The sequence below is a fragment of the Heteronotia binoei genome, chromosome 18 (assembly GCF_032191835.1).
Source record: "Heteronotia binoei isolate CCM8104 ecotype False Entrance Well chromosome 18, APGP_CSIRO_Hbin_v1, whole genome shotgun sequence".
Lineage (NCBI taxonomy): Eukaryota > Metazoa > Chordata > Lepidosauria > Squamata > Gekkonidae > Heteronotia > Heteronotia binoei.
In genome coordinates, this window is record NC_083240.1 from 49254860 (window position 1) to 49378626 (window position 123767).

The 123767-nt window shown below is 44.9% G+C and overlaps 1 protein-coding gene across 1 annotated transcript; it reads right to left on the minus strand.

Annotated features, from left to right (window-relative positions):
* Positions 1-12342: 12342 nt before the first annotated feature.
* CCDC92B (coiled-coil domain containing 92B) lies at positions 12343-86761 on the minus strand. Its single transcript, XM_060259482.1, has 4 exons — positions 86705-86761; positions 83369-83522; positions 45669-45716; positions 12343-13899 (listed from the first exon to the last, which is right to left on the minus strand). The coding sequence occupies exons 2-4, from the start codon at positions 83496-83498 to the stop codon at positions 13115-13117; spliced, it is 963 nt and encodes a 320-aa protein (XP_060115465.1). The 5' UTR covers positions 83499-83522; positions 86705-86761; the 3' UTR covers positions 12343-13114.
* Positions 86762-123767: the final 37006 nt, after the last annotated feature.

A 123767-nucleotide genomic window follows, 5' to 3' on the forward strand; every position in this document is an offset into this window, starting at 1 on the left:
TGTGCTCGGTGCCCCAAGTTCTTTCACTGTATCAATTATGGTGGGAAGGTTGCATCGGTGCGACGAGACTTTATCTGCAAAAAACCTCGCAAAAGCCTCACAGCCTATTTCCAATTCTCTAATATTTACCATGTGGTAAAATTGTTAATGACCAAATTATACTAAACAATTGTGCTGGGTGCGAGGTCGCAGATGCAATCCGGGACCCAAAGTAAGTCTTCTTTGTGGCCTGGACTGCCATCTCATAGGTCCGCATAAATGACCTATAAGATGTTCTCGTAGCTTCGTCGCGAGTATGTCACTATTGTCTCTCCAGTCGTCTTAATCGCCATTTCATTGATCGCAGCTTCAGGGACTAGTGGCAGTTTTGGCCCAATACAACAAAGGGGGAGAGTTACGTCCAGTTGTGTTTATGAGTAGGAAGCTTCTCCCAAGTGAAAGATCCTATGCTGTGATAGAGAAGGAATGCCTTGCAATAGTATGGGCATTGACTAAATTACACCCTTATCTAATGGGTATGATGTTCCATGTACAAACGGACCATAACCCCCTGGCTTTTCTAGATAGAATGAAGGGGGCAAATGATTGGGTCATGAGGTGGGCATTGCGCCTGCAAGACTATCAGTTAGAGATTTCCCATATCTGTAGTAGGGAGAATATAGTTGCAGATGTGCTAAGCCATAGGGCATGAAGAAATTGTATTTTGTGACATTGTTTTGGAATGTATTTGTTGACACATCATGTTAAGTTTCCATTGTGTCTGTATGTTTTTTGTCTGGACACCTTAGTGGGTACATGTTTGTTTTTAAATGTAATGTAGTATCCAGGTTGTATAGCACTGTTGTATGTAAGTGTTTCATGTGTTAAAATTGATATGATCATAGCTTGAGGATTATGGATCAAGCTTTTTTAGAGGGGGCGTGTCAAGAAACTGTAAAACATCTAAGTGTTTGTGGTATTCAGTGTCTTTGTATGAATGTAAGTTTGCCAGGATTTGGACCAGCATTGTGCTAAGATAACAGGCACTTACCCAAATAAGATGAAAGGTAATTTGTCAGACCTGTGAAGTCAGCCCACAGTGACAGATAGATAATTCAGATCTAGCCTTGACAGGTTAGCATCTAAAGCCAAGGATAGATGACAGCTCCAAGATTAGATTGCATCAATGATTGGCTAACCAATTGATTAGCCGGGATATAATCAGGCTAGGTGCCCACCAACATTATTAAGAGTCTTCAGAGAGCTCAGAGAACTCATAAATCTTCTTTGAGTTGAGACATCAAGAAGAAGTATCATCACAAAAAAGTCAAGGAGACCGGGACTCTGAGACGTCTCCTAATGTTGTGGGCCTGACTGTATGAGCGTCAGTGAGTATAGTTTAAGTAATTGGCTGAATTGGCTACACAGTCCAGTGTAGGGGAAGCAGGCAAATTGCCTCAGGATTTTCTTTGGTGTTCCTCTGTGCACAGTTTATTTTATTTGGTTTTTATATCCCTTTTTTTGTTTCTCTACTCCCTTATCTTGTAAATAAAGTATATATATTTTTCTATAAGTTTGTCCTTTTATTTGGTAGACCTGGGACCTGATAACACACTGACCATAAGAACCTATGTGGTATTCTTTTAAGTTTTCCCAAGGTATTTTATTTTATTATCTCCCTTCCTTTTAGCAGGCCTCTAGGGCGTGGCATATACTCCCAGGGCCTGGATGTTGGTTATGACATGTCAGCAGCTGGGTGTTTAGTAACAACAACAGCTGTGGTTCTTGATTTTGTGATTTACAATCTTAGGGAAGGGGAAAGCTGTACGTAGTCAGACATATAGGTTAGACTTCAAAAATGCAACCTTCGACAAACTATGCTGGGTAAAATCCCATGGTCAGAAATACTTAGGAAGAAGGGGGTTCAAGAAGGGTGGGAGTTTCTTAAAAGGGGAGTACTGAAAGTGCAATCACAGACGATTCCTATGAGAAGGAAAAATGGAAGAAGCCGAAGTGGCTCCATAAACAACTCTCTAAAGATTTGAGAAATAAAAGACTCCTTTAGAAATTGGATAACCAAGGATGAATATAAACAAATCACCAGTGCTTGTAGAGAAAAAGTTAGGAAAGCTAAAGCTCAGTATGAGCTCAGGTTGGCCAAAGATGCTAAAAACAACAAAAAAGGGTTCTTTTCTTATGTTTAGAGTAAGAAAAAGAGCAAGGATATGGTAGGCCCATTGCGAGGGCAGGAAAGTGAAATTGTAATGAGTAATGAAGAGAGGGCGGAACTGCTCAATTCCTACTTTTTCTCAGTCTTCTCTTCTGAGGGAAACGGTGCTCAACATGGCAAAAACAAGACATATAATGAGGGCATGGAGTTCCAACCTAGGATTAGCATAGCGGTAGTACATAAACACCTAGTTTCTTTAAATGAAACCAAGTCCTTAGGGCCAGATGAACTGCCTCCAAGGGTTCTATAAGAGCTTGCGGATGTAATAGCTTCTGGCTATTATTGTTGAGAATTCTTGCAGAACAGGAGAGGTGCCGGAAGATTGGAGCTGGGCAAATATTGTCCCTATCTTCAAGAAGGGGAAAAAGGAGGATCCGGATAACTACCAACCCCTCAGCTTGACATCTATACCTGGAAAAGTTTTAGAACAAATCATCAGTCAGTCCTGGAACATTTAGAAAGGATGGCTGTGATTACTAAAAGCCAGCATGGGTTTCTCAAGAACAAGTCATATCAGACTAACCTGATCTCTTTCTTTGAGAAAGTGACTACCTTGCTGGATTAGGGGAATGCTGTAGACATTGTTTACAGGAAAGCCAGAACTGGTTCTTTGATTAGATGAGATGTTGTGAGGCAGAAGGAAGTGGGGCCAGGCAACAGGTTGTGGTAGCCATAGTTTCCGAAGAAGAGGAGGAGGAGGAGGAGGAGATTGGATTTATACCCTGCCCTTCACTCAGAGTCTCAGAGCAGTTTATGATCTCTTTCCCTTCCTCTCCCCACAACAGACACCCTGTGAGGGATGTGGGGCTGAGAGAGGTCTGACAGAAACTACTCTTGAGCAGAACAGTTCTGAGAGAACTCGTGGCTCACCCAAGATCACAACAGCAGTCACATGTGAATGAGAAGTGGGGAATCAAACTTGATTCTCCCAGATTAGAGTCAGCACACTTAACCACTACACCAAATTAACTCTCTAAGCCTCCAATGTACTTACCCTGAGAAGGCAATTAGCTGACCCCAGCCGAATCTCCCACCCTGAGGAACTGAGGAGCAGGGAAGGGGGGAATGGCCTCTGCATTGTAATGCTCAAGGAATTTTCCCTTGGCTTTATAGTACAAACTACAGTGACTAGGGGAGGAAGTCTAGAATATCACCCAGAGCTGACTCACACCCTCCCCAGCCACTGCCCCCCCAAGTACCCTGGCATTTCCTAAGGCAGTGTTGGAAAACTTGTGAGCCCCCATGGTGGGAAATCACTCCTTTACACCATTTAAAACATGGTGTTTTTTGTTCAAATTAACCATCAGTAAGCCTACCCCTGGGGTACACGTGCAATGCAGATTTTCATTAGCAACCATGGATTCGTCAGAGAATAATGGCTTTTAATTGAAATTGCTTATGCTGGTTTCCAACAATTTAAGGACATATGAATGAACACATACCCAGTATGATGCTGCACCCCTCCCTGCCTTTGGTCTGGTGCTTTCAAAGAACTGGTGAAGAGGCCCGCTGGTCACAGGCTCACACGATTAAATGCTTCTCCATGCAGAAAACACAATTCTGGGTGCATAAAAAGCTAGCATGTCAGGGAGGAGCTCAGAACCCTTGCCAGTGACACCCTGGCCTTCTGTGTTTTATTTTCACAAGGGAAAATATCCTGCCATGTCCTCCCTCCTAGGGTTGCCAACCACTAGGTGAGGCTTGGAAATCTGGAATTACAATAACCGTTTTCCCCCTAGAAAAAAACAGCTACTTTGGGCCATGGACTGATAGAGGCCCCTCTTTTCCCCAAACTCCTCCTTCCCCAGGCTCACCCCCAGATCTCCAGGAGTCCCCCTCCCAGAGTTGGCAGCCTCATCTCTCACCTGTAATCCCAGATGCAAACTGACTTCCTTGTCCACTGCTCAAGAAGTCTTTGGGAGGGCCTGAGCTCTAATGGCAGACAACACGGGCTGGGTCCAGGATGCTCCCCAGGTATCCCACTGGCTCTTCATGGTTTCCCTGCACCTGGGGCAACAGTGGTGTGCAGGGAGAAGGGGCTCCTTAAGAGGCACTGTTTATCCTCTTGGAGATACCCATTAATGAATTAAGGGTTCCCCTAATGAGCCAAATTGGGTTCTCCAAGACTGTTTCAGGTAAGAAAAATGGCACGGGGGGGGGGGGGGGGAGATGAAGCTGTATGAGCACCACAGTGGAGCACCACAGTTGCAATCTGAATTAGATGTCATGGATGTGGGGATTGAGGAGAACCCAGAATCCATGCGTGAGTGTTGCAGAGGACTGAGGTCAGATTCCTGCACCCAGCCTGGGTAACCCACACTGCTGGACTCCTCCTGTTCCTCCCTCTGGTTCATATTTCTGACTGAGGTGGAACAATCCTTGCAGGACTCAGAAAGGGATGGGAAAAAACATTTTCATTTGCATGTGAATAATCAACCCATAAAACAAATGGGTGTTGAAGCAGACAGTACAAATCCAGAACAGAAAGGTGCCGAGTTAGGAAATCAAGGTCCACGTGATTGTTAAGCTGTAGTCAGGATGCTGTTGTTGGCGCAAGTGAATCTAATGCCAACATCACTTAGAATTATTGCCGGGCTTCTGTCTCCCAGTGCAGTTGTGAAGCTTTACAAGTTAACAAAGCATCGGTCCATTTCATACAAAGCATATACCCTCCCTGAATAAATGTAAATACACTTTATGTACATTTTTGTACATACATATATGTATAGATATAAGCTATGTATTATCTTGTCTCACCAAAAGCCTATGACCAAAGGTGCAGAAAGCCATGGTAAAAACCTTAGTTGTAGGGCATACTTCATCAGGAAGTCTATGCAGATGGGCCCATCCGCCCGAAGTTGTCAGAGAATGCTCTATTTCACCCAGGCACTCCCAGGGCTCCCTCTGACTCAAAAATGTAAAAATGCTGACTATGCTGATTTCAGATTGAGGTTATAGCAATGCCATTTTTTTTAAAAGGGACAACCCAAAATCCAACACACCCTCCTACCAAATAGACATTAGCGTAGCACGATTGTTCTGCACTAGCAACTTTGCTGCACACCCAGAAGCTGCAGTGCTAAGGAGGTGGTGCTTCTTTTGGAGCTGGGGTTCCTTTTGCTCATGCGCTGGATTGTCTGCACAGGGCAGCCCTGGGCAGGTGGAGCCTCAATGGTGTATGGGACCCTCACAGAGCTTTGGATTAGCCCCAACATTGGTTTAGGCAAATGACAGAACTGAATTGCAAACCTGCATGTTTGTGTGCCTGGTAGACTTCCCAGCACCCAAACATGCTACTCCACAACAGTCCTAGAAATTCATGGCATGAAATTGCTCAAAACTAGTCCAAGGGCCAAATGATGCATTGTGCTGGAGCTCTGTCACCAACTGACCTGACATGTTATTTTAGTCTTAAAAAGTAGTCCTTGATTTGCACAGAGAGCAGGATGGCTGTCTTCCTGAGCCATTTCCTTGACAGATATTGACTCCCAACAGCAGTTGTCAGTGGTGCAGTTAGTGAATTAAGACTTATTTGAGCCCCCTCTCCATCATCATTAATGCCAAGTATCCTGGGAACTACAATTCCCAGAATGCAGGATGGGAGTGGAAGAAAAATATGGAGGTAAAGCTCACCCTTCTGTAGTCTGCATTTGGGGCCTACTCTCCCAACCCAGAGTGGCTGGTTCCTGCCCCAAAGTCCATTCATGACAGCGGCACTAGCTATTCCCTCCCCGGAACACTGCTTTGGGTGGCATCATTGGGTATGCATGGAGGAGCAGCCAGCTGAAGGCTGCAGCCTGTGCTATTTATAGATCAGGAAGTTACTCTCAGAAACCTGTGTTGTACACCATTTTGTGACCCTGGAATCCCACTAACACATAGTGGGAAGACCCCAGGTTATCAGAGAACTTGATTGTCCAACCCCAACAAAAATGGTACATTGAGATACAGTACATATAATCCTATATACGTTTAGTATGATTGTTCTCCCTCTGTGCCAGAAAACATAGAACTGAGGTGAGGGCAAAAGCAAAGAAGTAGGGCCTAATCCTTCAGGGTCCAGCCTTTTTTCAAGGATCCTGGTCTGAACAGTGCTAGCCTGGTTTTATGCAGTCTCCAGATTTGGTTTGCTGGTTCCAAAAGCCCTCTGCAACAGGTGGCAACAATGCAGCTCCATTCTACTGTTTAAACTGGGAAAGTTAACTGAGCTTCCTTTACACAATTAGAAAAGATTTTCTTATACACTTATCTCCTATATTGACATATTTATTGCTTAAAATATCGTCCCCCTTTAACTGGATCCATTCAGCTGTTGACCCTGTACACTTTGCTTGTTGTTCCTGGTTCTCAAAATGTTATATGCTGATTTGCTTTTCAATACATTTGAATGGTTTTCTTCCATTCCATTGTATCTGCAGCATCAGTGCAAGGCTGGCGCCCCAGGCCAGGCGCTCCCTGCTTCCTCAGCGAGGGCAAGCTCAGCGGTGGCCATAGCAGGGCTTCTGCATTAGCATGCATAAGCGCATGCTGTCACTCCACTCAGCACAGATGCGAGGGACGGAGTGACAGCGAGCAAGCAGCATGCATGTATGCTGAGGCTGGAAGCCCCACAGCAGCTGCCAAGCTCACAATTTCCCTCGCTGAAGAAGCGAGGGTGGGCAGGAGTGCCAAAACTGGTGCCTCTCCTCAGAGCCACGCTCCAGGCAGCTGCCTCATGCTGCCTACTGGATGCACCGGCTCTGTGTCTCTGAAGCCATGCGGGTGCACATGAAAGCTCAGACAATGAATAAAACCTTGTTGGTTTTAAATGTGCCTGACTGGGTTCTAACTTTATTCTATTGCTTCAGACCAACATAGACCACCTGGATTCTTGTAAGGGGAAAAATGCAGGAAGGAAAAGTGGCCGTATGTTGTTGAGAAGAAAAGGCAGAATAGAAAGGTGATTGATGGGCAGTACTAAAATTGGGACTCCTAAGGCACCCGTGTTCTCCTTGCCTTTGCCTGAGCCCTGAACTGTCTCTCAGGCAGTTTTTAGCAGTAGGGAGATAAGTAGCTTAAGATGGAGGAAAGGTGCTCACTGGCAGAGTCTCATTCTGAGAGACGGCTCTCTCCTGTACCTCAATGGACAGAATGGTTCAGATGCCAGTTTTCTTGAGCTTAAGCTGGGCTCTCAAAGCAACACACCCATTTAAAGAAACCACACGATGGACCCAGGAAGCTGCCCTCCCTGTGTAGCTGAGCCAGACAACTGATCCACAGTACTGTCAATGTCCACTCAGCCTGCCTTCAGGGTCTTGTCCAACGTTCCCTCTAAGCTGCAGAGTCTTGGGGGCAAAGATTCTACTTTGTGAGCTATTGGCACTAAAGTTGTGAGCTACTGCACAAATTATTCTGCTCTGGGGTCATCCTTCCTGAGCTAAGTCAAAAATGTGTGGGCTGGAGGCTAAAAATCTGAGCTAGCTCACGCTAACTCACCTCAGAGGGAACACTGGTCTTCTCTTGTGCAAGGAACTGGTTTCCTCACCCCAGCCAGCTGAAGCCCACTCACAAGTCACCTGGGTGTCCACCACCTCTGACACGTGCTCTGGGAGTTCTCTGCTGAGAACTTTATGCCCAGGTCCACATGGGCCTGATTGAGATTGGGACCATGAGATGCTGAGGGGTGTGTGTGTTAAGCCCCCTGTGCCATTTTCTTGACCTGAAATGCCTTTAGGGAACCATTTTTTGTCCCACTAAGGCACCTTACTCATCCTGGTAGGCTACATGTCAGTTCCCCCAGGGGACCAAATATCAGTTCCCTGGGCAATTCCAGGTCAAGAAAATGACCCAGAGGAAAAGGCTTCAGCCCATCTCCCTGGACTGGGCTCACAGGCATCTGAAGAAGATGATGAAGATATTGGATTTATATCTCACCCTCCACTCCAAAGAGTCTCAGAGCAGCTCACAATCTCCTTTCCCTTCCTCCCGCACAACAGACACCCTGTGAGGTGGGTGGGGCTGGAGAGGGCTCTCACAGCAGCTGCCCTTTCAAGGACAACTCCTGTGAGAGCTATGGCTGACCCAAGGCCATGCCAGCAGGTGCAAGTGAAGGAGTGGGGAATCAAACCCGGTTCTCCCAGATAAGAGTCTGCACACTTAACCACTACACCAAACTGGCTCTCCAAATCTAGGGATTCATTTGTGGGCATGGGACATGTGTGCAATGTCTGGATTGGCCCTCTGAGATCCTTCAAGGGAACTGAACCCAGGACCTTCCACATGTCCTTGACCACATAACCGGTAAAGTGGTATCACGGTTAACCAGGTTTGAATCTTCACTCTGCTATGGAAGCTCGCTGGATCCCAGCCTAATCTGCCTCACAAGGCTTTTGTTGTGAAGAGAACACAGAAGAGTGGAAAACAATATTGTAAACCCTCATAAGGTGAAAAAAGTCGCAAGGTGAGAAAAGCAGGATGCAAATAAATAAACGGAACAGGATACAGGGGACAGCAACATTTACATACTCCAGAGGTCCCCAACCTTTTTCATTCTGTGGAATTCTGACAACAGGATGATGGGAGCAGCCACGAAATGACTGCCACAGCAACCTTTCAAAAAACCTCCACAGCCAATCAGATCTCCAGTGGCCAATCAGACACCTTGCTGGGCAAAAGCTCCACCTGACCCCACCTACTTTCTAAAAATAACAGCAGGTGGCAGGAAAGTTGTCAGAGGGCACCATGGTGGTGGCCAGAAGTGCCTGGCCGCTTCCTCCCTCTCCTCTGAGGGCCTCAGCAGAGGCAACTGGTGGCTGTGGGATGAGGGGGGGTGTCTCTCAGGTGGAGCCAGACCCTGGCACAAGAAAGGATATTGGATTTACACCCCACCCTTCACTTGGAGTCTCAGAGGGGCTTACAATCTCCTTTCCCTTCCCCTCCCCACAACAGACACCTTGAGGTAGGTGGGGCTGAGAGAGCTCTCCCATAATAGCTGAGCGAGCTATGGCTGGCTCAAGGTCACTCCAGCAGGTGCATGTGGAGGAAGGTGTGGGGAATCAAACCTGGTTCTCCCAGGCAAGAGTCCATGCTACACCAAACTGGCTCTCAGGTACCTGTCTGGAACTGCTTATAGCCTCTAGGGTTGATGCTAGCTGAAGGGAATTTTTTTTTTTTTAGCAGGCAGACATCTATCTGTAAGCCAAAGTCCCCCACCACTGGGGACTTCATCTGTTGACCACCTGTCTGCCACAAAGCTGCTAAAAGCACATGAGCTTCTGGCAGAGAAAAAACAGGTGGACAACTTTTAAAGGCCTCAGGCCCTCTCCTTAATCCTGAATGGTTGGCTTAATTGGAGGCAACCTCTTATTGCAAATGGTATAGGGGTGACATCTTGCTCTCTTTCAGCAAGAAAGGCAGCAGAATGGGAATCAAAATAATAGTTTATGTTCCTCATCTCCAAAGCAGAACCTCAAAGTTATTCTTTAGTCACATAGACCATCTTTCCAGTGTGAAAGAACCAGCCAGCCAAACTACAACAGATGAATGTCTTTAAGTTTCATGTCTGCTAATTATGGTTTCTGCGAGCACTTAATGGCTGTGTTGCATCTGAACAGAACCAAAATAACTGCATGTGTGGAAGGGGAAGGGGAGGTGCAGAATCCAGCTCTGGATCACATTTCACTCTGTCTGGAGGACATGAGGTTGACTTGCACTGCAGTCCTAAGCAAAGCTACACTCTTCTAAATGCACTTTCTCCAGTCATCTCAGAAGGGGGCAACTCTGCTTAGGACTGCCTGGCCCATCGCTTTCCACTCTGGGCACAAATCCTCCCTCCACCCCCCCCCCCAAGATGAGCAGGAACCGAGGAAGGCAAGTGGCAGCCTCAGAATCCACCCGGAGCCACTAGCGGAAGAGCGCCTCTCTTGACCAGTAGCTGTCTCTGCCCATTTGGCCTCTCTGCTTACAGGATCTCAGGTGTTTCCAGACTCTTGTTTGTTGCAGTCAAACTTCAGACTTAAAAAAAGAGAAGGAAATATTGAGGTAATCTGAGAGCCGGTTTGGTATCCTGGCTGGAGTGTCAGGCGAGCATGTGGGAGATCCAGGCTCCCAGCCCTGCAGAAGTCTGGCCAGATGCACCCTCTCAGCCTCACCTACCTCGCAGGGGGGTTGTGAGGATAAAATGGAGATGAGAAGAAAGTAAGCTGCTGTGTGTCTCAGCACGGAGTAAGTGTAAAAGTCTGTAAAAACTAATCTGTGTGTGTAGGTGAGGAGGGGGGGGGGTTCTGAAGATAGAATCAGAAATCTACAGTGGGCCAGGCATGATTCCGTTCTTCTACCTTAATTTATTTCATCATTCATTCCTTCATTCTTTTCCTCCTCTTTGCTAAATATAAGGTGGCTGTTTAGAAATCCGTGTGGATACATGCTAAGAGCACTTCGGAGCACTGCCTTCCCACAGCAGAACATCCTTGCACAAGGAAGAGAAACAAAATAATTTGATAAACTTGAACATTAAAAATGAATGTTTCAGACTGCATTGTCTAGTTTATAATGTCTTAATCTGTACTAAAAACAATGCAACTAAATAATCCATATATTCCTTTTGATTGTCATACAACCTTCTATGTTCTCTAAAGATTTAAATCTGTCCATCTCACAACTCCACAGAAGTTAGCAGTTCTAGAGGTTGGTGGATTCTGTCCTGTTTGCCACAGCAGGTGAAACAGGTCATGTGCAATTCTGCCTCCAGTCCTTTCTTAACCTCACACACAATATTAACATTGGTGGTAAGAAAAAAAGCCCAGTATCCCCACATGAGAGACCATGGCTGGAAATAGAGTTGCCAGCCTCCAGGTGGGGCCTGGAGATCTTTTGCAACTGATCTCCAGATGAAAGAGATCAGTCCCCCCCTCCAGAGAAAATGGCTGCCTTGGAAGGAGGACTCTGCGGCCTTGTACTCTGCTGGGGCCCCTCCCCTCCCCTCCCCAAACCCTACACTCTCCCAGCTCCATCCCTGAAATCTCCAGGTATTTCCCAACTCAGAGCTGCTGGAAATATCCCAGGTGCCTGATGAGATGGGTTCCCATAGCAATGGGGGTCAAATTAGATACTGCATCTACAGGTCAGGTCGCAGGTTCCCCTATAATTTGATGGACAGATGTGATGTCAGAGAACTAACTAGCTCACAACTTGGCAACCAAGGATGCTGGCGGCTGTTTCCATTCAAGAAAACTGTGTGGAGAGGGAAGGCTGATGGTCTCCCCCCCCCCCCCCCGCCAGGCTCCTCAGTGGAAGCAGCCCTGGAGTATTTGGGAATCTCACATCTGACTGCAAAATGAGTTGGGAAGCCCCAGCTGAACTTGTGGCAGCCATCACATCTACTTTGGCCCTTAGTCACTATGCTAAAGGTGAGCTTGTTGGGACTTGCTGAGAGCCTGGGCTGCTGGACATTTCTTGAGAAGCTCCAAAATGCCACCTTGACGTCCACAACAAATAAATGATGCCTAACAAGCCTGTAGAAAAGGAATTGCTCAGCCTCATGACAGCAGATGCTCCTGGGGCCATGAAGCATGATGGGGAGCAAACATTTCCAGAAATCTACAATGGGCGGGGGGGGGGGGGGGGGGAGAAATAGAAGTCTCAATGATTGGTATATTTTCCCATTGCAAAAGTTTACCTAAACATTTCATATAGTATTAGAAATATTTCCTAGTCCGAAGAAGGAAAGAAAAATGGAAGATTGCATCTCTTATTCCCGGATATTGGTTTGCTTTTTGCCAAGCACTATTTACTCAGTGGTGCGACTTATTCAAAGCACTTCCTAACATTTTTAGGCCTCCCCCCCTCCCCCGCACATCCTGCAGCCGGCTCTGCCCTCAACAAGCAGCAGCAGCAGCTTCCCAGTCCTGCCAGGAGGTGGCAGCAGCAGCAGCAGCCCTCGTTGCCCTTGAAGAGGGTCTGGTGCTCTCGCTATCCTCCGCTGTGAGGAAAAGGGGTTCTTCTTCAGAATGCCCTGCTCTTGAGAAACCCAAAATATCCAGCAACGCCCCCCCCCCCACCCCAACACATTCAATCTCTGTGGCCATCTCCTCTCGGAGCTGATATCCTCACACCTCATTGTGCTGTTTCCATGAAAAAAAGCTGCACACCTTTGGAACAGTCAAAACACAAACTTCAGCACCAAAAATGCTGTTTTGCCATCAAAATCAAGAATACAAAATATCAAGTCTCCAGGTTTGAAATGTATGCCAGTAAGTGAAATGGAAAACTCACTAAGCTGTAATCTCAAGGCACGAAAACTTGTGGGAAGTGTGTGTGTGTGCCAGTCTTCCAGTTCTCCTGGCTGAATGTTGCACAGCATTGTGACTTTAAACGATATTTACTACATTTATGTCACAACATTCTAGGGGTGCCTTTGAAATTCTCCTAAATTTCTCCCTAGATTCTGGAGTTCCAGATTATTGTTTTGTTTCCGAAGTAAAATTGATGGACTAAAAAACAATTTTTGCATATAACTAACGCCTTTACACTGTATCCTCTCCTCCATATTACCCATATATTAATAAAACATTGCAAAAAGGCTGTCTTGGGGGTTACATTCTTCTAGAGTGGTGTTCTGCAGATGATCAATGGTGCACCTGTGCATCAGGAAGAATGACTTCATACAATCATACACGATTCCCTTTCCCCGCTCCAGCAGGCAGGTGAGACAGGGGTGGGGAAGATGCCAAGGAAAGGAAGGAACAAATCACGGAGGAGGGCCCAGATCCTCCAGCACTGAAGCAGCTGAAAGAAGCACGGTTGGATCTGGGAGGTCTGAGCACTTTCCCCAAAACTGGCCCCTGATTTGCAAAAACCTGCCCTCCCCCACAACCTCTTTAGAAAAGCTACCTCAAACCAAGAAGGTGCCCCCCCTCCATTCTGTGGTTACTCAGCATCCTTTTCATGGTGGGGGCTTGCTCCATTTTCTTTGCACTGATCCCCTTGGGAAGAGGGTCTCGATTTCCCCCAAGTCCTGCGTGTGGGTCCTGCACGTTCTTGGGAAGGCTGCCGGGATGCTCTTTGGTGACCTTTCCGTTGGTTCCTGGGTGGGTGGGCTGGAAGACCTTGGGGGGTGAGGGGCTCACTCTGGTCAGCCCCTGCTTTGGTGGAGGAGAGGGCCTCTAATTTCCAACAGTGGGCAGGAGTGTGGTGCCATTTGGGACACAAAAACAGGGCCGGGTCAGGCATGGGCTCAGCATCTTCGAAACTGCGGAATCCATCACGAAAGGAAGGGTCCTTGAAGGCCCCCTTGCCATGGAAGGAGCCAGCAGCCTGCCTGCGGGATGGGGACTTCTGGGTCCGTTTCTTGGGCCTCGCCTCGCTGACGGGCTGATGGAGGAAGGACTTCTCCGGAGGCCGGTCAGCAAGAGGTTTGGCACTTTGCCGGGAACCGTGAAGCTTCTGCTTGGTGGCGTGCAGCTGGAAGGAGAGGTAAGCAGCTGCCTCAGTCTGCTTCTGCAGCTCTGTGTTGAGGATGGTCACGCGGTGGCTCCTCCTCTTCAGTTCCTCCAGGAACTTCCTCTCTCTGCTTCGCAGGCTGGAGCGCAGAGCAGCCACCAAGCTCTCCTTGTGCCGGAGCTCCTTCCGCAACTCGAGATGGTCCTTTTCTTTCTCCTGCAGCTGGGCCTCCATGACCTTGCATTTCTCCTCCAGTTCCTGGTCGACAATTTCTAAAGATGAAAGAACAGAAGGAGGGTTATTGAAGCCCCGCAAACCTGCTGAGAAGAGGGACATTTCCTTCCAAACAGGATATGGGGGGACAGGAGGGGGAGATCTGTGACACTAGCAAAGTGACATTACATTTTGGTTACCTCTTCCCCTTGTGGTGTCCATTTTACCCTCACGACAACCCTGTGAGGTCACTCAGCTTAAGAGTGTGTGCCTGGCCCCAGGTTGCCCAGTCAGCTTCCCTGGCATGAGGGGGGATTAGAGGGGCTGAGTCTCTAACCCCTCCTCAACCCACCTCCTCAGCACCAGCCATAGCTGTATCAACTATCTGGTCTGCCCCCACCAGAAAGAGACTTCTTTCAAGTTGTCTGATCATTTTGTTTCCTGCATCCTTCCCTGCTCTGCAACCTGATTTGGGAACTGAGACCACCTGAAAAGATCAGAGATTTCTGGAAAGGTGTTGTGACACACACAGGCTCTTCTGGGGTCAAGCCTTTCCTAGCGACCCCTGGCATGAGTGGCACCTTCTCTACTGCTAAAATGACAACAGTTCAGCACAAGATTACATATGAAGCTGCTTTCTACTGAATCAGACCCTCCTCGGTCCATCCAAGTCAGTATTGTCTACTCAGACTGGAAGTGGTTCTCCAGGGTCGCAAACTGAGGTTTTTCACACCTATTTGCCTGGACCCTTTTAGTTGGAGATGCTGGGGATTGAACCTGGGACCTTCTGCTTCCCAAGCAGTGGCTCTGCCACTGAGCCATCGTCCTGAGCAAACGTAAGAATGTTCCTGCAAAACCAGGGGTGTGGCTGTTGTCAGTCCCCTCCCCAGTGTCACCTGCATGCCCCCCCGCCTGTCTACATGTCCTGCACGTGTCACACTGTGAGCAAGTCCATGGAGGCACACAGAGAACACGGAGGTCAACTGCCATGTTTTGTGCCTCACAGAGAATCTTGCAGTGGTGAACACAGCAGAGAACCTTGGGACCACCTTGGCCAATGCCTCCAAGGAGGCCTTTCTGGGGAAAATAAGGGAATGCCAACAGTACCACAGCAATGGAGTCATGCCAGGCTAAAAGACACCTCTTCCTTTATTGTCTTTTACATTACATGCATTCACTGATCATTAGCACAATTTGTCCTGTGACAATCTGGGACCCCCAATTCAAATCTTCCCATTTTCCACAAAGCTCCCACCAAATATATGACTCAGCTTCATGTCTCCACTTTTGTAATCCTGAATTCTAATTCAGTCAAGAATTTCCCTTCCTGTTGCCCTTCCCTGGGGCCGTTCAGTCAGTCCTATGGTTTTCTCCAGATTTATTTATCACTTCAGTCTTATATCTTGTCCTCTCTGCAAGCGGATTCAGGGTGGCTGACAGTCAATTAAAAAAAATTACAATTGTAATTTAAAACGATAAAATAACAATTTAAAATACATTTTAAGGTGCTGTTCAACCTCAGTATAGGCAGGATCTTCTCTCTTCTGGCAGTGATCCTATGATGATCGTATTTCCTCAGTAGTGTAGGGTGGCAGTCCTCTCCCAGTTTAGGTGTTAAGGCCTGCTGAAATAATTCAGTTTTGCAGGCCCTGTGGAATTGAGAAAGATCCCACAGGGCCCTTAGGGTCTCCGGGAGGGCATTCCACATTTCTGGTGCTGCCATGAGAAGGCCCTAGCCCATGTGGAACACAGTCTGGCCTCCCTTGGTCCTGGGATAGATAGTAAGTTTTGCATCCCTGAACACAGTGCTCCCTGGGGAACATATGGAGAAAGGCAGTCCCATAGATAGGCAAGCCCTCGACCATATAGGGCTTTAAAGGTCAATATCAACATCTTGAAGCGGACTCAGAACACAAAAGGTAGACAGTGCAGCTCCTTCAGCACTGGTTGGATGTGCTCCTATTGAGGGAGCCCCATTAACAACTATGCTGCAGTGTTCTGCACTAGCTGAAGTTTCCACATCAGGGTCAAGGGTAGCCCCATGTAGAGAGCATTACAGTGATCTATTCTTGAGGTGACCATAGTGTCAAGTCTGATGTTTCAATAACGAGGCCTTTTTGATAAGTTTCTAGTTTATTGTAACATGTTGTTAGACTATAGAGTTAAATTGAAAGACTGGCAAGTACATGGTCAAGGCAAGCATTTAAGGTATACATCAAAGGGATTATTGAGGGAGGGGTACTCTATGCAATTGTACTTGGCGGAGGCGGGTATCCACTTCACTTGTTAGCTGCATCCAACCCACTAGAGTATCAGAATTGTCTTGCACTAGCACCCACCGGAGCAAGTTGGCCGATAATCCCCGTTTATAGGTCGCGACTTTCATCTGTTTGTCCCAGCTGCGTACCTTCGCCTCAAGCATGTGAAACTCGTGCACATATTCTCTCACCGACCGTTTCCCTTGCTTGATCGCTTCCAACTGGGCAATAGCATTGGTCTCTTTCATGGGGTCTTTGAACTGGCGCAGCAGCAATCATAGAAACCTCAATGCACAGCAGCCAAGAAGGTCAGAGCGCCTGCTCCGGCTGCAACGCCACTGAGGATGTTCTCCGCAGCTGAGAATGAAACGTCTGGAAGGAAAACTTTCTCCAGTAGAACACGGCACTTGAGCCCGAAAGATTATACAAACCCTAATAATCATAGAAACTCCTATGCAGAATACAGTTCAGGTGCATTTGTCTCGTACAGGGTGATAAACCAGTCAGCTGCAGGGCCCTCCAGGTGTGCGCCAATAGCATCGACGCACAGCTCCTCCAAAGGGAATGAGGCACCCCATTGGTGTAAGAAACTCTGGGCCTGGATGATAAAAAACTCTAGCTTCCCAGGGTCCCTGTTGAAGTGCACAGCAGGGCTCCGGACATTGGGTGGTGGACCTCCTGGCACAATTGGTTGAGGCCCCAGCAGAGGGGCCCCCGGTGGCAGCACTGGTGGCTGCACAGGAGGGGCGGGTGCCGGAGGAACAGGCCCCTGTGACACCGCCGGTGGTTGTGGAGGCAGGACTGGTAGCGACAGTAGCAGCAGCTGTGGCAGCAATTGTGGCTGCTGCAGCAACTGTGGCGGCTACCCTCCTGGCAGAGCAGGTCTCGCTGACAACCCAGTCGGTGAAGTGGGGCCCAGGTCTGGAGCTCTTGGAAGCGCCGGGAGGGGGAGGGGCGTAGCTGAAGCTTGTGCAGGAAGAAATCACTCATGAAATGGAGCTCGTCTTGAATCTGCCCCACTGCATCTTTCAGCTTGGGCTGGATGCGCTGTAGGTTGGCTGTTCTTGCCCGGTCACCATCTCCCCCCCCCCCCGGGTTGCCCAGGGGTTCTGGCTCTTCTTCCTCAAACTCCTTGGACTTGGGATGGTCACCCTCTCCCAGTAGATTCAGCTGACAGGCTTGGCGTTCTGGCCCCATCCCAGACCTCTGTGGCTACCATGTGCAGGGAGTAACTAACAGTCTCTCCTCAATCCTCTCCAACGGCTGCTGGTCTCGCTTTCGGAGGGACACTGTCTTTGGTACCACTCCGAGATCTACGAGCTGACTCTCACTGGTCGTGCCCTGTACTGGGAGGGCAGCTCCTATTGCTTCCTTGGATCCAGGTTCCTCACTCATGCTGTGTGAGGAGGATGCTGCCCAAGGAAGATTTGACTCTATGTCAGGACCCCGTGGTACTCAATAAATAAGACTTCAAGTTCTTGTAAAGTTTCATTTATTTCAGAATACAGGTAAGTACACGCAGACAGGCATTCTGAGTCAAATCTGGGGGTAGGTAGAGGGACCAGGGATAACATAGGGTTTAGGAGATGCAAAGCAACCCCCCCGCCCTTTCCCAGACACAGGTACTTTCCCAGTGGTCTTTGTCCAGTGTTTCCCAGCCCAAGGTTGCAAACTTATATACAATCTGTTACTAAAAGCACACTAGACATAATACACGCAGGTGTGCATTGCAACAAGTGATGGGAACAAGGGAGAGAAATGAGGAGGAAGAGATAATGGTGTGCAGCATTTCAAAACAGTTTGCAAGGGACTTCCGGGGGAGGAAAATGCCGAGCTGAGCTGTCTCTCATAATGGGAGCAGGCTGGAACTCCTGTTCGGGGTAGTGGAAGGCAAATTAATGCCTACTGCCTACTTTTCTCAGTTAGAGAATAGTCCAAGACATGCACAGAAAACCAGCCAAGATTTACCTTGGCTAAAAGGGAGCCCCGGAGGGGACTTCTTTGAGGCTTTGAGGGGTCTCAGGAGAAGTTGCATAGTCATCGTCTGCAGAAGTGCCTAGAGTCATTTATTTGACATAAGCTCGTCAGGATCCTAACCTTCTTGGACATTGCTAAACATCTAAAGCTTTGAAAGACCAGTGGAAACTTGGATAATTGGAAGAAAAGGTACAGAAGATTATTTTTTCATTCCAGAGCTATTTATAGCTTAAAGGGACAAAGTTAAAAGGTGGGAAAAGAAAATATAGAGAGCTTGGAAGAAGAGGGAAGGAAGAGGTGAAATTTGGATTTTATAAATATAAAGGACAGTGTTAAAAACTGCTAAAAAGTGAGAAGGAATTTATTGTTTTGTCTACTTGTGGTTTTGGAAGTAAAAGCAACATTGTCATACTGGAACAGACCTGCAGCACATCTGAGCAAGACAGGAAATACGTCAAGTATCGTGAGATCTCCTTGTGCCTTTGTGGTAACAAAAACAGGAAGTAGTGGAAAGAAAACCTACTCTAGGAATATATACCATTGAGAAACATCGGCGGCCATTGCTAGGAGGCTAAATTATAAACATTGTTATAAAAAGAATTCGGGACAGTATAAATTGTTGGAATCAACTGAAAACAGGGTAAGAAGATAAGAACTATTGGTCATATTATTTGTGTGGTCCTCGGAAATTTTTAAAAGGGAAAAGAAATTGCAAGAAGTAATAAAAAGTTGTGGCCGCCATTTTGGAATATTTAAAAACTTTAAAAATAAATATTCAGAGGACGGCAAGCCCTACTCTTTTGAATCTGATAGTCAAAATGAAAATCAGTGAGATCTAAAATTTCGTTGTTTTTTGAAGGGTTTAAAAGTTTTTTAAAAATTTATATCTTGGTCTAGGAAGCTCTGAGGAAGGTGAAACTAAGTTTATTATAAAAAGCAAGCCCTAATCTTTTGAACCGGACAGTTAAATCCAAAATCTGTGAGGTTAAAATTTTTGGTGTTTTTAAATGTCTGAAGCCAAGCAGCCCTGAACAAGGGCTCTTTCATTGGAGAAGATGCAGGAACAATTGGACGCGATGGAAGCCAGAATGATGAGAGGGGGAAGGAAGATGATAGATGAATCAAAAGAAGAAATTATTGCAGAGATTAAAAAGGATATGGAAGATCTCAGAAAGGAAACTGGGGAAACATCTAAGAAAGTGCAGGAAGTAGAAGGAAAAATGAAAGTATATGATTCCACCTTGTTGAAAATTCAAGAAAAAGTGACAATCCATGACTGCAAATTGATGGAAACTCAGATACGTCTGAGAGGAGTACCTGAAGTGGAGGATGGTGACTGAAAGGATATATAATAAAAATAATTGCAGAATTTTTAGATGAAGATCCTGAAGAGACTAAAAATATGTATGACTATATGTATAGACTGAATTCACTTTTTGCCAAGAAAAATAATCTACCAAGAGATGTTGTTATAAGATATATGACAAAGGAAATGGTGGGAAGGATCATGAATAAAATTTTAAAAAAGGCACTGATAGTGGGAGGCAGTAAAGTGAGAATCATGAAGGAGTTGCCAAGGCAAATGATAAATGATAGGAGATCATATAAAAAGCTGACAGAAAAATTGAGGGACAATGGCATGAGGTTCAGATGGATTATACCTGAAGGTTTGAGCTTTGAACTCCAGGAGAAAAGAGTCACACTTACAAATACTCAGGAGTTGCGTAGATTTTTTGAAGAAAATAAAGAATTTGCACCATGATGGATTACAAATTATTGTCCTGGAATGTTAATGGACTAAATTCACCACAAAAAAGAAGGGCAACATTTCATTGGATTAAGAAACAAAACTGTAATATAATATGTTTGCAAGAAGTACATATTAAACAAAAGGATTATAAATTTTTATAGAATAAACAATTGGGAGTAGAATTTTTTTCACTAGCTGAACAGAAGAAAAGAGGAGTGGTTTTATATATCAAACAAGAATTGGAGCCAAAATTAGTGTTTAAAGATAAGGTTGGAAGATTTGTAGCAGTGGAGACAATATTAAATGGGAAAAAAACGTTATTGGGATTGTATGCGCCTAATGTTGCAAAGGATGCTTTTTTCAAAGACATTACACAACAATTTGATGAACTGACCTATGATCAAATATTGTTAATGGGAGACTTCAATGAAACAGTTAAGAACTCATTGGATAGATCTGGAGGGAAAAAAAATGATGGGAAAGAAGGGAAATTGCCAAAGTCTTTCTTTGAATTGGCTAAATAAGAAAATTTAGAAGATACATGGAGGAAATTTAATCCTGAAGTGCGGGACTATACTCTTTTTTCAGCAAGACACAAAACTTTTTCTAGAATTGACATGCTGTGGGGAATAAAGATTTAAGTCTTATAACAAAGAAGATAGAGATTTTACCTAAAATAGGGTCTGACCATAACCCAATAATGTGGATTACAAAATTGTCCAAGAAATTGAGAAGATGGAGACTGAATGAAGATTTGCTACAGAATAAAGAAACAGTGACATATCTAGAAAAAGAAACTAAAGTCTTTTTCCAAGTGAATGATAAAGAAGATATTGATTTTCAGACGGTCTGGGATGCTTATAAAGCAGTAATGAGAGGAGTGTTGATTACTTTGAATATTATTAAAGAAAAGAAAAACAGTTGTTGGACATTTAAAATGAAATAAAAAAAGGAAGGGGAGTTGAGAAAAAGACCAGGGAAAAAGAAAATTTTAAGGGAAATTACAATACTACAAACTCAATTGAGACATTTGTTGAATAAAGAAGTGGAATGGAGTTTGAAAAGACTTCAGCAGAAATCCTTTGAGGGAGCAAATAAACCAGGAAAGTATTTGGCTTGGCAATTGAAGAAAAAGAGAGAAAATAGAAATATTAACAGAATTGTGGTAGATGGAAGAGAAGTAGTTACTCGAGAGGGAATAAAAAGAGAATTTTTCCAAGTACTATGCCAAACTGTTTAAAGGTGTTAAAATAAAGAAAGAGAAGATGGATGAATATTTACAAAAGTTAAAAATAGAACCCCTAACTGAAAATATGAGAAAAGTTTTGAATGATCCAATTGAAAAGACAGAAATTGAAGCAGCAATCAACGCAATGAAAAATGGAAAAGCTCCTGGGCCAGATAAATATTTTTTTATATATATGAAATTTTATATATAAATATAAATATACAGCTAAATATTTTAAAACTTTTAAGGATGAATTAATACCAAAATTGCAGAAGTTGATGAATATAATAAGAATAAAAGGGAAAGTACCAAATACATGGAAAGAAGCTGTTATTTCGTTGATACCTAAAGAAGATAGAGATGCCAAAAATGTAAAAAATTACAGACCTTTCCCAATCTAGCATTAAAATCACCTCCCACTATAACATACGCTGTCGGGTATGTCCTAAATAACTCCTCCATATAAATCTCCAAATCTCTCCAGGCAAGCTCTGTGTGGGCTTTGATTTTAGTGGGGAGAATATAAACATTCAAAAACAATCAATCAATTTTTTTAAATTTGAGGATCAGAGCCATTGCCATTCTGGTATAGAAAGGTGGTTGGATGACTTGGACTCTCAGAGCTGTTGATATCAGTATTCCCAAACGTCCCTTGGCTCTACCTCTCACCGACGGCTCAGCCTGCGCTTCATATATGTTATATCCGTCCAGAGTCATAGACTCTAAAGACCAAGTCTCCTGGAGGAGTATAACATCATATTTCTTCATGAGGTTCTTAGCATCTGGCTCCCTAGATCTAGCAGCCCATCCCATGATGTTCCATGATATTACAGAGAGAGAATGGAATGTCAAACCCTCCTGTTGGCTAGGGGTCAGTCAATCTGTCTCTATTGTGTCCAGGACCCCATTGGCATCCTGGAATACACATCCATTGTGGCTATGATTCTTCAGTCCTTCTTTGACCTTTTGCTTGATGACCTCAGGATTATCTGACAAATGGGGGCAAAATCCATAATGGCAGTGCTTTTCCGCGGTGGAGCTCACTTCATTTGTCCTCCCTGAAATTTGGGCTGCGTATGTGGGCAAGGAGGGATTCACTCCTGCGGCCCCAGTTCCCTGGTTAAACTCCCCTAAGCTATCAGCCCTTGCTACCGATTTGTCCAGTGATGCCTCCTTCTCCAGACGGGCTTGGTAAACTTCTTCCAATCTTTTATAAACCCCGCCCAGTCTGGAAAGTATGGCTGTTTGATCCCCCGCTGGCAGGTATGCAAAATCTTGCAGCAGCGTTTTTTCCTCAGTGCTCTCTAGCCAGCCATTTCCATCTCCCATCTGACAAGCCAGCGAAGTAATGCCCTCCATAGTTCATCCTGAAGAAACACCCTCAGACTCTGTCCTCATATCATGGGAATCACTCCCAACTTGCTTACAGAAGGCTGGTAGACCAACAGAGGATAGGTTCCTCTGATCTGCATTTGGGGGAGTAGCAAAATTCTGCGTTCCACGTCTATTATTAGAGCAAGTGTTGACACAAGGCCTCATAGGATATAGGACCCGAACAACATTGTCTTGGAATACACGTACCGGAAAAACCCTTGTGCTCAGTTTCATTTTTTGTCTGAGGAGTAAAGTGGGGACGTTAGGGGAAGAAAAAGAGAGTAAAACTTTCTTTGCTTGGCTCTGATGATTGAGCGGCTCTATTGATATAAGGTCAATTGCAGCTGGATTAATCCTCAAAAGTTCGCTAAGCCGACTCTTAGCCATGAATTTATTTCCCCAGTATGGATATGATCCCCTGTACTTACATACCATCAAGCAGATCTTACATGGCTGGAGAATCAATTGCTGGTAGTTCTCACCTTTCTCTCTCTGGGGTGTAAACTGCCCAGACCTTCGTGGACTGCTAAAATTTTGCAAAGTTAATGATCTGATTGGCATATGTTGATTGCTGTTCTCTGAGAGGGACAGTCCTGCTATCGCTGCTGTGAGAGATTTAAGTTGGTTCGAAATCTCCTCCATACCTTGAAAAATGCAATCAAAAGTTCTTGCAATTAGGTCAAGCAGATTGCTGCCTGCTGATGCAACACAGTCCCCCTCAGTCAAATTCTTGCTGGGCAACTGCCACGCCCCAAGGATCATCCACAGCTGCCGCCCTCCCAACCGGCTGAGGCGAGCAACCGCACTCCACTTCCTCTGGTAGGTCTAAATATTCCCCAAGTGGGGTAAAACGGTTAGCTGTCTTGATGTTATACTCCACAGAGTGCCCAGCTTGCTTTGTCTTTGGTCCAAAAAAGTCTTTAATTTTCAACTGTTTGCTCTTTGGTGAAACGCCAAATTCATCAACGTCACCTCTAGGCCGCTTGCCTGCCATTTAATGGGCTGTTTAAGCTGTTTAAGTTTCTTATCTTATAACTATCCACACTGAAGGAAAAAGACAACTATCCACACACAAGTATCTTCATAAGGTCTGGGGAGGAAATGATTTTGCCTGCTATAGACCAAGGCCATAAATCCTTCACTACCACGCCACAGATAACAGCCGCAGTAAATAAGGCGAAAACAGCAGCTCCTAAGCTTTAGAGGCTCTTATTAGACCAAAGAGCAGGGAAACCATTTAACATTTAACAAGTCCACTCCCTGCCAGGACAGCCTTGAGGGAGCGTAGAAGAAAGAAAGACAAAAGGCAGAGTCTCACGGAGAGCAGAGAACAAGCAGCCGCCTCCAGACCAATTTTGTTACTAAATAATGACTATAAATTATTTACAAGAATCTTGGCAGAACGGCTTAAACAACATTTGCTAAATTTTATAAAGAAAGATCAAGCAGGGTTTCTTCCCAAAAGACAAATAAGAGACAATATTAGGATTGTTGTAAATATTGTAGAAAATTATGAAAGACATCCAGAAAAAGAAGTAGCATTATTCTTTGCAGATGCAGAGAAAGCATTTGACAATTTAAGCTGGGACTTTATGTTCGCCGTAATGGAAAAAATGGAGTTGGGAGAAAGTTTTATAAGAATGATAAAAGCAATATACTCCGAACAAAGGGCAAGGTTGTGTGTTAATGCAGATCTTACCGAAGAAATGAAAATTAGCAAAGGTACTAGACAAGGTTGTCCACTTTCACCTCTGTTGTTTATAATGACTCTTGAAATTTTATTGACGCAGATTCAAGAAGATATACAAGGTTTACGAATAAAAGGATGTACTTACAAATACAGAGCGTTTGCTGATGATATGTTTATAAATGAAAACCCCATACAAGTTACACCTTTGCTGTTAATTAAAATACAAGAATATGGGGAGTTGGCGGGACTCTATAAATAGAGAAAAATCTAAAATTCTGTGTAAAAATATGCAGATGAATAGACAACAAGAATTACAGAGACTAACGGGTTGTTAAGTTACCTCTAAGGTAAAGTATCTAGGGGTGGAGATAACAATGAAAAATACTGATCTTTTTAAAAATAATTATGAGAAGTTATGGCATAAAATGGATGAAGATATGCTAAAATGGAATAAGCTTAATCTGTCATTGCTGGGCAGAATAGCTGCAATTAAAATGAATATTCTACCAAGGATAATGTATTTGTTCCAAACTATTCCTATTGTGAAGGATGCCAAACAATTTGATAAATGGCGTAGGAAAATTTCAGAATTTGTGTGGGCTGGGAAGAAGCCAAGGATTAAAATGAAAATTCTGTCAGATGCAAAAGAGAGAGGCGGATTTCAATTATCAGATTTAAAATTATATCATGAAGCAGTTTGCTTAGTGTGGATGAAAGAATGGATAACGCTGTTAAACAAAAAAACTTCTAGTGTTGGAAGGTCACGGAAATAAATTTGGCTGGCACACATATTTGTATTATGGAAAAAAGAGGATGGATGGTCTTTTCTCTCACCATTATATAAGAAGCAATTTATTAAATACATGGACAAAATACAAAAAATATGGAGATGAGAGAAGACCTTTATGGATAGTGCCAGCTGAAGTAATAAAGATAATGGCTGAGATAGGTGAAGAAAAGTGGCTGTCATATAATCAATTGTTAAAAATACAAAGTGGAAAAATAGAACTGAAAACTGCTGAAGAATTGAGTCACTAATATGATTGGTTTCAAATGCAACAAATAAAGAGCTTGGTAGAGAATGACATTAAAACTGAAGGAATAAGGAAAGAGCAAACAGAAATGGAAAAAGTTCTGCTTGGAGACAATGACAAACTAATTTCAAAAGTATACAAATTACTTTTACAATGGTCTACAGAAGATGAAGTAGTGAAATCTCAAATGATTAAATGGGCAATTAATGTAAATAAAGATGGAATCTTGGGAATATCTGTGGAAGAACTCTATGAAACTCGCAACATGTCAAAGTATTAAAAAAAATTGTTTTAAGATGATGTATAGATGGTATATAACTCCTAAAAAATTGGCAAAGATGAATAATAAGATGCCAGACAGATGTTGGAAATGTAAAAAGCATGAAGGTTCTTTCTACCATATGTGGTGGACTTGTGAAAGAGCTAAAATGTTTTGGCAGATGATCCAGCAAGAGATTTCTAAGATCTTGGGATATGAGTTTAACAAAGTTGCAGAGACTTTTCCTTTGGGACTACAAATGGAAACATTTCAAAAGAAGATAGAACTTTAATCTGGTACTTGCTTTCAGCCGCTAGGACATTGTATGCGCAGTTGTGGAAGCAAGAAAAAATATCAGAAAAATGGGATTGGATTATAAAAGTTATGACATGGAGTGAAATGAACAAATTAACAAGAATATTAAGAGACTATAATTTGGAAGTTTTTAAGATGGAGTGGAAGAAGTTCAGAAGATACATAGAAAAAGAGTGGAAAATAAAGGGACACTGGACAATTTTTGATAATGAATAAGTTTTAAAAGAAGAATATAACTTTTAGTTTTCCTAATAGCTAAGAGTACCTTTAATATTTGTTTTTTTTTAAGTAAATAACACTGGCGGGGGTCAAATAAAAGGGGGAGGGGTGGGGGAAAAGTAAGATAATTTTTTCTTTTTAAGTTGTAAGATATTGATATAGATTTGCTACCATATGTTACCAATAAAATTGTTTATACACAAAACAGTTTGCAAGGCACTTACAAAAGATTTAACTTGTTCATGGCAAGATACTTGACAGCTAGCTCACACTAACTCAGCTCAGAGTGAACACTGATTCCCAGCCACCTCTTTAGAAAAAAGATCCCAGTTTTCTGCTCCCAACACAAATATGCAAAGCAAAATCCTCTTGTTGAACTGAATGTATGTTGGCATGTTTGTGGGGCTGTAGCAACACAGCTCAGTGTTAGAACATCTTTGGCTAAAATGATCTTGGGTACTGCCAATGACCTTTCTCTGAGGGAGAGCATCTAACTGAGTAAACCAGTAATTATCAATATTTCCAGATCTGGAACCCAACTTCCAGCTCCAGGGGCAGTATAGGACCCACTGAGTTGCAAACTCAGGTTTGCCTGTGGAGAGAAGCCACACGTGCCCTTGGCCACTGTGCCAAACTCTGGTGACTCCAGAGAAGTCCACAGCCCAGGATGGTGGCCCTGCAGTCACCTGTGGGGCTGGCCTCATAGGTTGTGACAATCCCGTGTCTGCTGCATGGGTGGTCCGATTTAGGAGCTTCATACAGTAAGCGTTGGGGAAAATCTAGCGAGTTTAAAGTCATAGCTATTTTTCCCAAAAAATATTTGCGCATTTCTACGCTGTTTTTTTTCTCCCCAAAGGGATCCAAAGTGGTTGAAATTGCCAAAGCAAATCAGTTGGAACAACCGACTTGTTGGAAAGCTGCCAATCTTTTCCTGGGCCCTGTTCCTTGGTTACACTCAAGTCTGATACTATATTAGGACTGTTTTAAAACTATCCATCCGTCTGTCTGCCACCATCAAACATGCAGGGCATGAGAATCGTTTCCCAATGCAGTTGTTTCCAGCGGCCTTCAAGCACCAGGAAAGAGAATCATGTGAATCTCTCCCCCACCCCCATTCTGAAACAGCAGAGTCTCAGAATACCTGGATCACATCTCCTTTCTAAATGCAGCCACTGGCTCTCTGTGGCGACTCCACAGCTGTGCTCTGTCCGTATCATTTAATCTAATCACAGAATTTGGGTCTTCTCAGGACAGAATGTGATTTTCTTTTCCCCAGAGCAGATTATTCCCCTTATATCCATGATCCCTGCACCAGTCTCTACCTGTCTTCTGACCCCTGGCTCACCCCGCCATGACCGCCTGCTCCGCATTTCACTGGCTTTAATCTCTCCAGCTGACTCTTCCGGCTGTCATTTGCCCTGAGCTGCTTGGGAAGAGCTTCCCCCACCATGGCCTCCTCTTCTCTCCACCTACCCACAGCCAGCAGAACTTAAGTGGACCCAGCAGTCTGGTGACCCTGACAGGAGGAAATGGAAAGCCACCTGGCGCTCCATTCCCACTGAAAGCAGGCACATGGTGACCTTTGACTATGGACGTGATGGCCAGGTGAAGTGCCCTCCTCGGCTCTCCCTCAGGTGCCTGCTAGGGGAGCTCCTGACTGGCTAACCCCAAGGTTCCGGGGGGGGGGGGAGTTCATCCTGAGCTGTGCCAAACAGCTTTGTGCCCACACAGCAGTTGCCAAGTTCTTGAAGCTTTTGTCCCACCCAAGAAGGAAAACATCTTATTTCCCCAAAGGGGCAGGGTCCCCCCCCCCCCAGTCCTGGCCACTCAGCACATTAAATGGAATGACTTGCATAAAGCAGAGAACTGCTCGCAAGTTTGCGCTTGCACACTAAGACTGACACTGGACAATGTCCTCTCCCCACACGTTTCCTCAGAGGGTACTCAGGTCAGGAACCCAAAACTTACTACTGATCCCCAGGCCGAGGGAGGCAAGACTCAAAACAACTCAAGAAAGAGCCTTCTCAGTCGCCACCCCTCATTGGTGGAACCAACTCCCTGATGAAGTCAGAGCCTTGTGGGACCTTGCCCAGTTCCACAAGGCCTGAAGAAGAAGACTGCAGATTTATACCCCTCCCTTCTCTCTGAATCAGAGACTCAGAGCGGCTTACAATCTTCTATATCTTCTCCTCCCACAACAGACACCCTGTGAGGTGGGTGGGGCTCAGAGAGCTCTTACACCAGCTGCCCTTTCAAGGACAACCTTGCCAGAGCTATGGCTGACCCAAGGCCATTCCAGCAGCTGCAAGTGGAGGAGTGGGGAATCAAACCCGGTTCTCCCAGATAAGAGTCCGCACACTTAACCACCACACCAAAGACAATGCAAGACAATGCTATTCCAGCTAGCATTTAACTGAATGGATCTGAATGGATGTTTTCAGATTACTGAATGCCATCTTTGAATTGTATTGAAATTAGCATCTAATAGTTTTTATTTAATGTTTTAAATGTTGTTTCATCCCCTTTCCTCAGTGGGCCACCTCCATTGCGAGCTGCCTTGAGCCTGCTTTGGCGGGGAAAGTGGAATATAAATAAAATAAAGCTAAACCTATGGGAGCCAATGGAGACCCAGGCGACCATCTCCACTGCTCTGGAAGCTGACTGGCAGGGTCTTTCTGGGTCCAACCAACCGCACAGGGTGCTTGTTGTGAGGATACAACACAAGAGAGAAGGCCAATTTAAGCCACTTTGGATCCCGCTCGGGGAGAGATGAAGTAACAAAAACTGGATGGTTTCTTGTTCGGACTGCCAGAGCTGGTGGCATCTCTGCGAGAAGTGACTATGAGAACTGACTTTGTCAGGGTGGGGAGTGGGCCCCAATGATGGGGAAGCCATGGGGACCCCCTTTTGGGCAGCCACTCCTGGGAACAGGCCCTGCAGACTCTTCAAGGTACTGCCAGATTCACCCTTTCGGGTCTAATGGGAGGACTGTGGGAAGCATGCTGTCAAGCAATGTGAATCTTTCTTTCAATAATCTAATGCTAATGAAATAATGCAATTGAATGTATCTGTAAAGCTTCATGAATGTAACTAACCAGGGCCAAGCTGGGCACATCAAAGCAGGAAATATTTAGAGGGTAGTTTGTGCCCCTTTTGCCTCTCTCGCTTTTACTAACAAATGTAGGAATTTGCTCTTTGAAGATAAGCGCCTCCAGGGACAGGTTCCCAGGCCTGATCCCAAGGAAGGAAACCACAGGGGAGATAAGGGATTGCCACACGTGAATATAGCATTGTTTAGAGAATGTAGCTTTGTTTAGAAAACCCTTTGATGTGCCACCTTTAAATATGCTTTTTACTGTTACTGTGTATCAGTTCCAATCCTTAGCTCAATCCTGGATTATCAATAAATCATACTTTGTTTCAAATCAAGGACTGATTACTTTGAGATCCAATTGCTTGACACATGCTCTCTGGACACTTGCAGCCGGCAGGCTCCTGCTACCCACACCACACTTATGATGGCTGAAAAAGGCCACCATCTTTGTTGTGTATGTGGACTATGGTTGTGTATAATTAATGGTGTTCCTGCCTGGTTCATTGGAGCCTTGAGGACTGCGCTTGGGGACTCAGGAACAATGGGCAGGAGGATCCAAATCCCTGCTGCCCTGCTCCAATCACAGGCCCCCTGTTGGTTTGAATGATCCAATGGTGTCCTTGCGTGGGAACCTTGAAGTGTATATAGTTGGCCCCATTATTCAGTCTTTGAGTTCAGCCATGACCATACTGTACTTAATAAAAGAGCTATGATCACTACAACAGTGTCTCCTCCTTGCATTGAACCCACTCAATTATAATCTTCTTCTCTGCTCCTTCCCCCGCCCTTCTTTAAAGCAGCCTGATGAAGCATTCTGGAGAACTCCCAAGCCTAAAGGCTGTCTAGGGTTCTCATGGAAGGCATTTGTGTGGTTTTTGATTTTGCTTTGAAATCAGGAACTCTGTCCATGGCTCTTGTTTCTTGAAGACCCCTCCCCCCCCCACAATATCTTAGCTATTTAGTACTAAACTAAACCCCACTGGAGCCAGTTTGGTGTGGAGAGCCAGTTTGGTGTAGTGGTTAAGTTTGCGGACTCTTATCTGGAAGAACCGGGTTTGATTCCCCACTCCTCCACTTGTACCTGCTAGCATGGCCTTGGGTCAGCCATAGCTCTGGCAGAGGCTGTCCTTGAAAGGGCAGCTGCTGTGAGAGCCCTCTCCAGCCCCACCCACCTCACAGGGTGTCTGTTGTGGGGGAGGAAGGCAAAGGAGATTGTGAGCCGCTCTGAGACTCTTCGGAGTGGAGGGCGGGATATAAATCCAATATCTTCATCTACCTCACAGGGTGTCTGTTGTGGGGGAGGAAGGGAAAGGAGATTGTGAGCCGCTCCGAGACTCTTCGGAGTGGAGGGCGGGATATAAATCCAATATCATCATCTACCTCACAGGGTGTCTGTTGTGGGGGAGGAAGGGAAAGGAGATTGTGAGCTGCTCTGAGACTCTTCGGAGTGGAGGGCGGGATATAAATCCAATATCTTCATCTACCTCACAGGGTGTCTGTTGTGGGGGAGGAAGGGAAAGGAGATTGTGAGCTGCTCTGAGACTCTTCGGAGTGGAGGGCGGGATATAAATCCAATATCTTCATCTACCTCACAGGGTGTCTGTTGTGGGGGAGGAAGGTAAAGGATATTGTGAGCCACTCTGAGACTCTTCGGAGTTGAGGGCGGGATATAAATCCAATATCTTCATCTACCTCACAGGGTGTCTGTTGTGGGGGGGGAAGGTAAAGGAGATTGTGAGCCGCTCTGAGACTCTTCGGAGTGGAGGGCGGGATATAAATCCAATATCTTCATCTACCTCACAGGGTGTCTGTTGTGGGGGAGGAAGGGAAAGGAGATTGTGAGCCGCTCTGAGACTCTTCGGAGTGGAGGGCGGGATATAAATCCAATATCTTCATCTACCTCACAGGGTGTCTGTTGTGGGGGAGGAAGGGAAAAGAGATTGTGAGCCGCTCTGAGACTCTTCGGAGTGGAGGGCGGGATATAAATCCAATATCTTCATCTACCTCACAGGGTGTCTGTTGTGGGGGGGAAGGTAAAGGAGATTGTGAGCCGCTCTGAGACTCTTCAGAGTGGAGGGCGGGATATAAATCCAATATCTTCATCTACCTCACAGGGTGTCTGTTGTGGGGGAGGAAGGTAAAGGATATTGTGAGCCGCTCTGAGACTCTTCGGAGTGGAGGGCGGGATATAAATCCAATATCTTCATCTACCTCACAGGGTGTCTGTTGTGGGGGAGGAAGGGAAAGGAGATTGTGAGCCGCTCTGAGACTCTTCGGAGTGGAGGGCGGGATATAAATCCAATATCTTCATCTACCTCACAGGGTGTCTGTTGTGGGGGAGGAAGGGAAAGGAGATTGTGAGCCGCTCTGAGACTCTTCGGAGTGGAGGGCGGGATATAAATCCAATATCTTCATCTACCTCACAGGGTGTCTGTTGTGGGGGAGGAAGGGAAAGGAGATTGTGAGCCGCTCTGAGACTCTTCGGAGTGGAGGGCGGGATATAAATCCAATATCTTCATCTACCTCACAGGGTGTCTGTTGTGGGGGAGGAAGGGAAAGGAGATTGTGAGCCGCTCTGAGACTCTTCGGAGTGGAGGGCGGGATATAAATCCAATATCATAATCAAAGCAACACCTAACCCCGCCCCCCTCCCAACACACAGAATGGAGGAAAATAGGAGATCCAAGACTGGTTGGCCAGCCATCACCCAGATCTCTGGAGAGCAGAGCTGCTGCCGCTGGAGGGATGAGCTGTGCTCAGACTTGCCTGGAGTGGCTTCCAGCCTGATGCTTTTTTCTCCTCTTCATGCAGCTCCTTTAATCCACCACCTTTGGGGCCCACTCTGCCAGCAAGGCCTTTCCAGGAGGACTTCGCACTGGCATGGCTTCAAGCTTAAACTGGGACAAGACCCAAGCACAGGGGGTGGATGCCGTGCAGTTGCAAGAAGAGCCTGTGCCATGCAAAGGTCCCTGCCTTGCCACCAGGACTTAACCAGCTTATCGCAAGTCCTGAAAGGGAGGCACCAAAATAACCCTCAACTGTTAGACGGCCTCCTGATGGTCCTGTCCCATAAGAGGCTGTCTAGGTGAGGCCGTAGGGTTGAAGGCAGACTCTCCCATGGAGGCATGCCCTATGAGTCAGCTGCCCTCTTGCACAGTGCAAGAAATGTGCTGACTCGGCTTGTCAGTCTCCCCCTTTGTCATAATCCCAGTCTGGCTTCATTGAGGAGTTGAGACACAGCTGAGTCATCCACATGTCCTTCACAGGTTCTTCTCCAAATGTTCCTTGGCAAGAAGCACCTTGCACTGAAACAGGGACAACCATCCACCAGGTGCTGCAGTTAGTTACAGAAGCAACTTGGAGCAGAGCTCTGTGTTTCTGGGTGGACCCTAAGCAGCCGTATGCATTTAGTTACTTATAACTTGCTTTTCTCTCCAATGAGGGTCCAAAGCAGCTTACAACATCATTTTCTCCTTCTCCATGTTACCCTTACAAGTCGGTGATATTAGTAAGTAAGGTGGAGAGAGGATGTGATTGGCCCAGGGTCGCCCAGCAAGTTGCCATGGCCCTGTGAGGATTTAAACTTGGGCCTCCCAGATCTGAGGGCAGACAATGTCTTTTGGGCTGGGAATCACCAGGATGTTGTTCTCTGAAGAGCATGAGGTGGTCCTGAAGGTCCATGGGTCCCAGACCACTCAAGGCCTTAAAGGTCAAAACCAACATCTTTAACCTCACCTGGTACTCCACTGGGAGTCAGTGCTGATGCGGCAGCATAGGTGGAATACGTGCTGCCCATGATGCCCCTGTCAAGAAGACCCACACCACCACATTCCGGACCAGCGGGAGTTTCTGGATCCATCTCAAGGGTAGGCCAGCATAAAGAGAGTTGCCGTCCTGCAGTCCATTGCATGGTTTACTGTGGCCAGGAAAGGGGAGGCAGGCTGTGGCTCAGGGGTCTGCAGAAGGTGGCAGGTGAGGTCCAGGGAGAAGACAGGGTGGCCAGCCTCAGGGGTTAGAGTTGCAAAAGGTAGACTCTACGGCATACCACAGAGGAAACCCAAGGCTAGAGTGGCTGCAGAGGGTGGAAGAAAGAAATATCCCGGCTGAGTTCCCTTCCCTCTGCGGGCTCTGCCTCTCAACCTCCAGGAGCTCCCAAGCAGAGCTGTGGGTGATAAGAAAACCTGCCCTTGTGGCCGGCCCCTTAGTAGGCTGATGGTCAGACCTGGTATCAGGCGGTATAGAGGCTGTTGGTTCTTCAGTGGCGGGGGGGAGGGGAGGGAAGAAAGCCATCTGCACATGTTCTGGGATGCTCTTGAGTGTGCACCTCTGTCCCTGGCATACAACAGAGAAAGCTTCTGAAGGGGAAGTCATGCTCCAGTAACTTGAAAAGCATAGCTTGCCGAGCCATGCGGGATCCAGTCCATGCATGAGGCTCTTCCCTTCAGAGTGTTTCAGGAATGCCTGGAGAATGTGGCTGGTGCTCCTCCCTCTGCTGGGCCCACCTGCCTCCAGTGTCCCATTCCTCTCAGGCTTCTGGTGGCCTCAGACTCCCTCCTGGTCCTGCTGACCACACCTTTGCCAGAGAGCCTCCATTGCACCAAGACACAGGATTTGCGGTTGGTGAGAAGGATCACAGGATTTACTCTGTGTGTGTGTGTGGGGGGGTATTTTTCCTATTTCTTCATCCCTTTTGCTATCTTCCCACACTTCACCAGCCCTTAGGTCTGGCATGCTCCTAGTTCCTGTGATACAAAGCACTGATCCTCAGCATATGCAGAAAGCCTTCCTTCCTCCCCAAGAACCACTGTCCTCTTCTCTCCACAGTTTGGGAGGGGGTGTTGTGAAGTGTGAAGAGGGCTGCCTCCCCGCAGAGAATGGGTGCGACAGAGGTCAACAACAACAAGATGATGGTATTGGGTTTATATCCCGCCCTCCACTCCGAAGAGTCTCAGAATGGCTCACAATCTCCTTTATCTTCTCCCCCCACAACAGACACCCTGTGAGGTAGATGAAGATATTGGATTTATATCCCGCCCTCCACTCCGAAGAGTCTCAGAGCGGCTCACAATCTCCTTTATCTTCTCCCCCCACAACAGACATCCTGTGAGGTGGGTGGGGCTGGAGAGGGCTCTCACAGCAGCTGCCCTTTCAAGGACAACCTCTGCCAGAGCTATGGCTGCCCCAAGGCCATGCTAGCAGGTGTAAGTGGAGGAGTGGGGAAACAAACCCAGTTCTCCCAGATAACAGTCCGCACACTTAACCACTACACCACTCGGTCTAAACCACTACACCAAACCACTACCCCAAACAGAGCCTCCATGTGCAGAGGAGACGTTAAGCTCATGGCATGACCTGGGGCCTGTCACTCACTCACTCTCTAATTTAAGGGACAGGATTATTTTGAGCATAAAGTGGAGGGAAGAACCAAGCTCTTGGAGGAAGAATGGGGGAAAGACCCTGCAGGCCGACTGGTGGGTCAGTCACGGTGCTCTGCTAAAGAGAGTCATGAAAATGGAAGCTGATTTTGTAGTTACATAAATCATACCTCTCAGCCACAGATTACGGCATTTCTGCAACTGTGATGATTGTGTATTCCATAGTTGTGTATGATGCTTTGCTCCAGGCGTTTAGAATTCTAAGTGTGGCCTGAAGAAGGCATAGGAGAGAGCAGAGGGAGATACAGGGCTGGATTAGGATTGGGGCCACTGTGCATATGGAGGGGGGCTTCTCCAACCTGAAACAGTCCAGGAGGCTTGAGGGTCTCTTGAGTGGTCTGAAGACCAGGGCTTGAATCTCCCCCAGGGGACAAATGAACACCTCTCTGCTTTGCAGTCACAGTTCCTAAACCTGTTCTATCTTGCATCCATTCAGTTTCCACAAAATCTCCACATACGATGACTGGTTAAGATTAAGAAAAATCCTGCCTGCCCTGGTTACAGAGTTGGCAGGAGCCAGAAAGGCACAATGGCTGGGAACGGATCCAAGCTGAGAAAGGAAGAAGAGGCCGGCCAAGGGAGGACTCTTCAGCTGCTCACGAAGCGCCCTCTGCTGGCTACTCAGGTCATTTTTCTGGACACCCTGCAACACAGACTCCCAGTCTCCAAGTCCTGCTTTCAGGTATTTCTGCAAGTGATGCCAGAGAGGACTGATGTCATTTCTAGGCTTCCCTTGGAAGGGACATGTTGCTGGTGGCTTGATGGCAATTTTTTTGGTGGGTGGGGGTGGGGTGGGTATTTTTCTGCTAGTGACAGACTTCACATTTCTGGGATCCAAGATCACTGCAGATGGCGACTGTAGCCCTGAAATTAAAAGACGTTTGCTCCTTGGGAGGACAGCTATGGTGAACCTGGGCAGTATAATAAAAAGTAGAGACATCACCCTGCCAACAAAAGTCCGTATATTCAAAGCGATGGTATTCCCAGTAGTCATGTATGGCTGAGAGAGCTGGACCATAAGGAAGGCCGAGCGCAGAATAGATGCTTTTGAGCTGTGGTACTGGAGAAGACTCTTGAGAGTCCCTTGGACAGCAAGAAGATCCAATCAGTTAGTCCTAAGGGAAATCAACCCTGACTGTTCCCTGGAAGGTCAGATGCTGAAGCTGAAGCTCAAATCCTTTGGCCACCAAATGAGAAGGGAGCACTCCCTGGAGAAGATCCTGATGCTGGGAAAGACAGAAGGCAAAAGAAGAAGGGGATGGCAAAAGATGAGATGGCTGGACAGCATTACTGATGTAACTAAGACAAATTTGAGCAGACTTCGGAGGATGGTGGAAGACAGGAGGGCCTGGCGTGACTGTCCATGGGGTCGCAAAGAGTCAGACATGACTGTGCGACTGAACAACAACATTTTTCTGCTGCCACCGTGGCAATGGGAAGGTGAGAGGGTCACTCGCTGGCAGAAGCTCTTCTATCACAGCTATAGGTCTGGCAGCCCCAGCCAAGAGAGAGCTCCCTGTGCACTGCAGGAAGAGGGTCAGTCTCTCAACACTGGGGCTGCCAAGCCTCAAGTCAAAGAGCAGCTCTAGGAATCACAGAAAACTGTGATACTTCCACTGAAAGCTTCTGGTAAGGACATGAGGTTGTGCTCCAAGCCCTCCACTCAGAGGCAAGTGATCTCTCTGGGCTTTGCACTATGCCAGGAAATCTCCAGGGGAAAAGAAAAAGTTGACCATGTAGATCCATCTTTATGAATTCATTGCAGTAAACTTCAATGTATTTCCTTGGGGGCCAAAATGCCCCATACCCCAGAATTACCACACCCAAAATGTGTATCCAGGTCCATTAAAACTGGGCCTGCACCCTATACAGGCTCAGAGGTTACAAAGTGCTTTTGCTGGCTGGCTGGCAGGGGGAAAGAGTAAGACGGGTGGGTAAGGCTCAGTTCTCAATAAAAGTGCAAATGGTTCTGGTCAGGAGACGGGCAACAATCAGCTATAGACTGAGAAAGGGACAGGCCTTACAGTCTGTGAGGAGATGGCAGAAGGAGGGATAATAAAACCCCTCAAGACACATGGAACGAACTCTTGCAGGGTTCATTTTAGTTCAAGCCTCTAGAAGGAGTCTCCAAGTTGCTAAGATCATAAAGGGGGAAGCTCCAAACCACTGAATCAAGGCAATGTATGATTTTGTGGCACTTACAATCTCAAGTATTAATAGCATATCCTAATTCTTCAACCTGGATGCACCCACGGTCGAAGCACTGGCACCTTATCGACTACATTCTGGTGCGCCAGAGAGACCTTCGAGATGTCTTACACACCCGAGTAATGCCCAGTGCGGAATGTCATACGGATCATCGTCTTGTACGCTGCAATCTCCATCTTCACTTTAAACCCACACCCAGGAGAAGAGGTATCCCTCGGAGGAAGCTTCAGGTTGGCAGCCTTCAGTCAGCCGAAGTTAAAGCTGCCTTCCAGGCAAAACACCAGTCAAGAATTGAGGACCCCAGTTGCCCCACAGATCCAGAAGCACTCTGGGAACACCATCCTGTCGATCTCTGAAGAAGTCCTCGGGTTCTCCACAAGGAAGAACAAGGACTGGTTTGACGAGAACAATCAAAAGATCCAAGAATTACTAGCGAAAAAGAGATCTGCCTACCAAGCACATCTTGCTCAGCTCTCCTGTCCCGGGAAAAAAGCAATCTTTCGCGCTGCATGTAGCAACCTCCAGCGCAAGCTTCGAGACATTCAGAACGAGTGGTGGACCAAGCTTGCAGAGAGAACCCAGCTGTGTGCAGACACTGGTGATTTAAGAGGGTTCTACGAAGCCCTGAAGGCAGTATATGGCCCATCATATCAGGCTCAGAGTCCCTTGCGTAGTGCAGACGGCCAAGTGCTCCTCACAGACAAGGCATCCATACTGAACCGGTGGTCGGAGTATTTTCAGGTTCTCTTCAGTGCCAACCGCGTAGTTCAAGATTCAGCAATCCACCTCACCCCACTTCAACCAGTGAAAACAGAGTTGGATGAGATCCCCACCCTAGAAGAGACTGTTAAAGCCATCAAGCAACTGAAAAGTGGCAAGGCAGCGGGAGTTGATGGAATCCCACCAGAGATCTGGAAGCATGGGGGCACAGTACTACATAGCACACTTCACAAAGTACTTGTCACCTGCTGGGAACAAGGCAAACTACCACAGGACTTTCGCGATGCAATCATCATCACTCTACACAAGAACAAAGGGGAAAAGTCAGGCTGCTCCAACTACTGGGGGATAACCCTGCTCTCCATCGCAGGCAAAATCCTTGCCAGAATACTCCTGAACAGACTGGTGCCCACCATTACAGAAGAACTCCTCCCAGAGAGCCAGTGCGGCTTCAGAGCTAACAGGAGCACTACCGACATGGTATTTGTTCTCAGGCAGCTCCAAGAGAAATGCAGGGAACAGAACAAGGGTCTATATGCGACTTTTGTCAACCTTACCAAAGCTTTCAATACCGTTAGCAGGAAAGGCCTGTGGCAAATCTTGGAACGTACGTTTAGGATGTCCCCCAAGGTTCCTCAGCATGATCATCCAGCTACATGAAGACCAGCGAGGCCAAATCAGACACTGCAACAACCTCTCAGAGCCCTTCCCAATAGGCACAGGTGTAAAGCAAGGCTGCGTTCTCACGCCAACTCTCTTTACGATCTTCTTTAGCATGATGCTTCAAAGAGCGGCAGTAGATCTAGATGATGACGATGGTGTCTACATCCGCTATCGCACTGATGGCAGCCTGTTCAACCTGAGGCGACTAAAGGCTCACTCCAAGACAATGGAAAAACTTATCCGAGAGCTACTGTTTGCTGATGATGCTCGTCTCCCACTCGGTATCAGCTCTGCAGCATATGACATCCTGCTTTGCAGAGGCTGCCAAGCTATTCGGCCTAGAAGTTAGTCTGAAGAAGACAGAAGTTCTCCACCAGCCTGCACCCCAGGAAGATTATCACCCTCCCTGCATCACTGTGGGTGAATCAGTTCTGAAGACAGTCCAGCAGTTCAGCTACCAGGGGTGCATCATCTCCTTAGATGCCAAGATCGACAAGGAGATTGACAACAGGCTGGCAAAGGCAAACCGTGCCTTTGGCCGACTGCACAAAAGTGTGTGGAGCAACAAGCATCTGAAAAAAGGCACAAAGATCAATGTTTACAAAGCGGTTGTGATGACAACCCTCATCTAAGGTTTCGAATCGTGGGTTTTATACCGTCATCACCTGCGACTCCTTGAGTGCTTTCATCAGCACTGCCTTCGCACCATTCTCAACATCCACTGGAGTGACTTTGTGACCAACACTGAAGTCCTCAAGAGGGCGGAGGTTACCAGCATCGAGGCACTGCTGTTGAAGATGCAGCTGCGCTGGGCAGGGCATATTTCTAGGATGGAAAACCACCGCCTTCCCAAGATTGCCCTGTATGGCGAACTCTCCACCGGCCATCGAAATAGAGGGGCACCAAAGAAGAGGTACAAGGACTCCTTGAAGAAATCCCTTGGCACCTGTCGCATCAACCATCACCAGTGGTCTGACCTAGCCTCAGATCGCAAAGCTTGGAGGCACACCATCCACCAGGCTGTTTCTTCTTTTGAGAATGCACGCATAGCTGGTCTTGAGGACAAAAGGAGATCAAGGAAGAATCGCACTGCTACAGCACCAACCCCAAATCAGACTTTTCCCTGCAGCCACTGTGGCCGGATCTGCCTGTCCCGCATTGGTCTTGTCAGCCACCAGCGAGCCTGCAGCAGACGTGGACTACTGCACCCTTCTTAAATCTTCGTTCACGAAGTCAAACCGAGAGAGAGAGAGGGCCAATGAACTGCAGTTTCACTGCCTCTTCTTGGTACCTGAGGAAATGTGCATGCACATAAAATGTTTACCTTGAAAAAAACTTTGTTGGTCTTGAAGGTACCCTGGGACTCAAACTTTGTTCTGCCTTTTCTTTTGTCCTGGCTCAATCTGTTATGTTGACTATGGTGTGTATGTGTTTTATTTTCTTACTAAATGTATTAACATTCATTTATTCATTGTAGTCAATGTATATACTGCTCATTCCTTAAATAGGGCTCAGAGCCATGTACAGAAAACGAAAATCACAAACACCAGACAACAATTTAAAAAACAAACATCCCAGTAAAATTCACACCAGCAATACAATTCAAACAGATGGTGGCCTGGCGGGAGGGGGGAGGAGAGCGCCAGCCAGGTCCTCAGCCAAGCACCTGGCAGAACATCTCTGCTTCACAAGCCCTGCAGAACTGTAACAATCCAAGGGAGCATGGATGTTACTTGACAGAGAGTCCCACCAGGCTGCAGCCAGGGCCCTGGTTGAGGACAGCTGGATATCTTTCTGGCCAGGGACCACAAACAAGTTTTAATCAGTGAGCACAATGCTCTTTGAAGAGAGGCCGTCCCAAAAATACATGGGTTCCAGACTGTTAAGGACCTTAAAGGTAAGCGCCAAACCCCTGAACCTGATCTGCAGCTCAACTGGTAACCAGTGCGGCTCATACAGCACAGGTTGAATATCTGCTGATCATGGGGTCTCTGTAGTTGCATTCTGGACCAGTTGGCTGGCTTACTTAGAGTGAGTTACAGTAGTCCAATCTGGAGGTGACCATTGTGTGAATTACTGTGGCAAGGTCAGGGCAGGACAGGTAGGGGGCAGTTGCCTGACCTGGCATAGTGGAAAAATGCCAGCCTGGCAACATTTGTGACCTGGCCCTCCACTGATAAAAAGGCATCCAGAATCACATCCAAGCTTTTGACCACTGGTGCTGGTGTTAAGGGGACACTATCAAGAGCCGGGAGTGACTCAGCTGGGTTAGAGAAAGGTGCTTGGAGCTGGGACAGAACTGCTGGCAAGGTGAGAATTAGTTTTGCTTTTCCAAAACTGCTGGGGAGCTTTACCTGTGTGAGAGAACTGTGTGAGTGCTTGGAGCCTGCTGGAGAGGCCTCTGATTGCTTCTGTGTGGTTGTTGCTGAGAGAGGAAACATGGATGTCAATGTCTCTACACTAATGCACAGAGTATGGGAAACAAACAGGAGGAACTGGAAGACTTAATATAGGAAGGAGACTATGACATAATAGGCCTTACTGAAACATGGTGAAATGACACACAATTAGAATATTAGGATTCAGGGGTACAAATTATTTAAAAGGGACAAATAAGGAAGGGTGGAAGTGTAGCATTATATGTGAAGGAGGTATATAGTTATGAGGAAATATGTGAATCTGAGCATGGCAGCTCAGTTGAAATAAAATAAAAGGAGTAAGAAATAACAGTGATATTATGGTGGGAGTCTGCTATAGACCACCAGGCCAAGCAGAGGACTTGGATGAGATACTCCTACAACAGACTGCAAAGTTCTCCAAGAGAAGGGACACAGTGATCATCGGAGATTTCAATTACCCGGACATCTGTTGGAAGTCCAACTCTGCTAAAAACAAAAGGTCAAACAAATTCCTGACTTGTCTTGCTGACTTCCTTTTCCAGAAAGTGGAGAAGGAAACAAGGGGATCTGCCATTTTGAACTTGATTCTCACCAACAAGGTGATTAGCCTGGAGCTGATATGATCACCATACTCAAGTACTTGAAGGGCTGTCATATAGAGGATGGTGGAGAATTATTTCATGTTGCCCTAGAAGGTAGGACCAGAACTAATGGGTTGAAATTAAATCCAAAGAGTTTCTGGGTCAATATCAGGAAGAACTTCCAGACAGAGCAGTTCCTCAGTGCAACAGGTTTCCTTGGGAGGTAGTGGGCGCTCCTTTCTTGGAGCAATCTGGGTCTTGTGAATTTAAGGGGAGGTATTTGTGAATTTCCTGCATAGTGCAGTGGGTTGGACTAGGTGACCCTGGGGATCCCTTCCAACTCTATGATTCTATGAGTTGGCACCCCAAGTCTGAATCCTCCCTGCCCAGCCACAGAACCTCTGTCTTAGCTGGATTCAATCTCAGTCAGCTCTGTTTCAACCATCCCACCATGGCCTCCAATCCCTCAGCCAAAACAGGTGGGGTGAGATCTAGCCAGCCACCCATCAATAGGTATAGCTGGGTTTCATCAGCATCCTGAAGACACCCTTGCCTGAAACTCCACACCAGTTGGGCGAGGGGGCACATGTAGATGTTAAACAACATCGGAGAGAGAGACTTCACATACTGAGGGCTGCCTGGGAAACACCTTCTCCCCTAGCAAAACCTTCTGTCCCTGACCTTGGAGAAAGGAGATAAGCCTCTTCAAGACGACCCTGCAGGCTCCTATGTGGGTGAGTCACAAGACTGTGATTGACTGTGTCAAATGATGCTGTTAGGTTCAGAAGCGACAGTAGCGCTGACCCAATTCAACCCAACTGCCTGTAGAGATCATCTGTGAAGGCGACCAATGCCATCACCATACCGTGGCCAGGGCGGAAATCAGACTGGAATGGGTCCAGTGCCGATGTGTCATTCAGAAATTTCTGGAGCTGTTCCACCACCGCTCTCTCAATTCCCTTTCCCAGAAATGGAATGTTTGAAACTGGGTGGTAACTGGATGAATCTAAAAATCCAAGTTTGGCTTCTTCAAGAGCAGTACAGCCACAGCCTCTTTTACCCCCTCTGGGTAGATCCCTGAATCCAGGGGCTGATTGATGACCACCAGAGGGCCCTGTGTTCCTTTGTCACCAGTTTTCACCAGCAAAGAGGGACCCAAGTCTAAGAGGCATGTGGTTGGCCTGACAGCACCCAGAATTTTGAACGCAGGTTTTCAGACCTCTGTGATTTATGCTGTAGAGCCATCTCCATGCTTGAAAGGAGACAGGTGGAATGTAATGGTAGGGTCTCAGTTAATTACTCTCAGCATTCCATAATTAGGGATACAACTAACCATCAACCTCCCATTTTGACATATTTATTTCCTGGGAATGAAATGCAAGCAAATGGTAAAACAGGGTTGCACTTCCCTGTAACTGTTGTTCATCAACACCTTTTCTGCAGACACACACTGGGACTGCACTTGCACAGGATGGCCACAGAGATTGATTTACTAGCTGAAGAAGTCTATAAATAGGGCAGTCTGTCCTTGTATTGATTGAGCATGCACGGAAATTCATGCCTAAATGGTCAAGTGACCCAGGTTGGCCCATCCCCATTTGCTTAGTTCTTTTTTTTGCCTCTGTGAGAGTAATACTGTGACTAGTGTTCTCTTTGATTTCTCCTCAGTGACTCAAGGTCCATTTACTTTCCATTTTCAACACTAAACAATTCAAGAATGGCTACTAAAGCCTTGTGCAAAAAGTGCCCTAGATGTGGGCAAAAGATGACCCATTCCGATGACCACAAAATTTTTGTCACATGCTTGTGAGAAAGCCATTTCTTTGTCATACACACAAGAAGGTGGTGCCATAAAAACAGCAACTGCAGAACAGAATATGTTTTATATGCTTGAGACCTTTAAAAGAAAGGTGCATTGTTTGGTAGCATTCTTATTTTTCTTGTGTTCCACTCTGTTCATTCCAAAGCAGGCACACGGTGGGACATTTGGTCACACTCTGTGGGGAGACTCCTGGCTGATTCAGCAGCAGCTCATGCCTGCAAGAGAAGACTCTGATTTGTTGGTGGAAGATGAAGGCTGTTATCTGCTTTGCTCTGGAACAAAGTCAGCTTTATTTTGCAACCACGTCTGAAAACAAATCCATTTAGGAATATAGGACTTTCTTGTGGAAGCTTGTAACAGGACCTGTATATGTGGGCCTGCAGAAGAAGATGGACGATGAACCATATAAACTTAGCTTGTTATTCCTGTTTGGTCTTGAATCTGTTAAAATATCTTCATTATGTTGTACAATGAAAAAACAGGGACTGGGAGAAAGACTAAACAACCAGAAAACACCAAATCCCTCCCTTGTGTAATGAAAACAATGTACTGAATATCTCCAACACATAAATAATACACAAAACACTTGTATTACTTATTAGAAAAATTCAAAATACACACTGTTGCCAATAAATACAATTCAGAATAACATAAACCAAACCACCAAATTCCATTTCAGTTCCAGGCTTCCAAAAAATATGTAAAGACTTATAGAACACTCAAAATCTATTCGCCAACTGTGCATAAAGTATGTTCTCGATCATTATGTTTCCCATTTCAATTAATATGTTTGTCAAGAGATGTATTATTTATGTGTTGGAGATATTTAATACATTGTTATTTATATGTTGGAGATACTTAGTACATTGTACTCATTATTATTATTATTTATATTCCACCCGTTCCCCCATTGGGGGCTCAAAGCGAAGTACATCAAATAAAATAAAATCACAATAAAATCATAATAAAACTAATTACAGCATCCATCGAGTACAGCAAAACAATTCAGCAAGATGGCATAGCGCAAGCAGTTCCACAATGCAGCACCAGTGGAGCAGCAAAGCAGTAGGGCAGTAGGGGGAGGCCAACTGATCGATGGACAGATAGATGCCCGCTGCCTCATCCAAAGACCTGCTCCGTTTTGCAGGCCCTGCAAAAGGCCAATAGGCCAGGTAGGGCCCGGATCTCCAAAGGAAGCTGATTCCACCAGGTCAGGGCCAGGACCGAAAATGTCCTGGCCCTGGTGGAGGGAAGATGGACATCTCTTGGGCCGGGGACGATCAGAAGATCTTGGCAGGCCGAACGAAGCGACCTCCAGGGCGTATATGGGAGGTGATGGTCCCGCAGGTATATTGGTCCCAGGCCATGCAAGGCCTTAAAAGTTAAGACCTTGAAGCGGATCCGGTACTCTATAGGCAGCCAGTGCAGGCTGCAGAGCGCTGGCCATATGCTCACCCGTATAGGTGATGCAGTCAGCAAGTGAACTGCCGCATTCTGCACCCACTGCAGTTTCCGGATCAGTTTCAGGGGTAGGCCAGCATAGAGCGAGTTACAGTAGTCCAGCCTGGAAGTGACCATTGCATGGATCACTGTAGCCGGATCTTGGGATCCAGGTATGGTGCTACCTGCCTGATCTGCCATAGATGGAAAAAGGCAGACCCAGCAGCCACTGTGATCTGGGCCTCCATGGAGAGGGAGGCATCCAGAATCACCCCCAGACGCTTCACCTGTTGGGCAAGCACCAGAGCGGCACTGCCCAAGGCTGGGAGCTGGGTGCATGGACCCACCCTCCCTCGACTCAGGTACAGCACCTCCATTTTAGTTGGATTTAACTTCAGTCGACTCTGCTGTAGCCATCCAGCCATGGCTTCTAGCACCTTGGACAGTTGTTCAGGGGTGGAAGATGATCTGCTGTCCATCAGCAGATAGAGCTGGGTGTCATCAGCATAAAACCTTGGGCAATCTGGGCAAGGGGGCGAATATAGATGTTAAATAATATGGGTGAGAGAATAGCTCCCTGTGGGTGTCGCAGGGAGGTCTGCTCGTCAAGCATCACCCTTTGTCCTCGTCCCCAGAGGAAGGAGGAAAACTACTGCAAGGCTACCCCTCACACCCCGGCAATGGCAGTGAGTCAATAGATCATAACTGATTGTGTCAAATACTACTGACGGATCAAGAAGAATCAGCAGTGCTGACTCACCTCGGTCCAGATGCCTTCTTAGGTCATCTGTGAGGGCGACTAATACCGTCTCCGTCTCATGGCCTGGGCGGAAACCGGATTGGAATGGGTCCAGGGCGGATGCTTCATTACGCAAGGGCGATATTTGGTGTTTTCTGGTCTACTAATGTACAGCTCACCCTCTACCTAGATATAGACTGGTGACTTCCATATCTATGTATCTGAAGAAGTCTGGGTGCAGTGGTTGATCCCCACTCCCTGGTGTTCTTGTCAGTAGCAAAGCAACTAGGTGTTCATTCTCAGGTGGTGTGTGCCCTAATAATGACTAGCCAGTGTGTGTGTGTGTGGGGGGGAGAGACTGTGATTCCAGCAGCAGAGAGAAGACTTGCTGGGCAGGAGACTTAGACAGTTTTGTATCTCACTCATGCACTCCTGTGTGGGAAGAAATGGGGGTCTACAAATCCCATTTCCCCACACTTTGTGAAATATTAAATGGTGTAGTTGTAGTTTAAACTGATCCAGAGGACTGACTATAGAGCTACCAGTTCTGTCTCGAAGCTCTTTGTTCCTATGGATGCAAAATCACCTCTCTCCTGTTATTTCACAGAGAAATTCCACCTTACCTTGATGGCTGGCTTCCAATTCCTTTGTTTCGAGGTCATGGGTCAGCTCTAAACAAAAAGAGAAATATTGTCAGTCACAAGCAGAGATGGGACACAATAAAGCAGAGTAAAATGCAGAATAAAAATGCGGACAGAACTTTTTATTCCATTGCTGTAAACTGGGTACCCAAAGAAATCGATGGACAACAAATATAGAGCTGACAAAAGGAAGTACTTCTCCACATAATTAACTTATGGAACTCATTACCACAGGATCTTTGATCAGATCCCCTGGTGTATAGGAAAGGTCCCCTGTTCAAGCACCAGTTGTTTCATGGCAGACTTTTTACGCAGTGGTTTGCCATTGCCTTTCCCAGTCCTCTACACTTTCCCCCCAGCAAGCTGGGGACTCATTTGACCAACCTCGGAAGGATGGAAGGCTGAGTCAACCTTGGGCTGACTACCTGAATCCAGCTTCTGCCGGAAACGAACTCAGGTTGTGAGCAGAGAGTTCAGAACACAGTACTGTAGTACTGCTGCTTTACCACTCTACGCCATGGGGCTCTATACCCCTGGTATATACCTGAACCTTAAAACACACCTGCAAGCAGAAAGGTTTTTCACTTTACTTCTTACTGTTTTTCCAACCTAAGTCATAACCAGTGCTGTGAGAACCCGCTGCCTCAACACCGGGGGCACCACCACCCTGTTCCCCCACAACAGACAACCTTTATGTACAGACAATTCATCCCCACGGGATGCAAAAGCAGCAAATTCCTGGCCCATGAGTCATCCCCTCCACACCCAGTCCAAAACACGGGAGAGGATCTTGTCCTTCCTGGAGCAACGGGCAATGTCCTTGGCATGCACTGGGCGGTCCAGCAGGGTGTCCAAAGCCATGATCTGGTGTGCAGGGGCTGGATCAGCATCCATGGAAGGCAGCGGCAGGCAACTCAGGGCGTCGGTGTCACCCATGGCCTTCCCCAGGTGGTATTGGAGATACTAGTACCCTGTGAGGAAAATGGACCACCGCAAGACCCACGGAGATAGCATTTGTGGTTTGGCGGTCAGGGGCAAACAGACCAAGGAGGGGCCTGTAGTCCGTGTGTATGGTGAAGGGCCAGCCATACAGATAGTCATGGAATTTTTTTACCCCTGCCACAATGGCCAGGCCCTCCTTATCGATCTGCGCGTAACTGCGCACTGGTTTTTGCAATGTCTGTGAGTAGTAGGCTACCGGAACTTCTCGGCCATCTGGTAGCACGTGGGCCAATACAGCGCCCACCCCGTATGGGGAAGCATCGGAGGTCAGAAAGATGGGCAGCCGCTTGTCAAAAGCTGTTAGAAGTCAGTAAGTCTTTTACTGCTTGAAAAACGGAGGCTTGCCGTAGACCCCAAACCCATGGAGCCCGTTTGTCTAGAAGCCTGTGTAAGGGCTCCACTTGTGGGGGAGGGAGGCATGGTAAAAGTTTAGGAGGCCCAAGGAAGCTTGTAATTCTGCCTTGTTTGTGGGGGCAGGCACCTCGCAAATGGCCCTAATTTTGTCCTTGGCTGGGTGGATTCCGTCTACATCCACCACGTAACTCAGGAAATCAATAGTGGAAACCCCCAACATGCACTTCTCCTTTTTGACCTTGAAGCACACCCCATCAAAATGCTGTAGCATGGCCCAGAGGCACAGGGTGAACTCCTCTTCGGTGGCTGCAGCGATCAGCACATCATCGAAGAATGGTTGGACCCTGAGGATACTTTTTAAGAGAGAGTCTATTAAGTTCTGGAAGATCCTCGGGGCCACACTGACCCCAAACTGCAGCCACTTGACCCAGAATGCCCCCCCTGTGTGTTCAATGGTTTTGGCCTCCGCATGGCGGCATCTACGGGGAGCTGTGCTGATAAGCCTGTGCCAAATCCAGCTTCCCAAAATTTTTCGCTCCTGCCAGCGAAGCCAGCATGTGACCGACTACGGGGACCAGATATGCATGGCCTTACAAATAGTGCATTTGTAGTCTGCACTAATGTGGACGCTGCCATTGGGTTTAACCGGGGTCTCGCATTTTGCATTTGCTACCGGTTCTAAAACCCTTTGCACCACTAGGTAGTCCCATTTAATCGGGGTCTCCCATTTTGCATTTGCTACCAGTTCTAAAACCCTTTGCACCACTAGGTAGTCTAACTCTTCATCTATCTTTGGCCTTAGTGCCAGAGGCACTCGCCTGGCCTTCAGTTGTATGGGCTGCAAATTCGAGTTCAGGTCCAGGGTTACCGGAGCCCCTATGTAGGTCCCCAGTATGCCATCAAAAATGGCTGACAACTCCTCACATACGCTCTGGAAGTCCGTCCCTGAGAAGGCTTGATGGATCCCCGTGACCTAGATCCCCAGGGCCTCGAACCAAGATCTCCCCAGCAGACTACACAGGTCTCCCTTCACCACAATTAGGGGAAACTTGCCTGAGAACTGCCTGTATTTTTCGTTGACAGCCCCCACTCCTAGAACTGTGACCTCCCATTTCTGAAAGTCCTGGTCCATAAATGGGGAAGGAAGTAGCTGGGATTCCCTCCCAGGGCACAGTTGTCTGAACGTGCGGGCTGAGATGACTGTCTGGCCCACCCCGGGGTCTTCCTCCATATTGCAGGGCTTGCCTTCAATGAGTACAGTCACCTTGAACTTATCAGGGGAAGGCATGGAAATATGGGCATAACTGGTCCCCCACTGTGGTGAGTGCTTGAATGTCCTCTGCAAACACGACCTCGCAGCGGCAGACATTTTTCTGTCATGCGGAGCCCCCATGCCGCGATGACTTCTGTAGGGAAACACTATTTTAGGCCTGTGCTTATCTGGGAGTTGGCTAGAGGAGTCTATAAAACTCTAGGCAAGGCTTTGGCCTAGTCTATTCCTCCTTCCCCCTCCCCTCCTGTCTGGAAGCAGCACTTCTGAGGAGGCCTCCTAGAGAGACAGGAAGTCTTTTAGGCTGGTTTCCCAGAAGGCTGCAGGAGGGAAAACCAGTTCTTGGGCGGGAACTGGGTTTTTTATGATAGATTTTGGGAGGGAAAAGCAGTTTGATTTGAGTCTTGGAGACTGGTGAGTCGGTTCTGGATGGTATGGTCAGGGCAAGTATATATTAGGGAAAGAAGGAGCGTTTTTCCTTAGTTTGATTAAGTTCTTCTGTTCACTATTTTATAATGCCTGTATATGTCAAGCATGCTAATTTTATACAGTATTGAATTCTGCTTGTTTTTCCTTCATGCTTTCTTTCTGTTCCCATAGCTGCATATCAAAACTACCCCCCCCCCTTTACTTTCTTACCTCCTTTTCCCTTTTCCCACCCTGGAGTAGCAAATGTAGGAATGCAGTAACTTTGATGATAGAGGGAAAGGAGGCGCCTCCCTTGAACAGGTCCCATTCATTGTTTATCAACTGTAGCAAGAATGCATGAGACCGAGGGAAGTTTCAACCGCGAGATAGTAGTTTGCATAGTTGTAATCCTTGCTATGTCCTTAAGATATCTCTCCTTTGCTCTTTGATGTAATCCTTAAAATCCCATGCTATGGTCAACTCTGTATCACTTTCAAAGTGTTCCACCTTGAAGCAACAATGGATTATCAATAAACTGAGACTTTGTATTCATCAATTGCTTGGTTACTTGAAACTCCCATGCTTGACAGTATATAGTTATAAATTTTAAATAAATATTTTGTCTGTTTAAAAAGGTAATCCCTCTGTACCACACAGGTTCCCCAACTGCCTTAGACCATGCTACTCCAAGAGGGGAGTCCAGGGAAAGGGGGAAGGCACACAGTTGGCAAGGGTGCCAATCCTCCAGGAGTCTCCCAAAGAAGGACTCTGGTCTCTGTGTTAACCAGGTGTTGGGTTGGCAGAGGACCTTGAGGTCACAGAACTGGCAAGGGAGATTGGGAGCCCTGTTCCTCTCAGTCAGGGACCCCTAAATTGAACAGGTGGTGGCAGCATGCCCTAGTGGTGGAAAGAAGATTAGCTCTCTTCAGGAGCTGGCAACTCAAAAGGGAGTTGATGGGACCGGGTCTGAAGGCAGAATTGGGCCGGTTCCGCCACAGCTTCGAATGGCAAACTCATCCCAGATGGTCGGTCCGGCTGCACGGATGGCAAATGGCGTCACGGTACTTGCAGGAATGTCTTTTGTGGGCGTCTCTGCAACTGGCGCAGCCTTGGGTCACTGACATCTGTCTCTGTTGCACGTGGTGGTGGGCGCTTCAGTAAAGCCTGGTGCACTTTGAGGGCATCGTCGTCTTTGGAGTCCTCGGGGTTGGAGCTGCTGGCGATCTAGTGTGCTCCGTTAAGTGCTGCTCCTTGTGTGACTTCTTGTAGGCAGCAGCTTCACTCAGGGCGTCTTCCAAGGTCAGGATCTTCTTGACTGCCAGCTTCACCTGCATTTGTTCGTCATGGAGGCCTGTTACGAAGTGGTCTAACAAGGCCTCGTCAACACTCACGAATGCGCATTCACGAGCAAGGTGGTGGAGTTCCGCGAGGAAAGCTGTGACTGATTCTCCCGCCTTCTGGTTCCACTTGTGGAACTCAATGCGCTGAGTCATGCGGGTCGGCCAGGGTGAGAAGTAGTTGGTCAGCTTCTCCACAATGACCTTGTAGGTGGCTTTGCGCAGCATCAGTGGTGACAGCAAATTTTCCGCCAGCTCCAACGTGTCCTCTCCGCAGCAGCTGAGCAGTAGATGCTTCTGCTGTTCTTCATTCATAATTTTATGGTAAAGGATAAAGAAGTTCAGCCGCTTTTCCCATCTCTCCCACTGCTCCGGTTGCTCAGGGTTGAACTCCCGGATAAACTCCTGTGGATTGGGCGGGCTGGCCATGTGGGGAACCGTCGGTGGAGGGTCAGGAGGAGGCACAGAGGCACTGGATGCTCGATCTTCCCTCATCTCAGGTACTGACTTGGTGACATTTCTCAGCGGTGGCGGTGTGATGCGCTGAGCTGGAAGCAGCTGCTGCGAAGCGCGGTGCAGTGCCAGTTGCTGGCATATAGTGGGTTCTTAGGCATTGAAGAGGCAAGGTGGTAGTGATAACAAGCTCTTTATTGAGTACAGCATGGCGGTGGCTGCACTAACTGGACTCTAACAGGGCCCGCTGGGCCAACTATATACAATACTGGGTTCCCGCGCTAGCACGTTATTGGGTCATTCAAATGAGCAGGGGGCCTGTGATTGGAGCAGGGCTGTTGAGATTTGGATCTTACTGCCTTCTGTTCCTAAGTCCCCAAACTCAGTCTTTCAGGCTCCAATGAGCCAGGCAAGAACACCATTTTTATCTTTGTCTTTGAGTAGCCAGGATGATTTTGTTTCTGGAGAAAGAGTTCCGATTAAATAATGGGGCAACCAATTCATCTCTCAATTCGGAGAATTTAGGACAATCGAAGCAAATGTGGCCAACAGAGTCAGTCTTGTTGCTGATGTTTGAGCTGACTAGGCCTCAGCTGAAACCTTCTGTACCCTGCCACTCCTCAAAAGGGAGGCAGGGAGGAAATAGGGGGAGGGAGTCATTGTAGCATCATGCCAGTACTGCAATGTCACTTCTGATGTGAATGGGAAATGATGTCATCACATTGGCACAATGCTGGAGGAATCACCTTTTGGTTCACAGCTCAATAATAATCACGGCTCAATAATAAGAGTTTGAGGTGAATTCTAGAGCAGGGGTGCCAAACTCATTTGTTATGAGGGACATAAATGATCAGACATAAACGAGACCTTGTGGGGCTGGGCCATGTGCATCATAAAATGTAATTCTAGGTAGAAGAGATATAAACTTTATAAAGGACACAGAGAAATACAATTAAAGATTCTTTTAAAACTTAGAACATGCTTAAAAGATTAGCACTTTTGCAATATTTTATTTAACAGTCTCTGGTAACTGACACCTCTTGCTCTGAATTATTGCATCAGAATCTGGAGACAATGTTTGTGCTGTAGCAATCTTGAGCATGCTGTTCAAGTGTGTATCTGTAAGTTGGAAACCTACTTTTGATTTATTGACATTTATTACAGATATCTTATGGTCAATGCTTTGAGCCTAAGACCCAGAGGAAAACACAAAATGGCTGGGCATTGTGAGCTTTTGTACATAAGTTGCTTCATGTGCTGGTCAAGAACATGTGAAGGCACCATGACACAGACTGAGAGCTATATGTTTGTCTACAAAACTATAGTCTTCCCAGAGAACTAACCACAACTACCATGAGGCAGTGCAAGAATAAAGGGACAGCAATGTATAGAGGTCAGTATCAGCTTACTTAAAATCTCCAGTCTATAAAGGAAATGTGCTGGGTGAACTTAGTCTGCACACACACTCTCAGCCTAATCCACCTCACTGGCTTGTTATTCCTCATCTAAATAATTCACATTGCTTTCCTATTATGAAAGACTGGATCATGAAGGCATGAATACAGAGAAAAGGGAGAGTTGCACCCAGGAGAGCCCTGGCATAACAAGTCAACACACACACACATGCCTGATAGGAACCTTCTGGGAGCCTGATCTGGTCCCAAGGCCACATGTTTGACACCCCTGTTCTAGAGCGTCACACCAACTGGATGTCGTCACTTCCAGTTCATGATGGAAGTTATGCTGCTGCATTAGCACTATGGTGATCAGGTAAGGCCTCAATCTACCTGTGGATGCCAGTGCTGTGCTGGCAAGTCTAGCTGAGGTCTGTGGCCTTGGCTTAGTCCATCTGCTCCCACCAGGAATGGGACATTTCCTCTCAGGTCCCTGAAATGTCTAGAACTACCTCTCATTTCCTGCTGGCAGTGGGACACAAGGGTAACCATTTGTGCCCCCACCAGGGACACAAGATTATCCCTTAGACACGACACAGCAGAGGCCTGGGACAGTTCCTCACTTGCTGCTGGGAGTAGAGGAGGCTACTGTAAGCTCCCACTGGGAACCAGAGACTGACTCAAGTCTCCTCTAATGATGCGCCTGAGATGAGAGCCATTCCCAGAAGAAAGCAAAGAATGAGCAAGATACACCAACAGTCTGACTTGGCATGCAACATTTCCCTATAGATTCAAGTAGAAAGCTGTGTTCTGAAGCAGAAAGACAAAGTTGAGTCCAGTGGCACCTTTAAGACCAAAGAAGTTTTATTCTGGGTACAAGCTTTCATGTGCAAGAACACATCCTCAGATACAGATCCCTATATCTAAAGAAGTGTACATGCATATGAAAGTTTATACCTTTAATAAAACTTGTTCTCCCCCCCCCCCCCCATTTTATTTAATTTTCAAACATAATGCAGGGGGTTGGACTAGATTAATTACCCTGGAGGTCCCTTCCAATTCTATGATTCTATTAACAAAAAAAGATACTGCCATATTAACAGAACAGTTACTATAGCAACTGCTTTTTGGAAATCATTATAACAATACCTTATGCAAACTGGAATAATTTTTGGATCATTTAACAATTCTATCTATGAGTATACAAGAAAACTAAAAATGATTAGCTAAAAAAGTATTACTTAAATCCTTGTTGTTTACAATATAGTCTAAAACTGGTAGCCAATCTTCCACAAAATTAGATTGAAACATTTGTGCTTCTGAATAATCTAAGATTTTTCTCTATCAGAAGGCAGTTCCAAATCCTGGAGTCCCATCGTGCGATCGTTGGAGGAATTTTCTCCTTTCATTTTGCTGCAATTGCAGTATCAGCTGCTGATAGAAATACAGTGATCAGATTGTGACGTATTTTAGGAATGGGAGAATCCTGCCAACAATTTAGTAGATTAATAAAATTTAATTATAGCTGTCTGATAGAGGATATCAAAATACAATTAAACAATTGGGAGTAAAAGAGGCTTTTCTTAGGCAGATAAACTTTCCTTAGTGAAAAGTTTTATATCTCCAAAGTTTTTGTATCTTTTTAGATCTCTTCCAATTGTAATACTGAAAACATTATTTAAGCAATGGCAAAAAACTCTTTTAAACTTTTTCTGGAACAACAAAACTCATAGGATAAGCTTTCAAACATTAAAAAAGACCTAAAAATAAAGGAAGACTTGATATCCTGGACTTGGCACTCTACTATGAGGCAACAAATTTAGTAACAGTTATACGCTTGTTAATGGCTGAAGATTATATCAATTGGCCTGAAGATGATATCAATTGGCATCTCCCTTAACACTCTCAGAATATATATGGAATCTTCCAAAAGGAAGGAAACCAACTTCAACTCAGAACATTTTTTTAGCAAGCTCTATTAAAATATGGGATAAATATAGGAACCACTTAGTAATTGATAAGTGTCAACCTCTTTTAAACCAAAATTTATTCTAGGTTCAGAACAAAGTATTATAATAAAATGGAAAAGGGCTGGAATGGCAAGAATCAAATACTTTATAGATAAAAAATCTCCTCTTACTAAGCTCAAATGGAAGATAAGTTAGGAGTTACCATCCCATGCTTTAGATTTTTGCAAATTTATCACCTTCTAACTTCCAGAAGGATATGGGACTCCATTTATAGACCACCAATAGAATTTGAAATACTTCTGCAAACTTTTACCAGTAGTACAACAGGTTTATTATCTAAATTATATAAGATTCTATTAACTATACATACACAAACAGAATACCAAAAGAAATGGAGATGGATAGCGGTAGAGAACTACTGGCAGAAGACTGGAACAAAATATGGCAATCTCCTGCTAACCTTCAAAAATGTTAATACTCGATTTCAAACATTTACATTATTAGCTGGTACAGGACACCTGCAAACTTACATAGAATAAATCCTAAAATCAACAATAAATCCTTATTGCTGGAAAGGCTGTGATTCAATTGCTTGTTATAAGCACTGTTGGTGGGAATGTCCTTATGTAAAAGAATTTTGGAAATGTACTTTGGATCAAATCAAAGAGATTAGTGGGCAGATATAATTCACACAACTGAATGCAGATTTTCAGAGAACAGCAAGGAGAGATAAGGAGGCTTTCCTGAAAGAACAATGCAAAGCAACAGAGGGAAATAATAGAATGGGAAGGACAAGAGATCTATTCAAGAAAATTGGAGAAATCAAGGGAATGTTTTGTGCAAAGATGGCCATGATAAAGGACAAAAACAGTAGGGACCTAACAGAAGCAGAAGAGATCAGGAAGAGGTGGCAAGAATACACAGAAGAATTATACAAGAAGGATCTCAATGTCCCAGACAACAGGGAAATCGATGACCTTGAGCCAGACATTCTGGAGTGTGAAGTCAAATGGGCTTTAGAAAGCATTACTAAAAACAAAGCGAGCAGAGATGATGGTATCCCAGTTGAGCTATTCAAAGTCCTAAAAGATGATGCTGTTAAAGTGATGCACACATTATGTCAACAAATTTGGAAACCACAACAGTGGCCACAGGACTGGAAAAGATCAGTTTATATTCCAATCCCAAAGAAGGGTAATGCCAAGGAATGTTCAAGCTATCGCACCATTGTACTCATTTCACATGTTGGCAAGGTCATGTTAAAGATCCTACAAGTTAGGCTTCAGCAGTATGTCAATTGGGAACTAACAGAAGTTCAAGCTGGGTTTTGGAGAGGTTGAGGAACTAGAGATCCTCTAGTTGCCAACATTCGATGGATTATGGAGAAAGCACGGGAGTATCAGAAAAACGTCTATTTTTGCTTCATTGACTATGCTAAAGCCTTTGATTGTATGGATCACAACAAACTGTGGCAAGTCCTTAAAGAGATGGGAGTACCAGACCACCTCACATGTCTCCAGAGAAACCTGTATGAGGGTCAAGAAGCAACTGTCAGAATGGGATATGGAACATCTGATTGGTTTAGAATAGGAAAAGGAGTTCGACAAGGATGTATATTGTCACCCTGCTTATTTAATTTATATGCAGAGTACATCATGCGGAATGATGGCCTGGATGAAGCACAAACTGGAATTAAGATTGTCGGGAAAAACATCAACAACCTCAGATATGCAGATGACACTACTCTAATGGCAGAAAGTAAGGAGGACCTAAAGAACCTCTTGTTGAGGCTGGAAGAGGAGAGCACAAAAGTAGGCTTGAAACTCAACATCAAAAAAGAAAAAAGATCACGACATCTGGCCCCATCACACCTTGGCAAGTAGAAGGGGAAGACATGGAAGCAGTGATAGACTTCACATTTCTGGTATCCACGATCACTGCAGACGGTGGCTGTAGCCATGAAATTAAAAGACGTTTGCTCCTTGGGAGGACAGCTATGGTGAACCTGGGCAGTATAATAAAAAGTAAAGACATCACCCTGCCAACAAAAGTCCGTATAGTCAAAGCGATGGTATTCCCAGTAGTAATGTATGGCTGTGAAAGCTGGACCATAAGGAAGGCCGAGTGCAGAAGAATAGATGCTTTTGAGATGTAGTGCTGGAGAAGTATCTTGAGAGTACCTTGGACTGCAAGAAAATCCAATCACTTAGTCCTAAGGGAAATCAACCCAGACTGTTCCCTGAAAGGTCAGACGCTGAAGATGAAGCTCAAATACTTTGGCCACCAAATGAGAAGGGAGCACTCCCTGGAGAAGATCCTGATGCTGGGAAAGACAGAAGGCAAAAGAAGAAGGGGACGGCAAAAGAGGAGATGGCTAGACAGTGTTACTGATGTAACAAACATGAATTTGAGCAGATTTTGGTGGAAGACAGGAGGGACTGGCGTGACTTTGTCCATGGGGTCGCAAACAGTTGGACTGTGCGACTGAACAACAATAAAGAAGAGGACAACAGCTACTCACTTTCCCACGCCTGCCAAAAGTCTTTTGAAAGTCTCTTGGAATAATAAGACACAGTTCTTTCTCAGGCCTCAGCAGTCAAGGCCAAATCCTCTCTTCAGCTGGTGCCCATCAGCGTTGTCCAGGGAGACCAGATAAGAGTTGTCTCCCTGAAGCCTCTTTCCACCTGCGAGCCTGAAGCATCCCACATCACATAACACACTGAACATTCAGAAAGAAGTCTAGTGATTGTTAGTAACTAAAATCAAGTCTACACAATTAGTATTAAGTGGAATCCAAATATGCGACATTTACTATGAACTTATTAATAAGCAAGGATAATAAGACCAGGGCAATAACATTAGCAATCCCAACAACAGTCAGAGAACAACAACCATCCAGTGGACCATTGTCAGGGGGGTCTTGTTCCTGACACCAGGGCTAGCAGCAGAGAAGGCCAAACTTGGAAGAATTTGGACGCCTGCTACCTCAACTAAAAGCCTGGTAGAACAGCTGCCAGGAATCATACTATTTCTGCCATGTATTTGCATTTATAGTATGCTCTGTGTAACTGTATTCTGGTATTATATATTCTGATTTCACATATATTAAGTCCTGTGGGGAGTGGGGGGCGGGAAGACTTATGACTAATGCTGCTTTGCATAAAATATAACTCACCCTGCTGCACTAGGCCAAATCACTTATCTCGTTGCCATGACACCTGACACTGCACCCCCCTGGCCAGTACACTGTTCTGACTTGCCTGGTCTTGGAGACTCTGAGAAGCTGCATCTCTAGACTGCTTGTGATGAGACATGTTTTGAGTGGACTCTGGAGGGGACGGAGTTCAGGTGGGAGATGTTGACACCTCATCATGACCATTAACCTAGGCTATATCTATCTGCACTGTAACTGTTATTTCCTTGTCGTGAGAATGAGCTTTGCTTGCAGCTTACAATAAACTTTATCTATATTTCATCAGAGAAGTCTGTCTGACTGACACTTAGCTAAACCTGACAAAGAGCTGCATTTCGCAGGCCCTGCGTAATTGTAACAAATCCCACTGGGAGATCCGGCTAGTCTGGGTTTAAGGAGGCCAATTCCTTCCCTTCAGAGCACAAGGATCTGCCACAGAAGCCTTCTCTGGGAGCTCTCCATGGTCCTGCCTGCGACTCAAAGCCTCATTCCTTTTACAAGACAGCAATGGCTGACTTTTCTAAGTCCTGAAAAAGTTCTATTGCATAGAAACTACTGCTGCTGCAAGACTACATCCAGGTGCGTGGACTTATTGGTCTGAAGCAACAGAACAAAGTTTGAGTCCAGTGGCACCTTTAAGACCAAGAAAGTTTAATTCTGGGCATGCACACAAAATCTTACACCCAGAATTAAACTTTGTTGGTCTTAAAGGGGCCACTGGAAAGGCTCCTTTCACTGGCTTCCTAGAACCTACTTTCTGTGAGGAAGAAGGAGGGAACATTTCTGGGAACAATCTTTGACCCTGCAAAGCTCCGTCCTGCTGCTGCCCCAACATGACGGCACGTGTGCATCTTGTCTTAGGAACTGTCCTAGATGCTGCAGCATGTCAACCTTGCCAGGTTGCTGGAGTTTGCTTCACAATATCACACAATTCCTAACAAAGTCAGTCCCCTTCAAATCTTGTTCAGGGTCTCTTGGACTTGCTGTCTTCCATTTCACTTTGTTTAGTGCAAGGGGTGACAGCAGCTTTTCTGCTCAGCGTTTCTTTCTCATTTTCTATACCAAGTTATAATTTTTAAATTTGTTGATAAAAACAGGTTAAAATTTAAATTTAATGACATACAAATGGAATAAAATCCTATCTCCTAGTTCATCAGGCTACAGCTACATAGATACTACGGCTAGGCTAAGTAGTTAAGACGTAGCAAGGTGGCCCGCCTCTCCTCTTCTCCTCCCTTCCCTGCACTCAGCCGAGTTACCAAAAAAAAGGGAACAATGGTTAAACAAGGAAGGATAATAAAATGAGACATGCTAAAGCAGAAATACCTTCTGTTGTAAAAGGTTTCAGTGTGGTAATTACTGCCTGCTGTTTTGAGTCAGAACAACCAGGATAGTTGTGGTTAAGAGAAGAGGAAAAAAAGAAGAAGGGAAAAAAACCCGAACAAAACAGGAGACAGAAGCTCCTTTGCCTCACAAATAGTCTAAACAGTCACCAAGGATGTTTTCCAATTAGGCAGAGTGAGGTAAGATAAAAGGAGTAAAGCACGCGTGCACCCCCCCCCCCGTCAGCCAGCACGCCCAATCAACGGGAATGGCATTTGGCTCGGTATTTCAAGGAGGGGAGGGGAGTAATTATTCAAGCCAAACAGAGTTAGCTACTTTCAAAACAGAACCTAAATACCAAAAGCTGAAACCTCTATGGCAGGGGAATCAAACATACAACCTGGGGCTGAATCAGGCCCTCGGAAAGCTCCTATCAGGCCTGTCCTCTGCTTCCTTTTCCCTCTCTCTTGCTTCCTTCTGCATCATAGCTTATTTTGCCAGGCTTGTTCAATCACACAGTAGCTACAGAGCCAAGCCTCTCTTTCTTCTATTGGCTGAAGCTCCCTCCTGGTTCCCTGGGGAAGGAAGAAAAGAGCCAGAGCTTCCTTTGCCTAGTTTGCTCAATCGTACAGGAGAGATAAAAACTCTTTAATTGTGTTTGTCTGTGTCCTTATAAAGTTTATATCTTCGCTACCTGGCATTACATTTTATGATACACATGGCCTGGCCTGACAAGCAATACTCCCTCTAAGCTGTGGAGTCTTGTGAGCAAAAATTCTACTTCGTAAGCTACTGGCGTTAAAGTTGTGAGCTACTGCATAAATTACACTGCTCTGGAGCCATTTTTCCTGAGCTAGAACAAAAATGCATGAGCTGGAAGCTAAAAAATAGTGAGCTAGCTCACACTAACTCAGCTTAGAGGGAACATTGCTGACAAGGTCTCATTTATGTCAGATTTGGCCCTCATAACAAATGAGTTTGGATACCCCTTGCTCTATGGAGTCTGAGGAATCTCTAAACAAAATAAAGGTAAAATAAACTAAGATACTTAGTGATAAAACAAAATCCATCAGAGCAGAAACTACACACAACTGAAACGCCACCTAGCCCAACCAGAAGTCCAAGTATCTATATATCTAATAATCATCACCCCCCTCTCCCCCTCCAGTGCAGATATCTAATCTGCACATCAGTGGGATGGGAAGGCTAAACAGATTTATCTGAAAACTTGGGGCAGCCCCCAAGTTTGCAGAAAAATCTTTTACAAAAAACATTGGGGGATTTAAATTTTCCCCCAAAGCAAAAAGCTCTGTCTGTGCATGCGCAGACAACACACCTTCCCTGACTGTCTGGTGTGGCTGGGGCACCAGTCTTCCTTCCCTTGCCACGAAGAAGCCAGTGGTGGTGATGGTGGTGAAGGTTCATCTTTGTTGGTGGTGTGGAAAAAGACGGACACCAACACTTCCCCTCAGGCAGCCAGGCAAAGGGAGTGTCAAGAAGAGGCTTCTTGCCAAGAGTTTTATGTCATCTGATTTCCAGTACTGATTGTTGAATCTGGTTATGTGTGATATGCTTTTATTCTCCTTATGGTAATTATTGTTTGCTCATGCTGTTTAATTATGAACCCACGTATTACCCTTTGCCTTGCTTAGCCCCAGAGAAAAGCAACCTTGGACTGCAGCAGGCGCTTATCAACATGCCGAGAAAAGAACTCGGAGTTTTGCTTTTAAGAAAATACAATTAACAAGAGCAGCTAGATATTTTGAATGCTTCTTGCTATGAATTGCTGCCTGGAGTTGATTATGTCACTAGCTGACATGCATAAGGTGTAAGCATCTGGCCCTGCCCTGGGTCAGTAGTTCTAATAAATAATGTCTTGCTGTGAATATGCATCTCTTCAATAAAATCCTTATCTGATTCACATCAGGAAGGTTGAGTTGGTGAGAGCTACACAGAACCTGACAGGGAGGGGGTGCCACCACTGTGCAAACGATGGGACCCCCATTGCTGGCCACTCCTCCACCTCTCCCTGCCACCTCTTTCCCTGCCCCTGCCAAAGATGGGGCACTTGCCACCACTGCCAGGTTTCTTCCTGACTTGCTGAGTGCTTGGCGGTGGCACAAGGACTCATCTCTGCCATTGGCAGAGAAAGAGATGGAGAAACAACACTCAGGCCACCAGGTAGAGGGGGCACCAGTGCCACTGCGCAAAAGATGGGGCCCTTGCTACCACTGCCCACAGGCACTCAGCAAGTCCGGCAGCCCCTCCCCCCCCAAGTTGTGCCCCCTCCCCTTGGCCGGCTCCAGAGCACTCCAGGAAGCAGCTGCTGGGTAGATGGGAGTGGAAGGTAGGCTGGGCAGATGGGAGTGAGAGGGAAGGAAAGGTGGGGGGGGGGCACCCCTCTTCCCACAAGTTTCTTGTGGGTCCCAATCTTATTCCTTCAACCAAATCATTTATAAAGATATTAACCAAAACAGGCCCCAGGACAGAACCCTGAGGCACTCCACTTGTCACTCCTCTCTAAGAGGATGAGGAGCCATTCACAAGCACTCTTTGGGTGCAAGCTGTCAACCAGTTACAGATCCACCTAATAGTAACAGTATCCAAACCACATTTTACCAACTAGTCAAAAACAATATGATATGGAACCTTATAAAAAAAAACCTTACTGAAAGCAGGATAAACTATGTCTACAGCATTCCCTTGATCCAGCAAGGCAGTAACTTTTGCAGAGAGAGAGAGAGAGAGAAAAAAAACCCATGCTGTTTCTCAAGAACAAGCCATGTAAATTACTGGGGAGTCTAACATCTTGAGTCACCTACAGAAATATTTCTGACTTCTTAAACTCATCCCTCCAAACTTACATGGCCTTCTTCCCTGCACCTATCAACAAAATCAATCCCACAAATGTGTGTACTTATAAGGCACATACTCCATGCCTGTAATTTGTTGCTATACTAAAGAATCTGTGGATTAGAATAATCATCTCACATTGGCCATAGGGGAGGATATGCCCCACACCTTCCTAAAGTCACAAGAAAGAAACAGAAGAGTTTAAAACTCCCTCCCCTTCAGAAATCACATGGAGATTATGTGTAAAAACAATTTTTATTATTCTACAACATATTATATCACTATTTCATTTTCTTCTCTCAAATAAAAGTCAATATGTTGCATCACATTTCCACCTCCCCTCCTCCCTTTCAAGACTTCCCCAGTGTTACTTACAATATAAAAGCAATAAAAGTAATTTAACATTTAAAAAAAAACTGTTTAAAAAGAAAAAGGAACTTATACTCCTTTATGGTTATTACCTCATTCGATTAATGATCCAATATATTACTAAATTAAGTCATATTATCTATCTTATTATAATCTTTTAAGAAAGAACAAAGTATTTTCTCATACTATCATTTTAACTATCATTCTTGTCTCAGTAAATTAAAAATAGCTGATAAACAAGTTATCCATTATCAAATATCACCAAGTGTCCTTTCACTCTCCAATGTTCTTCCACATAGTTCTGAAACTTTCGCCATTCATTATTAAATTTTTCCATATCAAGTTCCTTTAGTGTTCTTGTTAATTTGTCCATTTCACTCCAGTGCATAGTTTTCATAACCCAGTCCCATTTTTCTGGAATTTTATTTTGCTTCCACAACTGCGCATACAATGTCTGTGCAGCTGAAAGCATGTACCAAAGTAATGCTCTGTCTTGCTTTGGAAAATTTTCTATTTGTAATTCCAACAAAAAGATTTCTGGTGCCTTCTTCACTTTGTATCCCGAAATCTTTGACATTTCTTGCTGGATCATTTGCCAATATTGTACAGCCCTTTCACAAGGCCATCATATATGGTAGAAGGACCCTTCATGTTTTTTACATTTCCAACATCGATCAGACATCTCATTATTTGTTTTCGACAGTTTTTTTGATGTCATATACCATCTATACAACATTTTGTAACAATTTTCTTTTATGTTATTACATGTCAATATTTTCATAAATATTCCTATTGTTCCATCTGAATTTCCTTGTTTATATTACTTGCCCACTTTATCATTTGAGATTTTACCACTTCTTCATCTGTAGACCATTTCAGTAACAGTTTATATACCCTTGAGATTGATTTTACGTCCTCACCAAACAGCATTTTCTCCATTTCTGTTTGTTCTTGTCTTATTCCTTCATTCCTAATATCCTGCTTCAGCAAACTTTTAATTTGTAACCATTGAAACCAATTAAATTTATAATCCAATTCTTCCACTGATTTTAATTCTGCTTTGCCTCCTTGTATTTTTAACAACTGTTTATATGGTAACCATTTCTTTTCCTCAATATCCAAATATAACTTTATTACTTCTGTTGGCACAATCCACAGCGGTTTCCTCTCATCTCCATATTTTTGGTATTTCAACCAAGTTTTAAGCAAACTACTTCTTACATAATGATGTGAGAAAAAACCATCCATTTTACTTTTCCCATAGCACAAATATGCATGCCAACCAAAAACCTTTCCATGGCCTTCTAATGTTAATAATTTTCTGTTTAATAACACTATCCAATCCTTAATCCATACCAAACAAACTGCATCATGATATAACCTTAAATCTGGTAGTTGGAAGCCTCCCCTTTCTTTAGCATCTGTCAGAATCTTCATCTTAATTCTTGGTTTCTTGCCAGCCCATATAAATTCCGACAGTTTCCTCTGCCATTTATGAAATTGTTTATCTTCTTTCACTATTGGTATAGTTTGAAACAAGAACATTATTCTTGGTAATACATTCATTTTTATTGCCGATATTCTACCCAGGACAGACAAATTCAACTTATCCCATTTTTGTATGTCCATTTCAATTTTCCGCCAAAGCTTTTCATAGTTGTTTTTAAATAAGTCAATATTCTTTGTTGTAATTTCTACTCCTAAATACTTTACTTTAGAGGTCAATTCACAGTTTGTTAAATTTTGTAATTCCATCTGCTTAGATTTTGACATATTTTTGCACAAAATTTTTGTTTTCTCTTTATTTACATAAAAGCCTGCCAGATCACCATATTCTTTTATTTTTTGGAGCAGCAACGGTGTAACTTGAGTTGGGTTTTCATTTATAAACATTACATCATCTGCAAACGCTCTGTACTTGTAAGAAAAGCCTTTTAATTTCAACCCTCTATCTCCTTATCTTCTTGAACTTGCATAAGCAGTATTTCCAGCGTCATTATAAATATCAAAGGGGATAGAGGGCACCCTTGTCTTGTTCCTTTACAAATTGCTATTTTCTCTGTCAAATCTGCATTTATACAAAGTCTTGCTTGTTGGTCAGTATATATTGCCTTTACCATTCTAACAAAGTCTTCACCCAGTCCCAATTTCTCCATTACTGCAAACATAACGTCCCAATGAACATTGTCAAAAGCTTTCTCTGCATCAGCGAAAAGCAAAGCTACTTCTTTTTCAGGATGTTTTTAATAATATTCTATTATATCTATTACAGTTCGGATATTTTCTCTTAATTGCTTTCTGGGGAGAAACCCTGCTTGTTCCTCTTTAACAAAACTATTCAAATGCTGCTTCAAGCGTTCCGCTAAAATTCTAGCATATATTTTGTAGTCATTATTTAGCAATGAAATTGGTCTGTAATTTTTTACATAAGTCACATCTCTATCTTCTTTTGGTATCAACGAGATTACTGCTTCCTTCCAAGTATTAGGTATCTTCCCATCTATTCTTATAATGTTCATCAATTTCTGAAGTTTTGGAAGTAGAGTTTCTTTAAGAACTTTATAATATCTTGCTGTAAAACCATCAGGACCCGGAGCCTTCCCTGGCTTCATTGAGTTAATTGCCGCTTCAATTTCTTCCTTACCAATTGGATCGTTTAAGAGCTTTTTCATATTGTCTGTTAGGAGTTTAACATTAATTTCCTGTAAATAGGCATCTATTTTCTCTTTTTCCCCCACATGACTTTTATACAAATTTGCATAATACTTATAAAACTCTCTTTTGATTTCTTCTTGGTCAACCATTTCTTTGTTGCCCAAACTAATTTTAATAACAATTTTATTTTCCCCTTTTCTTTTCATTTGCCAGGCCAAGTATTTTCCAGCTTTATTTGCACTCTCAAAAGATTTTTGTTGAAGCCTTTTTAAGTTCCATTCTACTTCTTTATTTAACAAGTGTCTTAGTTGGTCCTGTAGAATTCCAATTTCTTTTATTATCTTCTTTTCCCCTGGTCTCTTTATAAGCTCTCTCTCCTTCTTCTTAATCTCCTTCTGTATGTCTGTCATTTGTTTCTCTTTAGCTTTTCTGTCTTTATTATTCAATGTGATTAAAATACCTCTCACCACCGCTTTATAAGCATCCCACACCGTTTGATATTGAACGTCCTCATTTTCATTTACTTGGAAAAAGGCTTTAGTCTCTTTTTGCAGAGATTCTACTACCCCATCTTTCTGCAGTAAATCTTCATTTATTCACCATCATAAAGTCTTTTTGGTAGGTTTCACAGACCACATTATTGGATTATGATCTGCTCTTATTTTCAGAAGAATCTCTATTTTTTTTGTTGTAAGTCCCAAATTTTTGTACTCCATAACATATCAATCCTTGAGAAAGAGTTATGTCGAGCTGAGAAGAAGGCATAGTTTCTAACTGTAGGATTTTTCTCCCTCCAAATGTCTACAAGATTTTCTTGCTTGGCTAATGCAAAAAAAGACTTTGATAGTTTACCTTCATTATTCTTCTTCCCAGATCTGTCCAAAATATTTTAACTGTACCATTAAAGTTTCCCATTAACATGATTTGCTCATATGTCTCTTGATCAAGTTGCTGCATAATGTCCTTAAAAAAAGAATCTTTTGCTTCATTAGGAGCATACAGTCCCAATAGCAAAGTCTTCTTGTGGTCCATCATCACTTGCACTGCAATATATCTACCATCATCGTCCTTAAAATTCAATTTTGGTTCCAATTCCTGTTTTACATTAAAAAACCACATCTCTTTTTTTCTCCTTAGTCAATGAAAAAAATTCCATACAAAATTGCTTATTTCACAAATATTTGTAATCCAATCGTTTAATATGTACTTCTTGTAGACAATTATGTTACATTTTTGCTTCCCAATCCAATGAAAAGTTGCCTTTCTTTTTTGTGGTGAATTGTCCATTTACATTCCAAGATAATAATTTGTAATCCATCATGGTTTTCTATTTTAATCTGAACCTCCAAATTCTTTATTCTCCACCAAAAACTTCTCCATCTCCTGAGTGCTTGTAATGGTAATCCTCTTCCCCTTGTATTCAAAAAACAATCCTTCTGGGAGAATCCATCTATATCTCATTTATGTCAGGCTCTGTTCATTTACAATATTGCTAAACGCTGTTACTAACCATATTGATCAATGCCTAGAAACGCTCACTAACCTAGAGGCCGGGGTAGCAAGGAGGGAGAGGGGAAAAGTAGAGAGTAGCTTCCCAGGAATATCAAAAGTTGCCAAGGTCTCTTTGAAGTAGACAGTGTGTGCCAGATTCTCACCTCCTCCTGAGAGGCAGCAAGGACATTGCCTCCGGGAAATGTAACCACCAACTGAAGAGATAAGGGGGGAGCGTCAGGAAAAATCTCACATGCAAAAGCAACCTTTTGTTTTGGGAAATGAGGGGTAGAAGCAATCGCTTTGATGTAGACTGTTAAATGCCAATGATTCGAACTGATCTCCATCAGTTCCAATGCCTGCCATGCTGGAGTAACTCTGAAGTATCCAATAAATGCAACTTTGTTTCAAAATACCAAGTCTGCTTACTTGTGAGCTTCAATGAACACCCGCCTGACATTTTGACTCTCTCTCAATTGCTTAGTCAGTTTTTATATAATCTTCTGTCACTTAAGACTTTCCTTGGTAGACTTCCGGGGTTGAAGCTTGGTGAGCTGACCTGTTTCCCTGTGTGGAGCAGACCAGGATCTTTGTTTTTGGACAGAAAAGGCTTTATAAAGCCTACTGTCTACTTTTTCCAGCAAAGGAAATTGTCTACGGCATGCATGTTTATTTCGAGGGGGATTCACTTTGGCTGACGAAAGATCCCAGGAGGGTTTTTTTTCTGGCTTTTAAGATTCCCCCGATGAAGAATTGCATTCTATCGCCTACAAAGAATCCTTGGAGTCATTAAATTGACATAAACTCACTAAGGCTTCAACTTCCTATGGACTATAACAACATCTGAGATAAAGTGGACAGGATAATGAGAGAATAGACGTCATTAATAAGGTAACGATCCTTATCTGCTACTCCGGGTTCCATTTAAGCTTGTTAAAAGGGAAGATCTGGGACCCAGAACTATTTTTCAAAGTGGAAAATCAAGGAGAAGTGGAAGGGGGTAGAAGTGGGTTATTTGGACTCAAAAGAAAGCAGAAAAGTGCAGAAAAATACTTGCTGTTATGAATTCCTGTGGCTTCGGGAAAAAACCCCAGTCATAACAAAGCTGCAGTCTCTCTCCTCAAAACAGGAAGTGATGTTTTCTGCAATCATTATGAGACTTCAATGCTAGAGAGTCAGGAAGTAAGTGTGGAGTGAAGAGGAGCATCCAAGTATCCGGATACTTGCAAGAGTCAGTAACCATAGAGAAACATTGGAGGCTAATTACAGAAAGGCCAAAATATTTTCACTAAATAACTTGAAAGTGGACTATAAAAGGATTCAAAATTTATATAAACAATCCCCTAAGGGCTAAATAACATGGACTATGTGCTTGAAATTGGAAAATAAGCCCTAGAGGGTAAAAGGAAAACTTTTTAAAAAGAGAGGCTTGGAACTTTAAAAATTAATATCTTGAGCTAGGAAGCTTCGAGGACGGCGTTTTTAGGCTTGTTGAAAAGGGCATGCTCTGTTCTGTTAAATGCAACTATCAGATTGGGGAGTGAAGATACCAATTAAAAACCCATTATTTGTAATGGACAACCAGTAATGTCTGAGTAAAAGTTGGAATCAAGAATTACAAGGTTAAGAGCTGCCTTAGTGAGAGAGGGTAAAATGTCTAAACAAGTTTATGATCAACTGTACGCTATGGAAGGAAGAATATTGAAGGCAATGAGTGATTTAATAACTGGAAGTGAGAAGAAATTAACTAAGGAAATAAACTCCAGTGCTGAAGAGGTAAAGAAAGAATTTAAGAAGGAAATTGATGACCTAAGGAAAGAGTCTCAAGCAATAGCTAAAAAGACTGTTGACACAGAAGTGGAAATTAGAGATCAAGATGCCACCATTAAGAAAATGCAAGAAAAAGCAATACTACAAGACTGTAAGTTGATGGAGAATATGATTCGGCTAAGGGGAGTGCCTGAGAATGAACAAGAGGATGTGAAGACTCATATTGTCACAATTACAGCTGAATTTTTGGAAGAAGATCCGGAGGAGATGGAGCATTTATGTGATGATGCATACAGAGTCAATTCAGAGCTTGCCAGAAAGCGTAAACTACCCAGGGATGTTGTGAAACAATTTTGGATAATGATTCAACAGGAGATCTCGAAAATCTTGGGTTATAATATTAGGAGAGCACCAGATGTCTTTCTGGTGGGATTACAAATGGAAAGCTTTCCGAAGCAAGACAAAACATTGTTGTGGTATTTGCTTTCAGCTGCGAGAACACTGTATGCGCAAATGTGGATGCAAGATAGAATACCTGAAAAATGGGCCTGGGCCTTAAAGGTTCTTAACTGGAGTGAAATGGACAAACTTACTAGAATCTTAAATGACATAATTTGGAGAAGTTTAAAGAAGACTGGAGTAAATCCCAAAGTTATGTGGAAATATAATGGAGGGTGAAGAGTCATTTAGTCTTTTATGACAACATTAACTGAACTTTAAATGATAAAGAGGAATTGTGATTATTTAGTTAGTAAGCTATAGTTACATAGTAATTATACATATATGAGTTAAGATAAGAATAAGATAGCTGGAATTCCGGAGTTGATTTTATAACTATGAGTTTTGTGCGTAATGAATACCAAGCGAATTATAGAGAAAAGGTTATTGAAAAATTACTTTTTGTATAAAAATTTTATAATGGTGAAAAGATATTTAGTAGTGTTTGATAACATTAATTGAACTTTTAATGATAAAGAGGAATTGTGATATTGTGATAAAAGCATTAGCAGAACATGGTTATTTGGTAAACATATATATATATATGAGAGTTAAGATAAGACTAAGATAGGGGGAACTCTGGAACTGAATCAATAACTATGAGCGTTGTGTTTAATAAGTGCTAAGCGATTATTAGAGAATAGATTAGTGAATGATAATTTTTTTTTCTTTTTAAAGATTTTACAAGTGTGAATTTACCTTTAATATGCTTTTAATTTGTTTTAAGTACCGGCGGAGGTCATGAATAAGAGTGGGGGGGGGGGAGGAAAATATGTAATGTATTGGAGAAATATATTTGAATTTGTAGAGATGAATTTATCTCAATATATTGCAAAATAAAAAGTTTGGTCACAAAAAAAAAGACTTTCCTTGGTAATTCTTTCATAATTCTAACATCACTGCCTTCCACAATCAGCTTGCCTTCATACTGTTTACTTAGAATCCTTCCCACCAAGTCTCTTGTTACACATCTCACTACCACATCTCTTGCTAGTTTATTTTTCCTTGCATATTCTGAATTGACCCTGTAAATATAGTCATGAAAGCAATTAGTCTCCTCAGGATCATCTCCAACATATTCAGCAATAATCCTTATTATGTATTTCCTTAAATCACCATCCTTTTCAGGCACACCTCTCAAACGTATCTGATTTTCCATTGCTTTGCAGTCCTGCAGTACTGCTTTGTCCTGCAATTTTTTAATAGTGGAATCCACTGTATTAATTCTTTCATCATGGTCTTTTACTTTCTCTTCCACCTCTTGGATTTTTTTGGATACTGATTTAAACTCTTTACTGAGAACTTCTATATCTTTTTTAAATTCCTTCTTACAATCACTTATAGAATCTTAATCAGTTTAGACAATCCAGCTTCCATGGCATCCATCTGTTCTTTTTTATCAGCCTTTTTGCCCTCTTCTAGTGTCTTGGATCTTGTCTGTAATGGTTTTTGGGCTGACATTACTGCCTTCCCATTATAAATAGAGGCTTTACAATTGATGTCACCAAGTTCTTTTTAAATGGTCTAGTCTTATAGATTAGGGCCGAAATCACATGGAGATTATGGAGTGATGGGGCACATCCAATGGACCCAGGTCTTGGTTTGGTGAAGGGAGTCAGCACCCACTCTCAGGGGCAGCATCTTGAAGCATCTCTAGGGGTCACATGCCCATCCCCAGTGGAAGACTATCCTCATCATTTGAGACCCTGCATTCCAAAAGAAACCAGTTTTTCCCCACATTCTCTGTAACTAGCCTATTTCTCAATTCTCCCTTTTTGTTTTCAGTAGCTGGATGCTCTCTTTTTGACAGCAGTTTGTAATGCCAGCTCTCTCAGTTTCATTCAAATGCACATCTGCAGTTGAGCTGTAAGTACAATTACCCCTCCCCCTCCCAACATGATACAAATGAGCAGCAGACAGTGGAGGCAGAGGTGAGACCAAGCTCTTTGGATAGGCGAATGCAGGCAGGATTCTGACAAGAGCTTCTACATACTATATCCTTCCTTGCCCCCCCCACCATTTCCTCCTAAAATCTTGGATTGTCAGCTCACAGGCCTGCTTTTTAGATGATGCGATTTACACACACTGAAATAAGTGTATGTTATCCCAACCCAGATTTCCTTTCTGAGTGGTAATTTAAACAGAAAAGGGGTGAAAAATTAATCTTGTTTTTAAAGCATGTTGATAGTTATATTATCAGGATGTTGGGCCCTTGGCTAATTTTAGTTTGATAACTGTATCAACATGCTTTAAAAACAAGATTAATTTTTCACCCCTTTTCTGTTTAAATTACCACTCAGAAAGGAAATCTGGGTTGGGATTACATACACTTAAAAGATTCCTGGAAGATGCTTCTTCAGCAACTCCTTCAAGGAGGCTGCCAAGATGGAGGTGGGCGGCAGTGAGGGTGAGTGCAGTGGAGGTGTGTGTGCCCTCTCCAGACTTTCAACCTCCCCACCATGGCCCATAGGCTTCCTCCCCACCCCTTTTGCAAACAGGATATACAGAAAATTTTGCTACAGCAGGAGGCTAGACTAATATATAGGTATCAATTATTGGAACCAAAAGGATTAAATCAGGAATTTGATCTTTCATGTTTTTTATAAAGTAGGGGTCAATTTGAGTATTGACCAAATGCAAGTGCAAGACATCATTTAATTGTTGGTAATTATAAAGTAAGAGCCCTCTGGCGCAGAATGGTAAAGCTGCAGTACTGCGGTTGGAGCCCTCTGCTCACAACCTGAGTTCGATCCCAGTGGAAGCTGGTGCAGGTAGCCGGCTCCAGGTTGACTCAGCCTTCCATCCTTCCAAGGTCAGTAAAATAAGCCCCCAGCTTGCTGGGGGGAAAGTGTAGATGACTGGGGAAGGCAATGGCAAACCACACCGTAAAAAGTCTGCCATGAAAATGTGTAAGCAACATCACCCCAGAGTCAAAAGCGACTGGTGCTTGCACAGGGGACTACCTTTGCCTTTTTTAAAAAAAATTATAAAGTAGGGACCATACATGTGTAGATAAAAAGAATTACCAAATGTAGGTGTAAAACATGTTTGTAAAATCACAGCACTATTTTATTTGGTTGTTGGTAATACATGTGTAAAATTAATTATATGTTCATAAATTATTATGTGCAAAATATGTTTGTAAAATCATAGTACTATCTACTGTGGTTGTATATAGTAAGAACCATGAGTGTAAAATAAGTATGCAAAATCATAACAGTTTATAAATCATCAGGATTTTGGTAATTAATGACCAACATGGGAGATCTTGTATTTTGGACATACAATATCCAACTTGGCTGTCTCTATAACATTCCCAAATCATTGAAAGAGTTTTATACTATTAATAGTTCATTGTTGTGCTGGAAGTATTTATTTGCAAAACTATCACTGCATTTTAGAGCATAAAATCCCTGAGTTGAGAAACTGCACCTTTAAATAATGAACAGATTCAGAGTGGCAGCTGAATACAATCAGCAGCCTGAAGTTTTTAGCTTAGAACTAACCCTAGATGCAATGAACGCTATCAAATGCTGCAGGATAAAAACTGGCAGTGACGTTCCAACAAGAGACTTTAGATAAAATATCAATTTGGAAAGCCAAGGTGAGTAGAGCCTAAATAGATGCTAGTTTATGTTGCCTGTTTTTCCAGTCTGAATATGCTAATGTATAATTTTAAATTTTTTTAGATATGAAATATGGCACCAACACTACTGAACCCTTAAATGTAAAAGATGGTCCCTTATTTATTTTATTTATTTATTGCACTTGTATCCTGCCCTCCCCAAACAGGCTCAGGGCGGCTTGAAGAAGGGTTTTCCCGAAACGAAATTGGACCGGTTCTTGATTTGTTGGACTTTATGGTTTTTGGACAGTAGGCGTGCTGTGCACAAGGTGGTTTTTTGTCTGTACCACTGTATTGTTTAGAGTGATACACATTGAGGATACACACTGTGGATTATACTGAGTACTATTTTCTATATGGAGTGAGTGTGTCATTCTACAGCTCCGGAGTGACAGCCAGACTCCTTAGAAGGAAGGGGAGGGAGCACAATGCTGGTTGCATGGTAGGCTCTCTTGAGTAGATCCCCACTGCCCCCCACCCAAAAAAACAAAAGATCCTGCTTGTGGCCCCACCAAATTTGAAATCCTGGTTACAGCTCTCTTGGGACTTCTGGTTTAACAGGACCCTGAAATGATCTTTTAAAAGGAAATGGGGGAGGTTCTCAAGTGAGTAATATATTTGTAATTTTGGGAGAAATTATACTGACCCGTGGTGCAGAGTGGTAAAGCTGCAGTAATGCAGTCGGAGCCCTCTGCTCACGACCTGAGTTCGATCCCAGCGGAAGCTGGGTTCAGTTAGCCGGCTCCAGGTCGACTCAGCCTTCCATCCATCCGAGGTCGGTAAAATGAGTACCCAGCTTGCTGGGGGGAAAGTGTAGTTGACTGGGAAAGGCAATGGCAAACCACCCCGTAAAATGTCTGCCGTGAAAACGTTGTGAAAGCAAAGTCACCCCAGAGTCGAAAACGACTGGTGCTTCCACAGGGACTACCTTTACCTTTATACTGACGATTTTATCAATTTGTATAGAATCATAGAAACATAAAGCTGGACAGGACCTCCAGGGTCATCTAGTCCAACACCCTGCACAATGGAAAAAACTCACAAACACGCCCCCTTAAATTAACAGGATCTTCATTGCTGTCAGATGGCCATCTAGCCTCTGTTTAAAAACCTCCAAGAAAGGAGAGTCCACCACCTCCCAAGGAAGCCTGTTCTACTGAGGAATCGCTCTAATGGTTAGGAAGTTCTTCCTAATGTTGAGCCGGAAACTCTTTTGATTTAATTTCAACCCACTGGTTCTGGACCTACCTTCTGGGGCCACAGAAAACAACTCCACACCATCCTCTAGATGACAGCCCTTCAAATACTTGAAGATGGTGATCATATCACCTCTCAGCCGCCTCCTCTCCAGGCTAAACATCCCCAGCTCCTTCAACCTTTCCTCATAGGACTTGGTCTCCAGACCCCTCTCCATCTTTGTCACTCCCCCTCTGGACCCATTCCAAGCTTGTCTATATCCTTAAAATGTGGTGCCCAAAACTGAACACAACTCTCCAGGTGAAATCTTAAAAGAACAGAGTAAAGCGATACCATCACTTCACGTGATCTGGACACTATACTTCTGTTAATACAGCTCAAAACTGCATTTGCCTTTTTAGCCACCACATCACACTGTTGAGTCATGTTTTTTTTTTCCAGTTTCAAAATTTTTATTGCATATAATACTTAATACAGAAATGCAACAATATTTCTAAGAATAATGTATAACAACCGTTCCTGTCAGGGATAGTTACAGAGCAGTTAGAACTGTAAAATAAGGTTCAATACATAAATTAAAGTAAATCATAAAAATGAAATTAAAACTTCAAAAGTTCAAGTCACTCAAACCTTGCTAAGTCGAATATAAAACATTGATTGCTTCCAATTGCTCTGAAAATTGACTATAAGAAGCTAGATATTCCAGGTAGGAAAGCCAGACTCTAAGGAAATTTGGTTCATAGGAGTGTGAATTTTGCTGTTTAAGAGAGTCTGTTATTTCGTCAAGCACACAGAGTTCCAATACCTTCATGAGCCAATTAAATATAGATAAAAGACCAGGAGACTTCCATTTGGAGGCAATTTCTAAGCGTGCAGCTGCACAATTGTAGAAATGAGGTATATATGGTAATCAGAGATTCATTACTGCATTTTCAAAAGATGACGGGAAAAAAAATGAAAAATTTGGGAAATTATACTTTGTACTCTGGACCCAAAAGCTTGAACCACAAGGCTCTGCCACCAGCAATGGTACTGGGTACTTATGGCATTACAGCCTTTCCAACAAAGTCTAGAAGAGTTAGGAAGAATATAAAATCGTTTGCTCGGGGTGGTGTACCATCTAGTAAGGGTTTTAAAAATTTGGGTTCTTATTTTGATGTTGGGAGCCTTAAAGACATAAGACTTCCAAATTTTATGCCACTGATCAGAAGAAATAGGTCTATGTAGATCCTGTTGCCATATTTTTGTATATTTGGCTGGTTCTGACAAATAGAGAGTAGAATTTTATATATAATAGAAACAGAGTGTTTAAAAGTTAGATAAGGTTTGTAAATGATTAGTTCAAAGGGGGTTAGTTTTAATCTTAAGTGGTGTTTGAGCTTTGGGTTGGATAATAAGTGGTTCAATTGTAAATACTGGAACCAATGTATCTTAAATTTTCCTTTACATTCTAGAATCTGCTTATTAAGTAGTTCTCCATTGATTGTAATGTCAATGAGTCTGTTGAACTGGTTGATAGCCCATAATGTATATTGAATTGGTTGATAGCCCATAATGTATATTGTTGTAGGGTGGTTGGAACCAACTTTGGTTAATAAATGTAGCAACAGGCGAGATATCTGGGGCTAATGCTTTCCTAAGTCTGTCTCATACCTTTATTTATTTATTTATTTATTTATTTATTTATTTATTTATTTATTTATTACTTTCAATTTATATCCCGCCCTCTCCGCAAGCAGACTCAGGGCGGATTATTTTTATTTATTTATTTATATTTAGACTTATATCCCGCCCTTCTCACCGAAGTGTCTCAAGGCGGCTTACAACATAATAATTTACACAGATTCAATTTAAAAGCATTTACAGATACAATTTAAACCATAATTAATAAAACAAATAAAAATAAAACCAGCGGTCTGTATGTGCATTTTATTCCATTCAGAAGGTATCCTCATTGTCAGTTAGATGTTATAGGCCTGCTGGAAGAGGGCTGTCTTACAGGCCCTGCGGAACCGTCCTAGGTCCCGCAGGGCCCGCACCTCCTCCGGCAGCTGGTTCCACCAGTAAGGTGCCGTTATTGAGAAGGCCCGGTCCCTGGTGGATTTTAGACGGGCCTCCTTTGGCCCGGGGATTACCAGCAGGTTTTGTGAACCCGACCGTAGTACTCTCTGGGGAACGTGTGGGGAGAGACGGTCCCTAAGGTAGGCAGGTCCTAGGCCATATAGGGCTTTAAAGGTAATGACCAACACCTTGTACTGGACTCGGAATGTTATTGGCAGCCAGTGCAGGTCCCGGAGCCCCAACCGTATGTGCTCCCATCTTGGGAGCCCTAATAGCAGCCGAGCAGCAGCGTTCTGCACTAGCTGCAGTTTTCGGGTCCGGCACAAGGGTAGCCCCATGTAGAGGGCACTACAGTCGTCCAGCCTCGAGGTGACCGTAGCATGAATCACTGTTGCTAGGTCGTCGCGCTCCAGGAAGGGGGCCAACTGCCTCGCCCGCCTAAGATGAAAGAAAGCGGACTTGGTAGTGGCTGCTATCTGAGCCTCCATCGTCAGTGAAGGCTCCAATAGTACCCCCAAGCTCTTGACCCTGCTCGACGCTATCAACGGCGCGCCGTCAAAAGCTGGCAGGGGGATTTCCCTTCCCGGGCCGCAGCGACCCAAGCAAAGGACCTCTGTCTTCGCCGGATTCAGCTTCAGCCCGCTCAGCCTAAGCCACCTAGCCACTGCCTGTAACGCCCAGTCCAGATTATCTGGGGCGCAGGCGGGCCGGCCGTCCATAAGCAGATAGAGCTGGGTGTCGTCAGCATATTGATGGCAACCCAGCCCATACCTTCGGGCAATCTGGGCAAGGGGGCGCATATAGATGTTAAATAACATCGGGGAAAGTACCGCCCCTTGAGGCACTCCGCAATCAAGTGTGTGTCTCCGGGACAGTTCCTCCCCAATCGCCACCCTTTGTCCCCGACCGTCAAGGAAAGAGGAAAGCCATTGCAAGGCCAGCCCCTGAATCCCTGCGTCGGCAAGGCGGCACGCCAGAAGCCGATGGTCAACCGTATCGAACACTGCCGATAGGTCTAACAGCATCAGCACCGCCGAGCCACCTTGATCCAGATGCCGCTGAAGGTCATCCACCAGGGCGACCAGCACCGTCTCCGTCCCGTGGCCCGGGCGAAAGCCAGACTGGTAGGGGTCAAGGATAGAAGCATCCTCCAGGAAACTCTGTAGCTGCAACGCCACTGCCCTCTCAATAAGTTTGCCCAAGAAGGGCAAATTCGAGACCGGCCGGTAGTGTGCCAATTCGGCCGGGTCTAACGTTGTTTTCTTCAAGAGGGGACGGACCACCGCCTCTTTGAGCGCTGATGGAAAATGCCCCTCTAGCAGGGATCTATTTATGATATCCCGTATAGGATATCTTAGCTCCCTCTGGCAGGTCTTAATAAGCCAGGAGGGGCATGGGTCCAATTTACAGGTTGTTGGGCGTGCAGATAGGAGGATCCTGTCAACTTCTTCCAGGCTGAGCACACCGAAGCCGTCCAGAACACAATCCGAAGACAGGCACGAAGCCTCAGGTTCGCTAACTGTATCTAATATGGCAGGGAAGTCGGAACGGAGCGATGCGATTTTATCCGCAAAGAAATTCGCAAAAGCCTCACAGCCAATTTCCAATTCATTAGAATTTGGTCTGCCCTGTGCCCAATAAAACATATAAAACCATAATTTACGTATATCAGCTTTAAAACCATTCTATAGCGCTATTTCAGTACAGTATAGGAGGTATTGAATTCTCGACTATGATCGCCAGCATTCTGTAAGATGTCCGGTGGCAGCCCTTTTTCAATCAAACCGCAAAAGCCTGTTTAAACAATTCGGTCTTACAGGCCCTGCGGAATGCAGACAAATCCCGCAGGGCCCTTATGGCTTCTGGGAGGGTGTTCCAAAGTTCTGGTGCTGCCACCGAAAAAGCCCTGGATCTCGTCATACACAGCCTGGCTTCTTTTGGGCCAGGGGCAGACAACAGATTTTTTGTCCCTGACCTCAGTGCTCTCTGGGGGATATATGGGGAAAGGCGGTCCTGTAGATAGGCAGGTCCCTGACCATAAAGGGCTTTGAAGGTTAATACCAACACCCTGAAGCGAACTCGGAACACAACAGGCAACCAGTGCAGCTCCCTCAGCACTGGCTGAATGTGCTCCCATCGCGGCAGCCTCATTAACAGCCGTGCCGCAGCATTCTGCACTAGTTGTAGTCTCTGGGTTAGCATCAAGGGTAGCCCCATGTAGAGAGCATTACAGTGATCTATTCTTGAGGTGATCGTAGCATGGATTACCGTCGCTAAGTCGTTGCGCTCCAGGTAAGGGGCCAGCTGCCGCGCTTCCCGAAGATGAAAAAAGGCAGATCTAACAGTGGCTGCTACCTGGGCCTCCATTGTAAGGGAGGACTCAAGAAGCACGCCTAAGCTCTTGTATTGCTTAAAAAAGGGTTAAGCTGTATTGCTTAAAAAAGGGTTAAGGGAAAGTGATTTCGGGCATTCTCCAAATGAGTTCCAAGTGATCTCTTGTAAGGTTCTGTTGGAGGCTGGAGGCATAAGATTGCTCAATATTTGCCCAATCCAGTAAATTATGAGTGTCAAGCATCTTAAGTAAATTTGATAAATGAATAGCATTGTGGCAATAAAAAATGTTTGGAACACTACAGCCATCCTATGAAATGGGTTTGCTAAGTGTTTTGAATTGGATTCTCGAACGTTTAGAATTTCAAAGGAGTTTACTAATCATATTGTGAGCTTTTTGTAATGTGGTTTTGGGACATTCTAATGGTAAAGCTTTAAACAAAAATATAGATAATGGGAGGATAAAAGTCCCAATAAGGTCAATTCGTTTTTGCCATGTCCATCTGAGTTTTTTCCATGAGCGGAACTTTTGACTTTTGACTGAATTTTGGACAAGTTGCATCTCAGTAGTTCATTTAAGTTAATGGGGATAAAAAAGACCTAGATGCCGCCATTCCTTAGAGACCCACTGGTAGTTTTTTTTGTATTGCCTGCCTTTGCTCTGAAGAAAGATAAATCGGGTATAGTTCAGATTTTTCATGGTTTAAAATTAATCCAGAAACTCAACCAAAAAGATCAAAATACTTACAGATAGCAGCTAATTATTCAAGAGGTTTAGTAAGATAAATCACTGTGTCGTCAGTAAATAACGTCAATTTATAAATTTTGCTTTTAATTGAGACACCTTCAATTTCGGAAGAGGATCTAATCAAGAGAGCTAAAGGTTCCAGGGCTATAATAAATAAGAGGGGGGATAAGGGACAGCCTTGGTGGGTTCCTCTGGTTGGGGGAAATGGTTCAGATAATAGGCTGTTAATTTTAATGTTTATTCTGGGATTTTTATAAATTGAAGAAACTGTTACAAAAAGACTTTCAAAATTCATAAGTTGTAATAAATTAAGTAGATAATCAATTTCTAATGAATCAAAGGCTTTCTCGAGATCGATAAAAGAATTGAATCAATTTTTGCTGTCCGACCATAATTAATTATATTTAAGGATTTTATGATATTATCTGTCATGCATCGGGAAGGGACAAAACCCGATTGGTCCTTGTGGATATATGCAAAAATAAATTGGTTTAGACATGAAACTAAAAATGAAGAGAAAATGTTGAAGTCTTGGTTTAGTAGTGCAATAGGCCTGTAAGATTTAACATCTGTATAGTCTTCACCTGGTTTGGGGATCATTATCATAATAGATTCAGTCCATGACGGTGGTAAGATTCCTTTGTTCATAATATCATTGCATACCCTTGTTAAATAGCAAGGGAAGATATGAGAAAAAGATTTATAATATTCTTCTGTAAAGTCATCATTACCTGGAGATTTCCCATTTTTAATTTTTTAATTGCATCAAATACCTCTTGTTCAGTGATTGAAGCATTAAGAATGTCTCTGTGATTTTGTAGGAGGGTGGGGAGATTTTTAACTGATTGCAAAAAGGACTTAATGGAATTAGGCTGGGGGAAGGAGGAAGCATACAAAGATTTGTAAAATGAAAAAAACTGATTAAGAATTTGATCGTTTTTAACTAATGAATTACCTTCTAGGTCTCTAATCTGTTTCTATCACAGAGTACTTCCAGATCAATGACAAAGAGGACGTGTGTTTTTTGGGTTTTTATTTGCTTTCCAAGCTAAGTTTTGAAGAGTATAAGAGTTGCGGATTGCAAAAAATTGTTTTGTTTTCATAGTTTTTTTTTTTTGGATGTTCGAAAGTTCCAAAGTGTCTAGTGATTTGCGCTTGGAGATTTGCTTCTTATAAATTTTTGGGCTATTAAGTTTTTTGTGATGGTTTTCTAAGTGTTGAATTTTTTTGATCAGCTCTGATCTTAAAATTGTTTTGTTGTTTTTTGTATGCTGATGTAAGAGCGATGATTTTGCCTCAAAGGACCGATTTCATCGCATCCCAGAGGAATGCATTAGATACGTCCCCTTTGTCATTGATCTGGAAGTACTCTGTGATAGAAATTTCAATTTCTTTCCTTATGTGTGCTGTTAATAAAATAGAAGAATTTAGAACCCATTGCTTGTGATTTTTAGTGTTTGTATTCCAATTAAAAGATGAGACCCATGCGTGATCTGTGTACAGTTTGGGGCCGATTTCAGCGCGGATGCTGTTAGAGGACAAGACTGATGAGCCTAAAAGATAATCAATTCTGGTGTGCACTTGATGTTTAACAGAAAAATAAGTGTAGTCTTTAATATTTGGATTATTTTGTCTCCAAATATCTGTAAGGCTAAATTCCTGAAGTAGGGAGGGAATAAAGCTCAGTATATGGATTAAATTTCTTTTGGAGACGGGCTGTAAAATGAGATCTATCAAGGTTTAAATTTGAAACATAGTTTAGATTGGCTCCTATGATAAGTTCTCCAGAAGCAAATAAAGAGAGATGAGTAAAAGTTTCAGTTATGAATGCGATTTGGTTATCATTGGGAGCATAAACGGAAGCTATAGTAATGAGTTTGTTATCTATGAACTCTTTCAAAAATATAAAGCGCCCTCTAGAGCCTTAACAATGAATCACTAAGCTTAAAAGTGTTTGTCTGAGATTAGGCTGGCCACCCCTCTGGATTTAGTAGTGCCAGCGTGGAATCGGTAAGGGAATCTCTTTGTTTTAAAAACCTGTTGGTAAGTGGTTCTGAGGTGAGTCTCCTGGATGCACACAATATCAGGTAGGTTTTTCAAAAGGGCAAATTCAAATATTTTCTTTTTCACAATATTGTTAAGTCCTCTACAATTAATAGTCAAAAAATTTAAATTAGGATCTATGGACCTTAGATCAGGGGTCCCCAACCCCTGGGCTGTAGACCACTACCAGTCAGCAGCCTGTCAGCCATCAGGTCGCGCAGCCTAGCCGCCCTCCCCCCCCGCTGCACAGTCTCGCTGCCCTATCCCCCTCGCGGTGCCTCCTCCATCCTCTGTTTTTACAATTTTAAGGCCAGAGAAGCGCGCCTTCCCCGGCTCTTTAAGGGTCGACGCCCCCCCGCCGATCAGTTGAGAAAACCACTCTTGCCTCCTCTCCACTTCCTTCCTGGGTGTGGGAAGGAAGTAAGGAGGAGGTAAGGGTGGCGCCATTTCTTCAGCAGGTCACCTGCTGCTGCTGCGGAGGTTGTCCCCACCGATTGGCGGGCTGGTGTCGGCTTTTACAGAGCCGGTCCTGGTGCCGGTCCCTAGTCCCCAGTGCCACAAAGGTTGGGGACCACTGCCTTAGATGGAAGGGGGATTAAAAAACCCCCAATTGGCTATCCTAGTCCTTGGAGTTTGTTATGCTAGAACTCTGCGTGCTAGGCCAAGCCTGACTGAATACTGTCCTTCCCGTAAGCATACAATGAAAAGGTATAAAATGAACAAAATCATATCATCACCAATTATAGCCAGTATTAAGGAAGAGCCCAATGGCTCAAAATTGCCGATAATGGCTGCATGTGATAGTTCAGAAAACTTTGATAAAATTGGTTTTAACCACTAGTATTGCCAAACCAATGGAATAAAAGAAATTGCAAAGATATAGGATACTTTTATGCAGTAAAGATAACTCTTATTTGAGTTAATTTAATTAGCCATAATTCTTGACTACTGAATATTCTTATATCTTTAAGTGAAAGAAGATATAAAAAACTTTTAACATAGCTTGTAAACTCACGATCAGGAACCCAAACTCTCCCCTCCCCCCACAGGCAAAACCCTTTAAGAAGAGAGCAAACAAATCAGTAAAGTGATAATTAAGTCTGTCCCCCTCCCCCCCAATTCAAAACACAGTCACTCCAGTGCAAAAAAGTAAGAACTCAAAAAATAAAGGCATCAGATCTGACATTTAAAAAAACAAAAGTTGAAAGGCTGAACAGAAATAACAGCCATTGTGTCTTCTTTAAGACTAAACACTTTCTGATGAAAAACCAGAATCTAGACCTACGTCTTGCTATAAGTGTTTCATATTGCATTATTCAAAGAGCTTAGAGCAATTCAAAAAAATGAAAAAATATAAAAAACATGAGCTCTTTACCATACATACTGAGAGCCTAAAGGCAAGCACCTTGCCCTATAAACTGCCTTTGTATTAGCAAGGTATTTGTTTAAGCCAACAAAGTTATCACTGTAAAAAAGAGAACCAAAGAAACAGAGAAAACCGGGGTTTACAGCATAAAGCCAGTCAAGTGTCTCCTTTTTTCTCCTTTTTCTTGAATTCTGGCCGTCCTGAGCTGTAAAATCTGCTCTATTTAGGTGGAGTGAACGTGAGATTCAGCTTGTGTTTTGTCATCTTGAGTGGAGGGTCAGTATCTAAGTTGAGTTTAAGAACGTATAGTAAGTCATATCCAGTCTCAAGATCATCCACCTGAAGGGTCTGAGAGTTATGGCGCACCATTACTTTGCCTGTAGGCAGCCATCGATATTTTATGCCTGTTTCATTAAGGCGAACGGTGATTGGCTTCAAGACACGGCTGGTTTGCAAAACCTCTGCAGGTAAATCCGGGAAGGTAGAAATTTTAGCATCTTTATAAGGAAGTCCGTTTTTCGCTCTGGCCTCCTTCCAAATTGAATTCTTAGTTCTGATATCAAAAAAATTCCACCAAAACATCACCCGGGCTGCGTTGGTTGTGAAGGTTTGGGGGGCCAATTCTATATGCTTTTAAAATAACCGGAGCTACCCCATCCTCCAGTTGCAGAATTGTTGCTAGCCAAGTAGAAAAAAAAGAGGAGAGTTCAAGATTACCATCCACCTTTTCTTCAAATACGTGAAATTTCAGAGATCGTTGAGGCATCGTTCAAGGACTAATATTCTTTCTCTTGCCCAAGTTTCAGTCTTTTGAAGATATTGGATATTGTCAGAGTTAGCCACAGCGTTCTCAAAGGCTGCATTCGCTGTGTCGGTAACTTTTTGGAGAGCATTTTGTATGGCGGAAAGTTGCTCATTCACAGATTGGAACATACAGTTGATTTGCTCCAGCATGTCTGTTTTAAAATGTTCAAATAAGTCCTGCATGTCTTGGAGTGGTGGGTTAGGTCAATTTATTTCCATTTCACCTGCTGCGGCAGCCATCTTAATTTCTCTTCTGGTTTGAGATGGTTTTTTTTTTTAATTTCATTGTCAGGCTTGAAAAAAAAGCCTTTACTGTTGTTGGTTTCACCGGGGATTGCTTCTTGTGGGTTTCTGAAGGGTTCCCCATCAATAGAAGGAATGAAAAGTCACTTGGAAAGGTTTTTGTTGGCGGTAAAGGCAGTAGGGGAAGAGAGATTGCCTAATGTGCGTCCGCCATCAGTGCAACCGATGCCATGCCCCCCGACTGATGTTCAATGTATGGTCCACTAAGATCCCTAGATACTTTTGTACATACTCCCCCATCCTATAACTATACATTGATTTTTTCCTACCTAAATGCAGAACTTTACATTCATTCCTGTTAAAGTTCATTTTATAGGTTTCAGCCCAGTTTTCCATCCTTTCAGGATCATCCTGCATCCTGACTCTGTCTTCTATTGTATTTGTGATCCTCCCAGTTTTGTATCATCTGCAAATTTAATACGCACTCCCTCTATCCCTTCATCCAAATCATTTATAAAGATGTTGAACAAAACAGGTCCCAGGACAGATCCTTGAGGCACTCCACTTGTCACTCCTCTCCAAGAGGATGAGGAACCCATTCACAAGCACTCTTTGGATGCAAGCTGTCAGTCATAGATCCATCTAACAGTAACAGGATCCAAACAACATTTTACTATATAGTATAACAAAAACTAGTTTGTCAACAAATTGTATAAAATAGCTGGTTATATGTGATGCTTGTGATGTGAATTGATTATAACTGTAAACTTGTCTGTTTTGTATGATTCAATTTTTTAATAAAGGAGTGACAATATATAACTCTGTACAACAGACGGCTGGATACTTCTCTGGACGTTAGAACTGAAATCTGCACTTACAATGAAAGATGCCAAAGCAGAGTCTGGCATGCCATCAGGAACTGACCTGTGCAGTGTTTCTGCAAGTGAAGGATCTCCAAGTGCAGGTCATGAAGAAGGCTCATCTGCTCCTTTTTCAGGAAGGCAACATGTCTCTGCACACTCTGGATCTGGCGCTCCAGGGATAGAGTCTCCATCGCAACAAAATTAACAGTTGCAGCCTAGAGGGAATAGACATGGCTTAGATGCTGCTTTCACTTCCTTGGCAACCTCAGGAAACCCGGCAGGCTGCCTGTCCCTGGTGCAGTCTAACAGAATATAAACAAATCAAATCCCTTTGGCAAGAAGTTCTTGCCCATTTCCTAACAGGCCAGGGAGGGGCTGTGGCTTGGTCATGGGGTGGGGGGGGGGGCATTTTGCTCTGCAGGGGCTCGACTTGCTGGGCTTGACTGTGCCATAATGCTGATGGCTGGGTCTGTTCAGCCCAGCAACAAATCTCTCAGACACTTTCCAAACAGGTTTGTGGCAGGTTTTTGCAAAACTGCACATGTGCAAAAATGCAAACAGGTTGTCAGTCATTAGCATCATTAAGGATTACTTAGATGAACACTGAATGGTGGGGGTTCTCCCCCAAACACAAAATTTATTTAGGACTGATTGATAAGGTTTCTGGTGGGCTTAAGGGTCTGTTGCTTGTCAAGTGGAACAGGAATGGAGCAAGGAGTCGGGGGGCGGGGCGGTAGATTGCATGTGACTGCTTGAGAAAACAGATATGTAAAAAGCTGGGGGTTCTGTAGGAGGGCACTGAAGCAATCAGCTGAATATGCACAAACTGGTCAACAAAGAGAAAAACAGGCTGCCTGACCACAAACAGGACAAACAGGCCATGAGTCAGACTGCCAGGAGTTCAGCCATCCCCATTCAGCACAGAGAACCTCCTCGGCATGCAGAAGGCCACAGAACAAGCTCAACTGCTGGGAAAATCCTTTCCTCTGCCTGGAGAGTGTGGTCTGGATGGCCCGATGTTCAGCGAGAGACAACTTCCCACACCCTCTTTGTCATGTGCCACAGCTGGAGGCTGCATTTCTCCTCATGAACCTTCTTTCACTGGTGCAACAGCTGTTGGCAGAGGGAAGTCACGTTTTCTCCCAGACGGCCACCTTTTCTTATCTACTCTAAATAAATTTTGGAAATATCAAGAGTCCACAGGAAACGACACTGCAGCAATACTGTGGGAAGTGGCTGTCTGGGATGTCCCTTGATGGGGCAGAGACTCAGACACGACATGCATGGGACCTGCTTCCGGAAACAGCCCAGTACCCTGTCCTGGTATGAGAAATGCTGTGCAGCCCAAAATGCTCCTGAGAGCAACGTCACTGCAAGCGACAAGCACAGTCTGGTCTCCCTCTGATCCAATCAATGCCAGGACAGGAGGAGGAAGACTGCTTGCGTGATGGGGAACTGGCACGGTCCTCCTTGGAGAAGCAGAGGGGTGCATGAGAGGTTGCTGCTACTCCTGCTTGCCGGTTGGGGCCACACAGATGGTCATTTTATCTGCAGTCACGTTTTCATTAAACCGACTGGGCTGGGCTACTTCAGACTGTGTTTGGACAGTGAGAACGCTCCTGATTGCAAACCTGTATCTTGAACACAGAAAGTTAGCCTAACAGAGAGGAGGACAGGTTATAACCTTCCTCCCTGTTTTTTGTTGCTTAGGATAAAAGGATAATTCTGCCGTTTATTTAAGAATGTGCTGCTTTTTCACAGCACAGAGTGACTAACAAAACATATACAGCCCCAAAGTGAGACAAAAATAGGCAAAGTGATCATGTGAGCGCTCACCCACAATCTGAATTGGTGCAGCCCAAACACAGGCTGGCCACACAAGTGTCCAAAACAAATAAACAAAAATCCTTCCTCTATTTGCCCAGCTGTGTCCTTCTGTGCCTCCTCTCCCTGAATTCCTGAGGAGGTCCATCAAAGGCTTCATGCAGGAGTAGCTTTCTTAACCTTTCTAGCCAATGCACAAAGCTTGTTTGAAACAGCTTTTAATGTGGTATGTTCCAGCTATTTTGTAGTTGTGGTAGAATCTCTGCCTAAAGAGCTTGTGGTAAAAAACCTCAATAAGAAATCAATAGGAAAGAGCAAAAGATGAATGGAAGTGGGCCTGTGCATGCTACAGAGCTCTTAAAAAAACCCCCTGAGTTCTCTACTTTGCATCATATGTGGTTTCCTCTAATCCTTGCATGTTTCTGTTACTGGCCTAACCCAGAAATGTTTGAAGCAGCAGGAGAAGCAGTGTGATGCAGTGACTAGAGTGTCTGACTAAGATTTGGGAGGCCCAGGCTTGGGGGGGGACCCACACATCTCACTACGGTGACCCTGGGTAGTAACTCTGGCTGTGAGCTTAGCCCACCTCACATGGTTCTTGTGAGGAGAGAAGCATGTACCCAGCCCTGAGCTCCAGGGAGCCTGGCCAGGATTACAAAACACCCAGTAGCAGGAGACAAGAGTCAAAAGCAAACCCAGTGCACCCAAACTTCATATTGTATCTAGCAGCCCACACAACAAACATCTGTTTCTGAAATTCTCCCCATCCAAATATCTTCTTGGGTCTCTGAATTCCACACTGTGTGGCCTCATTTTTGAAGTGGTGCTCATGCCTAAGGTCTCTTCCTTTGTTCCATTTTTCCCCATCCCAAATCTTCGACAGAGCCCTCCCTGCACATGATGCAGGTTTCTATCTCAATCACATTTCTATGGAGCTCCAGGTGGCCTCAGAGGCTGGAGAGAATGTTTCAAAATAATCCTGTGAGGTAGGTCAGGCTGAAAGTGGATTGCAGAGGGAATCCATTCATGCTTAGGGGGAAATCCCATGGATCTTCCTTCCCCACCAGCAGGCACAGGATGGTGTGGCAAAGGCCTGAATCTGCTCTCAGTGCTACGGCTGGCAAGAGCAGTACTGAGAGAACTGCAGACTTTTCCGCAAGTACAACTTTTTGTTCCACTTAAGAGCTTTACAAAGGAAGGTTGGGGAAATGGCTAAATGCTTTGCAGAGAGATCCCTCCAGTTCCTCCCCCTGCAAATTGTACAACTGGCGGTTTCCACATCTGTGGTTAAGAAAAGTCGTTTTGAGCCTCTGAATAAGAGAGGCAGCTTTAGTGAGTCAGCCCAGCCACAAGCAAAGCCCCCCCTCCAGCTCACGTGACCTGTCCAGCGTTTCCTCTTGATTGGGATCCTGGAGGCGCCACGGAGCCTGGGGCGGGGGCCCTGCTGGCCAAGGAGGGCAGGGAGCAGCCTCGGCCCGGCCAAGGCCTCCAGCAGCGGTCCCCCCCCCCCCGCGGCGGCAGCAGGAGCGGAGCCCCCCGCCCAGCCCCCGAGAGCGGCGCCACCCCCTCCTACCTGAGGCGCGCGGGGCAGGGCGGGGCCGCCTGAGGAGTCGCGGGCGGGCGGGCGGCGGGCTGCGGCTCTGCCTCTGCGCAGCAGGCCCCGCGCACTGGACGCGCCGCCCGCGTCACCCCCTCCCCGGCCACGGGACCGGAACTGGCCCCGCCCCCTGAGGCGCCCCGCCCCTCCCTCCTTGCGAGCCAATGCCGAGGCCGGGACGCCTTCACGACCAGCAGGGGGAGCTGCGCAGTTCCTCGGATACACAGGCATGGAATTGAGCCTTGCCTCTATGCAGGTGAACACCACCTTAGCATACAACTTATTGAAGATGCTCTGGCTAAATAAGGTTCCAGGTCGCAGTGTGTTTGATTTAACTACAGAAAAAACAATGAAACAATATGTCAAAACAGGAGACTGGTGTGTAAAAGTATCTTTCTTAATTGTTAAGAGTAATTGAGACTCTGCAGTTAAGCTCCATTTGTCTCCTCTCAATTTCTTAAGAGTGCCAATATGGAATCAGTGTCCAGTCTGCCACCATCAGCACCTCTCTGCCACCAGCGTGCCGTGCACCCCGCGCATACAGGACTGCGTGAATGTGGCACAGTTTTCCCTCTCAGCTGAGTTAGTGTGAGCTAGCTCTGTCTTTTAACCTCTGTCTCGCACATTTTTTTCTTTGGCTCAGGAAAAATGTCCCCAAAGCAAACTAATTTATGCCACAGTTCACAACTTTAATGTCACAAGACTCCACAGCTTAGAGGGAGCACCAGCACCCATGGCGGTGTGATGGGGGAAGAAGCAGCAGATCTGCTGTGGCTGGCCCATCACTGCAGGAAAAGGGTACCAGGATGACCTCGTGGGGTAAGCCAGGGGCGCATCTCCCTCACAGGTGAGGGCAAGGAGCAGGGGATGCCACTTACCCCCCCCGCCCCCGGCTGCAAACCAGCAGCCACAACTTGGTGGTGCATCATTATGCTGTGGAGCTGCTGGGGAGATGTGGCTCCCGCAGCAGCATCCATGAGTGGCATGGCAGCCAGGACATCTGGCAAGGGGAATGGCAGGGGTCAGCCCCACTGTACTGAGGCAGTGAAGGCTTGGTCATCAAGCCTGGCTCTGCTTCTGTTATAAAAGGCCCTTCCTGAGTCATTCTATCATACCAGAGCATTATTCTCTCTGCAGTCTGCATAGCAGGAGGACATTTTGTGGAGCAATCTTGCATAGAATCACAGGGTTAGTATACATTGATGCTGCATTCTGTTTTGGTTGTGTACTGTCATTACATTTTAATATTGTAGCCTAAAAATTAGTGTTAGTGCTTCAAAAGAATCACGCAGTACATACAACATAAACTTCAATCTAAAATGTTCCGAGGAGAGACAATGTTTTCATTGATAATGATAATATATTAAATACATATAATGGAGGCTATATTAGATGAACCAGACATTTGGGGAGGATGGTCTGCCCTTTGAACTTTTTTTTAAAGTGATGCTTTCATTGGGCATAGAATTTCAGTTGTTTTGATGCAGACTGTAACCAGCTGATGCTCCACCTTCTTTGAAATCTCTTTTGTGAAACCTGCTAAAATTCTACTTAAACAAGTCATACAGGAAACGCATGATTTTTTGAATAATTTATCTCACCTAAGCCTCTTATTGACAATGAATAATTCAGCCAGCTCTGTTTAAAGCTGAAGAGCCTGTTCTTTTTCTACCAGTCCAATGGAATGTTTCTAAGGGAGGTTAGAAAAAGCAGCTGTGTCAGAGTGTTTTCGATTGCCCTGCATAATGTTTGTAACAGCACATGTTTCTTTTGTTTATACTTTATTTGCTTTTTCCAGATTTTATTTTGCTTCGCAGTTATAAAGGTTGAGCCCTCCCCTAAGCAATTTTAGATGTGAAGTCAAATACAGTGCCAGATACCTGCAGGAGCTGTGTGTGAAGCAGCCTTTTCCCAGGAATGGTGCAAGGATTCAGCCTTCCATGAGGCAGTTTAGAAGTTAAGATTTGGAATGCTGCAAATTTCATGCAGAACTTACCAAGTTCAATTGTGATGATGGGAGTCTGTCTGGCTCAGTACCCCATGACTCAAATGTGACTGACCTTTACTACTCACTGGGTTTCAATCCCTGCTGTCTGCTGCTTTGGAAATGGTTTGAATGATGGCCTATGCCTTTGTGCAAATAAATACATGAAAGTAGCAAGAAGGGGGCCCAGGGATGGGCCAGGGTCTGGAAGGATCCTTAGTTCAGCAGCATGACCCTGCCCTCAAAAAGTGTGCAGTGAAAACTCTCTGCTATGGAGAAGCATCCCCTCTCCCTCATCACATATTGGCGCAAATCAATATCCACCCATGTGGCCTCTGATGGTGTCTATTCTTAGCCCGTTATGTCCCTTGCCTGTTATGTGATCATCTCCCTCCTTCCCCAGCCTTGCTGTTTGCTTTTGACTCGAGGAAAGAATAGATTGTATGAATGGAAGAAGTGATGAGTGTGTGTGTGTACAGCTGCTCAAAGGGACACAGTTTCCACAGTGCACCACACTTCACTTTCTTCCATGGATTTTTCCCACTGCCTAAAAGGGGGAGGGGGACAGGGTTGCAGGAAGATCAAGGTCAGAGATTCAGGGACCTCCAGTTGCTTCCCTAAATGAGATCATTGCTCCAGGATATGATCAAAGAGATGACAGAGGATGGGGTGAGTGGAGGAAGCACAGCGTGTGTAAGTTTTGCCACCCCTGTGATTAAGGGTGAGTGAGTGAAGCCTCTGCAATCATTTCCAGAGCAGTCTGGATTGGAAACTCTCCTCCTGAAAGAGACACATCTCCTGGGGTACACTTTGCAGAAAGCTGCATTTCCCTGCTTTTCTTATTCTCCCAGCCCAGTTCATACAGTTGATAGTACAGTATGTAGACTGTTAGACTAGGATGCCTTTTCTAATTCTAAAAATCATATTTTAATTACCCCAGAAAGAAATAACAAAATGTAACAGTGTTTAACAACCATGGTGGTAGGTCAACAAATAAGCCTCTCTAAAAGGTTTCCAAATGTCTGAAGATGTATCCAGATGTGTCCAATTGCTGCTTATGTGCCCTAAGCTCAGAGGTTGATCCCATTGCAACGACTCAATCTGTTGGATTCATAGAGGTGAGCATTTCTCTCTCCAGCATTGTAAGGAAGATAGACCAATTTGACTCTAGCGCTTCAAATCTTTGGAATGATATTGGACTGTAACTTCATAGTTATGTTTGTATTGGATTGATTTGACTGTAATGGTAATAGGTTTGTAATAGAGTTAGAAAGTGTCTAGTGATTCTGTCAGTCATTTTTCACGGCTTGTTCTTCGCATTTGTCTTTCCCCTGTGATTCTGTCTTTGCTGCAACCTCCAGGAGGGGGTGCTGGAGCCCTCCCTGAATCACACTTGGCCCCCAGAGGGCAGGAATCCGTTCCCCTGGAGACAGGGCAGCCCACGAGGGGGAGTCTCCCTTGGGACAGCAGGCTGGACTTCTCTGAGCTTGCTCTCTACCCTCTCCCAGCTGCACCCCCAAATCTCCAAAAATTTCTGAACCTGGAGTTGGCAACTGTAGCAGAGGAGAAGGAGACACCTGGTGAGTTTTCACTGTTGTGCAGCCATTCCAGAGTCCCCAAAGACCATCAAGCTTCCTGAGCCTTTTCAAATTTTATGGGCCACTAAAAAGTGGTGGGTCACCAAAAAGTGACGGCTGCATGTTGGAGTGATTGTAAGGGGGGGGGAGGAGGGCATTTCTGTTGACATCCAGGCTGTGTGTGTGTGTGTGTGTGTGTGTGTGTGATACCCCTCCTCTTGGACTCCTCCTCCTCTACTTTTTATGCCTTTCGTCTTTCTCTCCTAGTGGCCAGCAGGACTTGGCTAGAGGCGTCTGTGGGTCTCTTCCCCTATGCAAGTGCAACCTGTGGCATTTTCTATTAACATGTTCACAAAGGTTCATCTGCTAACCCAGGTTTAACATTTTGGACATTATTTGCTATAAATATGGGATTCTCTCACACTCCTCAATACCTCTTGCTATCTTAGATAGGGTTCTTTGTGCGATACTGACCTCTGGTGATAACATGTGGAAATCTAAATTCAACACAATTCAATTTTTAGAGCGATGATAATAATACTTAGCATCTGCACAGCATATTCAGGTATCCAAAGCACTTAGAATCATAGAGTTTGAAGGTACCTTTAGGATCATCTAGTCCAACTCTCCCTACACAATGCAGGAAAATCATGAGTACCTCCCCCTGCCCAACTTCTCATGATTTGCCTAAGTCCACAGAATCAGCATTGCTGTCAGATTACCATCTAGCCTCTGCTTAAAAACCTTCCAAAGGAGAACCCAGCATCTCCCGAGGATGCCTGTTTCAAGAAGTAAGTAAGTAAAGTAAGTAAAATTTTATTTATATCCCGCCCTCCCCCGCCAAGCAGGCTCAGGGCGGCTAACAACAGCAAAATATCCACCCATTCTTCCTCATTGGAACTTCCTCATGTTCTTCCTAATGTTTGATTCTTAATGTTTAGTTCCTAATGTTTTGTTCTTCCTAATGGGAAGAAAAAGATGTTCTCTATACTCTGAATCTCATAGTCTCACTTACAATCTCCTGTACCTTCCCTGACCCCACAATAGACACCCTGTGAGGTAAGTGGGACTGAGAGAACTCTCACAGAAGCTGCCCTTTCAAGGACAACTCTGTGAGAGCTATGGCTGACCCAAGGCCATTCTAGCAGCTGCAAGTGGAGGAGTGGGGAATCAAACCTGGTTCTCCCAGATAAGAGTCAGCACACTTAACCACTACACCAAACTGGTTCTAAAACTCTTCTGATTTAATTTCAATCCATTGGTTCTGGTCCAACCTTCTGGGGCAACAGAAAATAACTCTGCACTATCCTCAATATGACAGCCCTTCAAGTACTTGAAGATGGTTACCAGATCCCCTCTCAGTCATCTCCTCTCCAGGCTAAACATGCCCAACTTCTACCTTTCCTTGTAGGACTTTGTCTCCAGACCCCTCATCGTCTTTGTTGCCCTCCTCTGGACACATTCCAGTTTGTCTATATCCTTCTTAAATTGTGGTGCCCCAAACTGAACACAATACTCTAGGTGAGGTCTAACCAGAGCAGAGCAAAGCGATACCATCACTTTGCACAATCTGGACACTATACTTCTGCTGATAAGCCAAAAATCACATTTACCTTTTTATCCACTACATCACACTGTTGACTCATGTTCAGTGTATGGGCCACTAAGACCCCCTAGATCCTTTTTGTCCATACTACTGTCAAGACAAGTCTCCCCCATCCTATAACTATGCATTGGATTTGTCCTACCTAAATGCAGCAGTTTACGTTAATCCCCATTAAAATTCCATTTTATTTGTCTGAGCTCAGTTTTCCCTCCTTTCAGGATCATCCTGCATCCTGACTCTGTCTTCTACTGTATTTGTGATCCTCCCAGTTTTGTATCATCTGCAAATTTAATAAGCATTCCCTCTATTCCTTCATCCAAATCATTTATAAAGATTTTGAACAAAGCAGATCCTTGAGGCACTCCACTTGTCACTCCTCTCCAAGAGGATGAGGAACCATTCACAAGCACTCCTTGGGTGTGATCTGTCAACCAGCTACAGATCCACCTAACAGTAACAGGATCCAGACCACATTTTACGAACTTGTCAACAAGGATAGTATGTGGAATTTTATCAAAAGCCTTACTGAAATCAAGATAAGATATGTCTACAACATTCCCCTAATCCACCAAAGTAGTCACTTTCCCCTCAAAAGAGCTACAGTTAGTCTGATATGTCTTGTTTGGTGTAGTGATTAAGTGTGCGGACTCTTATCTGGGAGAACCGGGTTTAATTCCCCACTCCTCCACTTGCAGCTGCTGGAATGGCCTTGGGTCAGCCCAGAGGTTGTCCTTGAAAGGGCAGCTTCTGTGAGAGTTCTCTCAGCCCCACCCACCTCACAGGGTGTCCGTTGTTGGGAAGGAAGATAGACTGTGAGCCACTCTGAGATTTGGAGTGGAGGGCGGGATATAAATACAGTAATTACAGCTGTGCTTTCTAAATGTTCCAGGACTGACTGTTTGATGATTTGTTCTAAACCCTTTCCAGGTATAGACATAAAGCTGACAGGTCAATTGTTGCCCAGCTCCTTCTTATTCCCCTGCTTGAAGATGGGGACAGCATTTGTCCATCTCCAATCTTCTGGTACCTCACCTTTTCTCCACGAATTCTCAAAAATAATGGCGGAGGCTTAGAAATTACATCCACAAGTTCTTTTACTACTATTGGATGCAGTTCCTCTGGCCCTGAGGACTTCGTTTCATTGAAAGAAACTAGGTGTTTATGTATTCCAAGGGCTTTTTTTTAAAATGCCCCCCCCCCTCATGGGAGCATTCAAAGATATCTTTCCAGAGGGATGGGGGAACATCTCTGTACCAAAGCGCATCCCCCTGCATCCTCAGGCGCTTATCCCTTACATCAGCCCCCAGGGTGTAGCGCTCTAACTCCTCCCTCAGTCTCTGGGGCCATAGGCGGGACCTGGGTGGGGCTTGTGCTTGCTGTTGTGTGACCACACTCTCCCCCAGCTGCACAGACATAAACAATGAGTCAATTATCACCTCCCTTTTGCTGTTGTGTTAAGAAAGGCGGGAGAGGTCATCAGCAAGGAAGTTTTGTTTCCTCGGAAGGAGCCCCAGCATGAAGCGAAACTTAGAAAAGAATCCCGCCCATCTAACATTTTGTGGACAGTTTGCAGGCAGTGGTTAACGCCTCTAGATTCTTGTAGTCAGTTCAGATTTCAAAGGGGACTCTTGCGCCTTCTAAGAAATGGTGCCAGTTTTCCAAGGCAAGCTTTATTGCGGATGCCTTCTTATCCCAAACTGACCAATTCCGCTTGACAGCGATAACGTTTTGGTCACATATGCACAGGGCCTCAGTTTTCCGTCCTCCCCCTCTTGGAGAGGGACCTCTCCACTCACGATATTGTGGTGTTGAATTGAACCACAAACTTTTTTATCTTGTCTGGGTGCACTAGAATGGGCTCAGAGGTTGAATAGGCTTTTCAGATGACCAAATGCTGTCTAGCAATCCTGGGACCCGTTTGGTTGCACCCCCGGTTTCTTGGCCAAGGGCCCCTTCCCTTTCATTTTCAATAAGTCAGTGAGGGGGAGGGCCAGCTGGGCAAAGTTATCGATGAAAGAGCAATAGAAATTTACAAACCCCAGGAATGATTGCAGTTGTTTCCAGATTCAGGGTGGGGCCCAATCCACTACTGCCTGGACCTTGATGGGGTCCATCCCTAATCCACCCCCAACACCCAGTAGCCCAGGAAGTCCAGTTTCATTTCATGGAACTCACATTTCGACAGTTTGGCATAGAGTTTGTGCTCGTGCAGCATCTGCAGCATTTCACGTACCAGTCTGATGTGGGAATCGAAGTCATTTGAATAAATTAATAAGTCTGCTGTTGGAGTGGCTCAGGGATCTGTCCTGGGACCTGTTTTGTTCAACATCTTTACCAAGCTGGAACGGGTCCAGAATAGGGCAATGAAGATGGTAAGGGGTCTGGAGACCAAGTCCTAGGAGGAAAGGTTGAAGGAGCTGGGCATGTTTAGCCTGGAGAGGTGAGATGATCACCATCTTCAAGTACACGAAGGGCTGTCATATAGAGGGTGGTGTGGAATTGTTTTCTGTGGCCCTGGAAGGTAGTACCAGAACCAATGGGTGGAAATTAAATCAAAAGAATTTCTGGCTCAACATTAGGAAGAACTTCCTGACCGTTAGAGCGGTTCCTCAGTGGAACAGGCTTCCTCAGGTGGTGGTGGGTTCTCCTTCCTTGGAGGTTTTTAAACAGAGGCTAGAGAGCAATCTGACAGCAATGAAGATCCTGTGAATTAAGGGGGAGGTGTTTGTGAGTTTCCTGCATTGTGCAGGGGTTGGACTAGATGACGCTAAGGGTCCCTTTCAACTCTATGATTTTATAATTCTATGTGGCCTTCACAGACTAGGGAAGAACGTAAGCTGCCTGATCAGTCTATCTGTTGTCCAGGGCAGAATGATTACTTATACATTACACAGTTAAAAATAGAGGAGCAGGAGCTACATGTGCAAGCACAGCAAGGCACAACATCAGTAATATTTTCATGGGAAGACTTGATTCTTGACAGGCCCCTGTGCCCTGTTTGTTGTCCTTCCAGTGCAACTCGTTGGCTGCTGTATGGTCCAGATGTTCTATTGGTCTAATTCAGATGGTTTTCCTTATATTCTGATGGAGCAACACCGGTGTCCTTTCTGTGCCACTATCTCTGTGTGATTCACGACAGAGCTGGTGCCTCAGATGTTTTCCTAAGGGAGGATTCAGGATGGGGGCAGTGAGATTTCACCTCCTTCTCCCACCCTCTTCCACCACTAGGATCTGTCTGTGGAGTGGAGCATATGATGGGAGCAGGCAGTGAAACCCTGGTCTGAGCCCTGGGTTTGAGTCTGCCTTTAAAGCCCAGGCATTAAGTGTCAAGATTTATCCTCTCTGTATCCCTCTTGCCATAGTTTCTTTGCTGTAACATTATCATCTGGCTTGAATGCATTCCTGCTTAGCTCATCTTGCTCTCTGCATGCTTATCTGAGGAACTTATTATTGAAGCTGTTTCTACCAACCAAGGTCAGTCTCCAACAAAGCACAGATAAACACCTGGACTCTAAGACTTAGGGGGGGGGGGGGGGAGTGGGTCCCGCCAAAAGTTGCAATTGCTTTTCCGTGCTTTGCATTGTTAGATTATTGGACTGTGTTATTCTTTGACTCGAGGTCCTGACAGAAAGCATGACTTTCTTCACAACACTGCTGTAAGGATAAAATGGGATTGTTATGCCACGTAAGTGGAGGAAGGAGGGAAACACATACACATAGCTGTTGGCTTAGGAGGAAAAGTCAGGGTGTTAATACAACAGAAGTAACTTTCTGAGAAGAAATTTAGGGGAAGCAACAATCACACTGACACAAACCTGGACAAAATGCCCACAGATTTTCTCCTTTGGACCATAGCCATACCCACAACATTTCTCTGAGAAGATGCTAATGGAAAGGAGATCGATACTCTCCCTAATGGGGATAAAACTCTTGACTTTGGTGAACCTTTTAAGGGCAATTAAGTCCTTACACTCCATTTCTGAATTCCCTGCCTGGCACTGGAAGGACAGCTTGTTCATCTCTTGTGAAGGAAATCTGGTTGCAGGATTCCTCTGAGCTTGCTGGCAGAGTTTGCAGCAGAGATTTGTACCTGCCATGTTATGAAAAATGAAACTGGCAGAAAGGGAGGGGTCAGAATGTAAAATAGAGGAATCTGATGGGTTGGAAAACTAGTCCACAAAATCCCTTCAATTACAATGGAAATAAAGCTGATTTGTTTATGTAGATATTTATACCATGTATTTCTCCCAAAAGGGGTCCCAAAGTGGCACACAACAGCATTCTCCCCACTTTTGTAACAACAACAGTCTTCCTCTTAATAGCACAGGAATAAACACTGGAGGAATTATAGAATCATAGAGTTGGAAGGGACCTCCAAAGTTATCTAGCCCAATCCCTTGCACAGTGCAGAAAATCCACAAATACCTCCCTCAATGGGTGTCACACCTCCAGTGGCACCTGTTCCATGCCTAGAAGACGACAAAAAACCCCAACAACTCCACCCTCCAGGATCCCTTGCCAACCTGGCTTGGAGAAAAATTGCTGACTGACCCCAAAGTGGTGAACAGGAATTCCATGGGGGTGTAAGAAAGGAACACAAGAACTATGCATTGATGCAGCCCTTCCCGGCCTCCTCCTCATTTGCCTAATTCACAGAATCAGCACTGCTGTTAGGTGGCCATCTAGACTTGATTTAACAACTTCAAAAGGAGAGCACACCAGTTCCTGTGGAAGCCTCTTCCACTGAGGAACCACTCTGTTTGGAAGTTCTTCCTAATGTTTAGTCAAAAACTCTTTAGATTTAATTTCAGCACGTTGGTTCTGGTCTGACCTCCTGGGGCCACAGAAAACAACTCCACACCATTGTCTATATGACAGCCCTTCAAGGACTTGAAAACAGTGACCATATCACCTCTCAGCCACCTCCTCTCCAGGCTAAACATGCCCAGCTCCTTCAACCTTACACCTCCAGGCCCTTCACTGTCTTCATTGCCCTCCTCCAGGCAGGTTCCAGTTTGTCTATATCCTTCTTAAATTATGAAACCCAAAACTGAACATAATGCTCTTCATAAGGTCTAACCAGAGCAGAGTAAAGTGATTCCATCACTTCATGGGATCTAGACACTATACTTCTGTTGATACAGCCTAAAATTGCATTTCCCTTTTTAGCCACCATATCACATTGCTGACTCATGAACAGTGTACAGTCCAGTATGACTCCTAGATCCTTGTTGTACATACCACTGCCAAGGCAATTCTCCCCATCCTGTAATGATGCATTGGATTTTTCCTAACTAAATGCAGAACTTTGCATTTATCCCTGTTAAAATTCATTTTATTGGTTTTAGCCCAGTTTTCCAGCCTTTCAGGATCATCCTGCATTAGGGTTGCCAATCCACAGGTGGGGGCAGGGGATCCCCCGGTTTGGAGGCTTTCCCCCCGCTTCAGGGTTGTCAGATCAGCCTTGATCCTGGTTCCACTCCCAATGTCTCCTGGTTCCACCCCCAAAGTCTCCTGGCTCCACCCCCAAAGTCCCTAGATAATTCTTAAATTGGACTTGGCAACCCTATCCTGCATCCTGACTGTCTTCTACTGTATTTGCAGGCCTTTCGCTCTAGTGGGGCTCAGGGGGCCTTGTCCTGCTGCCACCAGCCTGATGGCTCCATGGATGTGCATCATCTCCTTCAAGCCCACCACACCACTGAGTCCTCCCCCACACACTTGTGGGCATGCTGAAGCCTTGGCTTGGCCACTTTCTTCTTACACTCAGGCTCCGTCCAGCTCCAAGCAGGCAGCCATGGAGGGGGGGGGGGGGCAAAGAGGCTGCCAGTTCTGTCTCAGAAGTTTTGGTGCATTGACCCCTGCCCCCCCCCCCCCCCCAGGCCTCATTTTGAGCAGGAGCTCACAGGAGTGGAGCTCCAGAACCACTAAATTTTATTGTGTTCTTACCCCCCCCCCAACCCCCCCCCCTTCTGGGCTCCATTGTTCAAATCTCCTGTGGCAATTTTGCTGAACTCTAAGATTTGACAAACTTTCCAATATTTTTCCCCACAAAAAAAAAAATAACCAAAACATAGAAAGCAGACAGATGGAAATCTTCTTCACGCCACTGTGGCCACATAGGAGAAAGTAATTTTCAAAGTATGATGGGAGTAAGGTTTTATTATGACAATTAAAATTCAAGAACTATTTTATGGTAGATGCCAAGCTGATATAATATAGTACACCTTCTGGTGATATCAGGGGTGTGTGGCTTATGCAAATGAGTTATACTAATGAACTCTGACACCTCAGTCAGTCACATTTTATTTTATTTATATCTCTTTTTCTGCAAAATGTCCACTGCCCCCCCATAAAAAACATGGCTGTTGGCTCCACTAAAATTAAAATCCTGGCTACGGCCCTATTTGCAACCCCTCCCAGTTTAGTATCATCCACAAATTTAATAAGCATTCCCTCTCTTCCTTCATCCAAATCATTTATAAAGATGTTGAACAAAACAGGCCCCAGGACAGATCCTTGAGGCACTCCACTTGTCACTCCTCTCCAAGAGGATGAGAAGCCATTCACAAGCACACTTTAGGTGTGATCTGTCAACCAGTTACAGATCCAACTAATGGTAACAGGATCCAGACCACATTTTACCAACTTGTCAATGAGAATATGATATGGGACCTGGTCTCAGATTCAGCAGGAACTCACAGGAGCACAACTCCTGAATCTTTCTGAAGGTTCCCCCTCTTCCTCCCCACCTCCCTTGTCCATTGAATAGTAGGCGCAGCTGCATAACAATCCCTGGATTAGGGGAGCAGTCAGCCAGCCAGCCACCAGGGGATTTGTCATGCCCCCAGCAGCCCTTATTAACCCATGGAGAAGCCTGCACCACCCTTTCTCCACTTTTTATGTGATTTTGGATGGTGGGTGGCTTGATGTCCTTTTGATTGGGGGGGCATACCAGGAGAGCCTTAGTCGAGAGAGGCCTTGCATGGGCTGGCTGGATCGCTAGCCAGTCCAAGCAAGCCTCACTCACCTGGGGCTCTTCTTTCTTTCATCGGGTTGCTTTTGGCTGGGTGGGGGTGGCATATGCTAATGAGTTATGCTAATGAGCTCCACCACCTATTTTTCTACAAAAGCCTTCCTGAAATCAAGATAAACAATGTTTACAGCATTCCCCTGATCTAGCAAGGTAGTCACTTTCTCAAAAAAAAAGAAAAGAGATCAGGTTAGTCTTACATGACTTGTTCATGAGAAAACCATGCTGGCTCTTAGTAATCACAGCCATCCTTTCTCAGTGTTCCAGGACTGACTGATGATTTGTTCTAAAACTTTTGCAAGTATAGTGATCAAGCTTACAGGTTGGTAATTACCCAGATCCTCCTTTCCCCACTTCTTGAAGATGGGGACAACATTCACCTGCCTCCATTCTGCAGGCACCTCAGCTGTTCTCCAAGAATTCTCAAAAATAATGGCCAGAGTCTCAGAAATTATGTCCACAAGTTCTTTTAGTACCCTTGGATGCAGTTCATCTGGCCCTGAGGACTTAGTTTCAACTTCATTTTAAGAAACTAGATATTTATGTACTATCGCCAATCCTAGGCTGCAACTCCCTTTCCTCTTCATGTGTTCTGTTTCTGCCATGTTGAGCACCTTTTTCCTTACAAGAAAAGACCAAGGAAAAGTAGGAATTGAGTGGCTTTGCCATTCCTTCATCACCTGTTACGATTTTACTTTCCTGTCCCCACAAAAGGCCTACCATGTCCTTGATCATTTTCTTCCTTTGAACATAAGAAAAGAACCCCTTTTTTGTTGTTTTTAGCATCTCTCACTAGTTTCAGCTCATATTAAGCTTTAGCTTTCCTAGCTTTCTCTCTACAGGCACTGGTTATTTGTCTATATTTGTAATTGGTTATAAGCCCCTCCCTTCATTTTCTAAATGAGTCTTGTTTATTTCTCAAGTCCTTAGAAAATGGGAGGAGCCAAAAGAAGTCCTTGGCTTCTTTAGGCTCCTCCCATTTTTCCTTCTCATGAGAATAATTTGTGATTGTGTCTTCAATATTTTACTTTTAAGAGACTCCCACCCCTGTTGAACTCCCATCTCCTTAAATATTTCTGGCCATGGGATTCTACTCAGCATAACCAAGTTAGTTAAATTTGCTTTCCTGAAGTCCAAACTATATGTCTGGCTATGTACAGCTTTTCCCTTCCCCAAGACTGTAAATTCCAAAATTACATGGTCCCTACTACTGCGGGTGCCCACTACTTTCATTTCATCAAACAGTTCTTCCCTGTGGGTGAGAATCAAGTGCAAGACAGCAGGTCCCCTTGTTTCCCTCTGTACTTTCTGGAAAAGGAAGTTGTCAGCAAGACAAGTCAGGAATTTATTTTACCTTTCATTTTGTAGCAGAGTTGGACTTACAACTGATATCTGGGTAATTGAAATCTCCCATGACTTTGAGAACTTTGTAATCTTTTCTAGGAGTGTCTCATCCAAGTCTTTTACCTGGCTTGGTAGTCTATAGCAGACTCCCACCATAATATCACTATTATTTCTTACTCCTTTTATTTTTAACCAGAGACTCTTAACTGAACTTCCATGCTCAGATTCACATATTTCTTCACAAGTATATACCTCTTTGACATATAATGCAACTCCTCTACCCTTCCTTATTTGTCTGTTCCTTTTAAATAAGTTGTATCCCTCGGTCCTAATATTCCAATGGTGAGTGTCATCCCACCAAATTTCAGTAATGCCTATTAGGTCATAGTCCCTTCCCTGTATTAGGACTTCCTGTTCTTCCTGCTTGCAGGGCTGGTGCCAGGCTTTTCGGCACCCTAGGGGAGGCTACCTACTTGTGCCCCCCGCCAGCACCAATTTTAAATGCAGAACTTTACATTTATCCCTGTTAAAATTCATTTTATTGGTTTTAGCCCAGTTTTCCAGCCTGTCAAGGTCATCCTGTGTCCTGTTTCTGTCTTCTACCCTAGACCAACCCCCCCTCCAGGTGTGATTCTTACACACGGGGTCTTTGAAATCTGTGATTTGCTCCCCCCATTTAATGTTTGGTTCATGCTTGGCTAGCCAACCTTCTCCTAAGACTATATCAAATGACGAGGAAGAGGTTATCACAAAAATCTCCGTGTCTCAGTGGTCTCCTATCCCGACTGACACTCCTTGCGTCTGTTCCATACATGGCTCCCCCTTCATTATAGTTCCATCCATCTGTTCAAATTTAGGGGTGATAATATCACCAATTTCGGGGTGGTAATGTTTCTTGTGCGCCCCGAGTCTAGTAAGACCCTTGCATGTATAAATCGCTTGAGGTGGGGATTAATTAAAGTCAAGGGTATGAAAAACAAAGTTCCCGTTATTCTCACCCTTAGTGGCACCGTTAGTTACATGACCTGCTGCTCGGCGCCGCTCAGTGCAGGTCGTTCTTGTTTCCTGCCAGCTTGTCCTCCCAGGATTCTTTTCCCAACTCGGTCACCAGGATAACCTCCTCCTCCTGAGGTGCCAGGGTGGCGATGCTGCCTTTCGCCGGTTCCCTTGGGCGCCCATCCGGTTTCTTCATGTTGGGAGCTCTGGGAGTAAGGGGGGGCGGGCTTGAGGTCTCTCCGGGCAGTTTGCAGCCAGGTGATTTACATCTCCACATCGGAAACATCGGCGCGGGTTGGCGGTTTTGGTCCCCCTGTCCCAGTGGTTGCCTTCTTCCCTTCAGTCTTTGCCCCAGACCGAGACTCACGTTCCCCTTTTCCCCCTTGCTGCTGTTGACACTGGAGAGCCACTCTTTACATGTTGGTCTCTACTTCTCCTGCTAACTGGACCCATCCTACCAACGTTGTAGGTTGGGCCTGCTGGAGGGCTCGATCCAGGGCACTCACGTTCAGACCTCTCTGGAACTGCTCGATTTTCATTTGTTCATTCCACCCATGTATTTTCGTGGTGTTGGCCCGGAACTCCACTGCATACTCTCTTACCGATCTGGAACCCTGCAGTATGTCACGAAGGGTGGTTAGAGCCCTGGTCTCTTGGAGGGGGTCTTCGTACTGTATCAGGATCGTGCGTAGGAACTCTGCCACCATGTCTAGTTCAGGGCTGCGGGTCTCATATAGCCTCACATACCACCGCTTGGACGCTTCTTTCAGTTTGGAACCTAGGTAGTCCACCTGACTGAACTCGTCGTGGAAGGTGTGGCCCTAATAATACATGAAGCTATTCGCTTGAATGGTAAAGTACTCCACCTCTTCGGGGTCAGCATCGAAGGTAGCAGTCAACTCTCGTCCCCTTTCATAATCGGCCGGTGGCGGCGGGGCCAGTTGTCCCCCCGCAGATGCTGGGGGGCTTAGGGCTTGGTCGATTTGCCTCCTCACCTCTTGGATCATGAATCTGTTGTTTGCCCACATTTCTTCTTGGAGATTACGAGCCATCTCCACTATCTGGAATCGTGCAAGTTGGAGGAAGTCTCACGGATAGGGGTCTTGATCCTCCTCCTCCTCCTCGGGGACTGGGTCAGTGCCTTGGTCTTCTTGGCCATCACCCCCGCTTGTCTCTGAGGTCACTGGATTCTCCTCTTCCCCCAGCCTGGTGTGCAAGGGTGGAAGTTCCAGAATTGCTTCTCTGCGACTGGGTCTCTCATCCATCAGGGTTGTCGACTGGCACGGGCCCCAGTCTTACAGGGTGATGAATAGGCACTCTATGTGCAGTGGGGATCCTCTCCCGACTTGTCTCCACACGTCGAGTACGTGCCACGGGGGCAGCCTCGGAATTGTTTCGGTTTCGGATCCTCATCTGCTGGAGTCTCTGGCCTGGTGTGGGCTTCTCCGTTACCAGAGACCTTCTCTGCCATGGCGTTAAAAAGTCTCCAAATTAGGTTAAGTCCCCAGATAAGAGTATTTTCAAAATGTCAAGCCCCGATATTCCCAATAATGAAGTCCTTTGTTTTGTTTCAAATAGACTGGTTTATTTAGAAATTCAAAGATGCTCAAGGAACATGGTCTTTGGAAATACTGAGATACCAGAGGTTACATGGTGCTATATAGGGTATCATAAACCATTACAAAAAAAGCGCTTCATTCTTTTTTTTTCCAAATTATTATTTTTATTAACTCTTATAATATTGAGCATTACAACGTATGTTTGTTTCATTTACAAAAAGCCCTTCCCCCCCCCCCCCATCCCTCCCCATCTACTCTTAATCTTTCCCCCTCAGCCACGGGCACAAAGTCATGATCTTCCACTGAATGTCCTTCCTTCTTTGTTCCGACATCCAATCTAAATAGAGCTTCCATCTGGACTCGATTTCCTTGGCTTTATCTTCTCACGTTGAATCCTTATTGATTGATGCCACGATGTCAGACTGTATAAAATCAAACAAATAATTGTGCCAGATTTCTATTGACCATTTACTTTTATCTTTCCAACCCATAGCAATGACCGCCTTCCCCGCTAATATCATTGCCTTGGCAAGGTTTTGAGTGGATCTATTTAGTACCAGACTTCCTATTGTACTTAACAACATCAGGTTAAAGCCGATGGTTAATGTTGCATTACAGACTGTTCTGATAATTTCAATAATTTCTCCCCAGAAGGGCTTAACCTCATCACATTCCCACCACATATGTGCGAACCAACCCTTAGTTTGTTTACAATGCCAACACTTGGAACTCATTCCTGGGAATATATTGGCTAATTGTGTGGGTGTCCTATACCATTTTGTAAGGAATTTATATTCCAGTTCATTAAATTTGATTACTTTAATCCCTTCTAGACCTTCCAGAATTTTCCCAGCCAACCTCTCTGTTATCTGGCCTTCATGACTCCAATTCTTTTGTAAATATTCTATTGTTTTATCTTTGTTTGATATCATTTTTCTATATAATAACCCCACTAGTCCCTTCCTTTGTTTGGCCAAAACTTTGTATATCTCTTCCATTGGTGCATCTAACCAGAGCTTCATTCAAACCTAAAGTTCAAAGGGTAACTTTCTTTTACACTACAAAAGCATTCTAACAGTACTTCTCGAACTGATAACAGGCCTGTGAAAATTAGGGCGTGCACTCTTCAGACACAGCATACCTTTCCCAGTAACATAACCATTCTTGGCCAGATGACAAGGCAGACGTGGTGGACAGGCTGCAAATAATTGAGAAGGTCTGAGCATTGGTTTGACATTTGCTCAGCCATCTTAAATCAAAATAGTCGGGCTTGACAGTGCAGCAAAAGTAGTACTTTAAGGACTAACATATTTTTATTCTAACCTAAACTAATGTAGTTGCATATTTTCATTTCATGTTCTTCTTCTGGGCTTCTCAGGTGGTATCTAGATGGCAACTGTGGGAATTGGGATGTTTGGTATGCTCAAGCAAGCCTCTCTGTATGCTCCCCTCTTTACTCTGTGTCCCATCTGGGTTGCAGACAGGTGACTTTGTTAAGGTCAGACCAAGTCCTGTGAGAGTTGTGGATGGTAGTGGCTGATTGGCTGTCTAGAGAGCCAGGATTGGTTGAACTTGGGATCAGAACCCTGGGAAAGGAAAGGTCCCCTGTGCAAGCACCAGTCGTTTCTGACTCTGGGGTAACTTTGCTCTCACAACGTTTTCATGGCAGACTTTTTACAGGATGGTTTGCCATTGCCTTCCCCAGTCATCTACACTTTCCCCCAGCAAGCTGGGTACTCATTTTACCGACCTCGGAAGGATGGAAGGCTGAGTCAACCTCAAGCCGGCTACCTGAAAACCCAGCTTTCGCTGGGGATCGAACTCAGGTCGTGAGCAGAGCTCAGGACTGCAGTACTGCAGCTTTAACACTCTGCACCACGGGGCTCAGTTCAGAACCCTGGATAGCTCCTTTATTTGGGGATGGCTGGTATCAAACTGCATTGTTAAGTTTTTGGATGTGCTAATGCTTAGAAAAGGAATAAGAGAAGAAGATGATATTGGATTTATACCCCACCCTTCAGTTGGGGTCTCAGAGCGGTTTACAATCTTTTTTCCTTTCCCCTCCCCACAATAGACACCCTGTGAGGTAGATGGGGCTGAGAGAGCCTTGACAAAAACTGCTCTTGAGAGAGCAGCTCTGGCAGAGTTCTGACTGACCCAAGGTCACACCAGCAGTTGCATGTGGAGGAGTAGGGAATACATCCCGGTTCTCCCAGATAAGTCTGTGCACTTAACCACTACACCAAGCTGGCTCTCAAGGAAGAGATGGATCACATCCTTAAAGGACTTGTGCTTCTTCAACTCTCAGAGATCTCTAGATGGGCCTTCCAGTTCCTTTGGCAAGTGGAGTTGGGTGACCATGACCTCAGAGCAGTTGGTAGGTTCTGGTTGACTACTTGAGTGGGCTGAATTTCTGCCATGGCCCCTCAGTTATTCCTCTTCAGGCATGGCCACTGTGAGGCATGATTAGGTAGGCCTTCCATAGCTGTTTCATTCATGGTGGCTCAGTCTGAATTGACTTTAATGTAACCTTCTCTTAGGCATCTACCTCTGGCTCACTGAGTCAAGGCCTGATACCCTGTTTGTGGAGACATTGTTGGTTTCATTATAAACTTAAGTGCAGCCATGTCAGGAATGTGATTGAGGCAACAGTGGCTTCACAGGATGGTTTGCAGATGTGATAACAGCAGGAGAGAGAGGCTCAAGCTCTCAGAAAAGAGCCAAAGTGCATCCAGGAGACAGAGAACTTGCATTGCATGAGGCTGAGTTCTCATGTGGTTCTCCTGCAAACTTGAAGACCTTCTATAGTGTCTTCAACTTCCTGGCTGTGCAGGGATTTGACAACCAGGTCTCCATGTTCAAAGCATCAGTCATAGCCAGGCTTCTTCTTATTTTTTTAAAGCTGAAATGCTTACGATAGATTTCCACATGATTCAAGCCCTTTTCAGACATGTCCGTGTGTACTGAGAAGAGGGCAGCAAGAGCCTCTGGCCACCTACCATCACTATGTTGTCTGAAAAGGCGCAACATATGAATTTTGCATGTGCAGATAGACAACTTGATTTCCTGAATCATGCATACTGGAGTTGTATGCACGTACATAAGGCACATGTCACCATGTTTGAATAACGTGATGACTGCCTGTTTCAGAAAGATCACAGGTGGACTGTGCTCTCCATCCATGCAGCTGCCAGCCACCTGATGCACAAGAACAGGGCTTCAGTGACAGGAGACAGTTGCAAGTGAAATTCCTGGCGTCTCCGGCAGCAGAAAAGAGCAAGAGTCCAGGAGCACCTTCAGTTTGTCTCAGGGTATCTGGAGAAGGGACTGCAGTGACTCAGGAAAGCTCCTCCCTGCAGCCACAAATCTGGTTAGTCTTGAAGGTGCTTCTGGACTCTGGTTCTTTTCTACTGCTAGAGACAGACTAATGCAGCAACCCATCTTGGCATCTTCAGTTAAAGGGTTTTGGGCTGCAGGTCCTGGGAAAGCCCTTTCTCTGCTGGAGACCTTGGGGAGCAGCAGCCAGTTGCACTAGACAGAAGTGAGGTGGTGAGACCAAGGTCTGCTGCCTCTCCTCTAGTTAGCTTTGAGCCTTCATATCATAAAGGAGTTGAAGCTATTTGGAAGGCTTCTCCCCCCTCATTTTCCTTTGTTGCAGCCCAAATGCCATCAAAACAATCCCTTGTGCTTCTCGTAAGGAGTGTGGAAGGTTTGCTGAGATGCATAGCTGATGATGAAAACACTGAAAGCCCTCTTGTGGTTGTGAGCATCACTGGTTTTGTGCCAAGAGGCCGTAGAGCCTTAAAGCAGCAGCTTGGCAAAAGCAGACGCCTCATCAGCTCAAACCGACAATACAATGACTGCTGCCTCTGTTGTGAGGGGCTGCTGAATGGCTGGTTAACTGGCCTCTCTTCTCCAGTCTTCTTCAAAAACAAACACTTGCCTTGATGCTTAGTGAAAGTCTTGCATAAAGTGGAGCTGCAAGGAAACGGGGAAGGTAAGGGACGGATTTTTCCCCTCTTATCCTGAAATACAATCTGAACATATAATGATGTTTGACAAATGTTAGCACAGGGTGGAGAATAAGGCTGCATGAGTTTTTGGAATTGACATGCTTTTCTCATACTGAACTGTGTGCATATCAGTTTCTGTGTTTTCTGCCTGATTATCAAGGGATTGCACCTTTCCAAACAAGAAGCAGATTACATGGGTTTGCATTTCTACTATTACTACCCATGCAGTCATAGAGGCATGAGCGTCTCTAGCAGGGAAGCACACATGCTCTCCCCCCTCTTTCTTCCTCGCCCCCCCCCCCCCCGTGCTTTCTGCAAATGCCACAGAAATGGATGTGTACAAAATTGTTTGGAAAGCCTGAACACTCCTGTGAATGGCATCTGGGGCAAAGGAAACAACTCTGCCAGGTTCTCCTTTGCATATGCCAGCAGGAGAGCGGGCAGGCTCTCAGTGGTGGAGGGGTGTTGATGTGCTCATGCACATCTGAATTGGGCTTAATTCTTGCCTGTTTTAACAAGGGACAGAAATACTGGCTTATAATAGTGTTTTCAGACAGCTTTCCAAAAAAGATTTGCTTCCTTCTTTTTGTGGTATTAAATGAAACCAAAGCTCCAATGAACAGTGCCCTTCGAAGCCCAAAGCTGACTCTGAAGGTTGTAACTCTGCCTGAGAGGTCACTGGACAAAAGTCCCAGTTGCAAACTCGGCTGATGAAAAATTGGCTTAGGAGAATGATTCCTATGCACTTTGAGGAAGGGCAGTAGTCTGTACTCTTTCTTGCCCTTATCTTCCCACAAGTGGATTGCAAATGTTACAATAGTTTGTCCACATGGTGAAGCTTGGAGGCTTGCAAGGGACAGTGGCTCATGTGGTCATGTGCCAGGAGACGTGGTTTGCATGAGGGTTTAGTCTGAGTGGATGGAAACATGCTTCCCTCCCCCACACACTCTTGAGAACTAGGCACTTGAGTGCTATTTACATGTGTCCATGCTAGCTCATGGATGTGTCTGGTCTCTTAGCACTAGGGAAATCTTAGCTTGGAGCAACTGCTCCCTTCCCCCAGGCATCACAACAACTGTCTTTGAATAGTGGTGTGATAACTTTGGACTTCTTTCATTGATCCTGTGATGCTGGACTGGCAGAGGCAGTTCCTACTTGAGCTGCATTCCAACAGGAGCATTTGGACATTCCCAGAAGGGCGTGAAGGCAACAGCTCACTGGGGCTGCTGGTCCCTCTCCTCTGATGTGATTGATTGATTTGTGTTATTTTATAGTTCACTTTTCTCACTGAGACTCGCATGTCAGTCAATACGATCAACAGAATGGGACATCCAATGAACAAGGCAATAGGATCTGGACTGCAGAAATATGAAAATAAAGTTGAAACAAAGCATCAGCATTTAAACATGACACCTTGACAACTCTGCAGAAATTACCTAGAAGGAGCCTCCTTATAGCAAAAGAGGGCACCTGGAAGTATAACCCATAGTCCCCGTCCCTTTTACCACAGTGTCTTTCTCGACTGTTTCATGGAAGTACAGCCCTGTCACCAGAATGAGAAAGTCCTGTTGAATAAATTCACTTTTAAAATGTGTACCTTATTTTAAAAGCATATGACCTGCTTTTTTCCCATAAGGGGGAGGGGGCTTGCCACTCTTTGTACAAAATACATAACCCCCATCTCAGACCTGAAGCAGAGACAGGCAAACAGGTGCTGAGGATGCTGCTTGCCCAGACTGATGCTGCTTGCCCAGACTGATGCTGCTTGCCCAGACTGATGCTGCTTGCCCAGGGCAGCAGGAGGGGCCCAGAGGACCCCAGGCTGATATGATCAACTGCACAAAGGGGGAGGGTGCTCAGCCCTGGGCCTCATTCAGCAACCGGAGAGGTCCCGAAGCTTCCCCCCTCTCCTTGTGTCTTTTAAATCACCTGCAAAAAGGGGCAGGTAAGAGCATCAGCCCTGGACATCTTACTTGGCGGGCTCAGAGGTCCCCTGGTTTCTGTTCATGGAGGTTTCTTCAAGCAACATTCCCTGATGCTTGTAGACATTACCATGCAGCAGATGTTCATGTATAGCTGGCTATCCTCTGTGAGCATGAGAGGACACAGAAAGAGACTGACTGACTATTCTGGTAGAAGAGAAAACAACAAATGTGTTTATCTTTCTTTTGAATTTGGACGTAAGATGCATTCCTCAGACCAAATAACTGTTAAATATGGATTCTTTCCCTATCGATATTCCCTTCTCAGTACTCTGACATTCCTGTCTATTAATCCATACCTCAGTGGCTGAGCATATGTTGTGTGTAAAAAACATTAGGCCCAAAGAAGACCTCTGCTGGATCAGAGCATGGGTTGATTTGATCCAGCATCTTGTTCCCCAAGTGGCCCCAAAATCCACCTAAGAAGGCCCTTCTCTGTCACAGCCCTTTCTCAAGGACTTGCCATTCAGTGCCTTCCTGCCTTGGAGCAGAATCCTGTGGTTTGGCTTTTAGCGGGAGCTGGGCTGAGCATGCCGATTACTCCTGTTCTGCAGAAGCTCCATTGGCTGCCCATCTGCTACCAGGCCCCATTTAAGGCATGGGCTGTCACATACAGGATCCTTCATGGCCTTGGCCATTCTTGTCTGCAGGATTGCCTCTCTCCCTGTGGTTGGCCATGACAGCTTCACTCATGTAAGCAGGGTCTTCTGCAGGTGTCAACCTGCAAATAGGCAAAATCAACAACTGCCCGGACATTTACAAGGAACATGCACAACTCCTATCTGGCAATGGCCCAGACAAATGCATTTTGTAGAAACAATTTTTTTTAAAGTTTGGGAAATGTACAAATAACAAAGTAATGTAAACAATATAAACATTTCTTCCCCCCTTTTTCAGTTTCAACCCCCCCTTCATAAAACCCCAACAACAACTAATAACTATACTAATAATAATATCACTAAGAACAAAGTACACAGTCAAAAGGCTAAAAAGACTGCTTCTATTTGAACAACTTACAGTCTAATATCCAAATAATATCATGAATTCATAGAATCATAATCATCATATCATACTATCATAATCATAATATCATGAAATTATAGAATTATACAGTCGGAAGGAACTTCCAGGGTCATCTAGTCCAACCCCCTGCACAATGCAGGAAACTCACAAATACCTCCCCCTAAATTCACAGGACCTTCATCGCTGTCAGATGGCCATCTAGCCTCTGTTTAAAAACCTCCAAGGAAGGAGAGCTCACCACCTCCCAAGGAAGCCTGTTCCACTGAGGAACTGCTCTAACGGTCAGGAAGTTCTTCCTAAAGTTGAGCTGGAAACTCTTTTGATTCAATTTCAACCCATTGGTTCTGGTCCTACCTTCTGGGGCCGCAGAAAACAATTCCACACCATCCTCTATATGACAGCCCTTCAAGTACTTGAAGATGGTGATCATATCACCTCTCAGCTGCCTCCGCTCCAGGCTAAACATCCCCAGCTCCTTCAACTTTTCCTCATAGGATTTGGTCTCCAGACTCCTCACCATCCTTGTCGCCCTCCTCTGGACCTGTTCTAGCTGTCTATATCCTTCTTAAAATGCAGTGCCCAAAACTGAACACAATACTCCAGGTGAGGTCTTACCAGAGCAGAGTAAAGCGATACCATCACATCACGTGATCTGGACACTATACTTCTGTTGATACAGCCCAAAATTGCATTTGCCTTTTTAGCCACCGCATCACACTGTTGACTCATGTTCAGCGTATGATCCACTAAGACCCCTAGGTGCTTTTTGCACATGCTACTGCTAAGACAAGTCTCCCCCATCCTATAACCATGCATTGGATTTTCCCCACCTAAATGCAGAACTTTACATTTATCCCTGTTAAAATTCATTTTCTTGGTTTTAGCCCAGTTTTCCAGCCTGTCAAGGTCATCCTGTATCCTGTTTCTATCTTCTATTATATTTGCAACCCCTTCCAATTTAGTATCATCTGCAAATTTAATAAGCATTCCCTCTATCCCTTCATCCAAATCATTTATAAAGATGTTGAACAAAATAGGTCCCAGGCACAGATCCTTGTGGCACTCCACTTGTCACACAGACTGCTTTATTGGTGACTACATATTACACAAAGGCAACATGGCGGCGCCAAGACCCCGCTTATATAAACCCCCAATAACGCCCCCCCTCCAGTTCATACCAAATCACGGTGGTCAAGCTTCGTGCCCTGAAGGCTCATTGGTTGTTGTACAGAGTTCCATTCCTCAGAGTTGTTAGGCAGACCTGCAGTTTCCCGGACGCGGAGCAGTAAATTCAGTGCAGTCACTTCATGTTGCCAACCAACTCAGTACATAACACCCCTCCCCCCTAGTTCCGAAGCACAGACTGTCAAGCATGCATATTTCTGAGTGCCATGATGGTCCACCAGACAAAGAGAAGAACACCAAGCTCTCCTGCTCCCCCCTCTTTTACAACCTAAGGGCAATAATCCATCTGGCCCAAGGATGTTTAGGTTAGCCTTGCTGGTAACAGTGCAATGTGCCTCTCCCCCAGATCCACACAGACAGGTCTTATCTACTCGCAGAGAAAGTGTGAGAAAGGGAGATGTTTTTAATAACTTACATTCCTTAGTAATAAAAGAGATACTTTGTAGTAACCTTTGAACCCGTGACTCAGATTGCATCTGTATGTTATCCTTTGAAGCTATCCTATAAAGTAACTATGTAAGTCTGTATACATCATTACTTCCAAGGATTCTGTCCTTGGCAAAGCTATGGAGTTTCTACAATAAAGCAACTTTTGATTCAATAATAAAAGACTGATTATTGGGAAATATTGATGCTTGACACTGACACACATAGTCCTTCAGGTACTCTGGTCGGTGGTTCTCTCTCTGTGAGCACCAGGGCTCTGTGATTGTGGGAGGTGTTTCAGGGTCCATCTTCTTTAGTTGTGGGGAAGCAGGTGTGCTTGGCAATGCAGGGGAAGTTGGCACGCTCGGCAATGCAGAGGAAGTTGGGGGCCCTTCGGGTCCTTCCCCGTGCATCCCTGCACCTGAGCACAGGGTCGATGATCTCTCCTCCAGTCTGTGGGCCCTCTGGCTCTTCCTCATCACTGTCCCCCTGTGGCTCCTCTGGACTCATTGGCTTTTCCAGCAGCAACCTGCGCCTCAGCTGGTCAATGTGTTGGCGGAGCAACTGGCCCCCTTCTGTTGACACCTCATAGGAATGGGGTCACCTGAGCTGGGACCCTGAGCTGGGACTCAGGCCGGGCCACTCGCAAAGTTCTGGGCATACACCGGGTCACCTGGGAAGAACCCTGGGATTAGGTAGTGCCCCAAAAACTCCTGGAACTCCCTGGAGGTAAAAGCTGTTCCATTGTCTGTTACTACCGTGTCAGGCAGACCGTGGGTGCTAAAAATCCACCTTAGGGCCCGGACGGTGGCTCAAGTGGAGGTTGAGGCAACGCGTATCACTTCCAGCCATTTTGTGTATGAGTCTACTAGTATAAAGAAAATTTGGCCATGAAAAGGGCCAGCAAAGTCTAAATGTAGCCGTGCCCAGTGTTTTCTTGTGGGCTCCCACCTGTGCACCGGGGCGCTTGGGGGGTCTGGTTCATGTGGGCTCCCACCTGTGCACCTGGCATGGCTGGCATGCTTTACCCATGTTTCAATCTCTTTGTCCAGGCCGGGCCACCACACATCTGGTGAGGGCCTTCATCCGCACAATCCCCGGGTGTGTTTTGTACAGGCCTTCCAAGACTTGCTTCCGGAGCGGTGGGGGAACCACCACATGGCTTCCCCAAAGCAGACATCCTTTGTGTTTCCCCAAAGCAGTTCATCCTTTCAGGAAGCAAAAGCTGTAAATTCTGGGTCCACCTAACCAGTGAGCCATCCCTTCCCCACCCAGTGCAGCACTCTGAAGAGAAGGCGATCGTGGGCTGTGTGTTTGGCCACGTCTGCTGAGTGTAGTGGCCGCTCTGGCAGAGTCTCGATTAGCATGATGTGGTGCACCAGGGTTGGATCAGGGTCAATGGAGTTAAGTAGAAGGCGACTCAAGGCATCTGCGTGGCCCATCGACTTCCCAGTGCGCTTTACTTCCTCCTCTTATTCGTCCAACGCCATCTCCTCTTGGTGGATGGCCTCCGTTTGGCAGCTGGTGTGAGCCTCGATGGCTTTCTCAAATCTGGAGGCTTCATTGAAGGTGAGCAGTATGGTCTTCAGTCTTCCAATCTCTCTGAGTAGTCGAGAACAATGATATCAATAAACTAGAAACTTTTTATCAAAAAGGTCTCGTCATTGAATCAGCCGACTTGACATTTTGGAAGACTCCCCAACGAAGTTCAACCTTTCCGGCAACTTTAAAGCCTTATGGCTGAGCAGATTCCGGACAACGGAGAACTTCCCATCAACGTGGATCTGGAAGGGGCAGAGACGCCGTGGTACGTCCTCGACTCCAGGAGAGCCGCGGAGTCCCCCCCCCCAGTTCCAGCTGGTGATTACACCCCGGCAGTATCAACCACGGACCTCTACCACCATCATGGAACAGGCCCCAATCCGCCGGGAAGCCATCCTGACTCACCACACCAAGCAAGTCCGGATCGCCGGAGCAGAAGCCGCCAACCCGGGTCCCATCGAGTCGGGGGAGGCGGACAGCATCATCGTCGTCCAAGTCCCAGAGGATGAGAACGAGGGTGCTGAGTGCAGAGGGGCCGAGAGCGGAGAACCAAGGCCCAAAGACAGGCACGATGAGGACTATCAGATGTTCCGCTCGATGGTCCGATGGGAGGTCGACGGAGCGATCCGGAGCCTGAAGGATGAGATGCACACCCTGACGGCTCAACTGGGGAGGGCGCTGGGGGTGACCGGGTCCCGGCGGCAGCAACCCGCTCAGCCGGTGACCCGAGGCCGCCCAAGCCAACTGGCCCAGGCAGCAGTCCCTGCAAGAGGCGCAGCTCCTCAGATACCGGCGGCCCCCCAGGCGCCGGCAGCCCCCCGCGACGCACCTGGCCTTCATGACTCCAATTCTTTTGTAAATATTCTATTGTTTTATCTTTGTTTGATATCTACTACGGATCAGCTCTACCTACTGATGGGAGGCCGGGCCACTGATGCCCCTATAGATCTGGACCGGGCACTGCAAGCCGTTGCTGATTGGATCAAGCTGAGCGGGCTGAAATTGAATCCAGCGAAGACAGAGGTCCTTTGCCTAGGTCGCAGCGCCCTGGAAGGAGGGATTCCCCTCCCAGCTTTTGACGGGACGCCATTGGCACCAGTGCGTAAAGTCAGGACCTTGGGTGTGCTATTGGGAGTGCCCCAATGGTGGAATCAGTTACCGGAGGAGGTGCAGGCCCTGTGGGACCTCAACCAGTTCCGCAGGGCCTGCAAAACCGTCCTCTTCCAAGAAGCCTTCAAGACGTGACCAGACTGAATATTACGCTGCCTGTATAAATAGAGACTGTAGCACCACCCTATAGTTTTTAGCTTTTTAACATTAATTTATATTTGTATCTGTATTTGTATTTATATTTGTATTTATATTGTGTATTGATTTTACCTGTATTGTCATATCGTGATACTACATCATGATAGATTGTAAGCCACCCTGAGCCTGCCCCGGCGGGGAGGGTGGGGTATAAATAAAACTTATTTTTATATTATTATTATTATCATTTTTCTATATAATAACCCCACTAGTCCCTTCCTTTGTTTGGCCAAAACTTTGTATATCTCTTCCATTGGTGCATCTAACCAGAGCTTCATTCAAACCTAAAGTTCAAAGGGTAACTTTCTTTCACATCAACCATCACCAGTGGTCTGACCTAGCCTCAGATCGCAAAGCATGGAGGCACACCATCCACCAGTCTGTCTCTTCCTTTGAGAACGCACGCATAGCTGGTCTTGAGGACAAAAGGAGATTGAGGAAGAATCGCACTGCTACAGGACCAACCCTAAATCAGACTTTTCCCTGCAGCCGCTGTGGCCGGACCTGCCTGTCCCACATTGGTCTTGTCAGCCACCAGCGAGCCTGCAGCAAACGTGGACTATTGCACCCTTCTTAAATCTTCGTTCGCGAAGCCAAGCCGAGAGAGAGAGAGACAAAAGCATTCTAACAGTACTTCTCGAACTGATAACAGGCCTGTGAAAATTAGGGCGTGCACTCTTCAGACACAGCATACCTTTCCCAGTAACATAACCATTCTTGGCCAGATGACAAGGCAGACGTGGTGGACAGGCTGTAAATAATTGAGAAGGTCTGAGCATTGGTTTGACATTTGCTCAGCCATCTTAAATCAAAATAGTCGGGCTTGACAGTGCAGCAAAAGTAGTACTTTAAGGACTAACATATTTTTATTCTAACCTAAACTAATGTAGTTGCATATTTTCATTTCATGTTCTTCTTCTGGGCTTCTCAGGTGGTATCTAGATAGCAACTGTGGGAATTGGTATGTTTGGTATGCTCAAGCAACCCTCTCTGTATGCTCCCCTCTTTATTCTGTGTCCCATCTGGGTTGCAGACAGGTGACTTTGTTAAGGTCAGACCAAGTCCTGTGGGAGTTGTGGATGGTAGTGGCTGATTGGCTGTCTAGAGAGCCAGGATTGGTTGAACTTGGGATCAGAACCCTGGGAAAAGAAAGGTCCCCTGTGCAAGCACCAGTCGTTTCTGACTCTGGGGTAACTTTGCTTTCACAACGTTTTCATGGCAGACTTTTTTTGGCCTCCATTTGCCCAGAGCGACCTCAAGCCCCCCCCCCCGAAACCTGGAGCCCCCAAGGCAAAGAAGATAAAGAGTCGGCCAAAAGTTTTGGTGAAAGGGAGCACAGCGGCCGCAACCTCCTTGGGAGAAGAAACCATCATCATCGATGAGTTGAGTGAGATGTCCTGGGAGGATGAGCCAGCGGGAAAAGGGAACGACCTGCATTGAAAGGTGCCGAGAAGGCCAGATAACAGAGAGGTTGACTGGGAAAATTCTGGAAGGTCTAGAAGGGATTAAAGTAATCAAATTTAAAGAACTGTAATATAAATTCCTTACAAAATGGTATAGGACACCCGCACAATTAGCCAATATATTCCCAGGAATGAGGTGATATGATCACCATCTTCAAGTACTTGAAGGGCTGTCATCTAGAGGATGGTGTGGAATTGTTTTCTGTGGCCCCAGAAGGTAGGACCAGAACCAACGAGTTGAAATTAAATCATAAGAGATTCCAGCTCAACATTAGGAAGAACTTCTTGACAATCAGAGCGGTTTCTCAGTGGAACAGGCTTCCTCAGGAGGTGGTGGGCTCTCCTTCCTTGGAGGTTTTTCAACAGAGGCTAGATGGCCATCTGACAGCAGTGCTGATCTCGTGGATTTAGGGGGCGATATTTGTGAATTTCCTGCATTGTGCAGGGGGTTGGACTAGATGACCAACCCCCTTCCAACTCTATGATTTTATTTGGGTTTTCCTGGTGAGTGTGTGAAGCATGTGAGAAAGGAAGAGAAGTGACCAGAGTCCCTCTTTGTTTGGCGGAAAACTGCACCCCCTAGGCTGCTCTTTTGTTTTCCGGTTAGTCTGAGAAAGTTGGTAGAAATACAGCTGATGGATACATTCAGCAGCTCTCATGAGTAAATTGTCTAGTGAGATCACAAAAATGTGTGCGTGCTAACTGTTTATTTTGGCTGCTTTGTGAGAGTGTTTGTGCGCATGTTAACTTTCATTTAGTGGAAGTGCAATTTGGCATGATGCTTCAAAGAGCCGCAGTAGATTTAGATGATGACGATGGTGTCTACGTCCACTATTGCACCGATGGCAGCCTGTTGAACCTGAGGTGACTAAAGGCCCACTCTAAGACAATGGAAAAACTTACCCGAGAGCTACTGTTTGCTGCTGCTGCTGCACTTGTCTCAGACTTGGTATCAGCTCTGCAGCATATGACGTCCTGCTTTGCAGAGGCTGCCAAGCTATTCGGCCTACAAGTTAGTCTGAAGAAGACAGAAGTTCTCCACCAGCCTGCACCCCAGGAAGATTATCACCCTCCCTGCATCACTGTGGGTGAATCAGTTTTGAAGACAGTCCAGCAGTTCAGCTACCTGGGGTGCATCATCTCCTCAGACGCCAAGATCGACAAGGAGATTGACAATAGACTGGCAAAGGCAAACCGTGCATTCGACCGACTGCATAAAAGAGTGCGGAGCAACAAGCATCTGAAAAAAGGCACAAAGTTCAATGTTTACAAAGAGGTTGTGATGACAACCCTCATCTACAGCTCCGAATCGTGGGTTTTATACCGTCATCACCTGCGACTCCTTGAGTGCTTTCATCAGCGCTGCCTTCGCACCATCCTCAACATCCACTGGAGTGACTTTGTGACCAACACTGAAGTCCTCAAGCGGGTGGAGGTTACAAGCATCGAGGCATTGCTGTTGAAGATGCAGCTGCGCTGGGCAGGGCATATCTCCAGGATGGAAAACCACCGCCTTCCCAAGATTGCCCTGTATGGCGAACTTTCCACCGGCCATCGAAATAGAGGGGCACCAAAGAAGAGGTACAAGGACTCCTTGAAGAAATCCCTTGGTACCTGTTGCATTAACCATCATCAGTGGTCTGACCTAGCCTCAGATCGCAAAGCATGGAGGCACACCATCCACCAGGCTGTCTCTTCCTTTGAGAACGCACGCATAGCTGGTCTTGAGGACAAAAGGAGATTGAGGAAGAATCGCACTGCTACAGCACCAACCCTAAATCAGACTTTTCCCTGCAACCACTGTGGCCAGACCTGCCTGTCCCTCATTGGTCTTGTCAGCCACCAGCGAGCCTGCAGCAGACGTGGACTACTGCACCTTTCTTAAATCTTCGTTCGCGAAGTCAAGCCAAGAGAGAGAGTGGAAGTACAGCTGCTGGGGGCTGAGGAAATAAAGACTGTATTCAGGGGAACTGCACTGCTGTATTTTTATTTATTTATTTTAGGGAATGGGAAAGTCTCCTGGCTTTTCCCCCAAAGTCCCCAGATATTTTGAGTTAGATCAAAGGCAGCCTCTCTTCAGAGCGAGAGATCTCCTGTAACTTGAGTTGCTATATCCTCTTAAAACTGAAAATATTTTTAGACCAGTAGGTTGGACAATATGTGTTAAAACGTACAACTACATAACACATCTGTCTTTTTAAGCAAGTTGACATTTTAGATGTTGAAAATTAATTAAGCAAGTTGACATTTTAGATGTTGAAAATAATTACTGTTCTGAAATAGGAATCTGTTGCTTGCAGCATTGGGAGAGCGCCAGAGTGGGCAGCTTCAATGTCAGGCTCAGAAGCAGCATGAAAGGGCGGGTTTGTCAACAGGGATGAAAGCACACAGAATGCAGTTTCTCTCTCCCTCCCCCCTTGGTCTACATCAGCCCCAAAGAGAGGGATTGTGGCCTTCCTTGTGGCTAATTTCAACGCTACCTACATAGATTTAAGTCTATGTAAATGTCCCAGATAGCTCAGTTTTCCGTTTTCCTACTGTGCCCTGTAAGAGCATTTGTTTATGCAACACAATCTTCCCCATTGTAAGGAAACATCTCTCTGATATTGTATTGCCTGGATCTGCTTAATATGTTTTGCCAACCGAGATCTTGTTTTATCTCTGTGAAGGCCCTTTCACATGAGGAGTGTCAGACTGGACTTGGATCAGCCACTCACCTGCCTCACACAGAAGGGAGGGAGGGCTGTTGTGAGGAGAAAATGGAGGAGAAAAGAATAATGTACCTTTTCTCTGGTACCCCATTAGAGGGAAAGGTAGGGTATAAGTGAAATAAACAAAAAACCTTCTTCCAAGAGTTTTGCAGCAGCATTGTATTCTCCCAACAACCCTCCAAGGTAGCTTAGCCAGAGATATATCACTGGGGCCAGGTTGCCTAGTGAGTGTCATGGGTAGCAGGGGTAGAACTGAAACACACTAATAAGAAACCCAGGTTTATGTTTCAGACAATGACTCTAAGATTAAAGACATATCTGCAGATACAAGTCCATGGAAATATGTCTTGTGTTCGAATGATGCATTCTGCAGAGTTCTGTAACTCTTCACTCTCTTTTCTTTTTAACTCAAGCAGCCCTGGACCTGCTGAGAGCAGAAAAAGAGTCTCAGTTTGACTCCCAGTTCAAAACCCCCCTCCCCTCAAGCTGTTTGACTTGGGAAGCTACGGGAAGCATAGGAGGAAAAGTAGGAATTGAGCAGTTTCGCCCTCTCTTCATCACCTGTTACAATTTCACTTTCCTGTCCCTGCAATGGGCCTACCCTGTCCTTGCTCTTTCTTACTCTGAACATAAGAAAAGAACCCTTTTTTGTTGTCTTTGTTTTAGCATTTTTTGCTAGCCTAAGCTCATACAGAGCTTTAGCTTTCCTAACACTTTCTCTATAGGCACTGGTTATTTGTTTATATTCCGCCTTGGTTATAAGGCCGTCCTTCTGTTTCCTAAAGGAGTCTTTTTTTTATTTTGCATGTCTTTAGAGAGTTATTTTGGAGCCCCATGGTGCAGAGTGGTAAAGCTGCAATACTGCAATCCAAGCTCTCTGCTCATGACCTGAGTTCGATCCCAGGGGAAGCTGGGTTCAGGTAGCCAGCTCCAGGTTGACTCAGCCTTGCATCCTTCCGAAGTCGGTAAAATGAGTACCCAGCTTGCTGAGGGGAAAGTGTAGATGACTGGGGAAGGCAATGGCAAACCACCCCGTAAAAAAGTCTGCAGTGAAAATGTCATGATGTGACGTCACCCCAGAGTTGGAAATGACTGGTGCTTGCATAGGGGACTACCTTTACCTTTTTAGAGAGTTGTTTATGGATCCACCTTGGCTTCTTTTGGCTCCCCCCATTTTCCCTTCTCATAGGAATTGTTTGTGATTGTGCTTTCAATATCTCACTTTTAAGAAACTCCCACCCCTCTTCAACTCCCTTCTCCTTAAGTATTTCTGACCATGGAATTGTACCCAGCATAACTCTGTCAAAGTTTTCTTTTCTGAAGTCTAACCTATATGTCTGAGTATGTATAACTTTTCCCTCTCCTAAGCATGTAAATTCCAAAATCACATGGTCACTACTGCCAAGGGTGCTCACTGTTTCCACCTCATCAACCAGTTCTTCCTTGTTGATGAGAATCAAGTCCAAGATAGCAGATCCCCTTGTTTCCTTCTCCACTTTCTGGAAAAGGAAGTTGTCAGCAAGACAGATCAGGAATCTATTTGACCTTTTGTTTTTAGAAAAGTTGGACTTCCAACAGATGTCCGGGTAATTGAAATCTCCCATGACCACTGTGTCCCTTCTCTTTAAGAACTTCGCAATCTGTTGTAGGAGTATCTCATCCAAGTCTTCTGCCTGGCTTGGTGGTCTATAGCAGACCCCCACCATAATATCAATATTATTTCTTACTCCTTTTATTTTTACCCAGAGACTCTCAACTGAGCTGCCATGCTCACATTCACATATTTCCCTCAACTATATACGTCCTTCACATGTAATGCAACTTCTCCACCCTTCCTTATTTGTCTGTCCCTTTTAAATAAGACACATCTTGTCAAGGGCTCCACATTCTTGTCCAGCAGCCCCCCTAATCCCACTGGCCTCTGCCCAAGGGAGCTTTGACTCCTGAAAGCTCATGAGGGGCTCATGGACTTGAATCTAACTGTTCTGCTGCAGAGTAACATGGCTACCCTTCTGGAACTATCCACCTCCATGGCATACCAACACTAGGAGGCGACTGTGCAGAGGAAGGTATTGCCCTCTGTGCCTTCTTTGGGTGTGTGAGAATGTTGGGGCAGGTGGACCACTGGCCAGCAGCAGGAGCAAAGGCCCTTGCTCACTTGAGCATATCAAGGCCCAGACTTTTTCCTCCAACAGGCAGCAGCTCTTCTTCGCATCCCCTTCTTTCAAATTCTTTAAAGTGGAGATGCCGAGGATTGAACCTGCCTTGAGCCACAGCCTTCCCTGCATGGATTGGGTTGATTCAGATGCCTTTGCATGAAGTCCAACCCAAAGCCCAGAGATCATTTCCTACCTCAGACATCAAGGGGATGAAATGCTTTCTTTTTATGTGATGTGAGTTTTAAAAATCTCCCTCCATCAGTCTTGAGTGGAAAGGCTCCCAGCAGACAAGGTGCAGTTTCTCTGGCATGCTGGTTTCTTCATCTGCTGAGACTCCCCCCCCCCCCCATTTAAACACACTGCCCACTCCCACCCCCATCAGCCATCTGAAGTGCAACGATCTGGGAACACTCTGACCATGTGTTTTTTTCTCTGTGTAGATCAAGCACAACTTGATGATCTGATTTTTTAAACTCGTGTTCTGAAGTGGTCTCAAGCATCCATTAAGCACAATTGCAGGAGTACCCAGGAGAACAAAATTACATGGTAGATGTAGCAAAAACAATGAGGGTTGACTTTAGAGAAATGAAACTCATTTCAGACATTTGTAACAATGTGGTTGCAAGCACAATGTCTTGGAGAAGTGTTGTGCTAAAAAGTATTATAGGACAGTAGTCCCCCATGAGGGGGATTGTAGCTTTCAGAGAGATTTAATTCCTTCTTAACCTCTTTTCCCACAGGGCGTTTTTTGTCGAAAAAGCCCAGCAGAAACTCATTTGCATATTAGGCCACATCCCCTGACTGCATCATTGTGTCACAGGATCAACAAGTGAGAAAAAGAAGTTCCCTTTTTGTCTACATGCTTGCATGACTGTTCAAAGAATTCTAAAAGCACACTGAAGCCAACATGCTCTTTACCAAAGTCACCTAAGAAAACTCAGTTAATTGTGCAATAAGATTCAGGTGAAACAGTGAGATAGCTAATTCTTTAGAAGACTGAGAATCCTAAACTGACTGCAGAGTGCTTTCCTATCAAACCAACATTACCAAACTGTTGAATGAATCCTTCCATGTCCCGTATCCTTGAGCTCTTTTTTATCTTACCCAGGAGACAACTGGTCATTCTGAGTCACCAGAAAGTTTTTTTAATCCTGACTTAAAAGAACAGGTATCAATAGTGACATCTGTTATTTATTTTTTAAAAAAACATTCAAATCCACCTATTCTCTTCCCAGACTGAATGGTAGTTGCCAGTTCATCTCTCAGTTTAAAGGAACTTGCTCAAGCCATCAAGATTAGAATTGAGCCAATGAACATACAAGGATCCAGACCCAGTCTTTAGCACCTCCATTTAAATGGTCTCAGGTCTCAGGTGTTGCTTGCAGAAGACCTTTCTCTGCCATCGGCCCTAGAGAGCCCCTGCCAGTCAGAGAAGGCACGGCAGGTCCGGATGGGTCAGTGGTCTCACTTTGAGTAAGGCAGATTTCTGAGAATATTTAAGTTAGGAAACAGTTATATTAGGAGGGCAATTCAAGTCAGGTGATAAATGCCATAGATCAGGGGTCAGGTGAGACTGGCAATCCAGTTCTACATTAATGGCACCTGTACAATTCCATGGCTTGATCTGGGTGGAGGGAAGCCTCCTTTCTACTTGCCCAGCCCAGCCCCCTCCCTCCCTCTCTCCAATTTAGCTCCCTGGTCTGTCCTGCCTCACAGTTTCACCTTTCATTTATAGGCACCCTTCATTCCACCCTCTTTAGGGTGTAGTTCCCAGTCTGGGCTACAAATTCCATCCTATCTTGATCAATTTGGAATTAGCATTGTAGGGATAAGATTCCTTTAAAAGATTCATAGGATGGAACAACCAAATAGGCAGAAGTCCTTCAGGAGGGAAAACAAAAAGGCTTCCAACAAATGAAGGCCTCTAGTAAACAATGTTGTTTTTTTTGTTTTAACAATTTTATTAATAACATATGGTAACAATATCTATGTTATATCATTACTATCCCTAACCCATATGATATTTTCTAATCCCCCCTCCCTCCATTACTAGACTCCAGCCGAAGTTATATACTTGAGTTCACTTATAAAGGTACCCTTAACCAATCAATGTTCAATTTCTCCCTTTTCTCATACTTATTATTAAAAAATTGTCCAATGTCTTTTTACATTCCACTCTTTCTCTATATATCCTCTAAATTTCTTCCACTCCCTTTTAAACACTTCCAAATCATAGTCTCTTAAAGTCCCATAAAGTCCCAATTCTTCTTAGTTTGTCCATCTCACTCCATGATAAAACTTTCACGATCCAGTCCCATTTCTCTGGTATTTTTTCTTGCTTCCATAACTGCGCATGCAGTGTCCTAGCAGCTGAGAACAAGTACCAGATTAGAGTTCTATCTTCTTTTGGAAATTTTTCCATTTGTAATCTCAACAGAAAAGTCTCCGCAACTTTCTTAAAATCATATCCCAAAATTTTAGATATTTCTTGTTGTATCATCAGCCAAAACTTTTTCGCTTTTCCACAAGTCCACCACATATGATAAAAAGAACCTTCATATTTCTTACATTTCCAATATCTATCCAACATCTTTTTACTCATCTTTGCCAGTTTTTTCAGAGTCATATACCACCTATACATCATCTTGAAACAATTCTCTTTAATGCTCTGACATGTTGATATTCTCATCGAGTTCTTCCAAAGATATTCCCATGTATCCATCTGTATTTCCTTATTTACATTGATTGCCCATTTAATAATTTGAGATTTTACTACTTCTTCTTCTGTAGACCATTTCAACAGTAATTTATATATTTTCGATATTAATTTTTCATTATCTCTAACAATAAAAGCTTCTAACAATAAAAGCTTTTTATTTAACAGCATCATCCAATCCTTTATCCACGTCAAACAAACTGCATCTTGATATAATCTTAAATCTGGAAGCTGAAATCCTCCCCTCTCTTTAGCATCCGTTAAAATTTTCATCTTAATCCTTGTTTTTCCCCCAGCCCATACAAATTCTGAGATCTTCCTCTGCCATTTATTAAATTGTTTACTATCTTTCACAATCGGAATAGTTTGGAACAAATACATTATTCTCGGCAAAATGTTCATATTAATTGCA

Coding starts and splice junctions, on each gene's coding strand:
- CCDC92B (XM_060259482.1), bottom strand. CDS start 83,498: ATGGAGACTCTATCCCTGGAGCGCCAGATCCAGAGTGTGCAGAGACAT. Junction 45,717..83,368: donor CTTGCAGAAACACTGCACAG/GTCAGTTCCTGA, acceptor CTTTTTGTTTAG/AGCTGACCCATGACCTCGAA. Junction 13,900..45,668: donor ATTGGAAGCCAGCCATCAAG/GTAAGGTGGAAT, acceptor TTTCATCTTTAG/AAATTGTCGACCAGGAACTG.